This window comes from Curcuma longa, chromosome 11 (assembly GCF_044706935.1).
Source record: "Curcuma longa cultivar G26 ecotype Majalengka, Jawa Barat chromosome 11, ITB_CL_G26_1.1, whole genome shotgun sequence".
Lineage (NCBI taxonomy): Eukaryota > Viridiplantae > Streptophyta > Magnoliopsida > Zingiberales > Zingiberaceae > Curcuma > Curcuma longa.
In genome coordinates, this window is record NC_133871.1 from 10944799 (window position 1) to 11082927 (window position 138129).

At 36.6% G+C, this 138129-nt stretch overlaps 14 protein-coding genes and 2 pseudogenes across 15 annotated transcripts; 7 read left to right on the forward strand and 9 right to left on the reverse strand.

Annotated features, from left to right (window-relative positions):
- The first annotated feature begins 5876 nt into the window (after nucleotides 1-5876).
- On the forward strand, nucleotides 5877-7679 carry LOC141837096 (UDP-D-apiose/UDP-D-xylose synthase 2-like). Its single transcript, XM_074724561.1, has 7 exons — nucleotides 5877-6173; nucleotides 6286-6378; nucleotides 6455-6562; nucleotides 6936-7037; nucleotides 7196-7288; nucleotides 7350-7485; nucleotides 7564-7679. The coding sequence occupies exons 1-7, from the start codon at nucleotides 5877-5879 to the stop codon at nucleotides 7677-7679; spliced, it is 945 nt and encodes a 314-aa protein (XP_074580662.1).
- A 779-nt stretch (nucleotides 7680-8458) lies between these two features.
- On the reverse strand, nucleotides 8459-11818 carry LOC141839486 (uncharacterized). Its single transcript, XM_074727230.1, has 4 exons — nucleotides 11435-11818; nucleotides 10645-10742; nucleotides 10489-10554; nucleotides 8459-9810 (listed from the first exon to the last, which is right to left on the reverse strand). The coding sequence occupies exons 1-4, from the start codon at nucleotides 11797-11799 to the stop codon at nucleotides 8822-8824; spliced, it is 1518 nt and encodes a 505-aa protein (XP_074583331.1). The 5' UTR covers nucleotides 11800-11818; the 3' UTR covers nucleotides 8459-8821.
- A 5330-nt stretch (nucleotides 11819-17148) lies between these two features.
- LOC141837097 (protein IQ-DOMAIN 5-like) lies at nucleotides 17149-19894 on the forward strand (annotated as a pseudogene).
- Nucleotides 19895-21046: 1152 nt separating this feature from the next.
- LOC141839487 (uncharacterized) lies at nucleotides 21047-21866 on the reverse strand. The gene has a single exon (XM_074727231.1). It carries the CDS (start codon nucleotides 21810-21812, stop codon nucleotides 21219-21221), a length of 594 nt encoding a protein of 197 aa, XP_074583332.1. The 5' UTR covers nucleotides 21813-21866; the 3' UTR covers nucleotides 21047-21218.
- A 4964-nt stretch (nucleotides 21867-26830) lies between these two features.
- Nucleotides 26831-32385, forward strand: LOC141838188 (acetyl-coenzyme A synthetase, chloroplastic/glyoxysomal-like). The gene is made up of 16 exons (XM_074725598.1): nucleotides 26831-27177; nucleotides 27486-27629; nucleotides 27704-27859; nucleotides 28439-28561; nucleotides 28645-28813; nucleotides 29261-29343; nucleotides 29508-29609; nucleotides 29685-29773; nucleotides 29888-29985; nucleotides 30188-30300; nucleotides 31081-31157; nucleotides 31245-31323; nucleotides 31437-31505; nucleotides 31585-31760; nucleotides 32096-32152; nucleotides 32289-32385. The coding sequence occupies exons 1-16, from the start codon at nucleotides 26959-26961 to the stop codon at nucleotides 32383-32385; spliced, it is 1851 nt and encodes a 616-aa protein (XP_074581699.1). The 5' UTR covers nucleotides 26831-26958.
- A 2766-nt stretch (nucleotides 32386-35151) lies between these two features.
- On the forward strand, nucleotides 35152-36340 carry LOC141837098 (acetyl-coenzyme A synthetase, chloroplastic/glyoxysomal-like; the record flags this gene model as incomplete). Its single annotated transcript, XM_074724563.1, has 4 exons — nucleotides 35152-35225; nucleotides 35373-35463; nucleotides 35565-35651; nucleotides 36161-36340. Coding segments are annotated over 4 exons (432 nt in total), but the record flags the coding sequence as incomplete, so codon positions are not given.
- Nucleotides 36341-41910: 5570 nt separating this feature from the next.
- On the forward strand, nucleotides 41911-45144 carry LOC141840084 (uncharacterized). Its single transcript, XM_074727976.1, has 4 exons — nucleotides 41911-42335; nucleotides 43023-43120; nucleotides 43211-43276; nucleotides 44123-45144. The coding sequence occupies exons 1-4, from the start codon at nucleotides 41911-41913 to the stop codon at nucleotides 44980-44982; spliced, it is 1449 nt and encodes a 482-aa protein (XP_074584077.1). The 3' UTR covers nucleotides 44983-45144.
- Nucleotides 45145-46749: 1605 nt separating this feature from the next.
- Nucleotides 46750-52895, forward strand: LOC141837099 (acetyl-coenzyme A synthetase, chloroplastic/glyoxysomal-like). Its single transcript, XM_074724564.1, has 17 exons — nucleotides 46750-46857; nucleotides 46989-47040; nucleotides 48150-48220; nucleotides 48304-48472; nucleotides 48904-48986; nucleotides 49166-49267; nucleotides 49343-49431; nucleotides 49548-49638; nucleotides 49849-49962; nucleotides 50570-50646; nucleotides 50734-50812; nucleotides 50930-50998; nucleotides 51078-51253; nucleotides 51533-51589; nucleotides 51726-51816; nucleotides 51918-52016; nucleotides 52503-52895. Exons 1-17 carry the CDS (start codon nucleotides 46750-46752, stop codon nucleotides 52686-52688), a joined length of 1713 nt encoding a protein of 570 aa, XP_074580665.1. The 3' UTR covers nucleotides 52689-52895.
- Nucleotides 52896-54758: 1863 nt separating this feature from the next.
- Nucleotides 54759-55711, reverse strand: LOC141840297 (uncharacterized). Its single transcript, XM_074728238.1, is given in 2 exon segments — nucleotides 54759-55660; nucleotides 55662-55711. Coding segments are annotated over 2 exon segments (783 nt in total). The 3' UTR covers nucleotides 54759-54927.
- Nucleotides 55712-57968: 2257 nt separating this feature from the next.
- Nucleotides 57969-85842, reverse strand: LOC141840493 (transportin MOS14). Of its 2 annotated transcripts, none has more exons than XM_074728494.1 (24): nucleotides 85379-85842; nucleotides 85196-85294; nucleotides 84752-84976; nucleotides 84546-84635; nucleotides 83935-84018; nucleotides 83799-83858; nucleotides 83018-83146; nucleotides 82662-82723; nucleotides 82416-82472; nucleotides 81407-81527; nucleotides 79817-79948; nucleotides 78798-78878; nucleotides 75524-75637; nucleotides 75316-75395; nucleotides 75073-75208; nucleotides 73586-73735; nucleotides 70941-71026; nucleotides 66443-66627; nucleotides 66271-66363; nucleotides 63302-63489; nucleotides 63089-63200; nucleotides 62509-62666; nucleotides 61835-61951; nucleotides 57969-58837 (listed from the first exon to the last, which is right to left on the reverse strand). In XM_074728494.1, exons 1-24 carry the CDS (start codon nucleotides 85592-85594, stop codon nucleotides 58613-58615), a joined length of 3000 nt encoding a protein of 999 aa, XP_074584595.1. In that variant the 5' UTR covers nucleotides 85595-85842; the 3' UTR covers nucleotides 57969-58612. The 2 variants fall into 2 exon arrangements, with proteins under 2 accessions (XP_074584595.1, XP_074584594.1); XM_074728493.1 differs by having other exon boundaries at nucleotides 84546-84665.
- Nucleotides 85843-87482: 1640 nt separating this feature from the next.
- Nucleotides 87483-90482, reverse strand: LOC141838311 (isoamylase 2, chloroplastic). The gene has a single exon (XM_074725752.1). It carries the CDS (start codon nucleotides 90327-90329, stop codon nucleotides 87762-87764), a length of 2568 nt encoding a protein of 855 aa, XP_074581853.1. The 5' UTR covers nucleotides 90330-90482; the 3' UTR covers nucleotides 87483-87761.
- A 1231-nt stretch (nucleotides 90483-91713) lies between these two features.
- Nucleotides 91714-108921, reverse strand: LOC141838309 (protein HUA2-LIKE 3-like). The gene is made up of 12 exons (XM_074725751.1): nucleotides 108537-108921; nucleotides 108139-108215; nucleotides 101734-103770; nucleotides 95832-96285; nucleotides 94532-94640; nucleotides 94327-94439; nucleotides 94064-94245; nucleotides 93273-93735; nucleotides 92741-93194; nucleotides 92470-92637; nucleotides 92315-92355; nucleotides 91714-92218 (listed from the first exon to the last, which is right to left on the reverse strand). Exons 1-11 carry the CDS (start codon nucleotides 108663-108665, stop codon nucleotides 92330-92332), a joined length of 4212 nt encoding a protein of 1403 aa, XP_074581852.1. The 5' UTR covers nucleotides 108666-108921; the 3' UTR covers nucleotides 91714-92218; nucleotides 92315-92329.
- A 3895-nt stretch (nucleotides 108922-112816) lies between these two features.
- LOC141841031 (GDSL esterase/lipase At1g54790) lies at nucleotides 112817-120616 on the forward strand. The gene is made up of 5 exons (XM_074729159.1): nucleotides 112817-113319; nucleotides 114135-114335; nucleotides 118572-118738; nucleotides 119215-119485; nucleotides 120235-120616. The coding sequence occupies exons 1-5, from the start codon at nucleotides 113094-113096 to the stop codon at nucleotides 120501-120503; spliced, it is 1134 nt and encodes a 377-aa protein (XP_074585260.1). The 5' UTR covers nucleotides 112817-113093; the 3' UTR covers nucleotides 120504-120616.
- Nucleotides 120617-122580: 1964 nt separating this feature from the next.
- LOC141837100 (uncharacterized) lies at nucleotides 122581-124249 on the reverse strand (annotated as a pseudogene).
- A 4614-nt stretch (nucleotides 124250-128863) lies between these two features.
- LOC141839077 (gibberellin receptor GID1C-like) lies at nucleotides 128864-130118 on the reverse strand. Its single transcript, XM_074726735.1, has one exon. It carries the CDS (start codon nucleotides 130101-130103, stop codon nucleotides 129087-129089), a length of 1017 nt encoding a protein of 338 aa, XP_074582836.1. The 5' UTR covers nucleotides 130104-130118; the 3' UTR covers nucleotides 128864-129086.
- Nucleotides 130119-131203: 1085 nt separating this feature from the next.
- LOC141837101 (protein FAR1-RELATED SEQUENCE 5-like) lies at nucleotides 131204-133892 on the reverse strand. Its single transcript, XM_074724565.1, has 3 exons — nucleotides 131727-133892; nucleotides 131465-131584; nucleotides 131204-131354 (listed from the first exon to the last, which is right to left on the reverse strand). Exons 1-3 carry the CDS (start codon nucleotides 133890-133892, stop codon nucleotides 131253-131255), a joined length of 2388 nt encoding a protein of 795 aa, XP_074580666.1. The 3' UTR covers nucleotides 131204-131252.
- Between the last annotated feature and the right edge of the window lie 4237 nt (nucleotides 133893-138129).

A 138129-nucleotide genomic window follows, 5' to 3' on the forward strand; every position in this document is an offset into this window, starting at 1 on the left:
GAGATATGGAAGGCTAGTTGCTCCCGAAGGATGATTTTATAGATAGGCGGTGGGCGGCGGTTCGTGAGAACCGGAAGGATGAACCGTAGGGTGAGATTACCGTATTATGCGATTCTCGTTCAAATGGGCCGGGCCTCATATTGCTAAGCCCGGAGAGATTAGCCTATTTACATGCATCTATTAATTACATGCATCAGTTACATATCACACGTAATATGACTTGCATCTATTTATCATACATATAAATTGAAAAAAATAATTTACCCTCGATCTTCATTAATCAAATGAAATTAATTAATTATATAATTTCTTTCGTCTGAAGTTTGTCAAAATCAATTTTCATATCACAATTATGTGAAATAAAATTTTCATTGCTCCCAACAACAGGTTGATAGATTTAATGACTGGCTGTTAAAATTAATCAAACAATCGTGACTAGAATGACCATTGACTAACTCATCTAAGTCAGTAGTCTACCACTTGAAGGATCATAGTTGTAGTATAGGAGTTCACGGAAGGATTGAATAACCACTTTAAACACCTTGCATTGATCAGTTTGCTTCCTTGCTTTGATTGTGTTTATTGTTTTGTTTCTTCCGCAATTCAACCTATTGTGGAAGCCAAAAAAAAAAAAGCTACAAGTGAGATGTCCCTAGGACGTAGTTGAGTTGGTATCTAAGTTGTAGAATTGCATCAATGGATAAGAATTTGAGTCGTGTCTATAAAAAAAACTTCTTCCATTTAGGGGTTGTTCAGTACTTAATTTATCTCTCTTCATCTCACTGTGGGCCCGACAATGAGAAGTGCTTGGAGTGAACTTTATCATGTTTTATATCAATTTGAGGATATTATCATCATCGTCATTAGAATGCCCCGTATGTTTGGCTCTTCATCGTTCTTGGAAACATAGACCATAAATGCCTTATTATATTCCTCAGCAAAGTGTGCATCTACTTCTTCAGCAAAAAGTGGAATCCGCCACTCCAACGGCCTCATACGGTCGACTCCACAATCATTTGTGAAAAGGTAAATCGGGAAGCTGTAGTTGACCATTACGGAAAAGGACATTGTCTTGGCTTCGTCGAGATTCAACCCTTGTCCACTTCAGTAAATTTGCTCCACATTAACCAACTCAACCATGTCTCGAGGACGAAATGTGCATCTCCTTGGCCTTTCGCTTGATTGCTTTATGAGTTTTTGAATCTTGTAGTTGATTACTTTCGTGAGAACCTTGTTGTTGGGAAGCAGTCCCTAAACCCATGCTTGACAACAACCAAGAATATGTTGTTCAATTATTGCAAATCTACCATCCGAGACCCATGCTTGACAACAGCCAAGAAGAATATGTTGTTCAATTGTTGCAAATATATCATCCGAATACCAACTCGGCTACGCCCATAGAGACAAAAATACAAAGAAAAAAAATATTGTTCAAGAAGGAAGTAGCCCGGACTTCACTTGTGAAATGAATGCAATACCTATGATCATACAATGACAAAGAATGATAGAATGACAACAGACAATGTGGCGATATAAAATCTAGTGTTATTTAGAGTAGCCAAGTTTTGTCATATGCTCAGCATCTGACAATCAAAGTCTTACAAGAGAAACATCTAAACCACTTGATGGATGATAACATTTACATATTTTCCCTTCTCCTCTCAAAGTTCCTTCAGCTATCAAAATTGCGAGGCCTATCGTTACGCCTAGACCTTTCCTGAGCATGTGCATTGTTCTTGACCCATTCTTCATGGTAATTCAAATCATAAGGAAAAACTTTTCCATCAACGAACAGTTCTCCTGCAAAAGAAATTCAGATGCTAAAGTTAGAGGTGAACAAAAATTTGATTAAACCGAATAAATCGATCGAACCAACTGAATTAAAAAATTTGATTCGGTTATTTCAGAAATTCAGTTATTTAAAAAAAAGATTAATTCAGTTAATTCGATTCGATTTTAAAATTTCTTATTCGATTAAACCGAATAAATCAAATTAATCAAAATATAAAAATAATTTATAAATTTTAAGTAAATAAATTTATAAATCCTTAATTAATTTAATAAAAATTTTATAATATTTAAAAAATTTAGTTAATTCGGTCGAAAACTGAATTAACTGATAAAATATCAGTTCGATTTATCCAGTTTTTATTGAAAAATTCAATTGGTTTGGTTGGTTAAAAAAATCAGTTTATTTGATTTTCGATTTATTCGGTTCGATTCGGTTCAATTTTAACCGAATGCTCACTCCTAGACAAAGTCAAGCATAGAATATGCATGCTGTGATTCTGAAAGCAGGCAACCTAAACATCAAATTTGTAGTAATAATAATCCATGTAAAATCCCAAGCTTCAAAATGAATAAGATCAAGCCACGCAACCAGCATAATCCAATAGAAAAACTTAATGATTAACTGATCTGTAGTCCAACCTATATTGTAACCACAATTTATGCAATCAGTTAGTATTTTGGGTTAATATGTTTCTATATTCAGCTATTCAACCATTTTATTATAATAATAAGACCTAGTAAACTCCTTGGCCTCCCTATAATACTGTCTATCTTAGAGATCTGTAGACTTTTTCCTTTATTAGTAGTATTTTGTACACTAAACTTTATATAAACCTAAATTAGCAAGAAACACCATGACCACAACCAACAATGCCCACAATTTAACTTCCGTATATCACTGTAACAGACTACGCCTCCGTAATGCAAGTTAGCTATGACATATGATGTGATGGATAATAATTGCTTTCCTAACTAATAAATTACTATAGATTTTTCTCTCAGAGGTTCCTGTCAACCAAATTTTATATAAATCCAAATTAAAAAAAAATACTATGACCTCTATTTCTATCTAGGATCGTAATTTGATGAGTCAACATAATATAATAATTGAGGTGGAGAAATAAAAGGCTCCGATTGCGATGAAATTATCATGAACGTCTACAACACTGAAATAAAGGTTAAAATAGATATTGAGATTGGATTCGATGTGACCATTCTAACGTTCAAGTTAGCATCGGAGTTAGAAAGAAATAAAAGTAGTAGAATAGTAGAAGAAGAAGTAGGTGTGTATGCACCAGTATCTCCCCTTTAAACGTACTTCCTCTAGGGTTTATATAGCTACTCGAAGATCATCTCCACGTCAGAGGAAATGAGGGGATCAGATCCAACAGTCGTTAGCTACTTTTCCATCCGCTAAGCGCCACCTGTTAGAATGAGGACATCCAAAAGATTAGATTCGATAATTGCATAACTACTTCTCCATTCACTTAGTGTCATATGTTCTGAAAATTCGCAGTTGTTGTCAGTAGACCAACATAATGTTGTGTAGGCCTTAGCTGTGGATAAAGAAATAAAGTCGATGTGGAGTGACCTTGAAGATAGACGAAGTCAGGGACTTAGGTCAAGTAGAGAGGATGCCAATATCTGAGGTTACATTGAGATATCTTGGCCGAGTTATCGAGTTCCTAGAGTCGAATGAACTGAGATGAGTTAGGTGAACCGAGGTGAAGGAGTCGAGAGAGCCACGTCACTTGGACATCGGGTGGACCAAGTGACCTTGACTCCAGGTGGACTGAGTTCCCTGGAGTCTAGTGGACTGAGTCAATCGAGTCGGTTAAACCAAGTTGAAAGAGTCGAGAGAGCCAAACCACTGGATATCAAGTAGATTGAGTGACCTAGACATCGAGTGGATTGAGTTCCCTGAAGTCGAGTGGACTGAGGCGATGGAGTGAGGTGAAGGAGTCGAGTGAACCAAGTTGAAAGAGTCAAGAGAGCCAAGTCACCTGGACATCACGTAGACCGAATGACACGGACGTCGGGTGGACTAAGTTCCCTGGAGTCGAGTGGACTAACCGATGGAGTCGAGTAAAGGAGTTGGGTGAGCTGAGCTGAGTAGTCAAGAGAGCCAAATCACCTGGGCATCGGGTGACCACTTTGACCTCCACCTCTACTTAACTCTTGACTTGACCCTTGTTTTGACTTTGCCACATGTAGTTTTCCATATCCACTATATCACAAGCCTATCCCCGAGTCTAGTCGAAGGAGACTCGAGTCTGACTAACTGGACTGAGATAACTGTAGCATGGTTGCCAACTCATACCCAAGGATGATGTGGCATCAAGTTTCTGCCGCCTTAGCTTGCAACACCTTGGTAACATGTGAGGCATGCATCATTAATACGGATGATACGCGTGATGACATATCATCCTTGAGATCAGCTTGTCATATCTAGTCACTAATGTAGTTCGATCCGAGGTTGACACATATCGAGGCTATGCTAAACTCTCGGTTCGTGATAATTGTTGAGATTTTGTCGATTCGGATGCGGGATATAACGACTCAAAGTGATTGCCCGCATTTTCGATTCTCAAATCCAACGGTTGACATTCTGAGCATGGGGTGTATTAGGGATGGTGACGACGAACGACTATTGCATTCATCAGCTTCTTTGTCTTCAAACTCTGTCTGTGGTGATTTTCTACAACTCCGTGAATGCGCATTTATCCATCATTCTTTTATTTGGTCCCTTTGTTTCCATTCCATTGTATCATCTCTCCTTGTTCTTTTGCTCCACTTCCGTCTTCAAACTCCATCTTCTTCTTTATCACCATGGTTGTCGATAGTTCTTCCACTCCCTGGTATGAGTCTACAATATCAAACATTAATGGGGGGATATAGACCAAATAAGTCTGCAATTCGAGATTCCTACTAACCATATATTAGTGATCCTCAATGTCATCTATCGATCTCACCTTCCCCCTATCGATTTTGTAATCTTTTCCGAGGTTAGATGATAGGTGACCTTAGGTTCTCGATTCTCCATTTCTTTGTTAATGTCTTTGAATATTTTCAGATTCTCCTTCAATAATTACCCTCCAACTCTTATCGACTACTATGCGGAGTAGTCATCATTTTTCATCTATATCGAATCTCCCTCACACCACGAGTCTTCTATTATTTCTTTTATCTAAAACAGATGGAAGTCAGGGTATTTTACTTCATCGCCAGACCTTCCTATAACTTCTTAGATAAAATTTCGAGCTCGCATAAGGGTGAAATACTCATTATGTGTTTATCCATCCTCCTGTTCTATTTCCATGGCCCATTAGTTGGCAACCAAAATTGCAGAGGCCCCCGAGTCTAAGTCAATTCAAGTTGGAGTCCACATATTTTGTAACAGCAGATATCTTGTTAGATCTACAATTTGATGTCAAACATCTACTCGAGGAGGTCCTCTTCATTTTCGACTTGAGCCCGATTGGTGTCGAACTTCATCTTTCATTTGGTAAGAATTGTCTTGTTTGTCTTTTGTGACGACTAACTGAAGACTTTTCTTTTTTTTTTTTCGTACAACCACGGTCATGTTGAGAGCATCCATTAATAAGTGTTTGAAGCTGACTGAGATCGAATTGGAAGAGCGAGGTGCTCGACTCGTTGGTGAGTAGACATGTCAAATGGGTCAACCCATAGCGGGGCGGACCAACTCATGGTGGACCCATCATATGGCGGGGCAGGGTGGGCCGACCCACCAACTTGGCGGGTTGGGAAATCTCCAACCCAAGTAAAAGCATGGGCTGGGCCGAAGGAAAAATTGATGCAAGTGGACGGTGGATGTTGGATGTTGGAGGAAGCGGTCCTCCGTCTTTAAATACCGCATCGGGACATTTTATCCTTTCACAGCACCAAAACATCCTTCGCTCCGCTTGCTCCCTGCTTCTCCTCCTCCTCCCTCTCCACCGCCCAATCCCAATCGCATCGGCAGCGGAAACATAGGCTACAAACAAGTACCACATACTGCATTCCCTCTTTGGGCTTTTGCTCTTCTTCTACGGTACGATTTTCTTTGTAAAACAAGGGATTCGGAGATGGCAGCGACTGTTAGGCTGGATCTCGACGGAAACCCCATCGCGCCCATGACCATCTGCATGATCGGAGCCGGTGGGTTCATCGGATCCCATCTCTGCGAGAAGCTGATGGCGGAGACCCCGCACACGGTGCTGGCCGTCGACGTCTACAGTGACAAGATCAAGCACCTGCTCGACCCGCCAGCCTACGCAGAGGGGCAGCAGGCCCGACATCCGTGGGATGGTCGGATCCAGTTCCACCGCCTCAACATCAAGCACGATTCCAGGCTCGAGGGACTCATCAAGATGTACGACCTGGTTCGTCCTAATGACCACTTGCTCGTCCACTGCAATATGATGCCGCTGATGTCGATTGCTGTCTTGTTCCTTGTGTTGTTCTGATCCAGTTTTGTCTATGCTTGGTTTGCAGACGATCAACTTGGCGGCGATTTGCACACCAGCGGATTACAACACCCGACCTTTAGACACCATCTACAGCAATTTCATTGATTCTCTCCCCGTAGTAAGTTTTCAGTTTCTCGATTTGATTAACTTTCGACTAAACTGTTGGCCTGACTTCTTGTATTGTGTTTGTGCAGGTCAGGTACTGCTCAGAGAACAGCAAGCGTCTTATTCATTTCTCCACCTGCGAAGTGTATGGGAAAACAATTGGAAGTTTCCTGCCAAAGGATCACCCCCTTAGAAAGGTGTCCATCACATGACTGTCGTCTTTCTTGAATACAAGTCTAATTATATGCAAGTCCAGAAATATGTGACTAGTAGATAACTAGATCACAGCTCGATCACATCTGATCTACTATTCTTGATACTGCTCGTGAGGTAAAAGTTTGTCATCTTGATTATTTATACTGACTAGCATCCAGAGTAATGTAGATGCTAGTCATGAGTTCGAGCAAAGGAAGTTTGGTTCGATTCTTATGGCTACATGGATTTTCATGTTGATGTGGGTAATGATACCCATAGTCATGGGTATCCAACGCACGACCACAAAATTTCAGAGTAAATACATATAATTTCCTTCTGACATTGAGACATGACATCATTTTCCACCCCAAACAGAATCTTTTACGTCGTGAGCCGCTGAAACTTGTTGATGGTGGACAGTCCCAACGAACATTTGTCTATATTAAAGATGCGATAGAGGCTGTTCTGCTTATGATTGTGCGCATATCTCATAGTCCTCTATCTTGTATATTTTCAATTAAAGTGGTGTTCTCACATCTTGCTAGAAATTCTTGCTCGAGCTAATAACTTTCTTTTTCAACCTTTATCTTTCCTCTATATTGGCTATCAAATAAGCAGTTCTTGCATCTCTGCAGGAAAATCCTGCTCGTGCTAATGGTCATATCTTTAATGTGGGAAATCCTAACAATGAAGTCACTGTAAAGCAACTTGCTGAAATCATGATACAGGTACGTGCTAGCTATGAGTAATGCAAGTGTTCTTTCTTGTGTTCTGATGTCTCGTCTTCAGGTGTATTCAAAGGTGTCTGGGGAACCTCCTGTGGAGGTGCCTACCATTGATGTGAGTTCCAAAGAGTTCTACGGTGAAGGATACGATGACAGTGATAAGCGAATTCCTGACATGACAATTATTAACAAACAACTAGGTAGTTTGCTGAGATTAAAGCCAGTTTTACTTTACAGATTTGAATTCTCAATACAAATTAATGATGATGTAATTGCAGGCTGGAACCCAAAGACATCCCTGTGGGACTTGCTAGATTCAACACTGACCTATCAACACAGGACGTATGCAGAAGCCATCAGGAGAGCAATGGCAAAGCCGGTTGCATCCAGCTAGATCCCTGGAATCTGATGGGATTCTCAAACAATCTATTTTTAGTCCTTTTTAAGGTCGTATACATGTGATGGGATGCACTTTATTTTTTCCATTAGCAGTATTCAGTTTTATATCTAATGACTCAAATGAGCATTTATTAAACAAATTGTGCATATCGAAAGCTCTTTCATCTCTAACTCGGCACCAATGAGTTGTTTCTTTGGCAATTAACCAAATCATGCATTTTGTCTTCAAGATTAATCAAATTGTGCAATGCACTTTCCTGTCTATGAAATCACTTACTTGTGATCTTCAAAATAATCCTTCCAAATAGATTACCTGAAGCATCCAATCACTTTTGGTAGAACCACATTTGTGCTTTTCATCTCTTTCATTCTCTTTGATTTTCACCCACTACTTACTCAATTCAGTCAAATGAATTTTTACTCATAGCTTGGATGCTTAATCATTAAACATTTAACTCATCTTTAAATTTATACAAAAAACCAAAAAGTATAATCGTCATATATATAAAAATTAATTTCCTTCCAACATTTATGAATCTAAAACACTTACCAAAAACAACTTTATTTGTGCCTAGTAACTTTATTCGTGCCTAGTTGTTCTAACGTCAGCTAAAACTATATCAAACGATGAACATCATATTGTACAAAAATCCAAAAAGTATAATCATCATATATATAAAAATTAATTTCCTTCCAACACTTATCTATAACAACTTTATTTGTGCCTAGTGGTTCTAACGTCAGCTGATACTAGATCAAACGATGAGCAACAGATTGTACAAAAATTCCAAATTGCTGCCCAATTAGTCATTGACTATAACTACATATGTTGGACCAATCATGTAAACAAAAATTCAATCCATCAAGACAGTCTTTTGAGGGATTTCTTTGATAACCAAATTGCCGTATCTAACTTCTATCCATGAACATTGTACTCAATTCTTTTTTCGCTAATTTGCCATCAGTACAATGCAACCAAAAACAATAGACAGAATATGTTACCTAATGGAGCATCAACTTAAAACATAAAGCAAGAGCTCGGAAACCCCAGCATTAGCTGTTCACAGTTTCAAAATATAATAAAAGTAAGAAGCAGAGGCCCTCCTAGATAAACCATAATAAAAAGTGATGTCTCATCTACTGGTCTCTACCAGGCAAGTCTCTTCCTGAATAAACAGGAGCCCCTCCTTGATAACCCTCTCCACCTTGTTGATTATTTTGGTTGCCTCCTTGATATCTAGAGTTAGGAGGTGGATAGCCTGAAGAAACACCTTGCCCTTGAAAAGGCTGATTAAAGCCCTGATAACCACCAGGGCTACCTCCTTGATATGCAGGGGCACCTCCCTGGTTGCCACCAGGATAAGCAGTGGGCAGGGGACCACCTCCTTGATAGTCACTAGGGCTGCCTCCTTGATAACCAGTGTGAGACCCTGGTCGAGCAGAACTGCCTCCTTGATAAGTGGGAGGCATAGCAGAACTACCTCCTTGATAACCACCAGGATTAACTTGATAGCCAGCAGGTGGTCCAGAAGGGTTACCTCTTGGATAGCCAGGGCTACTTCCAGTAACATTGTCTCCTTGATAATCAGGGCTGCTTCCATTACTACCAAAGCCACCACCAGGTATATTGCTCCTAGGAAAGCCACTTTGATATCCTTGGTCACCCTGGTAACCAGGACCCCCCGGTCCTCCCTGATATCCTCGAGAACCTCCTTGATAGTTAGGGACATAGCCACCTTGTTGGTTAGGTACGGCAGTTGAATTAGATGGAGTTTGATTTTGGTAGTTTGGTATGGCAGTTGTATTAGGTGGCATTTGATTTTGGTAATTAGGTGGCGGTCGATTTTGGAAGTTTGGAGTGGCACCATCTCTCATAGGCGGTGTAGCTTGGGAAGTATGTTGTGTAGTATTTTGTGAAGGAAAATCCTGATTTTGAACTGGAGCAGCCTCTCTATTTTGGAAATTCTGCATATTTTCCCTTCTCCTCTCAAAGTTCCTTGAGCGATCAAAATTGCGAGGCCTATCGTTACGCCTAGACCTCTCTTGAGCACGTGCATTGTTCCTGACCCATTCTTCATGATATTTAGGATCATAAGGAACAGCTTTTCCATCAATGAACGGTTCTCCTGCAAAAGATCAAATTTGTAGTGAAGTCAAGGGCAGAATATGCATGCTGTTATTCTGCAAGGCAACCTAAACATCAAATTTGTAGCAGTAATAATCCATGTAAAATACCAAGCTACAAAATGAGTAAGAGCAAACCACTACAAAATATGCATGCTATCATTCTGAAAAGCAACCTACACATTAAATTTGTAGTAGTAATAATCCTTATAAAATACCAAGCTCCAAAATGAGTAATAACAATCCACAACTTTAAATTGTAATACTATGACCTCTCTCCTTCATTTGATCATTTCTATCTTGTAAATTAAACTTTATGTAAAGCAAAAAATTACCAAGAAACACCATGACCACAATGTTAACTTGGCCTACTGTGACAGAGTACCTTCCTCGGCCTCCCTATTGCCTGTTGGCTATGCCATGTTATGTGAAGGATAATAATAGCTTCCCTAATAACTACATAAATTATACTGTAATTTTTTTTCCTTCACTAGTGCCCTGTCAACTTACTTTACACAAACCCAAGAATACAATAATACAAACAATATATACAGCATTAACACATTGAATCATAAATTTTAAACTGGAAATGGTCACTTTGTAAGGAACAGCATACTATAACAAATATAAGCATTATAATTTGCAATGGAAGTAGTGGAAGAGGAAGGCATTGCCCTCACCTCCATAATCTTTGTTCTTTACATCCAAGTATGAATCAGGAAGAACCCAGCGAACTTTTTGCAAAGCTGAAGTTAGAATACACAAAATAGTAAGATTTATTATGTTATGACATGTATATTGCCAAACATTATCATTATGAATGTAAATAGACATACGCTTGATCTTATATGAGATTTCTTCAGAAACCTTACAGCCAAAAGCAAAATAATGCTTGGTAGAAACTGAGTATATTGACATTCTTGCTTCCTCTTCACTGTAACACCAGACCAGTTAGCATAGTGTAATAGAAGATTAAAAGAAACACAGGAAACAAATTTAAAGAACTGGCACAAAGTAGAGCATGGCTGATTACACTAAAAATGGACACACAAAAAAATCTAACATATCATTAGAAAGAGTCCTCTAAAACAGCATGATGGAGAAAATAGTAAATTAATGCACACATGTTAAAGATTATAAGGAAACATTTCAAGGTTAGTACCTGATACAATTTTCATTGTATCAAAAAATCACTAAGATGTAACTCTAAGAATAAAGGCATCTTGCAGCTGCTAATTTTAGCTTTGATCCAATGCCAACAACTTCAAATATATTATCAACTAACCTAAAAATTCTAACTTCAAACTGACAAATAACTCCAGCACTATCCCCACAGTAATGAAGTGTTTAATTGGAAGAGGAATTAAGACGAGAGAAAGTAATTTAAGAGGGAAAAGAAAATAAATAATTTTTTTTCATTTCCGCTATATAGAGAAAATAAAATAAAAATGAAGAAGTGATAGTTTATCTATGAGAACGCAGCATAAAATAAACAGCCACTCAAACAAAAGCCAAGATCACCAAAACTAATCTCCTCGACACTAAATAAATACACTGGAGTGATTATCAAAGATAGCTTCGCGGTGCGGCCAGCTTCACCGAGTCAACCGAGAAAGAAATACTAACCTGCCGAGTACCTCGGCGAGAGTCTTGATATAGCTATCAATAATCTCATCACGAGTGAGGGAGGGATCGGGTGGCTCCACGACGACGAGCCAGTGCTCAAAGTCGCAGCCGTCGAGGAGTATAGTCTCCTTAGGGGGGCGATTGCTCCAGTTCGGCGACGGATCATTCAAGGATGATGTCGTGGGCCGAGTAGAGAAGCACCGGAACCCGGATCTCACCGGACTACGGCGGAGCGAGAAGCCTACGCGGACGGCCGCAACGACGGGGCGGAGGCGGAGCAAAGGAGAAGCGCCGAAGAGGCAGAGAGCCCGAGAGGCGTGAGGGGAAAGCGGAATTGAGCGCAGCAATGACACGAGGCCCGCCATGGAGAATCGGAACAAAACCCCGAAAACCCTAGAGATATCGAAGGCTTCTTGCTTCCGAAGTATGGATTTATAGATGGGCGGCGGTTCGTGAAAACCGGAAGGATGAACCGTAGGGTGAGATTGCCGTATTCTGCGATTCTCGTTCAAATGGGCCGGGCCTCATATTGCTAAGCCCGGAGAGATTAGCCTATTTACAATTGTCTTAATTCAAGGGTATGATTATATTAAAAAAGAAAAAATTTGTAAGGGAGTATTTTATGATGTTAATATTGATATATTAAGTTATATATCTTTCTTTAATTTTATCTAATATAAAATTGATTAGAGAGTATTCTGTCATATTAATGCTAATATATAAATTATTTTGTATCTTTTTTATAAATAAAATGTGGTGAAATTCATCACCAGCGGTCTCACACGATCGCCTCCACGATCATCTGTGAGGAGATAAATCGGAAAACTATAATTGACCACTACGAGGAGAGTATTGTCTCGACTTCGTCGAGATTCAACCCTTGTCCACTTCAGTAAGTCTGTCTTGTACTAACCAATTCAACCATATTCCAAAAAGTAATAGTATCATTAATTACATGCATCAGTTACATATCACACGTAATATGACCTGCATTTATTTATCATACATATAAATTGAAAAAAATAATTTAGCCTCGATCTTCATTAATCAAATGAAATTAATTAATTATATAATTTCTTTCGTCTGAAGTTTGTCAAAATCAATTTTCATATCACAATTATGTGAAATAAAATTTTCATTGCTCCTAACAACAGGTTGATAGATTTAATGGCTGGCTGTTAAAATTAATCAAACAATCGTGACTAGAATGACCATTGACTAACTCATCTAAGTCAGTAGTCTACCACTTGAAGGATCATAGTTGTAGTATAGGAGTTCACGGAAGGATTGAATAACCACTTTAAACACCTTGCATTGATCAGTTTGCTTCCTTGCTTTGATTGTGTTTATTGTTTTGTTTCTTCCGCAATTCAACCTATTGTGGAAGCCAAAAAAAAAAAAAAAGCTACAAGCGAGATGTCCCTAGGACGTAGTTGAGTTGGTATCTAAGTGGTAGAATTGCATCAATGGATAAGAATTTGAGTCGTTTCTATGAAAAAAAAAACTTCTTCCGTTTAGGGGGTTGTTCAGTACCTGATTTATCTCTCTTCATCTCACTGTGGGCCCGACGATGAAAAGTGCTTGGAGTGAACTTTATCACGTTTTATATCAATTTGAGGATATTATCATCATCGTCATTAGAATGCCCCGTATGTTTGGCTCTTGATCGTTCTTGGAAACATAGACCATAAATGTCTTATTATATTCCTCAGCAAAGTGTGCATCTACTTCTTCAACAAAAGGTGGAATCCGCCACTCCAACGGTCTCATACGGTCGACTCCACAATTATCTGTGAAAAGGTAAATCGGGAAGCTGCGGTTGATCACTACGGAAGAGGGCATTGTCTTGGCTTCGTCGAGATTCAACCCTTGCCCACTTCAATAAATTTGCTCCACAATAACATACTCAACCATGTCTCGGGGATGAAATGTGCATCTCCTTGGCCTTTCGCTTGATTGCTTTATGAGTTTTTGAATCTTGTAGTTGATTACTTTCGTGAGAACCTTGTTGTTGGGAAGCAGTCCCTAAACCCATGCTTGACAACAACCAAGAATATGTTGTTCAATTATTGCAAATCTACCATCCGAGTCCCATGCTTGACAACAGCCAAGAAGAATATGTTGTTCAATTGTTGCAAATATATCGTCCGAATACCAACTCGGCTACGCCCATAGAGACAAAAATACAAAGAAAAAAAATATTGTTCAAGAAGGAAGTAGCCCGGACTTCACTTGTGAAATGTATGCAATACCTATGATCATACAATGACAAAGAATGATAGAATGACAACAGACAATGTGGCGATATAAAATCTAGTGTTATTTAGAGTAGCCAAGTTTTGTCATATGCTCAGCATCTGACAATCAAAGTCTTACAAGAGAAACATCTAAACCACTTGATGGATGATAACATTTACATATTTTTCCCTTCTCCTCTCAAAGTTCCTTCAGCTATCAAAATTGCGAGGCCTATCGTTACGCCTAGACCTTTCTTGAGCATGTGCATTGTTCCTGACCCATTCTTCATGGTAATTCGAATCATAAGAAAAAACTTTTCCATCTAAACGAACGGTTCTCCTGCAAAAGAAATTCATATGCCAAAGTTAGGGGTGAACAAAAATTCAGTTAAATTAAATCGAATAAATTGACCGAACCAACTGAATTAAAAAATTCGGTTCGGTTATTTCAGAAATTCAGTTATTTTTTTAAAAAAATTAATTCGGTTAATTCGATTCGATTTTAAAATTTCTTATTCGATTAAACCGAATAAATTGAATTAATCAAAATATAAAAATAATTTATAAATTTTAAGTAAATAAATTTATAAATTCTTAATTAATTTAATAAAATTTTTATAATATTTAAAAATTTTAGTTAATTCGATCAAAAATCTGAATTAACCGATAAAATATTGATTTAGTTTATTTGATTTTTATTGAAAAATTCGATCGGTTCAGTTGGTTAAAAAAATCAATTTATTTGATTTTTGGTTTATTCGGTTCGATTCAGTTCAGTTTTAATCGAATGCTCACCTCTAGCCAAAGTCAAACATAGAATATGCATGCTGTGATTCTGAAAACAGGCAACCTAAACATCAAATTTGTAGTAGTAATAATCCATGTAAAATCCCAAGCTCCAAAATGAATAAGATCAAGCCACTGCAACAAGCATAATCCAATAGAAAAACTTATGATAACTGATCTATAACCACAATTTATGCAATCAGTTAGTATTTTGGGTTAATATGTTTCTAGATTCAGCTATTCAACCATTTTATTATAATAATAAGACCTAGTAAACTCCTTGGCCTCCCTATAATACTGTCTATCTTGGAGATCTGTAGACTTTTTCCCTTTATTAGTAGTACTTTGTACACTAAACTTTATATAAACCTAAATTAGCAAGAAACACCATGACCACAACCAACAATGCCCACAATTTGACTTCCGTATATCACTGTAACAGACTACGCCTCCCTAATGCATGTTAGCTATGACATATGATGTGATGGATAATAATTGCTTTCCTAACTAATAAATTACTATAGATTTTTTCTTTCAGAGGTTCCTGTCAACCAAACTTTATATAAATCCAAATTAAAAAAAAAATACTATGACCTCTGTTTCTATCTAGGATCGTAATTTGATGAGTAACATAATATAATAATTGAGGTGGAGAAATAAAAGACTCCGATTGCGATGAAATTATCATGGACGTCTACAACACTCAAATAAAGGTTAAAATAAATATTGAGATTGGATTCGATTTGACCATTCTAACGTTCAAATTAGCATCGGAGTTAGCAAGAGATGAAAGTAGTAGAATAGTAGAAGAAGAAGTAGGTATGTATTCACCATTATCTCCCCTTTAAACGTACTTCCTCTAGGATTTATATAGCTACTCGAAGATCATCTCCACGTCAGAGGAAATGAGGGGATTAGATCCGACAGTCATTAGCTACTTCTCCATCCGCTAAGTGCCACCTGTTAGAACGAAGACATCCAAAAGATTAGATTCGATAATTGCATAACTACTTCTCCATTCACTTAGTGTCATATGTTCTGAAAATTCGCAGTTGTTGTCAGTAGGCTAACATAAGGTTGTGTAGGCCTCAGCTATGGATAAAGAAATAAAGTCGATGTGGAGTGACCTTGAAGATAGACGAAGTCAGGGACTTAGGTCGAAGTAGAGAGGATGCCAAGATCTGAGGTTACATTGGATATCTTGGCTGAGTTATCGAGTTCCTAGAGTCAAGTGAACTGAGACGATGGAGTTAGGTGAATCGAGGTGAAGGAGTCGAGAGAGCCACGTCACTTGGACATCGGATGGACCAAGTGACCTTGACTCCAGGTGAACTGAGTTCCCTAGAGTCTAGTGGACTGAGTCAATCAAGTCGGCTGAACCGAGCTGAAAGAGTCGAGAGAGCCAAACCACTGGATATCGAGTAGATTGAGTGACCTAGACGTCGAGTGGATTGAGTTCCCTGAAGTCGAGTGGACTGAGGCGATGGAGTGGAGTGAAGGAGTCGAGTGAACCAAGTTGAAGGAGTCAAGAGAGCCAAGTCACTTGGACATCGTGTAGATCGAATGACATGGACGTTGGGTGGACTAAGTTCCCTGGAGTCGAGTGGACTGATCGATGGAGTCGAGTAAAGGAGTTGGGTGAGCTAAGCTGAGTAGTCAAGAGAGCCAAATCACCTGGGCATCGGGTATACTTTGACCTCCACCTCTACTTAACTCTTGACTTGATCTTTGACTTGACTTTGCCACATGTAGTTCTCCATAACCCCGACCCCGTCGGACGAAGGTGAACTGAGAAGCCTGCGGGAACAGTAGAAAGGAGGGGGCGGAGGCGGGATAAAGGGAAAGCGCCGGGTAGGCAGAGACTCCGAGATGGAAACCAGACGTTGCGTCGCAATGCAAGAAAGAAGGCTCGGCCGGCCATGGAAGTGAGGCGGAAAACCCTAGAGACTAGAGAGCGAAATCGATGAACAGAGTGAGACGGCGGTTCGCGAGAACCGAAGGTTCGACCGGGGATGAACCGTTTCGTGGATTCATTTGGGCTGCATCACTACGCGATTAAATTTGCGCGACGGGTGCGTGACGTCTGACGTGGCTGGGATTTCTCGTCCGCGTGGCAACCGATTCGCGACACAACAAAAATCGCAACCCCAAAAATCGCACAGCCCCCGTCCCTCCTGCGAAGTCGCCGCCGCCATCGAGGTCTTCGAAGCACATCGCCGGCGCCCACTGCCCCCTCGCCCTCTGCCCACTGCAGCCGTGCCCTCTCCTAGTTCGGCCTCCACCTTCACGAGCCCGTCGAGCACACCGCCGGCGCCGTTGAGATGCTCCGCTCCAACCGCCTCCTTGACACCGCCGCCATCGTCTCCTCGCGCTCCGCTCCTCTACGGTCTCGATGTCCTCGCCGATGGCCTCCAGGACGAGTCCTGGAACGTGACTCGCTTCCTCGTCCTCACCTAGCCCACCTCCCTCTCCTGCATGCGCCCAAAGGTGGTGCCTTCGAAGACCTCGATGGTGGTGGCTCACCGGGGCGGCTCCAGGTGCTCTCAGCCTTCTCACGGAGGAACATCAACCTGACAAAGCTGTAGGTGATCAATTCATCATCATTGAGTTCGCGAGGATCTTGGACTGCTACACCGCCGACGCCATGATCTACGGCCTCCATTAACAACCAGAGCAAGCTTCGCAATAAGCATGTATGAGTTGCATTATTTTTATCAATATCCAGAAAATGATAAAAATGTGAGTAAAATTCTTTGGATGTGACTTTTATTACTGATTTGTCTTTGTTGGACCATTATTTTTTTTGGTGATGAGTTGCATCTTATTCTTCTTGGGTTATACTTCTAGCTGTAAGAATGAGATAGGTTCTGTTGGAATAAACTTATGTCAAGTCAATAATTGACAAATGGAATAACTGTGAAATCTCAGTCTAACCTACAATGGTTATTAATCATGTACAAAGGCCTCAGGACAATCTTGAAACTGATGAGTTGAGCCTAAATGTGTGCTCAAATAACCATAGAATATCTGAATGATGAAAAACAATCTATAAAGATGATATATGCTATTACTTATTATGGCTTGTGTCACATAATATTGATTTGAAAATTGAAATAATGTCTGGCAGTTTCCCTTGCATTCTATCATCCCTATGTCTCTGTCTTATGTTTTCTTGAGATGTTGCTGTAGTATTTTTGTTCATATGTTTGTTATTCACTGCCTCATGGTCTCACTATATTACAGAATAGTTTATCTTCCAATAAACATGGTCAGAAAAAAAAAACTCTGTTACTACTAAAGAAGCAGTGTTTGCTCCTTGAACAGCTCTATCAATAGGAGATGCCAATATCCATTCAGATTCACACTCTGCTTCCTCTCTTGCCACATCAAATAACAGACTAATAAGTTGTCAGACTCAAGAAAAAACAAGAGAGGAATGGGCTGCCACAGTCATTCAAAATGCTTTCAGGGCATTCCTGGTTTGTTAATTGATTTTGTTAGTTGTATTGCAAATATCATCAAAAAGTTTCCTTCATATCAAATTAGTTTAATTTTTCTTTAAATAATCACAATTACAACAAAGTGAGGTAAATTGAGATATGAAACATTAATCATGAAGTAGGAACTTAAATGAACCCTTTTCTATTGTCAATCTCATTCCACCCAGGCTAGAAGAGCTTTACGAGCTCTGAAAGGGCTGGTAAGGTTACAAGCCCTTGTTAGGGGTCATGCTGTAAGAAAACAAGCTGCAATAACTCTTCGCTGCATGCAAGCTCTTGTCAGAGTTCAAGCTCGTGTAAGAGCTAGACGAGTACGCATGGCATTAGAGAGTCAATTGGGGCATCAAAAGATTCAAGAACAGGAGTCACATGAATCTCATGTCAGAGAAATCGAGGTAAGCTGCCCAAACAATACTAACAACTATAATTTTGATAAGGTCAACTGTATTTCTCCTTTCTCGTGCATTGAGATTAACTGCCTGCAAAGACTAGGGGTAAAACCTATTTCTTTCTGTGAGTCTTTTATGAATTTGTAGGCCCAACTGCCTAAGTTATCTATCAGAGGAGCACTTTACTGTACTTTGTATAGCAACAAACTAAAACATGTGATACTTTATCTCACATAACTGTTAGGTTAAATGAAAATTAATTTATTAGAATTCAGAGTTGGAACGAATGATTTAGTGGCCATCTGTAATCTTATTGCAATTTTCATCTATTAATTGCCTCATGACCACACCTATCTTATGCATCCATCTCATATCTGGAGCTTTCCTATATAAAATCCTTTAATAACAGCAAGAGGTAGTCATTGGGAGGTTCCTATGTTATTCTTTTATATTCTTTCCCAATATTTAACTAGAAATTACAAATTAAATTACTTTCTTAATTATATCATAAATTAGTCCAGGATGTGCCTAATTTTATGAATTTTTGACCTTTTGTGCTCGTGTCTTTGTTTCATCAAGATAAATTAAATTGTTGTTTCTGTTTAAACAGTTTTGAGTGACTTCTATTCTGCAATTGTAATACAGGAAGGATGGTGTTAAACTTAATGAAAATGGAACGGCTGAAGGAAAGAATGTTGTCAGCATGTCCAAGACTCCCTCCAAAGCTACTGGTAGAAAACCCATTTCAAATCTGCAATCCAATTTCCTAAACCATAAATCCATTACTTCAATGTCTGAGGGAAGTGGTTCTTCATCAATACAATCTGCTAGCTTAATGACCTCTTCTGCCCTTTGTTCCAGTAAGCCAAAACAAAAATCATCTAATGAGGCATGTGGAGAAGTCACTTCCCAAGTTTTGGCAATTGGTTCTCGATCATACAGCAATCCCAAGGAGAGGACTTCTCAACTGGAATCACAGGCTAAGAGGTTGTCGTTGCCAAACAGAGAGGTATGGCATTTCCCAGAAGTATATCATATTCAAAGGTTACCCTATACATTGTAGCAGTTTGTTTTCTCAAAATCAAATGTCATTTTTTCCGAGTGTTATTTATCCTTTATTATGCATCTATGTTATGATCTTCTATGTTTTTGGATACTATACAGCAAATCCTAAATGAATAATTCATTTAGTATTCTCACTTGCTCACAAACATGTTTTTGACAACATGCAAGCTTGGAAGTTGGAAAACCAGCTTCCTATAAAGTTGCAATCAGCCAGTCAGCAAATACAAAGCCACTTAAAGATACACAAAAGTCTGAAAGGGAAGATAATGAGATTCCTACGAATCCATCTTCAAAAACAAAGGAAATGGAGACATAAGAGACTAATTCTATTTGTTGTTGTAGTATCTAGTCCTCGGTTTTTCTTTCTCTTTATCAAACATTTTATTGTACATATATACATGAGCTTATTCGGGTAGTTCTTAGTTGGTGTAATGTGTTACCCCATACATTCAACTTCGGTCTCAGACCAAAGATGATCCATCATGGTAGGATCAGATCGTCATGTTGTACTATGAGTTGTGATTGTTTACTATTGTTATGTTTTATGCAATATTCATGTAATCGTCCGTTTCATCGATTATCTGTACTCAAATGTTTCCATATCCTTGTTTTAAGGATGTAATGGTTTTGTTTAGATTAACCGAGTGAGAGTTAGGACGGTTGAGTCATGGATGTGTGATAATGTCTATTTTTTCAAGGCAATAGTTTGATTATGAACTACATTCTTAAGATGTGTATTGTTGTGTATTCCATGAAGCCTGATACTCCCCATCAATTAAAGAGTTTGAATCTTAGTAGGAACGAATATTTTAAAAATCGATCTTTAAGTGTGACAATAGAAATAGAAGAATCATCTTAACCCGATACAAAAATTGGCTATGGAATATATGGATTTATAGAAACAATACTTCAAGCAGGTGAGGAGAATGGCAGTCTTTGCTGTTCAAATGGAATGAGGAATGCAACAAATGGCTAGCAAGATTGAGCTCCAAACAACAACTCAAGAGACTCAACAGAACTCAGAGCAAGGTAGATACCGAACAGGATGAAGAGCCAGATCAGAAATTCAACAGCATAGCTGATCATCCATGAGTATCAGATCCCAAGAAATCACATAAATTTTCTTGGTTCACATTTGGAAAGCCTACAAACAGCCAATAACAACAATCTTGTCAAAACAAAACTATTTAAACATACCCAAGTCAATTTTAGGGCTACTGCTATACTTGACAGGATATGCATAAGTGCAAACCCAACCGCAGTAATTGAACACTTGCTCACTCGCTCTGGCCATCTGAAGATAAAGAAAGAAATGGCTGGCATGACCACAAGGTGGAGATGCTTAGCAAACAACACAAACTAGATTGCAATGGACGACATTCAAAGCTAATGCTGTGGCGAGCTTTGAATACACTCTACTAGAAGCATTCAAGATGCATGTGACTGTGAACGAGCACGAGCTGCAGCCCTTTCTAGTTAGTCGAAATCAAATTTGTAGTTTCTTCATCTAAAGTTAGTCGAAATCCATCTTCAGATGCCAATTATATCAAGCAACCTTTTCGTTGCTCTCGAGATGAACACTGACTTCATGAAAATTGCATATTCTTCCATTATCCTCACAGTATTACAGTTGCTGTGTCCTCTCTATTATTTCGGAGATAGTTCAATAAAATTATTAATAAAAGCTGAACAATGCAGCTGCATGCAGAAAAATAAGCTGGCTAAAGCATTAGCTCACTTGATAGGATTAACCAGTAAATCCAACCATCTTAACTAGAATATTACTACTACTTATTATCTGTATCTCCTACACACTCCTCTGCAGCATTTCCTGATACCTCTTGAAGGATTCCAGCCTCTGCATCCTCATCTGCTTGCGAAACCTTCTTATATACACATCTGCAACATGGTCGATCTCGTCTTCAAGACTGAACTCCGTGCCATCCTCCTCCTTTGCATTCCTCACGAGTTCAATAACAGATCCGTCGGCGTCGCCGAGCTCAAGCTCTTCGTCATCATCTTCGTCTTCCAACTCGAAGAGTGAGTGCCTCAGATCAGGGTAGTTATCGTCGTCGTCATCAGAATACCCTGCAGGTTCTGTGATGTGCGGTCGGCTTGTCGGCTCTGCGTCGTCGTCCTTGGAAGCATAGACCATGATCGCCTTGTTGTGTTCCTCAGCAAAATGTTCATCCCCTTGGCCCTTCGCTTGGCTGGTAATCAGTGCATGGATCTTGTGGTTGATCGCTTTCATCAGAACCTTCTTGTTGTGGAGCAGTCCCAAAACCAGGAGCCTGGTCTTGAACCCGCTAGCTTTGCTCTTCAGTGCCATCGTCTTGGCCTTCACCATGCCGACGACAACCGACACTATGTTCTTCAAGAAGGAAGAAGCCCGGATCTTCATGGCTGATCTCCGGGAAGAGAAATGAGAGAAGTTTTCAGTACAATAAGTCTTGAAAGTGAATGGTTCTGCATGGGCTTCGTCCTGTGGGATACCAAGGCCCTTTATAGTGCCCTTCGTGCTAACTTGATTGGGATTGAAGGAAACTTAATGGCTAAGAAATGGGACACAAACGTCGAGAAAGTGAACAGGAAAAGTGGGAGAAAGCATCGTTGGCACGTGAAAAAGAACAATAAAAAGGCTTTAAAAATGCTTCGTGGTTACTGCTCATCCAAAAGGCTCATCACTGTGAGTTTTATTTATGGGCTCTGTTTCTTTCATGATTCCTCCTCATCCTTCAATGCCTTAATTGTGATGGTAAACTTTTGCCAAGCTGTTAAGCATTATCATTGAACTAACTTTGTTCGATATATTTGCATATGCTATGGCTAAATTAATGGTGACAGTTGGTGTAGGGTTGCAATCAAGTCTTGTGTGGATTAGCCAAGTTTTGATCTATGCTCAGCTAGACTGACTTTACTTTTGCAATGCTCTAGTATGGGTCTAGATAGGAGTGTAGCCTTATGTTTGTAAAGGTCCACCCATTTAGATGACTAAATAGAAGTATTACCATGTATCAACATCTTTGAAACAAAGGTAAATTGGGTTCAACTCAAGGTTTAATTGGTTTATTTAGAGTTTTTACTTTGATAGGGGTCGCTTGGGATTGAAAGTTTCACTCGATGGGGCCATCTCCGTCTAGCTTGAGTCAAAGTCCAAGCTAGACCCAAATTAGGTCAGGTCAAGCTAGATCATGGATGTCGTGCCCGACATAACCATGATATGGCCATGCCTAACCCAACTCATAGGCTGAGCCACCGCTATTTAGCTCAACTCATAGCCCAAGTTAAGCCCAAATTAAGTCAAGATCAAATTAATTAGTTCACCGACATTCCAAAATATGCCCAAATTCAATTAAGTCAAGCTGAATCACCCCTATACACTTTTACTTTAATACCTTTAATTTTTTAAATTATATAATGTGTTGTTTGCATATGAGATTATTTGTATCAATTCAAACTTATTGCACTTGTTTTAAGATTGATTTTATATATTTGCATTTTATTGATTTTTAATAGTCTCATAGATTCATCTAAGTATTCTCCTAATTAATATATTACTTTTTAATGCTTAGCTTCCATATAATATTATAAATTCTTTATTTTACCTAGACACTTGATAAAATTTACAAAATTATATATAAAGCTCTATTCCATTCTCACCACTTTTCTTGCAATAATTCATTAATATTTTTTATTAAACAATATATTCAAAATTATAAAAATAAATCAAATCCAAAAAATAAACGCTTTCAATTTTGGATTTAAAGCATTTAATATGGGAAGTCTTTAGGCCCCATGTTTTACCTTATCCACATAAGTTTAAGAGCTTAACATAACAGATCGTAGATTCCATGCTTGAGCCATCATTCATTTGCATAGTCCCGCGATGGATGACCTATCCTTACAAAGTTGTCATCAAAGGATGGGAGTGTAGAAAATGAGCATTTCTTTATCGACACAAATGCACAGTGTTTCTCTCATATCTAGGGTTGTAAATAAATAAAGCCAAACTAAGTTTTATAGCGTTCAAGTTATTTGATAAGGTAATTAAATGTCAAACCGAGCCATTTCTTTTTTATGATATGAGCTTGGTTCATTTATGATTCATAAATATTAATGAATATGATTCATAAATATTATTTACAAATATTGTTCATCAAAATTATTCACGGATATTAACGAGCTAAACACATACATATTCAAAAGCTTATTTGTTTAGTTTAATAAATTTGAGTTTCATCTTGCTCAGCTTGGTTCTGAGTTTCATCTCTATCATGATCTGTCCGGAGTCTCAATAATCTTGATCTTGAATCTCATCTCGACTATCTCTGTTCCGAACCTCGTCTCGACCACCTCTATCCCGAGATGAGGCTCGGGACAGAAGTGACCGAGACGAAGTTTGGGACAGAGATGCTCGAGATGAAGCTCAGGACCAAACTGGTCGAGATGAGGTTTGAGACAGAGGTGGCCCAAACAAGATTCAAGATAAAATTCGGGACAGAGATGATCGAGATGAGATTCGGGGGAAGAGATGACTGAGATAATACTCGGGATCATGATGATCGAGACGAGGCTTGGGACAGAGGTGGCCAAAATAAGACTCAGAGACAAGTTGTAAGACAAGGCTTCGAGAAGACTTGGGACAAAGCTGGCTGGGACAAGATTCGGAACAAAGATGATCGAGATGAGACTCGAGACTCGAGACCAAACTGATCGAGATAAAGCTAGTTCAAATTTATTTATTAATTGATATTATTTATATTGAATGAACATAAATAAATATTTATCAAATCGAATATCAAATTTGTTCATGAACATTCAATTCATTTACCGTCCTATTCGTGTCAACTCACAAATCCCCTAAGTATCAGTCATGTTGACTCTATAATTCTACTGCAATAAAAAAATGATAATCCCAGTAGCCAACATCTCTGGGGGTGGTCGGTCCGGTCCCACGGAAGTTTTCCACCGACCACCAGGGTAAATCGGAAAGTGCATACGGCGTCTAATTCTACTGCAATAGCAAGCACGCGCGGTAGAATCGATCACTGCATCGATAGATCGGACCAATGAAATGTTGGTTTCAGATCCAACAGTTGGAACCAGTGAATTCAATGCAAGCTCAAAACCACTACTGCTTTGAATGGAAGATATATAAAGTGATTGATTGCCATGTAGTTGAAGCCCACTCCCTCTCTTGACCCACCTCTGTTGACCCGCCAACCTAATGCTGCAACTAATTGACCGGTTGATTTTTATTTTATATTTATAATTATATATCAGCTATTCAATTATTAAAATTGATTAATTTTCGATTCGATTTTATAAAAAAATTTATCGATCATTTTTGAATAATTTTTTTTTGCAGAAGAAAAAGAAAAGAAAAAGATAGTTAGGGTTGTTGGGCGCTGCTGCCGCTGCCACTAATTGATCGGTTGATGAGTCGGTGGCATGGTGGTTGGTGCAGAGCGCCCACGTTTGTAAGACAATCAACGTAATCAAAATATCCGTCATTGTCTGCACTCGTCGTCCTCAGTCACTCCTCCCAACAGTGAAATAGGACGCTAAACAGGACATACTGCCAACTCCTGCCAACTCCGACAACTGACCATTAAAGATAAGATCACGTCGCCAGCTGGTTTTCTAATTACGATCTGAAGAATAATTTTATTTTTTTGCATTAAAAACTAATAAAATGACAATAATAATATATAATAGAGGACAAATAAATAAATTAAACATATATGATTTTTAAATATTAAATGATAAATTAAATTGGATTAAACATTTAAACATTTATAGTATTTAAATATAAAATTCAAATTCGATTCAGATTGAACTATCAAATAACTATAACATCCCATATTAATTTAAATTTATTTTGATAATTTTAGCCGGTGGTTGATTGACGTGGAATTTTGAAGATATTTAGGGGTCATCTCTGATTCCTTTTGTCAATAAAATAAAATATCAAAAAAAGGCACCCTCGCACAATTTTAACATTAATGATATTTTTTTTACTATTTTAGGAATTGATATTATGAAGATGGGCCTTATATATATATATATATATATATATATATATATATATATATATTATGTTCTGAATTTGAATTTATTCGATGGATTAAAAATCATCTATTTTTAAAATTAATCGACTGAAATTTAAATATTATTTTTTTTAAAAAAAAAGTAATGATAAAAATAACGAAGTCAAAAATGCCAGCTTTCAATTCAACAATGAAATATGAATTCAAATACGATAATAACTACAAGACAAAAAAAAACCTTGCCATATTTCCACCACTATACCAAATTGCTGCTTTTAAGGCATGCCACAATACCACGACTATCTCTCAATTTCATTGACTTGTCTCTTTTTATTTTTATTTTTATAGTCCAATATTTTTTAATTTATTTTTAATGATAATTATCAAATATAGTATTGACTTTTAAGCTTCTAATAAATCTAGCGGCTAAAATATTCAAAGAGTATTAAAAAAAAAAATACAAAACGGCACTTTCCTACTATAAATTTATAATTAAACTAACTATCCACATTTGTCACACAACCTTAATTCGTTACTTTTCTTAATTTTCTAGTTGAAGCGTTTTAATTACATTTTAGGATAATCATTCAATATGACTCGGAATTTTAATTTTTTTAATAAATCTAACGTGTAAAATAATATTAAAAAAATATATTTTTTTTCATAACACACTAAATTTTCAGTCCTTTTATTCCTTTAAAAACATCTATATATTTATTTTTAAAAATTTATAAATGTAGTTTAAAAAATTATTAAAGTCTCACAACTCCATGTTCATTATATATGTAATTTTTAAATTAAAAAAAAAAGATAAATCCCAATCAATCTCATGACTCAATCCCTGAAGGTGGTCGATCCGATCCCACAGAAGTTTCTCACCGACCAATTTTAAACTATGAGTCAATTTAAACTTTTAAAGTGATCGAATAATTAAAAATAAATAAATCTAAAATAGTTTCAATCAAAATTTTTATCTAATTAAAACTGTTGTATTTTGTTTATTTACATTCACTTAAAATATATTGTAAATTTAAAAGTGATACATTAATTTGTTAAAATTTATACTCAATTTATTAAACCCTTAAATGACAGTTAAGATAACTCTTATCCCTATCAACTATTTCATAGGATCGATCTTACAATCATTTAAAAAAAAAATAAATCTAGAAATTGACAATTGAGATAAGAATTATGTTATTTTCACTAAGGCAGCATCGTGGTGAAATATAGAAGGGTAAAATCAAAATATCTCCCGAATATCTGACGATATTGTAATTTATTTCCTTAATTTCTTTAATTTTACAAAATGGTCCTCAACGCTGCTATAATTTATCGTCTGCGCGAATTGGCGTCAAACCAGCGACAAAGCTTTGGTCTTCTCAGATCTCAGCGGCGACTCCTCTCCTTGCTTGTGCTCGCTCCCTCCCTCTTCGCCAAAGCCCCTTTCCTCCTCGCCGTTCTTCTTCCTCTTCCGGAGGGTGTCGTGATTGGTTCGTGATGACGACCGGTGAGGCGGTGGCGTCTCCGAAGGTGGGCGTCGCGTCCTCCAACCGCCTCCGGCACGTGGAATCCATGTCCCTGCACCCCTCGGGCGCTGGTCGGATCTCACACCTTAACGCCGTCATCCTCGGTGAGCCCCTAGAATCTGAGGAGAACGACCTCGTCTTCCCCTCTCAAGAATTTTCCAGCCAGGCCCTCGTCTCCTCTCCCGAACAGGTGCGTGTTGCTTGTCCTTGAACTCTTCGATTCGAGCTTTCTTGAGCGAATTTCGTTTTGTGAACTCGAAGGTTCCTCCTTTGTTGGACACTTCGCCGTTCTTGTAAGTAAGTTTTGTTTTTTTAGGTTTAGTACGTTTTGTTCTTTCGCGGAAACCTCGAAATTGTGATATTTGCTATTGTACAGAACTAGTTTTTTTTTTTTCGATTCGGAGGAATGCGAAAACTTTAAACTAGAACGTTTTCTAGTTTCTTGGATAAACTTGTTAAGCCTTTTTTTTCCTCCGTATTAATATCACGTATCATCAGTATCGGAACATGTACGAGAAATCGATAGAGGATCCAGCTGGATTCTGGTCGGAGATCGCTTCCCAGTTCTACTGGAAGGAGAAGTGGGATCCGGAGGTCTACACCGAAAACATTGATGTGAGGAAGGGAACCGTCAAATTCGAGGTGAGTTGTCTTACACTTAATCTTACTTGGTGGAAAATTTTGATATGCAAAAGACATTGACTTGCTGATAACAGTGGTTCAAAGGAGGCAGAACGAACATTAGCTATAATGCTTTGGATCGGAACATTGAAGCGGGTAATGGTGGAAAAGTCGCTATCTATTGGGAAGGCAATGACCTGGGTGATGATGGGCACCTGACTTATGCTGAGCTATTGGAGAAGGTTTGCCAGGTATGCTGTGGAACATGGATTGTTACTGCTATAAATTTGATGTTTAGGTTGTCTACAGAAGAGAGGTCTAGGCGTACCAAACTTCCAAAATCGACCACCGCCTAATTACCAAAATCAAATGCCACCTAATACAACTGCCATACTACCAAAGCCACCACCAGGCATAGTGCTCCTAGGAAAGCCACTTTGATTATTAGGTTGCATTTTTGGAAATTTGGTACGCCAAGACCTCTCTTGAGCACGTGCATTGTTCTTAACCCATACTTCATGATATTTAGGATCATAAGGAACAACTTTTCCATCAATGAACGGTTCTCCTGCAAAAGATCAAATTTGTAGTGAAGTCAAGGGCAGAATATGCATGCTGTTATTCTGCAAGGCAACCTAAACATCAAATTTGTAGCAGTGACAATCTATATAAAATATCAATCTACAAAATGAGTAAGAACAAACCACTACAGGATATGCATGCTGTCATTCTGAAAAGCAAGCTACACATCAAATTTGTTAAGCATTCGAAGTTGGGTTCAGTAAATATGAAGTTTATCTTGTTCACTATATTGTATTTTCTTGTCATAGCTCGCCAATTATTTGAAACATGTTGGTGTGCGAAAAGGAGATGCAATTATTATTTACCTGCCTATGCTGACGGAGTTGCCTATTGCAATGTTAGCATGTGCTCGTATAGGTGCAGTCCACTCAGTAAGTTGATGAAATCTTCTCCCAAATTTGCAGTTTAGATTGGTTGTAAGAAACAAAAAATATTGGTTACAAGCTCCATTCAGGTGGTATTTGCGGGCTTCTCTTCTGAATCACTGTCACAAAGAATTATTGACTGCAAACCTAAAGCAGTAATAACCTGCAATGCTGTGAGGAGAGGTTCCAAACCTATTCATCTCAAAGAGATAGTTGACAGCGCCCTCAGAGAATCTGTCAAAAATGGTGTTACAGTAGGTATGTTATTTATTGGATTAATCTTCTGAGCATGGTTTGGAGCACCACATACCTACTAAGATGTGCAGTTCAACTGCATACTTTCAACTGCTTTTCCCATCCTCAATGACATGGATTGAATTTTGAGATGATTTTATTAAATTTATCTCACCTTTTCATGATAACTAAGTTGTTTTTTGGTTATGATGTGCATGACTGAGTGTTTTATGTTTGATTCACCTTACTAGTTTATGTCAACAAATGAGAAAGATGTAACAAGTCATTCTTAAATGTTATTTTAGTATAATAGCATTCCCAAGGCAATATGATGCATTTTTGACCTTGTAAATTGTTGTTTTTTGTCAGTATTTTCTCTCAAGACTCAGCACTATTTATGTCTGACTGTTATCTTTGTTCCTTCATTGATAGAATCTTATTCTGCTCCTTTGTCACTTTTTGCTTGAACAGACCTGTGTTTGACTTTTGAAAACAAATCAGCCATGAAGAGAGAAGATACCAAATGGCAGGATGGGAGAGATGTCTGGTGGCAGGTCTGTGGACTAGACTGCTCACTATTGACATATTGCAGTTATAACTTTTGACGTCAATTGTTGAGGATTTGAACTTAGTTACCAAATATTTTCCTAGTCGCATATTTCTGGTTAGCAAGTAGCACAAGAGACTTCAGCATTTTGTGTTTGTATTGTGAATTCAGGATGTTGTCCCTCGATTTCCAACAAAGTGTGATGTGGAATGGGTTGATGCAGAAGACCCACTATTTCTCCTATACACTAGTGGTAGCACTGGGAAACCAAAGGTTACAAATTTAGTATTTATGGGATTTCGCCATTCTTTTGTATTAAGTACTGGATGCTTATGCTTTAACATATAGGGTGTTTTACATACAACTGGGGGATATATGGTATATACAGCAACAACATTCAAGTATGCATTTGACTACAAACCTTTAGATGTATACTGGTATGCTTACCTCTTTCTCTCTATGGGTTACTCCAGAGTATTTTTGTTGAAATTAGTTTTCACCAAACTTTTCTGTTCTGCATGTGGATTAAGTATTCCTATCTTTTGAATTAGGTGCACTGCTGATTGTGGTTGGATAACAGGGCACAGTTATGTTACTTACGGCCCACTTTTGAATTCAGCAACCATTGTGGTGTTTGAGGGGGTAAATAGTGTCTTTTCTCCTTTTATTTTTACATAATTTTTACCTATTGTTGTCTGTGTAGTAATTGACATGTATACAGTAGTTATCTCAGTCCAATTATGAAGTGACTTTCATTCATCTTAGCTAAGATGTGTGATTCCATAGTCTTTTCTGAAATCATATAAACAAAATTGTTCGTCTTGCTAATTCCATGCGAACAATTCATTCAGGCTCCAATTATCCTGACGCTGGACGCTGTTGGAATATTGTTGATAAATACAAGGTGACAATATTTTACACAGCCCCAACCCTAGTGCGCTCCTTAATGCGCGAAGGTGATGAGGTAAGAATCTTGTTGTAATTTCATTTATGATTTATTAAGAATCTTGTTGTAATTTCATTTATGATTTATCATTAGTTTACTTCAAGCAAAATGTTTCCTTTTTCTTTGATACTTCTTAGTTGTAGTAGATACTGATATATGAAATGCATATTTTCACATCTTGTGTTAGAAGTAAACATGTGCCTGTAATCTGACATATGAAATGGGCTTCTTCTCTTATCATATCCATCTCAAAGTCTGTCACTTGTTTTTTTTCTTGTTCGGTCCTCTCAGGATGTACCACTCGTTAATTTGCCAAGCAGATGTTCACTTCTTGTGTCTGTCCTTCATCTATGTAATAAAACGGGTTGTTTGGTTGTCGATTTTACAATGGATGAGAAAATATTCCATAATAGCCTGTCAAATAACATTTTATGACTGATTCTGACTACCAAGAAACTAAGAGACTCAAAGCAGTATGTTTATCCTGTCACATGTAGCAACAGAACCTATTCCAGCAAAATGAGAGAATGAACTGCCCGAATGCCATTATTGTCTTGTTAAAGGTAATGGTAAATCATACCTGACCTCAGTTGTTTCTTGACCAAAACAACATTTGATAAAGTACTTTCCTTTCATGGAATATTATGTGCTCCTCAACCAAAATGGCCCTAAGCTGATAAATCAAAACTCTTCTAGTTCATGTATGTTTTGAGTTTTACTTCACAGAATCTGTCATTAATCTATGAACTACCAATTTGACCATCTGATTCTATTTCACTGACCCTTCGTTGTTTGCAGTATGTCACTCGCTATCAACGGAAATCTCTCCGTGTTCTTGGTAGTGTGGGCGAGCCAATTAATCCTAGTGCATGGAGGTTCACCTGGACCCTTCAACTAGCTATCTTGTTCTAACTTTTTTCACTATAACAGCTTCCTTAATATATCTTATATACATATCTTAGGTGGTTTTACAATGTTGTTGGGGATTCAAGATGCCCTATATCAGACACCTGGTGGCAAACAGAAACTGGTGGCTTCATGGTAAGTGGGCTCTGTTCCATCCATGGTTTTCTGCAGTTTTAAGTTCATCACTTATTAAATTTAATTCTCTGTTAATCTGAGCTCTATCTTTAAATCCTATAATTTGATTACAGATTACGCCTTTACCTGGTGCATGGCCTCAGAAGCCTGGCTCCGCAACTTTTCCTTTCTTTGGAGTTCAGGTATGTATTAATCAGACTTATTTACATGGAAATAGTCTTTAAGCCTTATTTAATAATACTGTTTGAGAAAGTACTGCAGCCAGTTATAGTTGATGAGAAAGGGAACGAGATAGAAGGTGAATGCAGCGGATATCTTTGCATCAAAAACTCATGGCCTGGTGCATTCCGGACACTTTATGGTGATCATGAAAGATATGAAACCACATATTTTAAACCTTTTGCTGGTTATTATTTTACCGGGGATGGATGTAGCAGGTATTTCCCCCCTGATTAGGTGCCAATTTTATGTAGCCATAAACTATTAGGAGACAATTACTGTGTTCTAAAATTCTTTAAGACTTTCTATTGCATATGGGCGTTCTGGTTCTGAATTTAATTATGCCCAATAAAATGGAATGATTTGAACACAACACCTCCTAGTAGATATCTTATTATTTGATTAGCTGAACATTTTTTATGTACCAACATCGTGCTGGATAACATCGCACTTGAGAATTTAAATATTATAGCTCATGTAAATTTTCTCACAAAGTTCTTATTGTGAAAATAACATGGTTCTCATCAGTATTAACAGTTTCTTGATTTGTTAGGGACAAAGATGGTTACATTTGGCTCACTGGAAGAGTTGATGATGTCATCAATGTGAGGTACTCTAAATAAATGGATGCAAGCATATTATTACTTTTTGGATAGATATTGTCAAGCACAGAATTTGTCAAGCATTTGTTTGTTATTTTATCTTATGGGGTTGACAGGTTAGAGAACTTAATTTCTTCTTTGCAGTGGGCATCGTATTGGCACTGCTGAGGTAGAATCTGCCTTGGTTTCTCATCCCCGATGCGCAGAGGCTGCTGTAGTTGGAGTTGACCATGAGGTATAAGAACACCATACTAGTTGTCTGCAGGCTATACCACTCCCAGCAATAAGAACTTCATTTGTAGAAAAGCTGATTGCCATAATTTTTCCTGTTCTCAGATCAAAGGTCAGGGAATTTATGCGTTTGTGACTTTAGTGGAGGGTGTTCCTTACAGTGAAGAACTTCGGAAAAGTTTAATTCTGGCGGTCAGAAATCAGGTGTGGTTTTCTTAAAAAGTTTTCTTATCATACCTGGTTACACACTATAATCAGGTTTTCAGAGAAGCAAGAGTGCCAGGCATTTAAAGCTTACCTGGGGAAGGAAAGAACTCCCAAATCATGCAGAGGGGCGCGGTCATACCCGCAGGGATACGGTGGCGCATCCGACGGTCCTGCACCACTTTACGCCCCTGTTCACCTCTTGAGATGGGAGATAGCGTAAAGCGAGCTACCCGTCGCTTCACCTGTTCTGTCCGTCATTAATGGTGCGCCTCGAGGACGGCGACCGACAGATAAGTGCTCCATGTCGCTTTACCTTCCATAATGCTCTATATTAACAGGGCTTTGATGGGCCTAGGCCGAAGGAAAAATTGATGCACGTGGACGGTGGATGTTGGAGGAAGCGGTCCTCCGTCTTGACATACTGCATCGGGACATTTTATGCCCTAAAACATCCTTCGCTCCGCTTGCTCCCTACTTCTCCTGCTCCTCCTACCTCTCCACCGCCCAAATCCCAATCGTATCCGCAGCGGAAACAAAGGCTACAAACAAGTACCACATACTGCATTCCCTCTTTGTCCTTTTGCTCTTCTTCGACGGTACGATTTCTTTGTAAAACAAGGGATTCGGAGATGTCAGCGACTGCTAGGCTGGATCTCGACGGAAATCCCATCGCGCCCATGACCATCTGCATGATCGGAGCCGGTGGGTTCATCGGATCCCATCTCTGCGAGAAGCTGATGGCGGAGACCCCACACACGGTGCTGGCCGTCGATGTCTACAGTGACAAGATCAAGCACCTGCTCGACCCGCCAACCTACGCGGAGGGGCAGCAGGCCCGACATCCGTGGGATGGCCTGATCCAGTTCCACCACCTCAACATCAAGCACGATTCCAGGCTCGAGGGAATCACAATGAACTTTATGTGAGCCTGCGTGTAAGTAGCCTTCATCATGTGTGAAGATCTTTGTTATTAACACAGCCTATTATGCCTCCCTACTACTAACCTTTCTTGAAGAATAAAATGAAGTGGATCACTTCTAATTCATACTCAATTTACATTGTCAAATTATGTTAAATTAACAGACGTTGCTTAGAAATATTAATGGAACCTGTTTTTTTTTTGTAAAATACTGAAATTGAAAAAAAAACCCTAATGCTATTCCAGTCTAACGGTGTCATTGTTCATCTCACTACATTCTAATTTAGTTCACTGAAGTAGGCCAGTGTTGTACTGTATTTATATGTAAATCTTAACATGTTTTGACATTTTGTTAGGCATTTTTTAAAATCTTGTGTGTGTGTGTTTACAATCAAGTTTCTTTTGGTAAATCTAAATCAAATATGACCACCTTCACGCTCTTTGTAATTCTTTTTTTTTTGATGGGTAAGGTTCTTGAAAAGTGTGTCCCAAACATTTCTTGCCTTGTAGATTAGGTAAGTTGTACTAGCAGCTTTAATCAAATTATTCACCACTATTTGGAAATTATGTGATTTTGGATATCTTGTGTTAGGCTGATGTTCAATGATTGTCTGAGAATAAATTGCAAATATGGACTGACTTGTTTTGCTTTTTAACAGGGGATTCAAAGCTCTAAAGCAAACAGTCAAACTTTATTATAGACTAGGCAAATATAAGGAGATGATGGAAGCCTGCTGACATACATCAAATCTGCTGTTACACGAAATTATAGTGAAAAATGTATAAAGTTTAGTCTACAAGTACAAATGAAGGAGAAAATCTATAGTATTATAATTATTTTTAAATTATGATTTATTATTATTCATTTTGAAATTTGGTACATTACAAGGATTATTATTATTATAAATTTGATGTATAGGTTGTTTTTTAAAATGATAATATATATATTTTATACTAATTTGTTCTTATTTATTTTTTAGATTGATATTTTACATGTATTGTTATTGTTATAAATTTGATATTTAAATTGTTTTGCAGAAGAGATGTTTAGGTATATCAATATTTTATATGTATTATTATTATTATAAATTTGATATTTAAGTTATTTTACAGAAGAGAGGTTTAGGTATATCAATATTTTACATGTATTGTTATTATTATAAATTTGATATTTAAGTTATTTTGTAAAAGAGAGGTCTAGGTATATCAATATTTTACATGTATTGTTATTACTATAAATTTGATATTTAAGTTTTTTTGTAGAAGAGAAGTTTAGGTATATCAAACTTTTAAATTTTTAAAATTGATCGAAGTATGGTTGTTGTGTTAGGTGGCATTTGATTTTCGTAATTAGGTTAGGTTGATTTTGAAAATTTGGAAGTTTGGTACGTCTAGATCTCTCTTCTACAAGGCAATTTAAATATTTAATTTATAGCAGTAACAATTCATGTAAAATATCAATCTATAAAATAAGTAAGAATAAATTATTATAAAATATGTATGTTGTCATTTTAAAAAGAAATTTATACATTAAATTTGTAGTATTAATAATTATTGTAAAATATTAAATTTTAAAATGATTAATAACAAATTATAATTTAAAAATAAATTATAGTATTATGGTCTTTCTCCTTTAGTTGTATCTTGTAAATTAAACTTTATGTAAAGGACAAAGATGGTTACATTTGGCTCACTGGAAGAGTTGATGATGTCATCAATGTGAGGTACTCTAAATATACTCTAAATAAATGGATGCAGGCATATTATCACTTTTTGGATAGATATTGTCAAGCACATAATTTGTCAAGCATTTGTTTGTTATTTTATCTTATGGGGTTGATGGGTTAGAGAACTTAATTTCTTCTTTGCAGTCGGCATCGTATTGGCACTGCTGAGGTAGAATCTGCCTTGGTTTCTCATCCCCGATGCGCAGAGGCTGCTGTAGTTGGAGTTGACCATGAGGTATAAGAACACCATACTCGTTGTCTGCAGGCTATACCACTCCCAGCAATAAGAACTTCATTTGTAGAAAATCTGATTGCCATAATTTTTCCTGTTCTCAGATCAAAGGTCAGGGAATTTATGCATTTGTGACTTTAGTGGAGGGTGTTCCTTACAGTGAAGAACTTCGGAAAAGTTTAATTTTGGTGGTCAGAAATCAGTTGTGGTTTTTTTAAAAAAGTTTTCTTATCATATCTGGTTACACAATCAACTGTGCGCATCTATAAATAATTCAACTTATAGAAATCTTCTTCGTTATTTTTGGATATGTTTTCCAGTTTGATGCCTCGTGCTCTATAATTAGCTTCAGTTTTCTGGCTACATGTTCACTACATTGATAGTGATGTGACATTTTTATTTCATGAAAGTTGAAACAAAACATCTCTAACCTTAACTATGCATGAAGGTTTTGTATATCAATGCTATGTAAACTGATTCGGCAAACCGATCATAGTTTTGTATCTCAAACTGAAAGCTAACTGCATTAAAAATTCAAATGGCCAACTAGGGTTTGATTACCTGATGATCATCAACATTTAAGTATTTCCAAACAAGGAAGGCATTATTTTATTTCCTGGTTATGCTCAGAACATGGATGAATGTTACCTTGGCCGAACAGTGTCAATTTTGTATAGCTAATAGTGCACTAATTTTTCAGATTGGTGCATTTGTTGCTCCTGACAAAATCCACTGGGTGCTTGGACTACCAAAGACAAGGAGTGGAAAGATCATGCGGAGAATCTTACGAAAAATTGCATCTAGGCAGTTAAATGAGCTTGGCAATACCAGTACGCTCGCGGACCCAAGTGTTGTGGACCAGCTAATTTCACTCATGTAGGATCAAGGTGGACCGGCAAGAGGGGGGTGAATTGCCTGAAAAATAAAAATCGATCTCTTGCGTTCTTTTCAAGGATAGAAATTAGTGGCAATTAATTAAAACAAACATTAATTAAAATAGTATAATTAAAACTAGTAAAAGACTAACACCAGAGTTTACTTGGTCTCAACCTAGATGGTTGCAGATCCAAGGCAGTTGAAGCGCAGTATGACGATCTCCTTCGTTGAAGGCGGAGAAGCCTTTTACAGACAATTACAGCTCACAGACTTAGAAGAGAAAAGAATAATTGATATCTAACTCTAAACATTCTAAGTCTATTTATAGCATAAGAGAATATATCTGGATCGTTGATCGTAGATAAATTTTCTCCTGGCCGTTGATCCGTTGATACGATCCTAACTGTTGATCGGAGATAGACTTTGATCGTAGCTGTTGATTAAATAAGGATAAACTTTATCTTTAATAAAAGATAAAGAGATTTATCCTTAATAAAACTAAGTATTTATCTTTTATATAATAAAAGATAAATCTTATTTTTTTTTCTTTTTTTTTTTTTGCAACCGCCACGTCCAAAAAGTCCAAGTCTTCTTTGCTGGTCAAAGTCAACGGTCAAAGTCAATAGTTTGACTTTTATTGACTTTTTATATAATCTTCAGTTGGGTGATTTCTGGCCAACCGGAGTTAGGCTCACCCGAACCCGACTCCGGCCTTTTACCCCTCGAGCGTGCTTCCTCCCGGCTTCTCGTCCCTCGGACTTCGCGCACGTCCTTCTCAATCCACCGGCGTACTCTTCCGTAGCTTCCGCGTCCCTCGGATTGCACCGAGCCCGTCGGCTCACTTCCCCGCACAACCCTTCTCGTCCACTACGTCTTACGCTCGACTTCCTCTGTACCTAAGCTCCTGCACACTTAGCAGAGGGATCAGAAAAACAACAGGACCTAACTTAACCTAGTTGACCACATCAAAACTAACCGGGGCACCAACAATCTCCCCCTTTTTGATGTGCATCAACCCAGGTTCAGTTAGGGTTAAAATAAAAGCAAATAGCAAGTTAAGCATGAAAGATATATTTCATTGCAACATGGTAACCTCCCCCTGAACCTTAGCCTACTCTCCCCCTTTGATCACAGCAAAACCGGGGAAACATAACTAGGGAAGGAATAAGTTAGAAAAAAAATTTGAATTTGAATATTTTGAAAAAACATTATTTGAATATTTGAATTTGAATTAAAATATAAAACAGAACAGAAATATTTGAATTAAAATATAAAATATTTGAATTTTCAAATATTTGAGCTTGAATATTTGAATTTTTTTTTTGAAAAAAAATTTAAAATTACTTCAAAAAATTTGAGTAAAAATTTCTTTAACTTCTAATAATCATATTTGAATGCTAAAAATTCAGATCTAAGGAAATAACTTCTTTTTCTATTTTTAAAATTTAAGTTTTGAATTTTGAATAGAATATTATTAAAATTTGAAAATTTCCAGAAAATCCATAGTAAATCAAAAATGATATTATGTATCAGAAAGAAATGGAGACGCAATTTTGATCATCAATGAATTTTTTTTTAAAAAAAATGTTAGTAAAAAAATAATAAAGACATAATAATAGACATTTAAAAAAAATCAATTCAAACATGATTTTGGAATCCAATAAAGATTTTTATCTACAGGGTTAATCAGAAATTTTGGAGGAATGTAATTCCTTGAAAATTTTCTAAGCTGGCCCCTATGGTTTTTAATATACCAACCCAGATTTTCAGGATAAAAATTCTTTCTAGTTCTTAAACATGCAATATCGTTTTCTAACTTTTCTACTAAGTTTTTCAAATTTACATTCTCTACTTTTAGTTGATCAGACGAGCATGCAGTGTCTAATTTTTCTTTTAATTCATAATTTTCTATTTCTAATTTATTCATGGATTTCAACATGGATTTAATTACAGCATAGATACGAGCAGGTGGAAGTAGGCATACCTCACTTACCGGGTCGGTTTCGAAGTTAGGATCTCCCCCTTCGTTGTCGCTTTCTTCTGAGGAACTTTCTTTATTTTCGTCTTGGTGGCTTGCCAATAATGCAAGTCCGACGAATTCTTCAGCTTCTGATTCGTCCGACGAGGTCTCATCCCAGGTAGCTTTTAGTGCCTTTTTCTTCTTTGGCTGGTTCTTGAGTTTCGGGCACTGATCCTTCAGGTGTCCCTCCTCATTGCAGTTGTAGCATCGGACCGTGCGTTTCTTCTTCCTCTGCATCTTTTTAAACTGATTAGATTTAATGAACTTTGACAAATTTCTCACCATTAGTGCTGTATCTTCATCGTCCGTTGAAGATTCCTCATCAAGTTGGATCTTCCTTGAGTTCAGCGCGACATTGTCTGTTCTCCTGCTCTTCCCTACACATCGAGATTCGTGAAGCTCTAAAACCGAAAAGAGTTGTTCTAGAGTACTTACCTCAAGGTCCTTTGATATGTAGTATGCGTCGATTATTGAGGTCCAATCCGGAGGTTCTCGGAAAAGCATTTAGTGCGTATCGTTGAGCGTCACGATTTGTTACCTTTTCTCCGAGGTTCTCAAGGCTCGTAATGAGCTCTTTTACCTTGGCGTGTAGTTGAGCAACTGATTGTCCATCTTCCATTCGGAGGTTGGTAAGTTTGCTTCGAAGGATATCTCGTCGTGCCAGTTTTGCCTCCGAGGTGCCTTCGTGCAGTTCCAGGAACTTTTCCCAAAGTTCCTTTGCTGAGTTGTACTTCCCGATCCGGTTTACATCTTGTTCTGGGAGAACGGTCAGCAGATGAAATTCTGCTTTACCGTTTGCTATAGCATCTGCTTGCTCCTTCTTTGTCCAAAAGTCAGCTTCTTTTACTTTGTTGTCGCCGTCTATCGGAACTGAAAAGCCGTTCTTCATTGTTAGTAATAATTCATAGTCAGTAGAGAAAAATACCGTCATTTTTCTTTTCCATGCTCCGAACTCCCCCTCAAACTTCGGCGGGTAGATCACTGGTCCAACCATCTTGAAATTTGCTGCAGTTGGCGGTTAGTCCTTCTGCGGCAACCTGGCTCTGATACCACTTGTAGGATCAAGGTGGACCGGCAAGAGGGGGGTGAATTGCCTGAAAAATAAAAATCGATCTCTTGCGTTCTTTTCAAGGATAGAAATTAGTGGCAATTAATTAAAACAAACATTAATTAAAATAGTATAATTAAAACTAGTAAAAGACTAACACCAGAGTTTACTTGGTCTCAACCTAGATGGTTGCAGATCCAAGGCAGTTGAAGCGCAGTATGACGATCTCCTTCGTTGAAGGCGGAGAAGCCTTTTACAGACAATTACAGCTCACAGACTTAGAAGAGAAAAGAATAATTGATATCTAACTCTAAACATTCTAAGTCTATTTATAGCATAAGAGAATATATCTGGATCGTTGATCGTAGATAAATTTTCTCCTGGCCGTTGATCCGTTGATACGATCCTAACTGTTGATCGGAGATAGACTTTGATCGTAGCTGTTGATTAAATAAGGATAAACTTTATCTTTAATAAAAGATAAAGAGATTTATCCTTAATAAAACTAAGTATTTATCTTTTATATAATAAAAGATAAATCTTATTTTTTTCTTTTTTTTTTTTTTTTGCAACCGCCACGTCCAAAAAGTCCAAGTCTTCTTTGCTGGTCAAAGTCAATGGTCAAAGTCAATAGTTTGACTTTTATTGACTTTTTATATAATCTTCAGTTGGGGCCATAATGGTACGATACTTTCTACCTCACCTTGCTTCAGATATTCTGAAGGGAGAAACTGCACCTATTTGCATAAAAAATGGAAATCAAAATGGTAAAGTTTGTAATCAGATGTATGGACAAAATTATGTTGTGCTCCTGTCAAGTAGAAGACAATACTGAAAGCATTTTAAATAACAATCAAAAGTGCCCTCAGCTAGAAAAAAGGACAGTAAAAGACCAAGTAAATTAACAAAATAGGAAAACACCAAATACATAGACTAGCCTTTTCAGACAAAATAATGTTACTCTTTGCATAATGCTGCCAAATGCTGCAAACGCAAGAGTACGGGGTTTTTTTTTTGGAAAAATCATACTAGGATTAAAATGACATTTCGGGCAAATTAGTTAATACATTTCCTGAATTACAGGATTTACCATCTTTCAATTTTACTAATTTTATTCATAAATTTAACTATTGAAACAATTCTATCCTTGAGTCAAATCTTTATTATCTTCAATTCACACTGATGTGATGGACTAAGTTGTTATGTAGGACGTCAAATTATTCAAGAAAATTTAACAAAAATGAAATCCAGTAGAGGGGTGGTCTCAATGATATGATAGATGTCATTCAACTTTATCAACAAGCCATATTATATATCAACTAAGCTTACCACATCAACATTCAATAAGCCGTCTGATAATCAACTCTGCGTACCACAAAAACATGTTAACTTCAAGTCGACAATTCTTTCTCAGTGACCAACCACGTGAAAGACTAATTTTTCATTTCCACCTTTACTTGAGGCTCTAATGCAATTGGAGGCCAACTTTTGTCATAGTCTCGGAGTGCAATTAAGCATGGTAAGTTGGTTGTTGAATTTTAGGGAGGCCGAGGCAATGCTCTCCCTCGTTGTAACCTACTGTAGCTTCTTGATTTACTTCTCACAGATGGTCGTGAGATCGATTGTATAAAGTCATTGGGATAACGAATTCTACCTTTTGTTGAAGAAAGAGATGCACACTTCGCTGAGGAACATAATAAGACATTTATTGTCTATGTTTCCAAGAATGACGAAGAACCAAACATACGGGGCATTCTGATGACAATGATAATAATATCCTCAAATTGATATAAAATGTGATAATGTTCATGCCAAGCACTTTTCATCGTTGATTCCACAATGAGATGAAGAGAAGTAAATCAGATAACAGACTTAGTTGAGTTAGTCAATGGTCATTCTAGTCACGATTGTTTGATTAAGTTTAACAATCAGTGATTAAATCTATCAAGTTGTTAGGAGCAATGAAAATTTCATTTCACATAATTGTGATATGAAGGTTGATTTTGACAAACTTTAGAGGAAATAAATTATATAATTAATTAATTTCATTTGATTGATGAAGATCGAGGCTAAATTAATTTTTTCAGTTTATATGTGTGATAAGTAAATGCAGGTCATATTACGTTTGATATGTATTATATATTTCTAGTAGAAGACAATAATATGACATTTTGTTTATAAAAAAAGATACAAAATAATTTATATATTACCATTAATATGACAGAATACTCTCTAATCAATTTTATATTAGATAAAATTAAAGAAAGATATATAACTTAATATATCAATAATAACATTATAAAATACTCCCTTACAAATTTTATCTTTTTCAATATAATCATACACTTGAATTAAGACAATTGTAAAAGGCTAATGCCTCCGGGCTTAGCAATATGAGGCCCGGCCCATATGAACGAGAATCGCATAATACGGTAATCTCACGAACCGCCGCCTATCTATAAAATCATGCTTCGGGAGCAACTAGCCTTCCATATCTCGATTCTCCATGGCGGGCCTCGTGTCATTGCTGCGCTCGATTCCTCTTTCCCCTCTCTCGTCTCGGGCTCTCTCCCTCTCCGGCGCTTCTCCTTTGCTCCGCCTCCGCCCCCTCGTTGCGGCCGTCCGCGTAGGCTTCTCGCTCCGCCGTAATCCGGTGAGATCCGGGCTCCGGTGCTTCTCTACTCGGCCCACGACATCATCCTTGAATGATCCGTCGCCGAACTGGAGCAATCGACCTCCTAAGGCGACTATATTCCTCAACGGCGACCGTGATTTTGAGCACTGGCTCGTCGTCGTGGAGTCACCCGATCCCTCCGATCCCTCCCTCACGCGTGATGAGATTATTGATGGCATGGTCCTCGAGGAGCCATCCGATCATGAGATTATTGATATTGATAGCTATATCAAGTCCCTCGGCGAGGAACTTGGCAGGTTAGTATTGCTTTCTCTGGCCGTACCGCAAAGCTATCTTTGATAATCACTCCAGTGTATTTGCCGAGGAGATTATTTTTGATGATCTTGACTTTTGTTTGAGTCGCTTTCTCTTTATTTTATGCTACGTTCTCAAGATAAACTATCACTTCTTCATGTTTATTTTATTTTCTGTAGACGGGAAATGAAAAAAATAGTTATTTTCTTTTCCCTCTTAAATTACTCTCTCTCTCTCTCGTCCTAATCCCTCTTCCAATTAAACACCTTATTCCAATTAAACACCTCATTACTGCGGGATAGTGCTGGAGTTATTTGTCAGTTTGAAGTTAGAATTTTTAGGTTAGTTGATAATATATTTGAAGTTGTTGGCATTGGATCAAAGCTAAAATTAGCAGCTGCAAGATGCTTTTATTCTTTAGAGTTACATCTTAGTGATTTTTTGATACAATGAAAATTATATCAGTTGCTAGCCTTAATGTTTTCTTGTGATCTTTGACATGTATGCATTAATTTACTATTTTCTCTATCATGCTGTTTTAGAGGACTCTTTCTGATGATATGTTAGATTTTTTGGTGTCCATTTTTACTGTAATCAGCCGTGCTCTACTTTTTGTCACTTTTTTAAATTGTCTCCTGTGTTTCTTTAAATATTCTCTTAGCACTCTACTAACTGGTCTGGTGTTACAGTGAAGAGGAAGCAAGAATATCAATAAACTCAGTTTCTACCAAGCATTATTTTACTTTTGATTGTAAGGTTTCTAAAAAAATCTCATATAAGATCAAGCGTACGTCTATTTACCTTCATTATGATAATTTTTGGCAATATACCTGCCACACAATTATAAATCATACTTATTTGTGTACTCTAAATTCAGCTTTGCCAAAAGATCGTTGGGTTCTTCCTGATTCATACTTGGATGTAAAGAACAAAGATTATGGAGGTGAGGGCAATGCCTTTCTCTTTCACAACTTCCCTTGCAAATGATAATGTCTATATTTGTTATACTATGCTGTTCTTTACAAAGTGACCATTTCCAGTTTAAAATTTATGATTCAATGTGTTAATGCTGTAGATATTGTTGATTGTAGAGAAATGATATGCAGTATGAAAAAATGCAGTATAAAACCAACATGACACTCATGCATGGCGGTGGGTCCCATTGCATGGATGTGGGACCCACTGCATGCAGTGTGTTATGTTTGTTTCATACTGTATTTGTTTCATGCTGCATTTTTTCATGCTGCATATCATTGCTCTTGATTGTATTCTTGGGTTTGTGTAAAGTAAGTTGACAGGGCACTAGTGAAGGAAAAAATCTACAGTATAATTTATGTAGTTAATAGGGAAGCCATTATTATCTTTCACATAACATGGCATAGCCAACACGCAATAGGGAGGCCAAGGTAGGTACTCTGTCACACTAGGCCAAGTTGACATTGTGGTCGTGATGTTTCTTGGTAATTTTTGCTTTACATAAAATTTAGTCTACAAGGTAGAAATGAAGGAGAAAGACTATAGTACTACAATTTACTTTTAAGTTGTGGTTTGTTATTACTCATTTTGGAGCTTGGTATTTTACAAGGATTATTACTACTACAAATTTGATGTGTAGATTGCTTTTCAGAATAACAGTATGCATATTCTGTAGTGGTTTGTTCTTACTCATTTTGTAGCTTGGTATTTTAAATGGATTATTACTGCTACAAATTAGATGTTTAGGTTGCCTTGCAGAATAACAACATGCATATTCTGCCCTTGACTTCACTACAAATTTGATCTTTTGCAGGAGAACCGTTCATTGATGGAAAAGCTGTTCCTTATGATCCACAACAGAATTTCCAAAACAGAGAGGCTCCTCCAGTTCAAAATCAAGATTTTCCTTCACAGAATACTACACAACATACTTCCCAAGCTACACCGCCTGTGAGAGATGGTGCCACTCCAAACTTCCAAAATCAACCGCCACCCAATTACCAAAATCAAATGTCACCTAATACAACTGCCATACCGAACTACCAAAATCAAACACCACCTAATTCAACTGCCGTGCCTAACCAACATGGTGGCTATATCCCTAACTATCAAGGAGGTTCTCGAGGATATCAGGGAGGGCCGGGGGGTCCTGGCTACCAGGGTGACCAAGGATATCAAAGTGGCTTTCCTAGGAGCAATATACCTGGTGGTGGCTTTGGTAGTAATGGAAGCAGCCCTGATTATCCAGGAGACAATGTTACTGGAAGTAGCCCTGGCTATCCAAGAGGTAACCCTGCCTATCAAGTTAATCCTGGTGGTTATCAAGGAGGCAGTTTTGCTACGCCTCCCATTTATCAAGGAGGCAGTTCTGCTCGACCAGGGTCGCACACTGGTTATCAAGGAGGCAGCCCTAGTGACTATCAAGGAGGTGGTCCCCCGCCCACTGCTTATCCTGGTGGCTACCAGGGAGGTGCCCCTGCATATCAAGGAGGTAGCCCTGTTGGCCGTCAGGTCTTTAATCAGCCTTTTCAAGGGCAAGGTGTTACTTCAGGCTATCCACCTCCTAATTCTAGATATCAAGGAGGTAGCCAAAATAATCAACAAGGCGGAGAGGGTTATCAAGGAGGGTCTCCTGTTTATCCAGGAAGAGACTTGCCTGGTAGAGACCAGTAGATGAGACATTACTATTTATTATGGTTTATCCAGGAGGGCCTAAGCTTCTTACTTTTATTATATTTTCTTTGTGTATTTCTATAATTTGGACTTTTTTTATTTGCTTTCACTGCCTTTAATATTTGAAACTGTGAACTGCTAATGCTGGGGTTTTCGAGCTCTTGCTTAATGTTTTAAGTTGACGCTCCATTAGGTAACATATTTCTGTCTATTGTTTTTGGTTGCATTGTACTGATGGCAAATTAGTGGAAAAAGAATTGAGTTCCAATGCTCAGGATGGTAGTTAGTGTTCATGGTTAGAAGTTAGATAGGGCAATTTAGTAATCAAAGAAATACCTCAAAATACTGTCGTCAATGGATTGAATTTTTCTTTACATGTCCAGCATATATAGTCATAGTCAATGGCTGTTTCGGCAGTAATTTGGATTTATCAAGTGTTAGCTGATGTTAGATCAACTAGGCACAGATAAAGTTATTAAGCTCAACTAAAGTTGTTTTTGGTAAGTGTTTTAGATTAATAAATGCATGATGATGATTATACGTTATATATGATGATTATACTTTTAGGTTTTTTGTATAAATTTAAAAATGAGTAAAATGTTTAATGATTAAGCATCCAAGCTACGAGTAAAAATTTGTTTCCATCACCCAAGAGAATGAAAGAGATGAAAAGCCCATACGTGGTTCGAATAGTAAGAGGGGTTGGATGCTTTAGGTAGGGTAATCTATTTGGAAGGATTATTTTGAAGATCAAGTACGTGATTTCGTAGACAGGAAAGTGCAATGCACAATTTGATTAATCTTGAAGACAAAATGCATGATTTGGTTAATCGCCAATGAAACAACTCATTGGCACAGAGTTAGAGATGAAGAGACTGTGATAGATAAGGCTTTTATCCTTAAGTATGCACAATTTGTTTAATAAATGCTCATTTGAGAAAATAGTATACGTGTCAAAAATCACAAGGAAACATTTCAAGGCTAGCAACTGATATAATTTTCATTGTATCAAAAATTCACTAAGATGTAACTCTAAAAAATAACATTGATCCAATGCCAACAACTTCAAATATATTATCAACCAACCTAAAAATTCTAATTTCATCTGACAAATAACTCCAGCACTATTCCACATTAATAAAGTGTTTAATTGCCACATTAATGAAGTGTTTAATTGGAAGAGAGCTTAGGACAAGAGAAAGTAATTTAAGAGGGAAAAAAATAAATAATGTTTTTTTTTCATTTCCCTATCTAAATAAAATAATATAAACATGATAGTTTGCATCTACGAGAACCCAGCATAAAATAAAATAACAAAGAGACTCAAACAAAAGCTAAGATCATCAAAAATAATCTCCTCGACACTAAGTAAATACACTGGAGTGATAATCAAAAATAGCTTCACCGAGTCAACTGAGAAAGAAAAACTAACCTGTCAAAGACCTCGGCGAGGGTCTTGATATAATTATCAATAATCTCGTCATGGATGAGAGAGGGATGTTCCATCACAATGAGCCAGTGCTAAAAGTCGCAGCCGTAGAGGAGTATAATCTCCTTAGGGGTCGGTTGCTCCATTCGGCGACAGATCATTTAAGGAGAGACTCCGCAGACGGTGCGCCGCAATGCAAGAAGGAAGGCTCGGCCGGCCATGGAAGCGAGGCGGGAAATCCTAGAGACTAAGTGCGAAATGGATGAAGACTCTACCGGAGGTTTAGAATTTATAGTGAGATAGACGGCGGTTCGCGAGAATCGAAGGTTCGACCGGGAATGAATCGTTTCATGGATTCATTGGGCTACATCACTACACATAATATCCCAATTATATCAAACAACCTTTTCATTGCTCTCGAGATGAACACTGACTTCATGAAAATTGTGCGCATGTTCTGTTAGGTGGAAGGGTTGGGGAAGATGAACTTGTTAAGCCTTTTTTTCTCCGCATTCCAAGTTAGGTTCAGTAAATATGAAGTTTATCTTGTTCACTATATTGTATTTTCTTGTCATAGCTCGCCAATTATTTGAAACATGTTGGTGTGCGAAAAGGAGATGCAGTTATTATTTACCTGCGAGACCTGCTTTTCCCCCCTCCCATCTGACAGCCCCCCTCCCTCCCACCTCCTCTCTCTCCCTTTTAAATTACACTTTTATCCTTTCCTTTTTATTTATTTATTTTTTATTCTTTTTAAATTTTTAAAAAATTAATTAAAAAAATAAAAACTAAATAAAATTTAAAATTTAAAAACAAAATTAATTTAAAAATAAAACTAAATAAAAATTAAATAAAATTAAAAAAATATATAAGTATTAATGAAAAAATAATAAACAAAATTATTTTTAAAAATAAAATTTAATTATATATATATAGAGCTGTCAAATATATATGGCGGGGCGGGCTAACCCATGGCGGGTCCATCATATGGCGGGGCGGGGCGGGCTAACCCATGGCGGGTCCATCATATGGCGGGGCGGGGCGAGCTAACCCACCAATTTAGCGGATTGAGAAATCTCCAACCCAACCCAACTCAAGGTGGGCCGCGGGTTAGGCGGACCAACACGCGGGCCTGTTAAAAAATAAAAAAATATTAAAAATTTTAAGTTTGAAGTATAATTTAAATTGATTAAGTTGAAAGTTTTAAGTTTAAATTGTATTTAAATAGATGAAACCCACTAATTCATTAAGTTTTATAATTTAATTTTAAAATTTAAAATAAATAAATAAACTTTCTCGATCCGCGAGCCAACCCAAGCCCACCGCGGGCCAACCCACGCGGGTCGCAGGCCTAGGCGGGTCAATCCACCTCAACCCATCTTAAAATGGATTGATAAAATTTCAACCCAATCCACCTAAATTTCTTGGCGGGACGGATCAACCCGGCGGGCCTAACCCAACTTGACGGCTATATATATATAAGTATTAATGAAAAAATAATAAATAAAATTAATTTTAAAAATAAAACTAAATAAAAATTATATATATATAAGTATTAATGAAAAAATAATAAATAAAATTAATTTAAAAAATAAAAATTATATATATATATATATTTATATAAAAGTAAAATAAAACAAAAAAAAACAAAAAAAAGGGTAAAACTGGCATTTGAGTGGGAGAGAGAGAAGAGAGGATGGAGGGTGCGATGTCAGAGGAGGGGGGAAAAGCAATTTACTTTACCTGCCTATGCTGACGGAGTTGCCAATTGCAATGTTAGCATGTGCTCGTATATGTGCAGTCCACTCAGTAAGTTGATGAAATCTTCTCCCAAATTTGCAGTTTAGATTGGTTTTAAGAAATAAAAAATATTGGTTACAAGCTCCATTCAGGTGGTATTTGCGGGCTTCTCTTCTGAATCACTGTCACATAGAATTATTGACTGCAAACCTAAAGCAATAATAACCTGCAATGCTGTGAGGAGAGGTTCGAAACCTATTCATCTCAAAGAGATAGTTGACAGCGCCCTCAGAGAATCTGTCAAAAAGGGAGTTACAGTCGGTATGTTATTTATTGGATTAATCTTCTGAACATGGTATGGAGCACCACATACCTATTAAGATGTGCTGTTCAACTTCATACTTTCAACTGCTTTTCCCATCCTCAATGACATGGATTGCATTTTGAGATGATTTTATTAAATTTATCTCAGCTTTTCATGATAACTAAGTTGTTTTTGGGTTATGATGTGCATGACTGAGTGTTTTGTGTTTGAGTCACCTGACTAGTTTATGTCAACAAATGAGAAAGATGTAACAAGTCATTCTTAAATGTTGTTTTTAGTATAATGACATTCCCAAGGCAATATGATGCATTTTTGACCTATAATTTTTTGTTGTTTTGTCAGTATTTTCTCTCAAGACAGACTCTTATCTTTGTTCCTTCATTGATAGAATCTTATTCTGCTCCTTTGTCACTTTTTATTGGAACAGACCTGTGTTTGACTTTTGAAAACCAATCAGCCATGAAGAGAGAAGATACCAAATGGCAGGATGGGAGAGATGTCTTGTGGCAGGTCTGGGGACTAGACTGCTCATTATTGACATATTGCAGTTATAACTCTTGGGTTATTTTGTTCTGACGTCAATTGTTGAGGATTTGAACTTAGTTACCAAATATTTTCTTAGTCGCATATTTCTGGTTAGCAAGTAGCACGAGAGACTTCAGCATTTTGTGTTTGCATTGTGAATTCAGGATGTTGTCCCTCTATTTCCAACAAAGTGTGATGTGGAATGGGTTGATGCAGAAGACCCACTATTTCTCCTATACACTAGTGGTAGCACTGGGAAAATAAAGGTTACAAATTTAGTATTTATGGGATTTCGTCATTCTTTTGTACTAAGTACTGGATGCTTATGCTATAACATATAGGGTGTTTTACATACAAATGGGGGATATATGGTATATACAGCAACAACATTCAAGTATGCATTTGACTACAAACCTTTAGATGTATACTGGTATGCTTACCTCTTTCTCTTTATGGGCTACTCCAGAGTATTTTTTGTTGAAATTAGTTTTCACCAAACATATCTGTTCTGCATATGGATTAAGTATTTCCTATCTTTTGAATTAGGTGCACTGCTGATTGTGGCTGGATAACAGGGCACAGTTATGTTACTTATGGCCCACTTTTGAATTCAACAACCATTGTAGTGTTCGAGGGAGTAAATAGTGTCTTTTCTCCTTTTATTTTTACATAAATTTTTACCTATTGTTGTCTTTATAGTAATTGGCAATGTATACAGTAGTTATCTAAGTCCAATTATGAAGTGACTTTCATTCATCTTAGCTAAGATGTGTGATTCCATAGTCTTTTTGGAATCACATAAACAAAATTGTTCATCTTGCTAATTCCATGCGAACAATTCATTTAGGCTCCAAATTATCCTGACGCTGGACGCTGTTGGAATATTGTTGATAAATACAAAGTGACAATATTTTACACAACCACAACCCTAGTGCGCTGCTTAATGCGTGAAGGTGATGAGGTAAGAATCTTGTTGTAATTTCATTTATGATTTATTAAGAATCTTGTGTAATTTCATTTATGATTTATCATTAGTTTACTTCAAGCAAAATGTTTCCTTTTTCTTTGATACTTCTTAGTTGTAGTAGATACTGGTATATGTAATGCATATTTTCACATCTTGTGTTAGAAGTAAACATGTGTCTGTAATCTGACATATCAAATGGGCTTCTCTCTTATCATATGCATCTCAAAATTTATTTTGTAGAAGCTAAATTTTCTGTCACTAGTTTTTTTTCTTGTTCGGTCCTCTCAGGATGTACCACTCTTTTAATTCACCAAGCAGATGTTCACTTCTTGTGTCTGTCCTTCATCTATGTAATAAAATGGGTTGTTTGGTTGTCGATTTTACAATGGACGAGAAAATATTCCATAATAGCCTGTCAAATAACATTTTATGACTGATTCTGACTACCAAGAAACTAAGAGACTCAAGGCAGTATGTTTATCCTGTCACATGTAACAACAGAACCTATTCCAGCAAAATGAGAGAAAGAACTCCCCGAATGCCATTATTGTCTTGTTAAAGGCAGTATGTTTATCTTGTGTCTGTCCTTCGCTGTTTGCAGTATGTCACTCGCTATCAACGGAAATCTCTCCATGTTCTTGGTAGTGTGGGCGAGCCAATTAATCCTAGTGCATGGAGGTTCACCTCGACCCTTCAACTAGCTATCTTGTTCTAACTTTTTTCACTATAACAGCTTCCTTAATATATCTTATATACATATCTTAGGTGGTTTTACAATGTTGTTGGGGATTCAAGATGCCCTATATCGGATACCTGGTGGCAAACAGAAACTGGTGGCTTCATGGTGGCCAAGTGGGCTCTGTTCCATCCATGGTTTTCTACAGTTTTAAGTGCATCACTTATTAAATGTAATTCTCTGTTAATCTGAGCTGTATCTTTAAATCCTATAATTTGATTACAGATTACGCCTTTACCTGGTGCATGGCCTCAGAAGCCTGGCTCCGCAACTTTTCCTTTCTTTGGAGTTCAGGTATGTATTAATCAGACTTATTTACATGGAAATAGTCTTTAAGCCTTGTTTAATAATACTGTTTGAGAAAGTACCGCAGCCAGTTATAGTTGATGAGAAAGGGAACGAGATAGAAGGTGAATGCAGCGGGTATCTTTGCATCAAAAACTCGTGGCCTGGTGCATTCCGGACACTTTATGGTGATCATGAAAGATATGAAACCACATATTTTAAACCTTTTGCTGGTTATTATTTTACCGGGGATGGATGTAGCAGGTATTTTCCCCCCCCCCCTAAGACTTTCTATTGCATATGGGCGTTCTGGTTCTGAATTTAATTATGGAATGATTTGCCAATTTTATTTGATTAGCTAGAAGTGTTAGATATTAAGAAGTCGTACAATATACTTTCTCTCTTTTTTATGTACCAACATCGTGCTGGATACCATCGCACTTGAGAATTTAAATATTATAGCTCATGTAAATTTTCTCACAAAGTTCTTATTGTGAAAATAACATGGTTCTCATCAGTATTAACAGTATCTTGATTTGTTAGGGACAAAGATGGTTACATTTGGCTCACTGGAAGAGTTGATGATGTCATCAATGTGAGGTACTCTAAATAAATGGATGCAAGCATATTATTACTTTTTGGATAGATATTGTCAAGCACAGAGTTTGTCAAGCATTTGTTTGTTATTTTATCTTATGGGGTTGACGGGTTAGAGAACTTAATTTCTTCTTTGCAGGGGACATCGTATTGGCACTGCTGAGGTAGAATCTGGCTTGGTTTCTCATCCCCAATGCGCAGAGGCTGCTGTAGTTGGAGTTGACCATGAGGTATAAGAACACCATACTAGTTGTCTACAGGCTATACCACTCCCAGCAATAAGAACTTCATTTGTAGAAAATCTGATTGCCATAATTTTTCCTGTTCTCAGATCAAAGGTCTGGGAATTTATGCATTTGTGACTCTAGCGGAGGGTGTTCCTTACAGTGAAGAACTTAGGAAAAATTTAATTTTGGTGGTCAGAAATCAGGTGTGGTTTTCTTTAAAAAGTTTTCTTATCATACCTGGTTACACAATCAATTGTAAATAATTCGACTTATAGAAATCTTCTTCGTTATTTTTGGATATGTTTTCCAGTTTGACGCCTTGTGCCCTATAATTAGCTTCAATTTCTGGCTACATGTTCACTACATCGATAGTGATGTGACATTTTTATTTCATGAAAGTTGAAACAAAACGTCTCTAACCTTAACTATGCATGAAGGTTTTGCATATCAATGCTATGTAAACTGATTCGGCAAACCGATCATAGTTTTGTATCACAAACTGAAAGCTAACTGCATTAAAAATTCAAATGGCCAACTAGAGTTTGATTACCTGATGATCATCAACATTTAAGTATTTCCGAACAAGGAAGACATTACTTTATTTCCTGGTTATGCTCACAACATGGATTAATGTTACCTTGGCCAAACAGTGTCAATTTTGTATAGCTAATAGTGCACTAATTTTTCAGATTGGTGCATTTGCTGCTCCTGACAAAATCCACTGGGCGCCTGAACTACCAAAGACAAGGAGTGGAAAGATCATGTGGAGAATCTTACGAAAAATTGCATCTAGGCAGTTAAATGAGCTTGGCGATACCAGTACGCTCGCTGACCCAAGTGTTGTGGACCAGCTAATCTCACTCAGTGATTGCTAGTGAAGGAAAGGTGGTTGTAGCAACAGAACAGTCAGAAATCAGAATAACTTAATGCATATTTCTTGTGCTCTTTTAGGGAACTTTAACATGGTAAAGAAATATATGAGGCATTGTGTCTGGTTTATTGTAATTGTTCTGGATGATGCTACTTCAATTATGTTCTTCCATTTGAAATTGTTACAAGAACAAATAAAAGACCTTGACTTTCACCCTGTTTTAGTAAAAGTATAAACATCAATCTATCTATTCATATACATTGAGGTCCTGTTTTATAAATATATATATTGCAGCCATTTGAAGTTGTTTCTTTTAGTGCTGCTCGGTTCTAGATTGAGGAAGTTGGTTAGTGAAGATTGAACAGGAAAGAGCTTGGCTGAGTTTTACAGACAGATCATCCAAGATGGGCTACTAAAATGGGGATAACTTCAATACATAGATGATAGAGAGAAGTCCTAATTGTGAATGAACAAATTCAAACACGAAATTCAAAAGGATCTTTCTAATACTCGAGGAATAAGAGGCCAGACGAATTATCATGAAAGATTTCATGTTTTTAGCAGTCAAATTATAGCAAGAGTTTCTAGTTTTTAGGACAATTACATTTCCTTGGGAAAATTGCAATTTTCAGTTTGGAAGGAAAGGAAGGCTCAAGCCAGACAAATAAAAGCAATTGTTTCACAACTCCATTAGTAAGAATTGGAATCTGAAAAACTTCAGTAAAAGGTCCATTTTATAAGGAGGATTATGCCAAACAAACTCCCAACTTTGAGTTTTTCTCTAAGTTGCGTTCTGTTTCATTTTAATTCTCTTCGCCAGGCATCAAGGTTTGTTACAGAGCAATCTTGACCTCTTTTGATAGGGTTCAGATGGAGTTGCAGTGGAAAGGCCCCTCCCGTGACTTTCTACCCATTTTTTATGCTTAATAGTTGGTTGGTTTATGGAAGGGAAGCTACAAAGAAGCTCGACCTTAGTCAGCAAACATTACTATAGATCAGATGTACTAGCAGCGCATCAAAGATGCAGTCATTGATTCTTCTGATAGGCCACAATTACTGCGAGCAAACATATTAATGGCGAGGAGATGAGATGTCATAATTGGGATTTAAAATATGACAACCTTTGCACCTTGAATTTTTATCTCTTTCATATTTCCAAATAAGGAAAAAATCAAATCAAATAAGGGGTGTTAAGCTTTTTATCATTTTGACGTCAAGCTATTTTTCCGTAGAACCTCCCTTACAGTATTGTCATCACATTAGAGTTACCACCAAGTTCGATATGGATTAGTGTGGTTCTTCTATGCCTAAGACACTAGATTATTGAACCAGACCATGAATGAAGAAAGGCATGAGAGAAAAACATATTGAATAGTGATTGTGAGGCCCCAATTCTTGACTAGAAGGGACACCAAAGGCCTCTGCTCTTCTATCCCTTGGATATATAGAGAGGGTGGGCAAAGTTTTTGGTTTTTCATGTTGTCAAACAATTGAACAATGAAAATAGATAGCGAGTGTCTAATAGAATTGATCAAGTCTTGTAGGAACAAGGTTCGAATCTCTCAATCTGTTAGGATGCCTCAGCTGCATCATTGCACTTCCACTTGACACCTATCGTAATGATAAACGGCTCATCTCGCTGTGACCTTATTTTGGATTCTCAATACTTTTGTTGCTCCATCCCCAAGGACAGAGAACCCATCGCTGTCTCGATTGTGCTACCGGGGACTTTGGGAAAGTCGGAATACAAGTGCACTCATCTTGAGGTGGGCTTGCTACTTAGATGCTTTCAACAGCTATCTGCTCTGCACTTGGCTACCCAACGTTTACCATGGGCACGATAACTGATATGATACACCAGAGGTGCGTCTAATCTTGGGGAAGATTAGATCATGTAAAATCCAACAGCAAAGGGTATAAAGAATGTATATGATTCAAAAAAATAAATAAAAGTATGAACCATTCTGAATACTGAAGACATTTTGTTATGGAACTAACACTAAAGATTGTGTTGAGTTCAAGCCAATCTTTATTAATTATGTAACAATGCAGCTAAAAAGCCAATTTTGGCATGTCTATGCAATCAGAATAATGTGATTATATGCTCAAAATAAATAGTTCTCTTACAAAGATATTGGTTAGTCCCAATATTTGTCCAAGCTCAAAAACCAACAAGACAGGAATTAAAAAAAGACAGGAGTTACCTTGATAAGCCCGGGAGAACAAGTGCCTAGCCAGAACCTTCATTTCTGTTCCTTGCCCCCACTTCCATCATCATTACCGCTTTTAGCTCCTTCGTCCGAGGCCCCTTGGTCCGGTACAGTATCAGTAACGAGTGCCAAAGGCCGGTGCACAATTACCTCGTCGACTAGCCCGAATTCCTTGGCCTCATCAGGGGTCATGAACATGTCACGTTCCATGCACTGCTCGATCCGTTGAATAGGCTGCCCCGTGTGGCGGCTGTAGATCTCGTTGAGGCGCTCACGAACTTTGAGAATCTCCTTGGCTTGGATGGCAAAGTCAGTGGCCTGGACCTCGCCAGAGATCCCACCAGATGGCTGGTGGATCATGACACGGGAATGGGGGAGGGCGCGCCGCTCGCCAGGGGCGCCAGCCGCAAGGAGTAGCGAGCCCATGGAGGCGGCCTGGCCGAGGCAGAGGGTGGAGACTGGGGAGCGGATGTACTGCATGGTGTCGTAGATCGCGAGGCCGGCAGTGACAACGCCACCTGGGGAGTTAATGTAGAGATGGACGGGTTTGGAGGGGTTTTCGGACTCGAGGAAAAGAAGCTGGGCGACGATAACAGAAGCCGTGTCGTCGGAGATAGCGCCGTTGATGCACACAATACGCTCCTTGAGGAGGCGAGAGAAGATGTCATAAGCGCGCTCGCCTCTGGAGGTTTGATCGATCACCATGGGGATGAGGCTGTGGGAGCGGCAACCAGCACCGGCGCGCCGTGCGGCCGGATCCGGCGCGCCGTGCGGCCGGGAGAATGGATCCGGAGAGGGCCAGGCGGCGCCACAACATAGCGCAGTTCAGGTTAGCGCAGTTCAGGTTAGGGTTTTGCAGAGAGAAGAAATTTAGGGCGGAAGAAGGCTTTTTATTGGGAGCAGAGGGTGACGAAATCTAGGGCTTTTTATTTCATAAAGTTTTGCATTTTATTATTAATTACTAAAAATACATATATATTTTTAAAAAAACTTTCTTTAAGATTTTTCAGAAAGATTACAATTTATAAATTTATCATGAAATCTTAAAAATATACTATTTATACCAATATCTATAAATCTATCAAAATATTTATTATAAATAAACATAATAAAGTGGAATAAGTCCTGTAGTAAAAAATAAAATATATTGTTCCAATGATTTCACATGGTTGATTATAAATAAAAAATAAAATTTACCATCTCAACAGTTCTAAATGATCAATTATATGATTATATGTCAAGAAGTAAATCAGAAATGACAATAGGATTGAGTAAAAATTCAATTAAGTTGAATAAATCGATCGAATTTAAAAATTTAATTTAATTATTTTAAAATTTTGATTATTTTTTTAGAAAATCGATTAATTCGATTCGATTTTGATTTTAAAATTTCTTATTTGATTAAATTAAATTAATTAAAATAAAAAAAATAATTTATAAATTTGTAAGTAAATATATTTATAAATCTCTAACTAATTGATAAATATTTTATAATATTAAAATTTTTTGATTAATTTGATTAATTCAATCAAAAATTAGATTAATTAATATTTTATTGATTCGATTTTTATTTAAAAATTTGATCTGATTCAGTTTGATTCACGTTAGAATTGTATGAAATCTAGGGCGCAAGAAGGGGAGCAGGGGTGACAAAATCTAGGGCTTTTTATTTCATAAAGTTTTACATTTTATTATTAATTACTAAAAATATATATTTATTTAAAAAACTTTCTTTAAGATTTTTCAGAAAGATTAAAATTTATAAATTTATCATGAAATCTTAAAAATATTACATCAGATTTATACGATATCTTTAAATCTATCAAAATTAAGTATTTATTATAAATAAACATAATAAAGTGGAATAAGTCATTCGTTGTAGTAAAAAATAGAATACGTCGTTCCAACACTTTCACAAGATCGATCCCAAGTAAAAAGCAAAATATGTCGTCCCAACGGCTTCACATGGTCAATCCTACGATCATATGTGAAGATATAAATTGAAAAACTACAATTGGTAATAGGGATGAGCAAAAATTCAATTAAGTTGAATAAATCGATCGAACTGACCGAATTTAAAAATTTGATTTGATTATTTTAAAATTTAGATTATTATTTTTAAAAAATCAATTAATTCGGTTCGATTTTAATTTTAAAATTTCTTATTTAGTTAAATCGAATTAATCAAAATAAAAAAAATAATTTATAAATTTATAAGTAAGTAAACTTATAAATCTCTAACTAATTGATAAATATTTTATAATATTAAAAATTTTTAATTATTTTGGTCAAAAATTAAATTAATTGATATTTTATCGGTTTGATTTTTATTTAAAAATTTAATCGGTTCGGTTAGTTCAAAAAAAATTTAGTTCAGTTCGATTTCGATTAATTCGGTTCGATTTTAACCGAATACTTTGTCCTAGTTGCCATTACGAGAGAGGACATTATTTTGGCTTTGCCAAGATTCGATCTGTGCCCACTGCAATAAATCTACTCATAAAACCAACTCAACCACAACTCCGGGGACCAATAAGTCATTCGCAACTCTAAGGATGATGGTTAAAGTTATTATTTGACAAATTATTTTACCATCAATTTATATACTAAATTACCATATCTAAGTAAGTAAATATGAAAATTTTCAAAATTTAAAAATAGATATTTATTTAGATATAGTAATAGTGTATAAATCTATAGTGTTTTAATATAAGACTTGTACATTTAGTATTTTAGACATTCCAAGTGAGATTGTAAACTCATTGCCTCTTAAGAAGAAGTAGTCGAGTAGAGACTTTCTAAGGTGACGCGTCATACACCAAACACATTATAGGTTATGGAATAGAACTAAAATTTCTAAACCATATTGTTCTCATTTATTTTATTATTTCTTTTTTGTATCTATATTTTACATGAACAATCGAATACACACAAGTACTTCATGCAAATTAAATATTGAATTTGCTTTTGTATCTGCTAATCTTAGGTATCAATGATTCACCCCTTTCCCCTCTAGACAAAATGAACCAGAACTAAATTAAATTTATCATAAATGAGCATTGATCCTCCCCAAAAACAACATCAAGTAAATAAATGTAACTGCAAAAGCGTGTTGGATGTATACAAGTGGAATATGATGCAAGAAATTATAGTGATGAAAGATTTTCAAAGAATACGAGATTCTATATCTGGGAGACTATCCGTTCCCCATGGCAGTTATTTGAAACTCTTTACAAATACAAACACCATCGAGGTGTCCACGAAAAATAAAGGAAACTAAAATTACAGGACTTAACATGGCATTTGTTACATCATCTGACAAATTTAAAAATCATCTCAAAATCCATTAGAGTTCCCTTCATACCGATGCATTATTCTCTTTACTGTTACGTGATGTTGAATCTTTGGCATCCAGTTCTGGAGTAGCAATACCACTCAGAATATGGAACGCTTTATCGCCACTTGAGCTAAACTAATCTTGTGGAGTTTTGAAAAATCCCAATCAGTTGGTTCAAATCTGCAACCAGTCAGATATACCTTCTGGAAATACAAGCCCCCTTTGGCAAAATCTTAGCACTAAATATCCAGTCTACAAAATCTGATTACAGATGTACCATCTGTTGAATGTCAGAATGGACCTGGCTATAATCCTCCAATTTACACTTCCCGTTTCACAGGCCACAAAAGGGCAAAAAGAATCGAAGTTTTTTGCAGTCAATTATGTAGGATTTGGAAAATTACGATGCCTGTCAGCAAAATCTCTAACGATGCGCTTGAGAGTTCTCCCCCCTTTACCCAGCATGTGGCCATGATCACTTCTGCCAGTTTTACTGGTCTTGCTCTCAATATAATCTGAGGCTGCACTAGACAGGGCCTTCAGCCATAATGGTACAATACTTTCTACCTCACCTTGCTTCAGATATTCTGAAGGGAGAAACTGCACCTATTTGCATGAAAAATGGAAATCAAAATGGTAAAGTTTGTAATCAGATGTATGGACAAAATGATGCTGTGCTCCTATCAAGTAGAAGACAATACTGAAAGCATTTTAAATAACAATCAAAAGAGCCCTAAGCTAGAAAAAAGGACAGTAAAAGACCAGGCAAATTAACAGAATAGGAAAACACCAAATACATAGACTAGCCTTTTCAGACAACATAATGTTACTCTTTGCATAATGCTGCCAAATGCTGGAAACGCAATAGTACGGGTTTTTATTTTTTTGGAAAAATCATACTAGGATTAAAATGACATTTCGGACAAATTAGTTAATACATTTCTTGAATTACAGGATTTACCATCTTTCAATTTTACTAATTTTATTCATAAATTTAACTATTGAAACAATTCTATCCTTGAGTCAAATCCTTATTATCTTCAATTCACACTGATGTGATGGACTAAGTTGTTATGTAGGACGTCAAATTATTCAAGAAAATTTAACAAAAATGAAATCCAGTGGAGTGGTGGTCTCAATGATATGATAGATGTCATTCAACTTTATCAACAAGCCATATTATATATCAACTAAGCTTACCACATCAACATTCAATAAGCCGTCTGATAATCAACTCTACGTACCACAAAAACATGTTAACTTCAAGTCGACAATTCTTTCTCAGTGACCAACCACGTGAAAGACTAATTTATCATTTCCACTTTTACTTGAGGCTCTAATGCAATTGGAGGCCAACTTTTGTCATAGTCTCGGAGTGCAATTAAGCATGGTAAGTTGGTTGTTGAATTTTAGGGAGGATTGCTGCATCTTATGTGCTAGTGAGACACAATATTTTCTCTAAAGAGAGTCATCTAGCCAGCACTTTAACTAGATAACATCTAACTTTATTCTAGTTTCTTTTACCTATGCTTATAAATATTATTTTGCATTGGTTAGCTCTTCATTTTGAATATTGGGTTTAGTTTTTTCTGCTAAATTTTCCTAAATCTGTTTCTAGTAATCCATGGTATGACTCAACCTATATTATGGAAGTAGTAGTATGAATTAAAGGAGGATTAGACCATATCTCAACATCTTTTATTGAATTACAATCATTGTGTTAAAGGCAACCGCCTAGGCAGTTTCGGCAAGAGCATTTCACCTGATTGCTAGATGGTCCTTGTTAGGTAACTCTTTTAAAAGTAGGACAGAGAGACCATCTAGGGAGCCTAGGCAATCTACCTAGAAGGCACAGATGGGTCTAAGGCAAATGAAATAAAACAAAATAAAATTTATAAGTTGCTAATTCATTTGATATCAGAAAACAATCCTAGTTCTCCCCATTAGCCCACATAACTCCCCTCTTCATTTGAGACTCTCATGTGATTGCTATCTTGCTTTTTTTTTTAAACCGATGTTGGTGTCCTACACTAAATTTTGATCACCGACCTTTTTTATTCTCTACCCTAGATGAGTTCTCTCTTCACTTTGTCTCTTTTCCAAATTTTACAATTAGTTTTCTTGGTTGCAATGTCAAATTAAATTGTTGTATTCTGTATTACTTGTTCATTAAAAATTCACACATGAACATTAGTCATTCTTAATTTACCATATCTCTTTTCTATTTTGATATTATTTTAATGAGAATTGCTTAGGCCAACTGCCTAGGCACTAGGCAATAGACCCACTTACTGCTTAGAACCACCTTTTAATGCCTTGTGCGCAATCAGGTGATTCAGATTCCTTGGGTCACCTTAGCTCCATTGTAAAGGGTCTCAATGCCACCAATCGCATAGTCTGATCACATAGATGTTACGAGATCCCACTTCATCCATTCTATTTGATTGTGAGTTCCCTCAATCCAAACTGCAATTGTGTGAATGTGAAGTCTTTCCACCATGGGTTTGAGAATAGAGTGGAATCTGCTACTTGATAACTCCTTACTATTGATCAAGAACACTAGACCTAACACTACAACCGTGGTATAATCTCATTCTGACCAAAACCTACTGAGCCTGTTCAATTCTGCTAAACCATTAACCATAACTCCTACTCACACTTCTCTACATCAATAATGATTTAGAATTTCCCAGTGACAAGTTTGACATTGCATCCTCCTATTTTCTCATCTTCCCCTTCTTTCTCTTCCTACGCCAGGTTGGTCCCGTCATTGCTGAACAATGCAAACTGCATTTTTAGAAAAGCTTATGGGATATTCAAACTAGCTGTCAGAAAATTGGATTGATCCCAACCATTCAAATTCAACATATCCATTCAGATTTGTCAAATTAGTCCAGATTTATATCACTTTAGCCCAAATGCAAAAGGTCATGAAAAGATTTCTTCCAAGATAAAATTTGGATTTTTTTTTTCAAAAAAAAAAAGGTATTTTTGCCAATTTGATAGGCCTTGCTGGATGGCTACTTCAAATCTAAATACATTTAATAAATCCAGACAGATTCAATCAACTAGGATGGACATGTGAAATATGGACAAACTAATAAATTAATAGGCTAGAGCTCGACTAGATAGCTTTTCACTCCAGATCTGATAAGTCGTAACTATACCCATAGATGAGGAGCGTCAAGCATAATAAAAGTATAGATAAAGATTTCCCTAGGAGTTCAAGCTCTTGAAATAAATCTACTGGACTTAATAAAGGCAACAACTCTTCCATGATGCTACCAGATTTTGCATGTGCAATAACCTCACGTCACCAGTATGTCTGTTTGGCATTTTTTTACTAGTTATGAAGTCATCAGCCAATGGCTCAATGGTCATTAATATTCATAGCCTTATGAACCAGGCCAAATAGTAAAGATTTATGCTAGTCCAATTAACATAGGGAGCTAGGGAAAGGGGAGGACTTGCAGCCAGACCCCATGGGCTGATGAATCCCTGTCCATTAATCAGAAATTTCCAGAAACAAAGAAGTATTTTAAACTACTAACAAGCAAATGCTCAGAGATAAATGTATGTATATGGAAAGAGAAAGTGGATTACTGCTGACTGCAACCAACCACAGAGAGTCTCCCAACAAAGAACTGCTTTCCATGCACTTTTCCCGCAGAGACTGCAAAATGCTGCTAATTGCTGCAAAATTGTTGCAGACTTGTGTACCTGAAAAATGTATCAAAGTCATATAAATCCCAATAGGTTAGACATAGATTATAGTTGAAGCAAGATCGAACTATGGGCCATATCAAGCATGTTGGAGATTCAAATGCTTATCAAACTACTATTAACAGAGGGCTACAAAGGATGCAGGTTCTGTAATTCTACAGACTAAATGGCAGAAGAAATTCCTAGACATTATTTCATCTTCTACGTTTTCTTACTGCTATATTTGAATGATATGGCATTCTTGATACCAGGTCATCTAGGAGAGCAGCTATGCCTTTTATCAAAAAAAAATTGCAAAAAGTATATACAAGAAGATAGGTTAAGTAACAATTAAGGCATATGAATGAAGCAATATATTCACAAATATTCCATCTTTGAGAAGTTCAGTAGTCTAAACTCTGAACAAGAGAATCAAACACAACCTCAGCATTCCATACTTGCTTATATTAGATATCAACCACTACTTTCTCATGAACAATTTGATAGTCAAAAAACCAGCACAACAATTAGTTCCCACTGTAAAATGTAGCAATGCAGTGACTATGTATACTTACCCTAGACATTGCTGACACACCAAGAAGAGCATACACAACATTAGATACAAGACCTTCCCCATTTTGTGATAATATATGAATTACTACTGCATGTAATGATACTTCTGTCATACAAGCCAAAGATGCCAACAAAGATATGAAGCTGACCTCCAAGAAACCTGCAATAAGTTGTGCTTCAGAGAGCTGTACTATTTTCTTCAAGAGAAAAAAAGGATATGGAATTTTCAGAAGTTGAATGTTGCCAGTTAGAATTGTCGTTTACAGTGTTTGCACAGTAAAAAAAGAAAACTAGAAATTAAAGGAAAACAAATTGCAAATACTCAGTCTTTTTTAAAGGATTCACTTACTAATTTTTTCTTCAAGAAATTGCTTATAAATGCATGTGAAATGAGGTCAACTATATTCACATCATCTAGAATTCAAGAGGACAAACTATAAAGAAAGCATGGCACTTTCATGCTGGCAGCAAGAAATAAATTGAATGAACTATAAAAGTGGCTATTATGCATATGGTTAAAGAAAATGAGAAAGAAATATGATAGTTTAGTTTGCACATAGAAGAGTCTATAGTCCCACTCACTGGACAAGTATGACATTGCAGCAAATGCTGCCCCACGATGCATGGCTGTGGAACATATTGCAGCCTTTTGGAATGACAATTCAAGTAGTGGCCCAGATGCAGCAACAACATCCTGAGATAAAATCAATAAGCAAAGGATCTTTTGTCTGCTTATTTAAAAAAATTTTGCAACTAAATGACTACATTCTGCTGTTAATCAGACAGATGGAAGACCTTGGGACAGCAGTGTACAAATGTTGATGCGAAGTTATTGTAAGCTTCAACCAAGTCAGGTTCTTGGTCACATATGTAAGAAGAATTGAGAGCTGTTATTGATGATGCCGAGGTGAATCTCTCAAATGTGCTAATGCAAATTGGTCCATATTCTTCTATATTACCAAATTCTTCAATAACAACAGTTGCTGAGATTTCATTTATGAAAAACAGAGAATCAAATATAGGAAAACGGATAAATAAACACTTTACTACCACAAAAATAAATAAATAACTATTAATAACCATTCAAAAGAGATTCTGATTTGAAAACTTTTCCTAATTTAAATTGGAGAATTCAGTTCTTAACATAAGTAGCACAATGAGATTATGAAGATAATGAAACTTCATCCAATAGTATCATGGCAAGAAAGATCCAGTACCAATTTTATTTAAAATCCAAAAAGGACCTAAAGAAAACCATAACAATATCACAATAGTTCTTTAGTGACTCACAAAATATGACAGCCCCATGAATTCTTTTTGTGCTTAAGTTATATCCCTACATTTTGTATTGGTGGATATAGGAAAGCAAGACAACTCAAGAATGCTAAAGATTTTAGTCTCAGAAACAGAATAAGCAAAAAGAAAATAAGTGAAAGGAACAGAAGATGGCACAAATGCCAAAGGGGAATTCTTTTTTATCAACAACCAACAAGATGTCATGTAGAGATCTAAAAATGCATGAAGTCGACTTTTCATGCCAACATTCAGAATGATGTCATATCATGAAAGAATTTGAAGTTTTTATTCCAATATCATGAGAAAACTGCACGGCAGAAGGAAATCTAGGACTCCCTTAATCCACATTAGAAAGTATGAATACTTTTGAAAGACAGCTTTTTTGACCAACAATACATACTTTCCTAGATAAATATGTAGATTAGTGCCAGTTATTTGCAGCTTAGTTATCAACAAGAAAGGAGACAAAAGTAAACTCATGAAACAGACCTTTAATTACTGCTCCATTTCACTGTTTCCACAAAATCTGAAATTAAAAATCACCATAGACCTGTTTCTTGGTTGTTCTAGTTGAGAGGGATAAAGTAGTGTATTATTGCATATAAATAGAACTATATTTGTAGCCCTTAAACATAATTAATTCTATCTAAAACCTAGGCATAAGACAAGGTATATCTTAAACTAGTTTACAATAATATCTGTCAGATGCTCCTCCTAAAATTGGAACATACATATTATCTGTGCCAATTTTGTTACATAAACTAGAAAAAGTCTCAAAATAGACACCATTTTGAAGCATGAGGTGGGAGGCAAGGAAGTAGTCACCAGCAAGCTTTAAAATTTCGAACCGCCTCGAAGTTTCAATATATGATCAGAACAATATGGTTTTAGCACCATATCTTATCGTGCCGATACAGTTTTAGTACTGTTTTAAATACAAAATATGTTGACTAAAAAAGATTTTTTTTTATTAATATTTGATTGTTATAGATGCTTACTATTGAATTATATTTGAGATGTTGAATATTGAATTCAAATTTAAATATTATCAGGCGAAATGTTTGATGCCTATTGAATAAAAATCGATTTAGGTTTAGCTGAAGTCCACCAAGTAGACATGACAAGATTAATTATGTTTAAACTGGATTTAATTTAAATTTATTTTGATCAAGTTAAAATTAACCCAAATTTATATATAAAATAATTTAACTCATCAGTAGTTGTATATTTTAGGTTAGAAATTATATTATATTAATTTTTTTATCTTCCCTAACAATCTGTCTCCTCCATCTTTAAAGATGTTTTTTTTTCTTTCTATTTTCCTTGTGGATGGATGAAGGAGAAAAAATAATTACTCATCCTTGAAGAGGTTAAGAGTTTTCTTTCTCTACCTACTCTCGTGGATGGATGAAAGAGGAAAAAATTAATAGAGAGGAAAGAATTAATTGTGAAACGAATTTAAAAAGGTTGGAAAAGAGGGAAGAAAAGAATAAAGGAAAGAAAAAAATAAAAAAACTCGACACGACAGGTTGCAGTGGCTTGCCATTGTGAAAAAATTAATAGAGGGGAAGTAATTAATCGTGGAAAAAAAAGATGGAAATAGGAGGAAAAGGAAAAGGAAAGAAAAACGGATGGTCGCAATGGCTTGCCGCCTCCGCGACATTGCTAAGGCTGCCACAAGATCTCGATGGCCTCACTTGGCCGCGAAGCCTCCACTAGTTGTTGTTGCTCGCGGATTTGAGCTTGACGTTGAAAGGTTTTAGTGTCAATTGGAAGGCGGAACAATAAATGCCACTTATGCCAACCGACACAACTTGACATCTTATTTCTTGGTCACCAATGAAAAAGAAGTTGGGAGTCCCAAATAGATTCCATGGATCTGAAAAATCTCTTGGATCCCATTGGAAAGATTGGAGGTTGGACACATGGTCCCAAGGAGGAAAGCTAAGTTGTGACAAGATGATGATCCATCAAAGTATTCTTGCCCAACATTTAATTTAGAGGGGGTGTTGTGGTAGATAGAGGAGGATCGCCAAAAGATAAAAAAATGGAGAAAAGGGAAAGGTTGAAGAGGAAAGAAAACTAGGGTTTATGTAAGAAGGGAATACAAAAAGGAAAAGAATTATGATTTTGACAGTGATACTAGAAGAGGAGGCAGCATCATCATCTTAACCTTGGCCTCTGCCTTGGGTGATTGAAAAAGGAAAAATAACCCTGAAAGAGAAACTAGCACTAATTCAAAACTAAGAGGGATGAAATATTATATTATTGCATAGAGTTACAAGTCATATATAGCCCATAAACATAATAACTTCTATATAAAACCTAGGAAAAAGACTAGGTAGTAGGTGTGCCTTGGACTAAATTACATCTAATATTTTAATCTAGCATTTTTTTCTTAACAACAAATAGTGTTTCCTTACACAATGATGCATGTTGATCAGAAAAAATAAATCTGTATCACGCACCTGTTCTTATGTAGCAGTCGTGAGTTTGGAACAATAGAAAATTTGTAGATAAGCAATCTAAAATTTTGGGGAGTAGTATCAAAAAATGTTGACCTGCAACCAATGTTGGGATTCTGTAACTATATGGAAGTCTTCCACACAAATATTTCTAAGCAGGCACATGTATGATTACCTGAAGATTGCACAGCTAGAGTAAGTGATCGACAGGCTGCTGCAGATAAACCAGCATTTTCCATGTGGGCTGACCCAAAAAGTTTTTCTAGAAGTGGCCAAAATACTCCAAGAAGAACCAAAATTGTATCATCCTCAACTTGATCGGCTGCAGGAGTCACTAGATGACCAAGAACAGATCCTATCCTGAACATTTCTGTATTTCATCAAGGCAAAGTGGAGACTGAAATAACATATAGCTAATAGCTTAATAGACCAACATTTCATTTAATCTTTAACCAGACTATATACAGATACATTTAAACCAAGTGGTCATTTATTGCACAAAAATTACATCTGGATTTTGGTTTTGTTAGATCGGCAAAAATTATTATGAACGATTAACCAAGGTAATCCCCTCTACCTTAATATAGATTACTATTGATATTCATTTTTTACATTTGCACCCCTCCGGTTGATATACTTATAAATGATCCCTATTTAATTTAGGGTTAACGGTTATATCTAGCATAAAGTTTTGATGTTTTTACGAATCTAGGATCAATGTAAATTTTAATGAATTTATACACGTACTCCAGGTTTGAAACAAATCTGGCACATCAACAATTTAACGCATTACAGAAAACTAATCAATTTTTATTGTCGAGAAAAAATATACCAAAAATCAATTTTTATTGTTTAAAAATTCTTATAAAAATGTTATATAATGTGTTAAAAAAATTATATAATGCGTTAAACTAATAATAGAGGATAATTTATAAGAAATATACACTTGATGGATCTAGGAGACAATTTGACTTACTAGATGACAATAGATGATCAAAACAAGTGCACATAACCACGTGGAGTTAAAGTGGAGAGCACCACGATGAAAAAGAATGGTAAAGGGAATTTGACCATAAACAATTAAAGAAGGCAACATGTAATTTATGACGTAGAACATAATGAGAATGTTTCTTCCTAAAACTCAAGAGAAACTTTTATATAAAGCAATAATGTATGAGAGTTTTCTCAACTAAATACCAACTTTTTTCTTTCAACGACATTATTTTGATAAGGAGTATATGCATGCAAAGATTGATAATGGATAAATTGATTAGATAGAAAAAACTGCAAGCTAATTAGAGAAAATTTCAAAAAAGTTCAAGATGCTCAACAAGGGACACTTCATTCTAGAATAGTTATCTATCTAAATAACAAAGCATTTGAATTCACATTTTGAACTGATGTGGCGGAAATCTGTTACCTCCACGCGTTATGCAGGGTAAAGTCATAAAGTCAGTTTATCTTTAAGATTAGAAAATCCTAAGACTGTTTCATCTAGAGAACAAGAAAAATATCTTGGAAGACATGAACAATTAGAACACATATATCAAAACAGAAGCATGTATCCCAGAACATTTCCTAAACGGACATTGATGTTTCGGAGATCAACTCTATAAAAGGTTGCCCCTACCCATAGGTATAGTTATGCTCACACAAAATCCTAACTTGAGCGTCGGAGTGGTTTGCCGGGATCAATCCCCAGTGTAATTTCAACTCTCTTTTTTGAGTGATTTTAGGTCTCTTCATCTCTCCCGACGACTATCTCTAAGGAGCGTGTACGTTTGCCCATTCGTTGGCCGGTAGCTTGATCATCCACGATATTTGACTGGAACATGAACATATCTTACTTGGATCCTAAATATCAGAATGCAACGAGAAGGGTGTAGAGAGACTTGTGGGCATCATTAGGAAATGAGGACCCTAATTACTTACCTAATTGACAAGGCTCACACTCTAAAGTCAAGAGATTTGACAAACTAGGAATCATTTTTTGTAGCTTTTGTAAGCTATGATAACCTAGGCAACTAGGGATTTGAAATAGAGAAGAATCAGCTACTAGAGCAAATGAGTGTCTAGCCATTGCCAACTGATATAATCCTTGAGGCTCGTTCCCTGTACCAATCTCTTTTTCTCATAGTTATATATACTATCCCACTTAAACCGGTAGAAAGAACAAAACCAAATATTTCTCAAGGTTCGGTTAGTGAAAAAAACACAAGCAAAAAACTGGTCAAACCGACTGTTTTTGTGAAAATTGGTTGGACTTTATGAAACCAGGTTGGTCCATGTCAATTTGTCATATGACTTGAAATGTAAAATTTGCACATTTTGTAATTTCAAAAAAATAATTTGGGATAAGAAAATAATTTATTCTCATATCTTAACCTATCCTAATAATAAATATATACAAAAAAATTCAAATCCTCCATTTAAATATAACAGCAATTTGATTTTTCTAAATTTTGTATCAATGAATATTTCATGTGTACTAGTAGATTAATTTTTTTTAACATTATAGGTACTGGTAATTTTTATTTCAATATAACCCTCCTCTAGTTTGATTTTTATGTACTTTTTATTATTATGCACCAAGTTATCATGTAATAAAACGGATGTGTTTCTTTGTAACATGGAATGCAGTAAGATAATTTCTTAATCTTCTTCATTATCTAAATTTATTCTTCACGATAAAATCAACAAAATTAGCAATTAAACTAGTGAATCTAAGTCAATCCAGGCAATTGACTCAGTTGAGTCAATGCAGGGTCCACATGCAGTTCAACCAATTGACCCACTGGTCCAACCATTAAACCGGAGCTCATCTGGTTTGAGTTCAAGTTCAGTTTTTATAATTATGCTTTTTCCATCCAAAATCATGAGTAGAAACAGAATCAGAAGAGCTAATGAACAATTCAGTGATTTAGTGAGTATGCTTACAAATAATAAATTAAAAGAAAATTTGGTTAAGCAAAAATGGAGTATGAGCAACTTGATCAATACCCATCACATATGAGAAAACCCATCAGCTAGAATGGTATGAAAAAAATGGGGCATTGAAGTATGATCAAAGGAAAGGGAGATGCTATAAGAAATGCTCAAAGGTTCCATAATCTAGAATCTGAGTGCTCAATCTAGTAATCTGCATCATGCAAGTGCTAGAATTACCACCATGAACTAATGATGATAAAGACTAGCAAGTACACTAAGTGGTCTTCCATTTAATGATTTATTGATACTCCTTAACTGATAAATTAATGTCTGAAGGATTGCTACTGAGAATATTATCCAAAGCAATTAGCATAAACTGACTCATTCTTCACTGCTATGGCAGTAATATTCTTCTGTATGTAAAGTAGGCTGAAGAAAGAATAAGATTAAGCCAAATTAGCAAAAGCAGCACCAGTGATGAAGAATGGAATCCAATAGACTTGAAATCTGATTTTGGTACGTAGAGAGGAAGAATAGCACTAGACCAGCAAGAATCAGATGAAAAATGTTCACGGACCTGAAGGGAAATCTGCATAGATACAACTGATCTAGAAGACTACAGATCAGGAAAAGTGGAAGAGGGAAGAAGACAACTGAAGAGGGTAGCATAAGATATGCAGTCTCCAACAAATTCTGAAGAAATCTGATGATATTTGTAAAACCCAGAATCTATTGCCAGCCTGGGAGATGAATCCATGCTAACTGCTACATGTGGCATGGGAGAAGAATTAGAGCAAATCCTGAACCTAGATAAGAATCTGCTATAGATGAGCAGAAAATCTCGCTCTATTGGAGAAAAAAATCAACATTAAACAGAGATCATATTTGAAGTGTACTGGAGGAACCATCAGGATGTGCCAATCTGATTTGGAAGCCTAAAAACTGATGCTGGAAGGAAAAAAAACTGAAGAAGGCTTTGTTCCAGGAGAAAGGCAGCTGCTCTGCAGGAGGACAAAGAAACTAATAGCACCAAAGAATCAGCAGCAAACCAGCAGAAAGATGTCTCTGCCAGCAAAAGATATTCATGGTCCCTTCTTCCTTAGAAGACCAACAAGGAAATCCCTCTGCTCACAATCACAGAAGCAGCAGGATTGGAAGAATTGCATGACGAGTCAACGGGAGTTGAGATACGTAAAGCTTCAAGCAACCTCAGTTTAAATTGAAGAAATGAGTGAGCAAGCATTTGATTCCCAAGTGCCAAGTTACACGAGGGGCAAGGGGAGACTCAATGCCATGGATCTTTACAATGTTAGATGGAAAAGAAAATATTACAGTGAATTACTCGGGATAGTACCCTACTGAAATTAACAATTTGGTCCTCCAAGTTTTATCAGAGCTACTAAAACGTAAAATAAAACCAGTTGAAAACAGAGATTTGACTGGTAAAATAGAGGTGGATAAAAATTTGCGATAGGTTCTAACAGAACGAGCTGGCTTGAGAACTTGGGAACCAGTCTTCCATCAATTTGACACAACAATGAATTAGGTAATCAAGTCAAATATCAGTATACATCTCTTAGTGGCATAGCAAACAATACCTATGATTAGGCTCTCCTAGACAATTCAGAGGGTCAATATTGGACTTGAGTTTAAAATAATTTTATCCTACAAAGGAGCAAATATCCACAATATAATAGAGTTAGAAAATAAAATATAAAACATAAAACATCTTAAATGGAACCAACCTATATAAACCCCTCACAGCATAACTCAAAGACTGTGCATAAGCAGAAGGATTGTGCTTCAGAAGTTGCTGACTATCGGCATCTACCTGAATGGAAACAAATATGTCAAAACTGCATGAGCAATCAAAGTATGTAAATTCAGATGGCAACATTGCATAATTAATTTATGTAGTTTACATAAAAATAAAAGAGAAACTGCCATGATCTAGTTTTAAACTTTTCACTGACTCTCCCTTTCTTGTTAGGCATGAACGCTTTTATCATTAATAATTATATATTTAACTTTTTGCACTTGTATCAATTGTGGCAAAGCGATATCACATCTTATCCTTTTTTGTTAATTCATGTTAACCTTGTCATCCAATCCAGTTCATTTTCTAGCCTATCAGATTCATATTAATACTCAGTGTCACATATATAGACCATGTCAAAAGATCACTAGGCAGCCTAACAAGAATAAGGTTTATTTGGTGTTAGATGTTTGAAATTATTCCAGCAAATTAAAGAGGGTGGATTTTTTTGATGGGAAAAGATAGTAGCTATCATTTGATATGCTAATAAAATCAGTTAGAAGGTACAAGACAAAGTCATCTTCACAAATGAAGAACTTGGTTGTTCTCAAGTACAACAAAGTTTCTTGAATAAATAAAATATATTCAGTTGTCATCATGATACTAATCAAGATGTTTTTGCCCAAAGTATTTAAGGTTTTCTAAGTAGATCTCCATTGAGCTCAATGCCCCAACATCACTACTACAAGTCTAATCAATAAAAATTATATTACCTAGAATTTTCTTTGATATCCTTTTACCCTTTGCCCCTTCGTATCTTCTACTCTAATCAATATAATTCATCTAATCTACAAAATCAATTGCTACCTTTCAATATGCTCACACTGTAGCAATCTATTTTCTCTAGTTTAACATTAGTTGAAAATTCACCTAAGTGCTTTTGAATATCAATATTATTAATCCTTCCACATCTATAGTAGCATTTTCATGTCTACTACATTAAGATGTTTTTGCATGTTATCCACCACTCTCCAATCAATAAAGAATGGTGAGTAATACTACAGGTATCTAATTTTCAGCTTAGCTCAAGGAACACACACAGCTTACACAAACGTCCAACGATCTTAATTTCAACCACCCAATCTTTGTCCTATTAATGAGACCTTCCTTAAGTAAATTCAAGATATCTAAAACCATTATCAACATGAAATCCATGCTCGTCCATCTTAATTATTTTCTCAATTTATTTTTCCATAACTGAAATTAATTATCTTATATATTCAGACTAGTTTTACTTAACATAAAATCTTGAGCTTCTAAATTTTTATCTTTGAAGATTAGAAATGAAGATTTTACCATGAATATCCTCAGAGAATTCATCCGATACTACCATAAAAAGTTAAGAACTTACAACTCTCCTGTGATCTAAACCTGTGATTAAAGAAGTAATTTAAAACCCTCTCAATAACTCTAACATTAATAATGCCATTATCATGCGTTCTATTTCTCACCAAATACAATTACTATTTCTTCTAAAGGTTCAAGATAATAATTTTCTAGGGACTAATCATATGTATTTGCAAAATCAATAAAAATCATATGCAAATCTTCTTGATTTTTTTGTGCTTTTGAATTAGTTATCTTGCATGTAAAAAATCTTTGATATTCTAAACAGAAAAAACAAAAATAATTGTTTCATCTTTTTTTCTCTCTGAATAATTCTTCCTCAAAGTTGTATCCAATACTCGTCTCAAAGTTGGATGGCATGACTCATTGAATTAATCTCCCTGCAGTAGATAATAATTGAATATCACTTCTTTTCTCATAAACTGATAATAAAAAGATTTGTCTTTATTCCTCAGGCATCTCGTTTCTTAAACTTCAATTGAATACCATGATTCCTAAGCTCTTTCAATCTTTCAAGAGGAATATCATCTTAAACTACAGTTTTACTTTCCATAAGTTTCTTTAGAACTTCTTTAATCTCATTTGATCCAACATTTCAAATATATCAATGATTCCTAAGCCTTCTGTAATCTCCAATCTTCAAAGCTAGATCTGTAGCGTAATTAAAAATGTGCAAAAATAATTTCATTCTCATCTTTCCTTAATTACATCATAAACAACAAACATTTTGGTTTTCATCTTTTATGCATCAAATATCACGTAAATTACTATATCTTTAACTAGAATCAACAATCTAATAAATATCTTTCCCCTTTTTCTTATTTCCTAGATCATGATATAACTTATGTTTTAAAGTTTGCTATGCTTATAACATCTATACCTAAAATTTAACAACTACATAACATTTCTTCTCTATGAACATAAACTCATAAATACTTGGAAAACTATTTTTAGTCTTGAAATTTTCAAGAGCCAGAAGTTTCAAGGAGACACAAAAATGGACAATGAAAATTTCCCCTATAAGAGCATATTGAGCATTCGTCCAAATCAATTTCTGCATCTAAATCTTTTCTTGATTTTTGCTAAATTGAACCATTGTATCTTCAGGCATAAGGAACAAGATAATACAACCATAGTCCATTTGCAAAACCTATTTTTAATTAACACATGCTGGGGAGAGGAATGCCTGAAACAAGCTGCGGAAATAATGCAAGCTAAAAAACATACAAGTTTCTCAATGGCTTTGTAGCTAGAAGAAAGTAATCTAGACAGTGAACTCTTCTTCAGCTCCTTGTTAAGAATTGTATTGAGTGTAAGAGTTACTGCACTAACAATTTCCTCTTCCTCTTCATATGAAAGATTTCGTTTCTCCAAGTCCTAGATATGAAAAGAAGTTACACAAAACAAATAACCAATCAATATCAATTTCTGAAGAAAACACCAAGATATTGCCCAAATACATAAAAATTTTAAAAATAGAAATCTTCCAAACATCTTCCAATATTTTAGATAAACAATGTCGGTTGTTTACAAGACAGATGGTCTCCCCCTTCTGAAATCTTCATAAAGGCTTTAGGAGGATGGTTTCATCAATACATGTACAACTATGGAAGTGATATTTCAGCATCTTTACAGTCCTACAATTTGTCAATGGTGCTATCTATTTAGAAGATATGAGTACTTTTTAGATAATTGGTGAGCCATAAACCAAAAATCCTTGACAAGCACACACAAAAGTTTCTTCCACACATATACGTTTGTGGACCAAAGCTCTTACTCAATGTCTTTAACTCAAGCATCTGCGATCATCCAGTTACAAAGAATGAAGGTGGAAAAGTTTTCCAGTTTGAATAAATACCAATAAACTATATCAAGTTATAATGCCACAATTGGCAAAATAAATCGTTTCCTACTATCAAGTTCTGGGGATTGACAAAATAAATTGTTTCCTGCTATCAAGTTCTAATTTGAAATATTCTAATATATGCAAAGATCAGTAAAAGTGTAACTTTTGTGCCTTAAAAGATTTTAAACTCATCGGAAATTGCAGTAAAATAATAGCATCTCATCATTTCATACTCATTTAGAGGAAAAAAAAACAGGATCTGTCCGTATAGCACATTCTTACATTGCCACTGTAGCCAATTTTCATGTGAAAGGAATATAACATAGATACATTCAGATCATGCAGAACCCTAGTATATGGTACTACTATAAAATTAAAACGATAAATCTTTCACTGCAGAGAACAAGATGGGCATTCAACATCTACAATCAAATACTGATAAAGAACTTAAACTTAATGGTGGAAAAAACTATTCAAACAAATTCCATAATGTAAAACAGTGAATACTAGAGATAGATTCGAGGTTTCTTGGCAATATGGCCCGAACTAGCAATAGCGGATGTTAATTCAGTTACAACTTACAATTATTTCTCAACAAGGATGGTAATCTAGATTCGAGGTTTCTTGGCAATATGGCCCGAACTAGCAATAGCGGATGTTAATTCAGTTACAACTTACAATCATTTCTGAACAAGGATGGTAATCCTCATTGCTTATTATCAAAACACTGCATAGTGGGATGAATACATACTTTTTTGGCTGCAGACAGATATCAGCATCAGACAAAAATTTCAAGCTATAGATCATGCAGTTTCTTGTTGCACCTTAAATTGCATGTATTACACCTATATCTATAGTATTTTGTTACCTCGCCTATCCAGATCAAAACTTCAAGATTTTGTAGATCCTGCATAACTGCTGAAGCATCTTCACAAAGTTTACGCAATGCTGAGGAACAAGCATTTGAAGAAATTGTTTTTTGAATCCCCGATGCACAAAATAGACTGAAAAAAAATTATTAGAAAATAGATGTTGCGATTATGAGATTATGAGAACTAAGTAAAGCTGCAATCCTGATTGTTCTCAAATAGATATAGTATAAGATACTAACAGCAGTACTCTGATGTTGGCTGAGGTAGAGGATATCCACTTAGAGTAGGAACCTACAACCTCTGCTACAGCTTTGTACACCTACCTAGGTACAAGATACATTAGTGCTCTGTACAATATGTGTCACATGAAAAGAATGATAAATAGAATTATAGATAACGCAATGGAAGAAAAAGGTTTTTCCTAGGCAGTTTGAGAGTAAATCTTACAAAGAAAAAAAAGTCATCATGCCCATCGGATGCTTTACTTGATAGAACAGATACCAGCTGCATTACCATTGAGAAGTCAATTGAATCTCTACCTCGGAGAACCGTGTCTGCAACCTGATATAAGATGGGAATGATCTATGTGCCAGCATAACTTAATATGGGCTCCATATAACAGAGCTATATACTGCAAAAAGTGATTGTTTTTTAGTAGTTCTACAACACATTCACAAAAAAAGGACAATATGGTGCAAGAAGCTCCCGCAGATGTAGAGTCCCAGGAAGGATCTATTGTACGTAATCATACTCTGCTTTGCAAGAGGCTGTTTTCAAGACTCAAACCCGTGATCTTCATATCACATGGCAATAATTTTACTATTGCGCCGAGACTCCCCTTCTCTACAACACATTCATAAGAAACTAGAAAAAGCAAATACTGCATAAATGCTGAAAAGACAGGCACATACTATTCTATGGCCAGCATTCAAAATTATCACCTCCTTCCCCTCCAACTCCACCATCTACCACCTCCGTAACGTCCACACCTCCTATTACTTCTTCCACTTCACCATTCACATTCCCATTTCCTACCTAGATGGATCTCAACTCACTCTTCTCTACATGACAATTGTATCCACCATTTGCCTAATTCCTCACCTGAAGCAACTCACACATCCTTGTCATTGTCGGCATCAGTGCCCTAGCTCCCTACCTCATTGCTGCCGACTACATTGTCCAACCTAGCATCAAAAGGGTCATCATCTGGAATCAAAGCCCATATATAGCTTGAATCTTGGTTGATAAGAGGAGTCCTCCAATGGGGTGATTGCCCTAGGGAACATAATGACTTGCACCGCAAGCTCCAATATTCTGATCATGCAAGGAGGGAAACTCAAGCCTAAGACACATATGGGGATCATACATCCTACGATGAGGGAGTATGGCAATGGTGCATTGATCGAGGAAGGGCGTTTGTGGATTTTAAGGTGATGACAAGGTCGACTCAATACTTTTTAAGGCCCTAGGTAGAAAATAGTTGGGGCCTTAATAATTTTTTTAACAATAAATATTAAGTTTTAAAAAATAGTGTTTATATAAAATATTTAATTTTATTAGTAAAATTTAAAAGAATGGCTCGGTGCATTGTAAAAGATTATTTTCGCAACTAAAAGTTGTGACCACTAATCACACAGCAATAACTTTATCATTGCATCAAATTTGACTTCTTTATTAGTAAAATTGAAGAAAAAAAATCTCTTCAACTTTCAAATATAATTTGTTAAAAAAATAATATATTGCCTAATAAATATTTTTAATCAACTAAATAAAGTTAAATTTGATCAATAAATATTAAAAATACTAATTAAATTTGACAATAAATTATTATAATATTGGTTAATATACATTTTAATTGCTATTTTTTTAGTAATGAATTAACTTTGATAAATTATCAATCAAATTTATCCACCCAAAATATTTAGTTGGTAGTCTTTTCTTACATTAACGACGGATTATATAAAAGAGAGAGGGTGTGTACAATAACTTATGAAGGAGTACGACACGGGTATAAAAATGATGACGAAGGAGAAGAAAGATGGAGAAAAAAATAAAATTTTAAGAGAAATATTAAATGTGTTTTTGAACTTTTAAAAGAATTTTTATAAAAAAAATATCAATTACTAATAAATAAATATTTAAGTTTATTAGACAAACCTAACTTTGAAGGTAAATCAAACTTTGATCAATAAAAAAATAAAAATTATTGACCAAATTTTGATTAGAAAAAATTATAAATTATCAATCAAATCTAACTTTGATAGTAAAAAATTAAATTATCAGTCAAATCTAATTTTGACTAGTCAAAAATTAAAAATTATCGATCAACCCTAATTTTGATCATTAAAAAAATTACTAGTCAAATCTAACTACAATCAGTCAAAAATTAAAAATTACCCACTAAAGCTAGTAAAAAATATAAATGATCAATACTATTTAATTTTGAAATTTTGATCTGTAAAAAATTAAAAATTATCGATCAAATATAACTTCGACCCATAAAAAATAAAAAATTACTGAGCAAATCTAATTTGACTAGTCAAAATTAAAATTATCAATTATAATATAAATCTCAACTCAAATTTATTTCAACCAATAATTTTAAATAATTACCAACCAAAGTCATATGTTTTCAAAATAAATTATTAATTATATTTTATTTAATAAATATAATATATATATATAAATTTTGAAGGGCCGCAATAAAATAGGAGCCCTACCTTGAGCCGGCCCTTGGTGATGATGAAGTAGGTATGGAAGTTGATCAATTGATCCATTCGAAGGTGTTATCTTACCTATGGACATTGTCAGTATGCTAGTGGAATTGTTCAGTGGTACAACAACCGAGAGGAGCAAGAAAGAGTGAGCATGTTCATGTTTGTGGGAATGATAGTGGTCAAGCTCATTGTCATTGCTACACAATGGAAGTGAATGGAGAAGAGTTTACAAATATATTCCATATGGGCACCTTAATATTCCATATTCTAGATGTAAGATGTTGTGTGGATGTCAAATCATTTTTTAGTGGCAAATTAAGGGAAAATTAGCATATGCTTGATTTTAACATTAAATATGAACGTTGTGCTACATTAAAGGAAAAAGAAAATTTGTACTATATTTGAAAAAGTGCAAATTAATATATTAACTCTATATCAATTTAGTGTTCTTATCATTTAGTGAAGCATAATGTTCATCATTGTTATAATTTTTGAACCTTTTCCTACATCACACATCAAATAATTTTATTCTATTGACTATCCTTTAAAATTTTTGTTATCTATTTTGATATCACTAATCCTACTAATACGAAAAGGAAAATAGATTTCTGGACTGATCATATCGTTACAGATTTCATACATTATGGTTACATTGATACACACCATCAATCAACAAATGCACTCCAAGATAAAAGTCAATAGGCATAAAAATAATTGTCAAAGTTCACTTAATTGCCTATCATGACATGAATAATAAATTTACCAATGAAATAGATAATTATCATATTCCCAAAACTACTTAATTAACATATTCCGGGAACTACTACTGTGAAAAAGAAATATTCCAGTTGCAGATATTGCACTGTGCTTCTATGTCTAGGTGTATAATTACATAAATGCACAACCAAGGTAAATCAAGCAGTTGTTTTCATAATCTATTTAATTATAATTAGCATGTTATATGATCAAGGATATTGCAGTCATTTCCAAAACATATTGCTTACCACATTCAAGGCAAACATTCTAGCTTCAAGTTCTACCCAATGGACAAATGAATCAAAGGAAGCACATCCAATTGACAAAAGCTGCAACAAATAATTGTGAAAAAGTTATTGCACAAATATTAGTTTTAAAAAAAAAAGAAGAAGAAGAAGAAATGTTCAGATTTAAACATAGGTAGACATAAAGGCAATGAATGAACATTGCAATATCAGTAACTGAATTTTTATTCTAGGTATCAGTAGAAGGATTTAATTTTAATAATGCAAAATTATTTAAGATTAAAAAATTAATGGAATAGCAAAAATAGCTTTGGCAGCAAGTCTTACGGTTACATTGTGCGACTTAAGTTGACATGTGTTTTTAACATACGCAAGTAGCATGGAATACGAATCAAGGATTGAAATCTCGTGCCGTATCGGGCGATACGCACGAAAAATTTCGTTCCGCCGAGGCACCGGCACCGACACAGCGCCGGCATAGGAATTCCGGCCGAGGAATGCCTCCGGAGGCGTCGCGAGGCTCGGCGACGCCGCCGGAGGCCCCGCCTGGGGCCGGCGACGCCGCCGGAGACGCTGCCCGAGGTCGGAGACGCCGCCCGGGGCCGGCGACGCTCCGCGCGGCGCTGTCCGCAATTTTTCTTTTTAAAACTTAGGTTTAATTAAGTTTTAATAATCAATTCCTAGCTATAATTCAAAGTTATATAGTTCGGGATAATTTAAATAGACTTTATTAAAACCTATAAAATTATCAAAAAATTATTTTTAAATATTTAGATTAAATTTTTTATTTTAATTAATATATTTTATATTTTAAAAATACCGAAACTATACCAGCACAGTACGATACGGTACCGAAACTGTATCGTTCCGGTCCGGGACCGAAACTCCGGCACGGCTTGATATTTTAAACCTTGATATGAATCAATTCAAATGGCATTGGAATAGTTTAATTGGAATGGTAAACCAAACCTGACATACAGCGTGCCATCTCAACTTCCTACTGTGCAAAATAATGTTCTCACCTTCTGAACAAATGCAGCAGGACCCAGAATTTGACAGATATCAATCAAAAGTTCCTCAAGGTTCAATCTGAAGTGAACCAACCCATCAGGTATGTCTAGGCTATCACGGTTGTCTGATCCAGTATCACCAACCTAGAAGAAAGATAGCACATCCATGTTAGTCAACAGAATGAGATTATTAAAACTAGAAAAACCTTTTTATGAAAAAAAAAAATCACGCTTTGTTAGTCAACAAAATAAGATTACACAACCACCGATATTAGAAAAATATAGACACGAGCCCACATTTGTCAAACAAATATTCTTTGTGAAAAATCAAGAAGATATACACCAAAAGAATATGCTAAAATTCATATGTTTTTTATTCAAAAACCTTATCCGATAGACACTAAAGGAAGACTCATGCCAAGAATATATTATGCAATGAAAAGTAAAATGATTTAGCTAGAATTTGTCACATATTCAGATATTAAAATTAAATGTTTCATCATATCAGGTAAAAAACTGCCATTTTGTTTGATCAGCTGCATATTATCATACAAAATCACATTCAAGTAAGAAGAGACTATTCTAAATATTCATTAGGATGAAACCATGGACTTGCTATCGATCCTAAGAGGAGAAGCAATGATGATAGGCAGAATAAAAGATAGTAGTTGAGAGAAACCTAGAGTCAGGGAAAAGGATGTATACATGCGATGATAGGCAGTGTATACTAATGCTTTGGTGGTTATGCCCAGAAATGATCCCCCTGTTTCTCATGATTGTTTCTCTTACTGAATTTCTCTTGCCCAATTTCCTTGTTATTAAAAAGATGACAAGTGACCATGTTTAATCAAAAGTAGCGATAGAATAAAGAACAACATAATCCCTCCTCCAATCAGGAAATTCCTAGTACAAGCAAGGTTTAAAGAAATGAGTCTTCACCATCTGGCATTTGTCATTTTTATTGGTACATTTAATCTTTAGTTTCATGTCCATGGTCTAATAGATATTAGTGTCAATAAAGGGCAGTTCGGTGCATGAAGCATCCACCAATGCGGGTCCCAGTAAAGGGTCGGACCACATTAGGTCTATTGCATGCAACACTGCATTGCAAGAGACCATTTCCGTGACTCGAACCCGTAATCTCAAAGTCACACGGCAACAACTTTACCATCGCACCAAGACTCCTATTCAATAGATAGATATTAGTGTCGATATGGTGCAAAAAAACATATTACACTCAGACATAGAGTTCTTTTAGACATTATTTGGTTTAAATTTTTTATCACGAGCACAACTACTGTGAACTGTTTGGTGCATACTCTTTGTCAATATACTTTGACATTTGAATCATGGTTGACACATTATCTAAAATGAGTCACACACTAAAGTCAAGAGGAAGCCCTTATTTTTCTCAACTGAAATAAGAATGACATGTCCAACAAGAGATAAATTCAGTATTATCTTGCCATTGTTAATAGTACCACATGCAAAATAGTTGGTGAATTACATGATAGCAAAAGCAATGACAGAGTTGCAAGTTCTTAGCATGATTACAATTTGAACAAAAAGAGAAACAACAAAGGGGAGAAAAGGATATAAAACCTGGGCACGCAATAACACGGCATCTAGCAATGCTGAGAACACAGGGAAGAACATGTCTTCCACAGTTTTCCTATTTGCATTTTGAAAATCCACTCCCAGAAGATAATTTGCTAGGCAGCACCTGAAATTAGAAGAACATAACCATATTAAACATCTCAGTCTAGAAGAATGAACATAATTAATCATCCATCAGCAATTAACAGCATAGGGCTTATCTCAGAATTTCATATTACAACTTTTAGAAACAAAGATACTGATGATAACTATTTGGTAAATAGGTGAGATAGACTGGATCAACAATCCAGATACTAACTTCAGATGTGCAAAGACACAGAGCCCTAGACCCGTACTGCAATTAAGGCCCAATCACCTGGAAAGTGGAAACTCCTTTGGAGCTATTTTTAATGGGATTTTGGTTTTTTTTATATGGATTGGATTTTCTCGCTGTGGAAGCGTTCAATAGTCTGTTTGGAGAGCACTAAACATACGAATTTCATTGTTTTTTCCCACCAATAATGAGAGAATATTGAAAGTGCTCTTGCAAAAGCTGTGCGAGATGTCCAATGTTCATTGTGGTTTTGCTTCCATTTGGGCTTATGTTGAATCACATTAAAATATTTAGAGGCCAATGATATTGACCATTAGAAGATTGAAGCACGAGACCAAGACCAATATACCTCTACTCAGAGGTGCACAACCACATAGAATAAATATGAATTAGCTTGAGTTGAAAATTTCTGAGCCAAATCTTACATGACTTTTGTAATATACTTCTTTAGCAAACTTTTACTCAAGATTGACCTATTTACTTACAAAATCACTCTGGCATAGGGTACTCCAGAATGTTAGTCTTGGTAGTCTAAAAACAAGCATAAATAAATCACAAATCAAATGATCTAAGCTTTAATTCAATAGCAGGAGATACTCCACAGCCACTTGGAACTAGCAATGAAACTGCTTAACTTTGCAACTTCTTAGATAATAATGAAGACACATGATGCGATATTACCAGAACTGCAAGGTTGAATCTGCAATCTCCCAGTCACAGCTAGAATAAGTCACACAACTGTGATGAATGAGAAATTATCAGCAGAGGCTGACAGCGCAAAAAAAAAATGTACAATTCGCTTGATAAACGAAGATTCAAGTGCTAAGTATGCTAGGACATTCCACCTCAACGTGCACAGAGCAAATATCGGTCAAAATCAGAAGCGCATAGTAATAATATATCATCTCAAAATTATTACAATATTACCTCAAGAGTGCATCAGCAAGTGTCAGTGCCTCAGCAGTTGCTGTTGCAATAAGAGCTGGTGCCTGCTATGTGGAACAGAAATCAGTAAATAAACATTATGCTGCCCCATATATAATTCAGCATGTTGCATCAATTTATGTCCTAATCAAAATAAGAGCATATTCCTGCCTTCAGAGAATCCAGCTAGGTTCTAGATGGATTCAATAAACCAACTAGTCCACCTCATTTACAACTGATTCCAGTAAAAAGCAGTTAGGTAATGTAAAATAAGTTAATAAGTTAATCCAATAAAATGAACTTCAGTTGAAAGTAAATACAACATGTACTATTTGAATTTTAAAAAGAAAAAGACTCACAGCTTGTCCGATTTCAGACATCAAGCATGCAAGGCCACCGATTATTTTCTCATCTTTATTAAGAATAGCTGATCTCAAAAGCACATCTTTTAGATATTGTATTCTAATCAATAAGACCTGTGGTAAGTCCTGTAGAGGTCAAGAGAAGTTGAGTGGTTAAAGTCAGAATACTAGCAGCAGATGAAAGAAAAACTATAATTTGAAATCTTGTATCCATTCCATAAATTATCAAAATTTGATATTGATTGGCATTATCTCTCATGTGCAGCCTATGTTGCTCATGCTGATGAGTACAAGGTTATGTCGAGACTTGGCACACTTTGGCATGCTACAACACGTGTCAAGTACTTTTTTATATTTTATATAGCTTGTTTCCCTAAAATTTCAATTCAATTAATTATCTCATCACGAAAGACTATTATTAACTTGCCAAGTGTCCCACTTCGTGGCTAACACCTACATCGTCCAGGGTTGTCACTAATATTAGTTTTAGCTAAATCTACCAGTGTTTGTCAGCATTGACCATACGTTCACCCAAAACAGATTCTATTTGTATAAGATGAAATCATTTTTAAAAATCCAAGAGGGTAATTTGTGTAAGTTGGTAAAGTTAGGAGGGAGGGGAGATATGAAACTTTGCTTTTTTCTTTCAAACTAGAAACATGGTTTTAAAAAGCATTACATCCTAATATAGAAAAAGAATTGTAATAAATTCCAATAATCAATCTTCAAGAGAACTCAAAATTCATTGAAAAACACATAAAATGGAAAGGAGACTTACTTCATACCGACTAACAAGCTCAATTAAAACTTCAACAGCCACATCGAATGAGGATGAAACCTGTCCAAAATTATGCCTACATGTTTAAGTGAATGAGTATGCATTAGCTTACTGCGGATGGGAATGAAAAGTTAACCTGCAACGAATTGAAAACAAAGCTAAGTAGTGGATGCGTGGGTAAGGAAGCAGGTGGAATCTCTGAAAAGCATCCCACTCGTACCTGCAGTCCATAAAAATCTTTGTTACAGTGATGATAAGCAGGAAGGTAGAATGAAGAGTATATGATTTTTATAGAAACAAAATGAACAGGTAAACAAGACATGAAATGAAGAAAATAGTAGATACATCAGTTAGCATGGAGGTAGATCCAAGAAAATTAAGGAAATTATGAATGTTGCAGAATTATATAACCAGTTCACAGCATAAGTGAAACTCACATAGAGTAGAAAGCTTGTCAAAAAAAAAATGAAATGAAAGGTTAGCATATCTTCTGGGGAATATTACTAACCCTAATGACATACTTAACTAAGCAGGTAAGGAATATTCATATGTCCTTTTTAGAAGTAAGTTGGGTGAAGTCCAAATTCAAATGTTTGATGATTTGGGAGATCAACTCATAAAGAAAAACAATGTCCAATTGGCCTAACTCAGCATACTCCTGATTGTCAATCTAATTAGCAAACATCAGATAGACTCATAATGGTTGACCACAATGCAATTAAGCACGACAAAGGTGCAAGCACTCACCCAACTAAGCAAACATCGTAATACCCTCCTGTTTTTCTCTTGAAGCTTAATCTCATTGTCTAATCTTTGCTCCGACTGAAGCAAAAGGAACTGAAGAACAGTGGGAGTATGAGAGAGTAGCTGCAAAACATAGAAAGCTCATTGATGACAAGAATCTAAAACAAGAAACTGCAACTTCAACTTACTGAGTGAAGCTTTCATCAAACCTCTCGTGTGAATTGGCTTCTTTTTTCTGTGCTGATATTGCAATCCCAATTTCGGTCCTCTGCTACTTCCTCAGGGAGAACAGTAAGCATCTCTAGCACTGCAAGGTTACCATTCTGTTGAGTCTCATGCTGGTGCAAGCTGGAGAAGAGCTGGTCGATGGGCATGCTTTGGTCAATTGACCGTAGAATGAGAGCAGAAAGTGCAAGACATATCTGGGTTAGAAGCTGCAATTATCAAGAGAAGACGAAACAAATCCTTAAAGATTGCACTCTTGAATTGGACCAAAAGAATGAACGAATGACAAAACAATAATGCTTCAATTATTATGACTATCAGATCTCGAGATAACCATCAATGGAGCAAATCCACAAACAGTTTGGAGACGGCCAGCACAAATGGACATCTGTTGAGGATCAAGGTGCAATACGTGTCTTCTTGCGTACCTGTGCGGGTCCCGAGCAGAAGCGTTGCGCAGAGAGAATAAGTGCGTTGAGCAAGGCGTCTTTGGCAGCCAACTGCAAGTAATAGCCTTCATTTTGAACCTAGGAAACAAGGGCATCGTCATCAGGATCACACCTTCGACGCGAGAAGGGGAGTGGAGGAGTTGAAAGTTCATGCAGAGGCACCTTGCGGCGAAGTATTTGGGCAGCGAAGAACTCGACCTCGAAGTCAGAGGGGACGGCGGCGGAGGTGAGAATGGAGGCAGCGACCTCCCAGGCAGAGTCGGACTGCTGGAACTGGACCAGCCATTGGTTGGCCGCCACCCGGTTGCAGGACTCCCCGTCGTGGTTGAGGACGTGCACTGCCTGGGCCACCTTCCTCTGCAGCTCGCCGCTGCTCATCGTCGAGGGGATCCGGCGGCAGTGACGGAACAAGCCGTAGGGAAGGCCGTAGCTCCCGGATTCGTCCTCCCGCTGCCAAATTGTATCAGGGATTGCAAGGGAAGGGGAGAGATGATGGGGAAAGGATCGGACGGTTGGGGATCGGAGACTTTGCTGACAGCGGAGGCGGGAGAGAGAGAGAGAGAGAGCCCCCGTTCTCTGGCATCCAAGGGTTTTGATCAAGCTTCTTGTCGCCTCGCCCGATTGGGGCTTTTCTTCCGCCCTTTTACTCCTATGCGTTGATCGGGCGCAAATAATAGAAAAGTTTTTATATTTATATTTATATTTTCAATATTTGTGAATATTAATAATCACAGCTTGCCTTTGTTATTAAGATTGATATTAAATTATTTTACAAATGTTTACAGAGAGAAACATGAAGTGATTGACATGACCAATGCATCAACCTATTCAATTACGGCACTTTATTGAACCGTGTAAAAGTTTTGATATTATGTATTCAATGTTTATGATATATAAATTAAGTATCATATTCATTAAAGAATAATGATAGATAACATGAAAATTGTAACATGAATATACCATGACACACTCAATGTATACTCAATGTATGGATATGAATTTTACTATATGTCAATGGGACCCATGTGTCATGTTACATTAATGCTACAATTTTTTATGCTATCTATCATTACTTTTCTTTAAATATCTTTTGTTTTCGTTATAGGTCAGTTTTCTCTAGAGAATTGGTGTAAATCAAAATTAATATATTCTTGGATCTTAATCTACGTATTCAAAAATTTATTATTTTCAATTTACACTCAAATTCAGATAAGCATAGAGATATTAAGAAGATTTTTCAAAATATATTAATTTTAATTTAAAATGATTTAAAATTCTCTAAATCTATCCATCAATTTCCAATCAAACTGATTAATGAATCTACACTATTTAAAAATTTAATATTTTTAAAAAAAATAATTTTAAGAGCTCATTAGTAATATTGATTAATGAATATTTTTATCAAGTCTTTATAAATTTAAAATTTTATAATTCATAATTTAATTATCGAATTCAAATTCAAAGATATAAATACATAACGAGAATATGGTAAGTGATGTGGGTGTTACGAAAGTTGAATACGTGATTTAAATAATACCCAAAATTTACTTACACGGAAATACCAATTTAATTAAGCGATAAAGTCTCATTATCGTGAACTTATTTATTCAAATATAAAAAATCTAAAAAAAAAGAAGTTAATTGATAGGATCAGCCAAGTCTAATAAATTTATGTGAGCCAAGTTTAAAATAAACAAAATTGTTGAAATAATTATTAAATTTAGCTTAATTTTCTTCTAAAATTTGAGCTTAATTTATTTATATGCTATTGAGCTTTTAAACCTAACTTATTTAATAATATATATTTTTTATATTTTTAAATTTATTTAATTGATTAGTGAGCTTTATATATAGAAATTTATTTGTCCATCTTCACGAATAATTAACAAATATATATATATATATATATATTCAATTATTCAATTTTATTCATCAAAATTAATAAGTTGTTTAATGTTATTCATTTAATTGGTCTTATTCTACTTAACGAAGATAAATAAATTCATCATCAACTAAATAATTTAGCCATTAATAGACACCAACATAAGTCATAAACACATCAATCTGATACATTATTATCAATACTTAAAACTTCAACCTTCCTAATTCAAAATCACCAATTACTCAGAACTAATTTAGATGAAATCTTACAAAGATCAAATTGATAGAATTTAATCTTCAAACTGAAATTAAAGAGGAACCATTGTAACCTCACCAGAATAAGTAGGCAAACAATTTTCCTCCGTTACACTTCTATACAAAGAACATGGAGTTAAGTATTACTCTTAGTAACTCTCTTAACATGATGAAACAAGAACACAAGATTGCATGATTAGCAGATCTCTGATGACAAGAATTAATCTGATTAACAGATAGCAATGACTTTTGTACATATTCAATGCTTATTAGCAAGAAAGCTCAATTTATTGGCAGCAAGAGATAGTAAACATAGACAAAGTTTCTTCAATCTAATGAACTGATATACTTTTGTTTTGAACCCAAAAAAAGAAAACGGATATGTACTATTGTTTCTTTAGTCATTCCCTCACTTGGGAGTACTTATTTCAGCTTCAAATAAGGCACAGCTATGAGGATTCAGTTCATAAGATGATGATCCTTGGTACTCGTGTACGTTTGTATCAGAACTACTTGAAAAGAATCCAGGAAATTCAAGGGAAGTATCAACAAGACGAAGCCAAACACTTCCATCCAACTGCTCTGGTAAAACAATAGTCTCTGGTTGATCACTGGCATTAAAACATATAAACAAATCGCCAATGCTCGAATTTGAGTTATCAGATTTCAGTTCTGATTTTAAGATCACGGCCAAGAAATTGGACATCGAGTCATGCCATTGTGGTTGAGATTGATTGCTTCCATACCAAACAATCTTTTCCGCTTGCAGAAAGTGTTTTCCCTGGAAAATATCCTTGCGCCGCACTCTAAGTGAGCTTAGGAATGCAATGAACTGTCTTATTTGTCTACTAAAGCCTGTTCCTTCACGAGTCCAATCTATCGGCTTCCTGTCCTTGTACAACGGTGAACCTCCGGTAGAGTAACCAAATTCATCCCCCATATTTAGCACTGGAACACCAAGTGAAACAAACAGGACGAACAAGAAATTCCTTGTTTGTTTAAGGCGTGTTTCAAGCACAGCACTTGTATTTGTAGGACCTTCAGCACCACAATTCCAGCTTAGTTCTGAAGCAAGATTAGCACCGCTGAAGCTGACCAAATCGACAAGAGGAAGCCCAAAGTTCTTTGTCACAAAATTGAAAGAAAAAGCTGGGCCTCTGGAAGAAAATAAATCATCACTACCACAAAGTCTAGAAGCAAAATCACCTAAGTGATCATTACCTCTCAAGAAGTTCCTCACATCATTGCAAAATCTCATATTCATCTCTGCCCAACGATTCCAGTGAGGAACTTGGAATTCCTTGTATGACATCTTAAGAGGAGACCAGCAATCAGCAATAATCTTTGTCTTTGACAGCACAGGATCAAATGCTATAGCTTCCATCAAAAGTGGCCGCGATAAGTGATTCCCATGTTCTCCTCGAGACATTAAAGAAGAATTAAGGAAGCAAAAGCCATCTATATGGAACTCAATCACCCAATACCGGAGGCTGTCAATAATCAGTTCTTGGACGAAGGAATTATTGCATTTCAGTATAGTATTAGTTTCTGATCCATGCTTCCCCTCATCAACATTGTAACACAAAGAGCTATCAATGCCGCAGAGTGATACTACTTGACAGCCCTCCCCAGTATGAGTATAAACAACCTCCATCAGGACCTCTATACCTTCAGCATGCAGTGCCTTGATCATCTCCTTCATAGAATTGGAGGACGAAGCTGCACTTCGCTCTTCACCGTACTGATGTGCCACCGAGAAGAAATGATATGGAAAGTAACATCCTTTCTCAACATTAAATGGAAATATTGGCTCAAGCAGGATTGAATTGACACCAAGCTCTTTAAAATGTTGTACCTTCTTGCTCACACCAACAAAAGTGCCAGCAAGATCTCCTGATAGCCCATTAGACTTACCCTTGGTAAATTGCTCCACATTTAATCTGTAGACCACCAGTTCCTCCATTGACAAAAATGGATGGGAATCACCATCCCAATTGAACAAGGTTTCCTTCTCCAGTGAACCGAGAAGCAAAGGTTCACCTTGCCGAGGAAGAAGATTTCGAACTATTTTAGCATATGGATCTAACAGCGCGCGATGTGCATGAAACGCATCTCCTCTTTCTGCTGATTCCTTGCAGTAATAACCGTAGCTGGCATAGCCCTCAATGCTCTCCACAGCGATATGCCAAACATTGCCTGTGCGATTGACGTAAGGGTCCAATTCAATCTCTAGTGATGGAACCTCGGCTTTCTCATCATAGAGACATAGTATAACCTTCTCAGAAGTCCTCGAAACCAAAGAGAAATTGACCATTCCATGATCAGAAAAGGATACGCCCAAGGGAGCAGGATACCCTCGTCCAAAGCCCACAGGCACGCGAAAGTTCGTCTTTCTATGAGTTCTAATCTCCACATCGCCAGAAGATAAATGCAGCAAAAATGACAGATAAAAGGGAGCTTTTGCGAAAGCAAACTCCAAATCCAATGCGTACCTCCCAAAAGAAATCCGAGCAAAGGGAACGCCAATCAAACTCGTCTCACTTTTGCCATCTTCAACAAGTGACCGCGAGGAACTAGGCCTGGCTACTTGATAAATCAAGACTAGGTCATCATCCGAGCTGGAGAAAACCTCAATATGCGCCGCAAAGCTCACGCCTTCAGCTCCCACCACCACCACCTTCACAAGGTCTCCTCTTTCCGACCTGAAGGAGTAGGATAACTCCCTCGTCGTCATTTCTTGAGCTAAGTCGCTTATCATCGCCATGATCCGCTGTTGGCGGAGAGAGATCAAGGGGGCTGCGCAAGATACTGATGTAGGGGATGTAGGCGAACCGAAAACTGCCGCTCTGGGGCAAAGATTCTCTTTATAGCTGCATCTTCCGTGGGGCATCGAATTTGGACGGCGCCGTCCAACGAATCCAGCAAATGGAACGCCGCCAGCCTGCGCCGCTGCGGTTGGCAACCAAATGCTCGCCATAGGAAGACTATGGGGATTTGGGAGTAAACAAGGACAGAGATGGATGGAGAGAGTATAGGAGGAGCGAGAAGGGAAAGAAACAATAGAGACGAGAGGAAAAGGGATTACGCGAGGGAGGAAGCGGTGGAGAAGGAGGACGAGGACAACGCCGAGCGAGTGCGTTCTTGTTATTCTATTTTTTTTCTTTTGTCTTCTAAATAAAAGTATATGATCTTTGCTATCTTTGCTATATCACCTACAAATAGTAAAAGACGCCTTTGCCCCGGGTTAAATAGACGGCGAGAATTCAATGAGATCGATTACCTTTAATTAATCAATTAATCTGATCTCAAAAATTAAAAAATAAATAAAAAGACACTAGGGAGAGGTTATCGAGCGACATCTGTCGGGTTAGGAATTTTATTTTTTTTTAAAAGATTATTATTTCAAAATTTCGATTCCAATTCTCATGTGATATTTTTAAATGGAAGAAATTTTATTTCCAATGGATTGTTCCCTCATAATTGCATCCTCACTCTTACATAACATTCTACCATCCGAATTTATTAGGATCCAATCCCATGAAAATTTCTTATTGACTATCGAAATAAATCAAAAAATATAGATAAATCCTAACAACAATTCAACATAATAAAATTTTCAAACTCACTAGATACCTTACCTTAGATATGATTTAAACTCTTGTTATTTAAAAAATTTATATCTTTTATCATCACACCATAGCCCCAAGAGTGAAACACCTTTTTCTATAAAAAGATGAAATCCACCATTCCAACGACCTCACACAGTCAGTCTCACAACCATCTATAAGGAGATAAATAAAAAAAATTATAATTAACCACGATGAAAAAGGACATTACCTCAACTGTGAAAAAGTAAATTGAGAAGTTGCAATTGACCACGACAGAGAAAAATATTATATCGACTTCGTTGAAATTTGAACCCTTATCTACTTTTGCAACTCTACTCTATTATAATCAACTCAACTATGTCTCGGAAGCAATAATAAAACACCCTTACACTTTGATGATGATAAAATTAAGATCCCTTTGATTTTTTTCCCCCACACAGAATGAGTTTAGATGAAAGGTTCCAAAGACCTAGTTGTTAAAAGCTTTGAAAATTGTATGATGCTCGATGAAAGCCCCACAATAGAACCAAATAATATACGGCACTATCACTTCCAAATCTCTAAGGCTCCAGCACTGCACCACAATCCACACAGTGGCTTGCTTTCATCTTTAACGGATGTAGTTAAGCAGTAAGAATCATTGTAAAGGATTGTATATATCAGTTGGCAGCTTGAACATGTAGTAAATCAATTAATAAGCACATAATATTTTGAAAGAAAAAAAATACATATACAAGTAAACACATTGCAGGCTTGGTATTTAAGGCGGACTAAATGAATCTCATCCCTGGCACATAAATCCTAAGGTTACAAGTTACACAGCATGCTTCATGAGCACTCTTAGACTGCATGCATGTATAAGCAAAACATAACACCATTAGCTTGATCAAATCTGCATTACTTTAGCTTTCCAATTTGGGAGCTCTTCCAGTTTGGAAATGGAATTGAAAACAACAAAAAATGGGGAAAAGAATTTTTTTGAAAAAAAAATGATCAGGCAAAGACTGAAATACCATGATCCTACTCATAGGAATATATAAGACTAATCCAACTAAATCTACAAATAACTAGATTGGTAAGCGCCTACACAGTCCTTCCACCTCTGCATTTGAAGAATATTTGCTGATACAACTATTTACAATGAGGCCAACCACTTTGCTCATCTTCAAAACAGAAAACGCCCTTTACAGAATCACCAGTCAGCTGAAGATTGAGTACTTCTAAGAAAGTATCTACGTGATTGGTCCTCATAAACAGCCTAGATATATGTAATTCAATCAGAAGGGCACGACATTAGATTTCCATAAACAATAACTCAACATGTGCAGCTCATAATGTCAGTGATAAAACATACCACTTTAAAGAAAAATCATCTTGGTCTCCAATAGCCACACCCTGCCAACCAGAAGGGTTAACTTTACAACATGAGAAATTTGTGGAATCCAAGTAACAACAAAATAAATAAATTAACACGTGATCAAGAAGGTATTCTTGAAGCACAAATACCACCTTCCATTCTTGGAGCTGGAACCTCTGGCAATCTTGAAGTTGGTGCAGCGAAATTTGACATTGGCGGATGTGACCAACCACTACATGCAATTGGAGGAGGTTCTGGTGGATGGCCATAATGGGGCAGAGAAGCAGATGGTGTTTCAATATTGCCATAGACGGATGAACCTTTAAAAGGGGAGGAAGATAGAACAAAAAATCAGGTATACAACATAAAATTTTCTTCAGAAAAAATACAATGATACTCAAAAACCACAGATGAGCACAGTACCAGGCTGAGTAGCTGGAGAAAAATTGCTTCTTGCTACTATCTCATGTTGAAACTGCCTACCTGTAACTTGATCAGAATGGAAATTCCCGCGATGGATATTATCCTGTATATACTGATATCTCTCAGGGAGAGGATAATTACCACACGTTTGTGGTCTTTGCTGAGGTTCAGCTTGAACATAAGAAAAGTGATTTGAAACTGTCGGCGGAGGCGGCTGCACGTGGTAAACTGTATCTGTCAAAGTAGTACTAACTGAAACTGAGGGCTGCAAACTATTCTGAGAATGTACAAATGGATGGCTAGTAGTTCCATGAGAAGCAGATATAGTTGGCGGAGGTATCTGACCAGGAGCACTACCATAATTGGGATAATATGATGCAGGCTTGGGCATCAAACTATCTTGTTGATTCGCAGGCTGTTGGGTAAAAAGGTGAGGCTGTTGGCTTTGCATGTTCTGTGTGAATAAAGTAATGATTCATAAATAATACGGACCAGGAATATTAGTTTAGAAATTTGTTTGACTGATACTCACAAGGGCATTTCTAGTAGAATGTAAATCTGCAGCATCACTAAGGCTCTGACAACTTAAATGCCACTGTGCAGCAAGACCATGTCCATTCGAACAAGAAGAAACTGGAGGAGGAGATGATGGCAGCGGGGGTGGAGATGGTGGTTTTGCATCTGGAAGTGGAGGAGCAAAGGGCAACGGATATTGATGATTAACTTGATGTTGAGAATTAACATCAGCAGCACTTGCAACAGGACATGTTGAGTTTATGCTATCTTCACAGGGAGGAGATACATCCTCCATCTCAAGTTCAACATCGACATCTTCCAACACATGTCGATTCTTCTCAGAGGAAGTATGTGCCTTTTGATCAATTGGAGCAGATCCTTCAGGTGTGACAGCCTCAAAGCTTTTTTCATCAGAAGTATTTCCATCATCTTCAAACACATTAGCTCGCAGCAGGCAAGGAAGTTGGAAATTTGTGTTGCTGATGTTAAGAAAACAATGAAAATAAACAGATTAATTAGGTCAAGGGAATTATAAACTTAAGAAAATTAATAAATGAATAATACAGAAGTTCTTTAACAGTTAAATAAGCAAGTATAAGGAACCTAATCATCCTACATATAATAATCCTTGAATTACACTAAAACTTTCTGGGCCAATCAAGAGAAGATGAAGTCATATCAACCAACTAATATATATACACACACACACATCAAACGTATTCTCCCATTTTAGATCCTTATACTAACTTTTGCATGCATCATCATAAATGATTAATTTATGTAAAGCAATCATAAGAGGAATTGCACCTTCCATACTCATCAACAAGCATTCCCTCCATATCCCTGACAGGATCATTAATAGCCCTCTCTGTTTTAAATGGGCGTCGAGAAGAACCAAATGGAAATTCGTTTGCAGAATTAAGTTCTCGCATGTGATAACGAACCACTGATTCTGGCAAGGTTTTTCTTTCAAACCATAATCTCAAAACCTAGTGCAACAAATGACGGTCGTTAGGATTAGCATACACAGTTAACAAAAAATCATGAAAGAAATTTCCTGATGCCCTTGCCTTAAGGCATTGCCTACGATTCTCTGATGCAGCATTTCCACGAGGGGCAGCAAAGGACAAAAGGCGTGGAAGCACTGATTGGACAAGAGAAGGGTAAACATCGCTAGCTCCACCTAGAAATTTAAAGAGAAAGCACTACAAATTAACTATCACTACAACATCAATGCCGATAAAGAAATAAAAGTGGACGGTCTCAGCAAAATACCTTTCTGAATGTGAGAACATTGAGTAATTGAATCCACAAGGAAGAAAAGGTCTACCCTTTTGTGCAAGCTTTGTTCTCTTTCCAGATACTGGAGTACTAGTTCAATTACCTAGTAAGATTATTAACATGCACATGAGATAACCATTTTGATGCAAAGTAAGATGACAATTTTGATGCAAAGTAAGATGACAAGAAAATATGACCATAACAACCCAAGAGAAGACCTACATTTATCCAAATAACTTTAAAAATCATGAACATGATGGCAACATTGTGAAGCCAAAAAGCTTCAGTATCAGATTGACAACCAAATAATTGTTGGTGCTTTATTTGTCAAACCATCTTTCATATAAATGAGTATAAAACAACATGCACAATCTAATATAGACATCAATAAATCACTTGATAATTCTCTCCAGATGGAACTTAATTTGGTAACCCATGCATACAAGTATCTAGGGAGAGGGACAAGAAATATCACATCAACAATTCATGATTGTAAGTAAGCAATAACTAACTTTTTCCTTCATGTATCTTTGGAAACCTTGAAACAAACTTTCAGACACAAATAGTGTAGGTGAGATTCTAAGAATTATTTAGCTAACAATGAGACATGAAAGCCAAGTTACTATCATACAATAGATTCTGTTTCCTACAACTTGAGGACAATAAACATTTCTACTGCAATCTAAGAAGGCAACTTTAGAACTTTGTTTGGACCCACTTAGAGATGACAGACATTCCAAAAGCGGCACATCCTACTCGAGAAAAAGCAAAATGAATCGTGGACAAGTTGATACGAGTTTGTTCCTTAATTTTAAAAAAAAATGAAGTCCATCTATTTCTAGCTTGCCGCCTATTAACATCAAGAGTATATTTCTCAAGTGTTGGACAATAAATTCTTTGACCATTTAGTCACTCAATGTAATTTATCTGTTCACAGCAACCATCCAGCATGCCTCCACAAAATTTTGACACTAATGGCTTTAGGCAAGAAAACAATTTTTCCACAAAATCTTAAGCATCATAATTTGCAATAAAAAACTCTTGCATGTGGATAATAAATGCTGTGACACAAAATGTTGCAAGTGCCAATACGTTGACACAAAAGTTAAAATCAGAACAGCACAGAAAAACAATCATGTGTTAGAATCGAATAAGAACAATAGCTGTAAAAAAAGAACAAATTCATACATAAAAAAAATAAAACAGTATGCAAATTAAAATATTTGAAAGCAAGCCAAGTGGAAAAAAAATCATCAAATTGTAACTAAAGTAAGAAAAAGAAAATGCTCCAAACCTCTCTAGCCATTCCATATTTGGCACAATCAATTGCAAGACGCGTTGCTCTGCCTATACTCTCTTTTGTTCTTGATAGGGTGCACAACAAAGCTTCAAAAGTTTTCCTTGCTACGCTTGCTTCTGGACGGGCAGATTTGTTTGTGCCTTTCAGTCGAATACTAACATGAGGATCTCTGCCGTCATTCTGGAGAACATGAATCCCATCATCAACAGTCAATTTATGGTCGACCAAACCATTACAATGTATACCGTGCCCAGGAGAATCTTGTTTGTGGACTAGGGATGGGCTTACTACTGTATCTGGAATGAGTTTACTGTCTACATAGTTATGAGTAAATGAAGTGCAGCGAGACAAAGTTTGTTTGAACTGAGCTGCAGCAATCAATTCTTTCATGGGTGTCAAATCTGGAGAACTGCATCTACCATTTGAAGTTTCTTTTGAAGAACAATGCCTAAATGCAAAAGAAGCAAATAGATCTAACAATTAAACCATTAAATGTTAAATTACTAGTATATACCAAAGCAAACTGGATTGGTTATCATAGTAGCAGCACATTAAATAGATGATAAAAAATGCTGGTGGAAAGGTTTATCAAGTATCAACAACCACAAGCTACTATTACATCAGAACTTGATCATTAAAAGGATCGATATAAATTCCTACCAGAGACTTTTAAATATCTTGGACCTTTTATATTGATGAAGATGGAATAAAGGACAAGTATTGTAACAGAGAGTAGCTTCTGGAGCAGTGTGATATTAGAGCAATACTCATTGAGTTTTGGCGCCCTTAAATCACATGTAAAAGTTAATGTAAATAAGAATAGTAACATCGATCAATGAAGTTAATGGGAAAAAAACAAAAATACTAATATTCAAGGTAAAGGGATGCATCTCAGTTATAGGATAAAATGATAGAAACATAAATTAAGATTAAGCAAGCATGGGCATGTTGAAAGGTGATCAATTAATCAAATAAGAAGACATATTGGATCAATTAAAATTAAGTGACGAGGTATGAGGCCGTAGAATATTTTAGTTGATATATTAATTGTGATTTAAGGTATCTAGACATCACAAGTCATACAAACTTACTCAGAGTTAAATGGAGGGATAAGGATCAATGTAGCATACCCCAAATAGTTGGGGCCTACATAGGTGATGATCTTGATGGTATTGCCCACAAACATTTCTCAACCAAGACCTAAAGTAAAAATGAAAAGAAACAAAGAGCGACCATTCCTTTGTTATGCCGTCCTTGACTGATAATTCATGCCTAGATATCTCAAGCTAATTCTAACAAGTGTTTATGGTAATTGGTTGAGTTTGTTTTACTAATAACAAGCTGGAGTAAGGGATGAACTATGATATTTATTAGGTAACATGCCAGAACATATAGCTATAAATTCAACACAGTGATGGAAACTTTCCAGCTTCCTCTTTGTTTTCTTGTATTACTCTTGAGCTTACAATAAACAATTGCTACATGATAAATAGAGATAAATAATCAAAAAAAGTTCCTTGGTATTTTAACTTCTCAAGGCATGCAACACTTTTAGATTCACCTCAATTTGATTGGATCAGTCATGTATCAAACTAAACCCAAGAATAAACATGTTTCATCTAAGTACTACCAGCCATGATTTAAAATCTTGATCCGTAGAATTTTGGTTTATGACTGGAACAATACAGCTTTGGTACTGTATTGTGTTGTGCCAATATGATTTCTGCACTTTTTAAATATAAAATATATTAATTAAAAATATAAATTTTAACCTAAATATTAAATAAATAATAAAATAATTTTTTTAAAAATACGAGACCGTGACCATATGAAAAATAAATATATATTTTTGAAATCAAAACAAATAGTATATAAATATATTAAATTAATGGGATAGTTTTATTAGGTTTGATTAAGTCTATTTAGATTATCTCTATTTATAGAGAGGAGTTGATTGAAAGTATTAACCTGTTTAATTTTTCTGCTGCCTTGCACCCATGTGACGTCCTGCGTGCCCACCGCCACCCTGCGGCCAACGATGCCTAGCGGTGGGCGACATGACAAATTTCACTCATTTTGTCTAGCACGGTACAAAATTTTAAACAAAGCTACTAGCATTTGAGTAATTATTTAGTACCATATCCAGTCATTTAAATAATCAACTACCAAACAAATATATTACAGAAAATGCAGTCATTCTTGTATAAGGCACGGGAAAGAAAGATATTGCCTATCCAAATCATCCATTTATAAAAAAAATTATTTCTTATGGAACATTCTTTTAGATGTTCATTGAAACACATATTAACAAAGTTTGATTGAAAATGAGCAAATTTAGAAAACCAAATCTAACAATAACTAGAGTTGTTCTTGGATTCACACAGTTAAATTGAGGTTCACAAAGTTGAGTTGGGTATTATCTCAAACATCTGGTACCAGAAAGATATAACAATCAAGCTTTAAGAAACTTAGTTAGACTAGGTAAATATAATACTAAGTAACTTATGTCTATTCTTCCTGACACTACTCACTCAAGCTATAGTATAGATACATATCATTCTCAGCTTGTTAGATAGAAATATAAATGGATATCTAGAAGAGATTTAATAAAACTATCAACAATATATTCTTTATAATCTGTATATGGCATGCTGATCTTCCTGAACACGACAGACATCATGAACGAAGCGGCAATCAACCTCAATATGTTTATTATGTTCAATTGCTTGCAATATAAATAGCCATAACAATCTATATCAGTTAATAGCATTGTTAAAACCATGATCATAAAAAAGGACTTGATCTACATTCTCACAAGTTGTGGATGTCATTTCTCTACACTTAGCTTCAGCACTAGTGTGCTACAACAAGCTGTTTCTTGCTTTCCTATGCTATCAAGTTACCTCCGACTACACAGGGAATCATAAAGTAGCCTAAAGTGCTGCATATTACTTTTATTTCAACATAACTACCAAACTAAAATACTGCACTATGTGGGATAAAGACTGGATGATCAGTTTTACTACATGTATAGCCAACCTGAGCAATTTGAGAGAACTTTTCAAACCACATTTGATTGTTGGAGACCACAAATTGTGTTTTCTATCATAAATATTTTAATTTCCTGCTGAGCAATATAAACTAGAAGTTGCTCCATATAAACTTATATAGAAAGGTCGTTGTGCAAAACTGCATTTTTGACCTTTGGCCTACTATTTGGCAACACGGAGGAATATCATAAAGTAATCCACACCAACGGCCTTTGTGTATCCTTTGGCGACAAATCTTGCTTTACAATGATCAATTTGCCATTAGATAAAAATTTAACGGTGAATCAACAAGATACACATTGTAGACCAACAGAACAAGAAACGAGTTCACATGTTCCTTGTGATAAAATCGCAAACATCTCCTCATCCATCGTCTGCTTCTAATGGGGATCTAAGAGCTCATAGTGTAACCTAAAAATCTTTGTAGATAAGAACATAGCAAGGCTAAACTTAATTTTTTCCAAAGAAACAAAATTAGCAATAGAACAGTGGAAATACCTTTGTCATTTTTAGGGCAATAGGTACGACAATGTCTGATGGAAGGAAGTCGATGTCAAAGGATCTAGAGGCAAAGTTGATGGAAGGATATGAATCTGATGAAAATTTCTTTGACACAACTATAATGGAGTAGTAGATGTTTCTAGGAGATGTGAATGCAGTTGACGGTGGACGTGATATGGTTTTGAAAGACAACGAAGGAAAATCCCATAATATATTAGCCTAAAAAATATGACATAGAAAAGACATAAGAATGATAAGGCAATGGATCATAACACCTGTAGCCCATTTTTCTAAGTGCAAGAGTATCCAAAAAAGTTGTGAACAACTCTAGGATCAAGCTTGTTGTATCAAGGTATAAACATAACATAAACAACTGAAAACTCTCAAAGGTGAAGAAAAGACAATTCCTTCAACCAAAAACTCTAAGAGAAATCTAGACCTTGCAGAATACATTTTGCCTGTGAGAGTACAACTATAAAAGTCCATCTCTTATTGAGAGAGAGAGAGAGAGAGAACATCATTAACGAAACTATTGTTAGATCAATATTGTTGAGAAACCATGTAGAGAACCCAAAGGAGAAAAGAGAATTATTCAGTTTAGCGTCAATGGTTGATGAGGGTACCATGATGGGCAAGACGCCAACAATAGAGAATAAGTTTTTTAAGTTTTAGATGAACATAACAGCGGACAAGTTAGGGTTGAGTTTTTTATTTAAGAGAAGAAAGAGACAAAAGAGGGAAAAGGACTTGAAGTCAATGGGATTGCGAAAAGCAAACCAAGGAAAGCATGGTCGCAAACAAAGGAGAGGAGGGGTGGCAGGGTGGTTGACTGGTTATGAGCACGTAGGGGTGAGAGAGAGAAAGGGGTGTGTTGCATGAGAAGTGAAGTAGGGGCGTTTTTTATCTCACAAGCAACAATCAGGGGTTTACAAAGGAGGTTGAGTACAACCTTAGGAGGCGGTGTCAAGACACTGATGGCTTGTGAAAACTAGGTTGTGAGTGGATTTTCATTGGTGTTAGGTCAGTTGTAATTGGGGGACGATGCACAGATGGGGGGATACTCTATCAAAAGAAGCTGAAATATGAAAGGAAGAGTTTCCTACATGTATTTGATCTTCTACTTTCTGCCAGGAGATAGTACATCAAGAGAAGTTGAAGTATGAAAGAAAGAGTTTGCTACACATGTTTGGATTTCTACTTTCTGCCGCAGATTGCAGGGGTGAAGCTAGCATTGTGTTGGGAAGGAATGTCAATGAGAGGGGAGATTCTTCTCTCCATGTTGGGAGTGGGAACAACAGATGGGGTTTGGTCATGCATAGGATTTGGTCAAGCATGGGTCATGCTTTGAAATCTTGTACCATGTCGGGTGATACCATTGAAACATACCATTCCAAATAAATTATCAAAACTCGATACTACTCAAGCAATGTCTCCTTCCACTGCTTCCTCTCCTTCCTCTTTCAATATCCAATTGGCTACTAACATTATGCCTTGGAACGTTACCACAATAAGGACACATTATCATTCCAGTCAAAGGCCGAATATTCAGCACAGCTAGACATTTTGAACCTTGGCATGGGCAAATCGCGAGAATCATAGAGGGAAAGGCAGCAACAGAGAAAGATGAGAAACTAGAACGAGGAGACTAGGAGTTTCTTTAATAAACAAATAAAAATGAAAAGGCAATATCAACAAAAAGCTCTTGTTTCCTTGGTAATAATCTAAGAGGCAGCTGGTAGGGAAGGAAATGGCATAAAATGGAATGGATGGGATAAGCTTAGATACAAAGAAGTTAGTATTTTATTTGGTAAACTTTGGAATATGAATTTACAAACTCCACCATATCTAAGTAAATTTAGAACTAAGCGATTTATGCCTATTCCTATTTTTTGGTTAGACTTTTGCCTATTCTTTGCAGCATAAATGTAATTCCATATTAGAGCATTCAACTTGTAATATCTTTTTCATCAAAACTTGAGTTACAGTTTAAAATTCATATGAATGTTTCCTTCAAAAATGAATTTGGAGAAGGTTGAAACTAGCAAATTTAATTAAAATTTTAGTTAAACAAATACCCAACGGGAAAGTGGACAAACAAGGATAAAGAGCATATACAACTAAATTTTAAAGATAAAATTTCTATCTTATTCTATATTCATAATTTACTTCTGATAGCTAAAATGCAGTTTTAAAGGGTAGCAATATTTGTCTTAAATCATTCATCATAAGAATAAATTATATTAAGAAAAATGAGTAACTAACTGATAACAACTAGAGTTTTTTAGAAACAAGCAGCAGAAGAACACAACTGTTAGTTGGCAGTTAAATCCAATGCTAAAGCTTACATGTTACCAGTTTGACAGTCTTCATCAGACTGAAAACTAGAAGCCCTTGTTGCCACAGAAGCACTGCTTGTCATTGAGACAATGTCTGTAGCCGATACAATTGAAACAGCTTCATCATGACGAAAAGGATGAAGACCTTCTTGGGCAGTCGAAAGAGAACCATTCTTGTGCATATTGAAGTCAGAAGTGTCATCCCTGTTAACCTCATTCATCAGCACACTCCCTCTTCCTTCCTTGTTTCCCATTATGTCTTTATTTGAATTGTCTACATGCAAGCATACCTTATCAGACATATCTTTAGTGGAAGAAACTCTAACTTCGTCTTCTATAAATTTCAGAGAATAAGCCTGTGGACTTTTCTTTTCAGTAGTAACAACTGTGGATTTGGACATGGTACCATTGCATTTATCAAGGTCCCCCACAATTTCAGTGCAGTCAGTGTGTGGGTTGCTGACAATTTCAGGGCAAATCTCACAAGACTCTACTTTGGAAGCTAATGGAGATTTGATTATATTCTGCAATGGCAAAGTTGATTGATTAGTTGCATGTACATGACAATCAGAAGCATGTGTACTCTGCAATCTCTCAGGGATCGCAATCTTTGCATCAGAAGAAAAATTAAAGGCCTTTGTTGCCTTTGTCTCACAAACATCCAGAGATGCAGTAGATTTCGTGGCCTTTGAAGATTCAGGAAAATCATTCTTTGATTGAGCAGCATTAGCAGACATAGCTTCTAGGGCACGATGTAGGCGTTTTGATGGAGGCAAAGCTGCTTCAACATCCAGAGAAGAAACATTCAAATGATACTTGGCCTTCCAGAAAATAAGGTTTGTTCTTGTAGGAGAGTCATTATTTATTGATGAGGTATTTAACTCTTCCTTGGCAAATGTCCCATTAAGATCATCATCATTTCCTGAACTAGATGGCATATCACGTCCCTCAAATTTATTCACCTTTGACGTGTGCAAATTCTCATCATTACCAACAAGCTCACCATGTTGTCTCCCAACCTCTAGTGGCTTGCCCATTCTAACCCTTGCTCTTTTCACCAAAGGAAGGTACTCATCTCCATCTCCAGTGCCAATTATTTCTTTCATTTCATCAAACAAATTTGGTGGACTACTACTAAGGACAACTGGTAAATCCTTTTTTTTAGTTTCTGAATTTTCTGTAGCCTTTTCTCGATCAGTTTTCCTTTTCTTAATGACTGGAGATTTCAAGCAAATTTTGTCATTTTTATTTGACCTTTCTTTATTATCCAAGTATTGGCCTGTAGAAGCATCAAGATGACAACCAGAGTCTACAATGCCTTGAGTGAACTTGTTGGACTCATGTTTTAATGCCACATCAGAACCAACTTCCTCGCTGCAACCATTTGAACTAGCAGAGTGTGACAGGCCATGTTTGTTATTGTTTTCTGGATTATCATTTTGGCTAGTGTCAGGAACAAAAGTACCAGATAGATCAGAATCAGACACTGAAGAGGACTCGAGAGCTTTTGAAGAATCAGCAAGTAAAGAACTCCTTGACCTCTTAAGTGTTGGTACAGTTTTTGGCAAGAGTGAACTTTTATGAGAAGAATCCTTCAATCTTTTCTTCCTCGAAGAAGTAGTGACTAACGGGTCTTGTCTAATTTGATCGAGGATGGACAACTTTTGAATTTGCACATTCTGTGAATCATCGGCAGTTGAGTTTGCAGAAATTTCTTCAAAGTTGATCCTATTAGTGTTTTCTATTAAGTTACACGCAGCTTCTAGCTTACAGTTGGAAGCTATATGTGAGCGAAACTCCAAACTGTCATTAAAATTAGAAGAATTGCTTGTGGTTCTTACACAGTTTATATCTTCAGCACATGGCTCATCTTCATCATCTTCTGAAATAGATTGATCTGCATTCTGCTTCTTCGAAGTTTCATAAACATCAATTATCTCATCAAGTGCTCGCCCAAAATCAGCCCCTTTACCTTGACGCTTAAGCAAAAGAGTTTTCTTTTTCTCTTCAGTGAAAGCTTCAACGTCGGTGCAATTGCAAAAGGCACTAGACAGTCAATTTTCACATCAGAAAGACCACAAAAAGTTAAAAAAAAAAGAACGTATGGGAAATTAAATCCATTAATAGGATGTAACAGATTAGTATCACACAGCTAAAAGTAACTGAGTTCTTAAAGCATCATAAATATTTAATCATAAACATCATAGGGAAGTAAATAAACCACAAATAACAAGTCATAATATGATCAAAATTTAGAAAACTTCAAGTCTATTTACAGAAAACAAAACACATGAAACAGATTCTATAAGTTATGTTAAAATCAAAATAGAAATATCCTGTAGTAGGTAAAAATATTAGGATATGGGTTATGCAAGCCATTAAAGTACAAACTTGGCTTTTGAGATAGTAGACTAGATGTGTGATAACCATGGTTTGAAATCGCATACTGTGCCACTCAATTTTCACATCAGAAAGACCACATAAAGTAAAAAATAAGAACATATGGCAAATTAAATCTATTAATAGGATGTAACAGACTAGTATCACACGGCTAAAAGTAACTGAGTTCTTAAAGCATCATAAATATTTAATCATGAACATCATAGGGAAGTAAATAAACCACAAATAACAAGTCATAGTATGATCAAAATTTAGAAAACTTCGCGTCTACTTACAGAAAACAAAACACAATGAACAGGTTATATAAGTTACGTTAAAATCAAGATAGAAATATCCTGTAATAGGTAAAATAATTAGGATATGGGTTATACAAGCCATGAAAGTACAAACTTGGGTTTTTGAGATAGTATATTAGATGTGTGATAACCATGGTTTAGATTCTCATACTGTGTCAGGCGAAACGGTCGAAACATATCGTTCCGATAAATCACTTAAACTCGATACTACTCAACACTAAAGTTCAAAATCTCAAAGTCGTTCCGTAGTTTCAGTCCTTGCTTGAAAAGATACTTGTTATGGGTATTATGATCTAGCCCGTAAAGATCGTGTTATCGGTATTATGATCTAGCCCGTAAAGACCATTCTCAGATCGGGACACATCAAACTTGTCCAAACACGTGGCACAGGCAGAGGGAGACCCGGTTGTTGCGGTTGACTTGACCGGTTGACTAGACTTAATCGGACATGGTCGACTCATTCATAATCCCTACTCGACCACTCGAACCCTGATCTATCTGATTTGTCGGTTACAATCCAATCCCCTGATCCATCTTATTCGACGGTCACCATCAAATCCAATATATCACATCACTGCCGCCAAGCAGTTATGAGACATGACAGTATAATGACACGTAGCTACGATGGTGAGGGACGGCAGGATATTCTTCATACCCTAAAAAGAGATCTCAGATAATATTCTCACAGACAAAATCTACTCCTCTGACAAAATCTATTGCGCACAGATATTTTCCTTAATTAACGATAAGACAAGCAGGTATAATTCTCTCCCCTCTCCGTCTATATAACTCCCCTGATATTATATACATAGGTACGCAGTACCAAAAACATTTACTTCTTCCTGCACCTTGAGTTTTCTTCTTCCTCCTCTCGTCACTGACTTGAGCGTCGGAGTGGTCAAGCCAAGGACACCCCTGACCTTCCTTCTCACAGTGTTGATTTTTGCAGATCTTGGAGTTCACCATCTTCTTCCTCCTCACGACGTCCATCGTGGTGCTATGTGGCGGGTGACGCGTCCACCAAGCGATCTCAACAGGAACAATATTGTTCCAGTATCGTGCCGCGACACTCCAATGCATGGTGCTAGTGGCAAATTTGAGGTTGAAAGAGGAAGGATATAAAGTAAAAGGAGACATTATGTGTGCTGAGTGGTATCGAGTTATAAAAATTTACCGAAAGGATATGTTTCAACCATTTCGCCCCCATATGGTACAAGATTTAAAATCATGCTAGGCACAAATAATGTCTTCTTCCTACGCTTCATATCCTTTCTTCTTCAACTCCAATCCATTACTGATACCATGCATTGAAACATCAACACGATACTGAAACAGTATCGTTCTTCAACACTACTCGAAATTTTAAACCTTATCTATCACATAGAATAGAAGAAAAAAATTATAAAGGTCATTATTGAGGTGTAGTGAAGCTTATAAATTAAAATGGAAGGTAATGAATACACCTATGACTCAAATTGAATTATAACATATGACTTTAAATAAAGACATGTTGTGGTGCCTCAAAACTAAATATATATTCTGTCTTAATTTTTAATTAGATAGTTGATTGACTTTGGAGTTATTGGCAAGAGGGCTTTTAACAATTAAGAGGTCATACATTCATATTCTGCCAATGACTTTTGATTAATATTCCAACTAAGGTTAGACAATCACTGAAGGAATTTCCAACTAAGAAAGTGGGATATCTTTGAAAGTTTATAAAAATTGGGGTCTTACTTGGGACTCTTTGATAAAGTGAGGTGGGATTTAATGAGACATTTACAATGATTAGAGGGTGATTGTGACTTTATCTTTTTCTCAACAAGGGTGAATATCAATTTGAGAATAGAAGAGGAAGATGGGTTGAAATATGCTAGAGAAGACCAACAATGAAAGAATACAAGGAGAGCCCGCAATAGCTGATTAAAGGGAAATAGGAGAAGGTAACAACAAATGCGATGGCGACACAAGGACTATAACAGATGAAGCAAAAACAAATAATGCAGTAAGACAGTGATGGAGACAAGTGACAGTTCCCTCTAAAAGTCTATAAACGTAGAAATAAAAATTTCAAAGCCAATTCTTAATTTGACATATGTTGAAAAATGATGAGCCTATTTGGGAAATGATGTAAAATCCAAGAGTTCAAACATTTGAAAGTCAAAGTTTGAGCAATCAAAAAGAAGTTATATAGTCCAACAATTCAGCAATTCCAATCTTTGACAGTCAAAAGAGTCTTTAATTACGAGTCCGTTGTGTTTTTTAGTTAAAGAATCCAATATGCATATTTGTTGTACTGCTAAAATAGGAAATAGAAAGTGAGTTTCTAAAAAAAATTCAGATTATGATGCAATATAGATACATTGTGATGCCTAGGATACCTTAAGTGTGATGCCTAAGTTTCTACAATCTTTCTACACTTTTTTACCACCAAGTTTCATACTCCGCATTGCATTACAAAGTGTAAAGAGACCCACAGAGGTCATCTCGAACAACAAAAAAATAACAACAGAGACAACTGTTGGAGAACATAAAAGGATTGGCTTGTCAAGTATGTCAAGTGTCAACTGAGATGGTCCTGTTGATGGCCAACTGATGTTGCTCTCTGGTAAAGATGATAGCTGGACCAATTGGCATGCTCTCATTTTGTCATTAGTCATTGATAATAGGAATTTATGAAAAGGTGATGACTGCAATCAAAAAAGGCATAGCCGGGAGTAGTAGTAAACTATGCAAGGGGTTGCGATTGAGTTGAAGGGGAAACCCACAATAATGTACCATGCCAAGAATATTGGAAGGATGGGTGGTGGTCAACAGGTGCAATCAGAAAGAGATAATGAGGTGGTTGGTATTCTGCAAAAGATATTGCCCTTCGATGAAGGAGCACAATGATGATTGCAACAAGTCAATAATGTGATTGACAATAAGAGATCAAAAATCATAAGAGGGAGGGAAAATAGATAGATGGCCATGACATCACTTGATCTAAGAGGAGAAGATATGACAGGGAGTATAATTAATATACTAGAAAAATGATTAATATCGCATGCTTCTACTAGAGAAGTGAACAAATCGGAAAAGTATTTTTAGCTTCACAATTGCAATCATTTCTGGCTATAACAACATCAAATAGCACAAGGAAAAACTAAGGGACTCACCAAAAGAGAAAAATAAAAATAGAAGATTCATTCTTGGCATAGTTTATACCTTAAGGCTCTTAGCATTTGGACTTTATTAAGAATATCACTGCCTTATTAGTAACTACACCAAGGTATATAGAATTTTTAGCTTTTTGTAGATTGTTGGTGTCTAATACCCACTAAGTTATCAAGGAATTGTGTCAAAATAGCCTCCCATTTCAAATCCAAGCATTCAACAATCAAATATCTTTATTCAAGAATAATTAAGCTTCCTTCGAAATAGCTTCCCACCTCTGAACCAGTATTGTAACAACCTCAGTGTCTTTCTATCATCCAGGTTTTGAAATAGGACCACAATTATTTATACAAGGAAAACACTAATTCTTTGGGCTAAATTGGAAACGTTCTATGGTGTTGCATTTCTTCCAATACAGGCCTCCAAAAATGGAGGTTACTGGTGGAAAGAGGCAAGAATGCACGAAGGAAATAAGATATTATAAAGTATAACCAGAACAACGTTACAAACATTAGTATTTATCATTCCATGTACCCCTAAATTCCAGTGATCGAGTACTCACACTTGTTTGGTTCCATAGAAGTAAACGAACAGCTTTTTACTCACAGCGGAGAAGCCCCAGCTCCCTGGTTCGCTAATCTGTCAAGCACCAAGAGAGTCCATTAGCAAGTATATCAAAGTCCACCCGTCCAAAAATTTCAGGGTCGAAACCCTTATTTTAAAAAAAAGAATAAAAAATCCAGTTCCCCTCTTGTATACACAATCTATTACTGAAAACAAGTATTTTTCAACTAGATCCCCAATTGAAAAGAAAACATAGCCTCAAATTATGGTCTTTGTTCGCTCCGTTTGCTCTCTTCAAGAAGGGTAAGTGAAAACACTTGACTTCTAATACTAATATTGGAGTAATTTGAGAAACGCAACTGAAAAGAACGATGGAAGGGGGGAAAAAAGAAGTACCACAGCGGGCCATGCCGGGAATCCCCTCATCTTGGCAAGAACGAGATCGCCAACCTTCCATTGACGCTGGGCGGCGGCGGCGGCCGCCGCCGCTGCCCTTCCAGATCCTTTTTTCCTGCTAGAGCCCATCGCGAGGAAGAGCTTCGCAGTACCCTAGAGCGCCTAGGGTTGCTAGGGTAACTGCTTCCGGGATCTGGAGGAGGGATGCCGAGGGAGCGGTTCCCCCCTCCTCTCTTGTCGGCTTTTCAAGAACGAAAAGGCAGGTCTGGCGGCGGCGACCGAGGGATGCACAGGCATCGAATCGGCGGCTTGCGAGGGAAGGGAGGAGAGAGGAGGAGGAGGCGGAGGCGGCGGCGGCGGATTTGTGGGAGAAGGGGCGACGAAAAGGCAACCGAACCGGGCGCTTGTTCTAATTATGTTTGTGTGGGTGGGAGGGGAGAGGCGAGGCGGAAGCGAAGCGGCGAGGAGATCTTTTTTTCTTGCCTTTTTGGTGGGTCTGAATCTGAATGTGGGGGTGCGATTTAGTTTCCTATTTCGCTGCCTCTCTCTGTGTCTCTGACTCGCTCGAGTTGGCCATGTATATGCGCGACAACGCATACGGCGAACCCTACGCTCGCAGTCACACACTCTTTGTTGTTTCCAGCTAAGGACTACTACTGAAGAATTTATTAACACGCGGTGCACGAAATAAAATGCAGTAAGAAGCAAAATTTAAAATATATATATATATATATTTAAAAAATTAATGCATCTCCTATTTTTAAAAAATTGTAAAAAGCGATTACATAATTTCGAAAATAATTTTGTTGCGGTTGCAGCCAAAACGTTCTGTAGTACAAGGAAGAGGTAAAAGGAAGAGGATAAGTTCTATTTTTTTTTGTTTGCACTAATAATAATTGATTCGGTAGGATTATTTATTAATTATGTAGATATTAGATAAAAGGAATACGAGGAAAATAAGATAAATATAAGTATCAGTTAATTATTTGAAGATTATTTTATGAATTTGAATAAACTCTCAACATCCTATTTCGGTGCTTCCTAAAGCATATGTCGATTTCCTACTTCAGTCTCAATATGCTTCTTAAAGCATGTGTTGACCTTCTACTCCGATCTCGGTATGCTTCTTAAAACATGTACTGAGCTCCTATTCCGGTCTCGGTAAGTTTCCTAAAGTATGTGTCGATCTCCTATTTCAGTCTCGACATGCCTCCTATATCACATGCCCGACCTCATGACTCGGTCCTGATACGCATCGTATGCCGACCTCATAACTCAGTCTCAACACGCTTCTTGAATCACATGTCTATCTCATGGCTCGATCTTGGCATGCTTCCTACACCCGAAGTCAACCTTCGTCACGTGATACTTATCTAGATATATGACCATTTCATCTAAACCGAAAAACATAGAGTCAATTCTCCCAAAGAAGTAGAAACGTCTTCTCATATGGACGGAGTCTTTCTAAAGGAACAAGTATGTCAGAATATTTTTCAAAACGATTATTAATATCTCAGAGATCAGCTGCTATAAAAAGGTAACTCATGTCCATGGGCACAGGTACACACACATAAACTCTAACTTCCCTAAACTTTTAAATTCCTTCTTCGCATCGAACCCTAACTTAAGTATCGAAGTGGTTTGCCGAGATCCATCTTCGATGTCATTCTAAATCTCTTTTTGAGTGCTTTGCAGATTTTTTTTTCTCCTTCCACAACCCCATCTCAGGAACATACATGTCGGTAATCTTTGAATCAGTATTGAAATCGTTCATGGTGTATTGGTTAGAATAATAATAAAAAAATCACTAAGCACACTCGTTATCATGATATATATTTTTTATATAGGATGTTATTTTAGTAGATTAGACATGTTAAAAAATTATTAAATTTTGATATAAATTGATAAATTATTTATGATCAAGAGTTTTAAATATTTATAATTGACTTTGTAAAATGATAAATGATGTGAGAAAAAAAATAAAAAAATAAATTAATAAGGATAAAATAGAATAAAATTTATTTAAATATATATAATAATATGATAAAAAATAAAATTTAATATAATACCAGAATTTATAGAGTCATTTTCAGAGGATAAGACTTGGCACGCAGTAAATCAAAATTAGTCTACATTTTATTAATTTTTGCAACATTCCTAAAATTGAATTAGGTTTAACCAAACTTACAAAATTATTACTAGTAATTGAGTAATTTCGATAATATTAAAATAAATTTTTATAAATTGACTTATTTTAACTATGTTGGTGTAATTTCGATTAAACATATCATAATAATATTGGAATAAAGTAATTTTAGATATTAAATAAAATAGGGTGAAAATTTCTGCCCTATTTATATCTTTTTTATAAAAAAACTTAAATATTTTTTATATCGTTATTAATATCGAACTTATTTACGACAGTGAAAATTTCACTGGTTTTTTTATATACGAGACGAGAGAACCAGATCAAACTAATTGGAATTTATTTTAGGATTCTTACCGGATTGCATTTATGTAAATTTACTTTTTTACTTATTCTATATAATATTTTATTTAATTATTCATATTTTTAGAAATTACAATTCATGTTTATCTTTTACAAGTGGTTTTTATCTCATTAAAAAAAAGGCTTAGCAAAAAAAAAAAATATCAATTAAAATTTTAGTATTGATGTAATATTTGGTTATAAGAAAAGGGAAGACAAATGGTTTTCCTTTTTCCTTAATTTATCTATTAATCAAATTTAAAATATAATTTATACATTTAAAATTTAAAAACAGATCAGTAGAATATTCATTCTATTTTGAATTTAAATTGTAATATGTAAATCCGTGGAAGCATTAAAATTTATTTTATTTTTTTAAAATTATATGCATTTTGAAGTTTCATTCGGGCCGATAGGGATAACCGTATCTCTCAATTTTTTATTTTTTAATATAATAGATATAGAAATATAAAAATGAAGGACGGAAAGAATAATATCTTTTATTAATATGAAAATTTTGATTTCTTTCGTGAAAATAATTGTGACAAACTAAATCCTTAATCTCTAGTGTACGCCAACCCGAAGGCTGAAATCGGTAGCCTTAGAAAGTCAAGCATCATAAAAAATAATAAATCTTAGTTAGTCTCATTAATTATCTCTATGATAAGTCCGATTCCATAGAAGTTTTTCATCGACCACCATAATAAATCGAAAAATACACGCAACGATCAGTCTAGACATCCAACATCTTTTGATTGTGCTTTTCATGTAAAAAAAATTCCTATAAATATATCATAATTAAGGATTGAATCGCAGATATCCTATCGCGGTATCATTATCCCAAGGATCAATTTTCAAGAAAGCGAACCATCAGCGGGCGATAAAACCGCAATCACACGTCCGATAACGTTGACTTTTGTCACAACGACACGTCCTCCGATAACGTTGACTTTTGTCACATCGACACGTCCTCGTCGCGTCTCAAAAGTTGTAAATATTTTGAACACGTTGTCTTTTATACATCACATTTATGGTATATATAGAGAGTACTTTTTTTAAAAAAAAACTTATTGTTAATGGAGTTTGCTTTACGCCGCTATATTTGAAAAGAAGTGAGGGAAGAAAAATAAAAGGAAGAAGAATTCTGATTTTGTTTCTAACAGAGTGAGTGAGTAAAACAAAAACAAAAAAAAGAGAAAAAAGAGATTAAATGTTTATGAATCTTTATAATTTTATACTCCGATTTAAAATATAAAGATGAAGAAAAAAAAAAAAATTAAAAAATATTTTATTTTAATTTTAAAATCCTGTTCAATGTCTAATCATTCATATCTTACAATATTAATATTGATTCTCATCGTAAATCTCTCCGAAGACAAAAACATAAAAGAACATAAATAAATAATCATAATTTTCTTCTTCTACCTCCATTGTCTTAAGGCATAAAAAAGAAAGATAAATTATTTATCTACTATTTTTATAATTTTTTATCCATCTTCTATACTTAAATTGTAATGATATTTTTATAATTTTATTTAAGATTAAAAAAAATAAATTATTTACTTTTATAATTTAACTATTCATCCGGAATTATATGAGTTATATTTTTTTAATAAAAAATAATTTTTTAAAAAATAATTTCATATATTTAATTTTTATTTTTATTTTAAATGAGATAATATAAATTACGTTAATGAATTAAAAAAATTATAAATATTTTACATTCTCTGGCTCTCAATGAGCATTTGGTGCTTTGATCTTCTCGTCTTCAACTGCACGTCTGTACGTCGCTTGGACTAGGTCTTCGGGTCCTGGCTAACTTGCCAGATATACCCGAGGCCTATTCTATTCCAACCATGCTGGCTTGGAGGAGGAGTAGCGTGCAGGCTTCCACTCAATCACTTCCGCCAACCAGAAGCAGCAGATGCTTGGTACAGCGCCGCCCCCAACAGATCGTCATCCCAGATCTGTCCTTTGATCTCTAAAAAACTCTCCCTTTTTGATCGGCGCGACACGGCAGAGGAGGAGGAGGAGGAGGAGGAGGTGGAGGTGGAGGCGGAAGTAGGTAGATGGCTGTCCGTCTTGCTGCAGTTTTCCTTTTCTTGCTTTTCTGTGTGGCCTCAGCCGTTGACTTCCACGTACCGGCCGTATTCAACTTCGGCGACTCCAATTCGGACACCGGAGACCTCATCGCTGCCGGCATCGGCGACCCCCTCCTGCCCCCCAACGGGCAGACCTATTTCTCCCGACCAGCCGGCCGATTCTCCGATGGTCGCCTCATAATCGATTTCCTCAGTAACTTCTCTTTCACTCCACTCGATTCCCGCGTTGCTGTCATCACATTGCTCCGCGCCTTCGATAATATTGTATTGTCCTTGTTAGGCAGAGAGTACAAGCATATGTAGATTTCTCACTGTCGCCGTGTCAATTGCAGTTCTTTAATATGATCTATTTGCCTTCTATCAATTTGATTTTATCGATAAAGATTGCTATCACAAGGCAGATATCGCAACAAATTACAAAGTGCTCTTCGGAAGAAAAAGCAGCAGATTTCTAGGCTTAGAACTTTTTTTGCCACTCAGCATTTCAATTTCGGTTGACCTTGCTACTTATTTGCAATTATCAGAAAAGATCTGTGACTTGTTTGACTGTTAAGGGTCACAGTATAGGGAATTTAAGATATATCAGCCAGTTCGTCAATGAGTTTCATAAAAATTACTAAGTTCAAACATGAGATAAAAATGAGAATGCGCGAGACAAAAAATTTGGGAATTCTATTTTCATGTCGAAATCAGATTGGTTCAGTAGAATAAGTTGAAAGCTAGGGTAGTGGTTCTTTGATCTTGTAATTCAATGTCAGGTTACTGCTATATCATTTAATTTATATGGGAAACCATATTGATTTTAAAAATGTGGAAATCCTTATATGGTTGTCTGTGATAATAGTAGTTTTTGGATTAGAAATCCTCGATATTCTACTCTGTCTCTGCTCTATTATTGTGCCAACAAATGATGTAGGCAGATCGGTCTGCATGATATGGTTTACATTCTATTTTTTGTTTGTAAAGTGAATATTTTCTGCTTTTGCTTACTCATTCTTATTGCTCCAGTGGAAGCTATGGATATGCCTCTCCTTAATGCATATTTTGATTCCCTTGGTGCACCAAGCTTTCGAAAAGGTTGCAACTTTGCTGCTGCTGGATCTACTATTCTTCCAGCAACAGCAGCTTCAGTTAGCCCATTTTCCTTTGCGATCCAGATTAAGCAATTTTTTCATCTAAAAAATGAAGCTCTTCATTTGCTAGCCAAAGGTACATGCATCTATTTCTAAATCATTAGTGTAATTACCAATGGACTTTTAGTGCATGCTGTTTTGGTATCCAAAATACAGTCAATTTTTGTTGATAACCAGGAACGGGACTGTAGTTTATGCATAATTTATAATTTAGTTTTATCCTTCTTTCTCTTTCCATATGGATCATTGACACTCCCATAACGCTGGTGTTTTACATTAAACTCATAACAACATCATAGATAAGGAAAATTGGCAGGAAAAAAGGAGTGAAAGTAATGCATCTTCATCCTGATATTTCATATCTGGTGAATCGCTAAATTAATATTAAGGGAAAAAACTGATGGTTAATGTTTTAAGGGATTTTTCAGTGCCCTACTTTCACAAACATAATAAATTGTGTAACATTGAGTTGCGAACAAATAACGTGCTTTAACTTTTTCTTTGACAAACATGTGCTCCTGCACGGACGACTTGTTAGTTAATGTAAGAATTGTCTTGATGATTCTTATGCATGATGAAAAAGATGTTGGAGATAAATTTTCATATAGCTAAAACAGATAAAGAAATGAACCAGATATATATCCAATTTCACAAACATATTAAATTGTGTAACATTTAATTGTGAACAAATAACACGCCTTATCTTTTATTTGACAAACATATGAGCTGGTATTTTTCAGTTAAGCTATGAATAACCTTGATGAATTTTATACATGATGAATTTCATATAGCTAAACCTGTCCTTGAAATGAATTGGACATATAATAATTTATAAGTAAAAAATGAGAAAGAAAAGTAAAACCAAAGGTGACTGCTATTTATCCTATTAAGAGATAGTGCCCATTGTTGTTTTGATCTAACCTACACCCCCACATTACTGAACTTGACCTCTCTATTGGCGAGGACAATGTACAATATTGTTTGCAATTTCTACACTTTTAAGATAATACAAAGTAGAGAAATAAGAAAAGTTATTCTATCTCATATAAGGCAATATAATCTCTTAAATAAAGGAGCTCATCTTGTGGCTAGGATTAGATAATACTCATCCATTTAAGTTAACAATCATGGTTGGATAATATTATCAGTTAATCATACTTATCCATTTAAGTGAATGGCTAATAATGTTTAAAATTATAATTCGGTAATGCTTATCCATTTAAGAGAGTTCAACTGTCATTAGATAAGCATAACACTTGATAGTACATATTAAATTAAGGTAACTATTTTTTACAAGGTTGCCATATAAACTCAAGTTAATAAAACAAAATTTTGAGTTTGGCTAAAACCTTCAGTAATTTCCACATATTTTAAGTTCCTTTTATTTTATTATCTATTGGATTTTTCTAATTGCTCTCAATTATTCCCGTAGATTCATCATAGCAAGATCATTTATGCTCATTAATATTTAGTAGGCATTGCTTTCTGATTAGGACTTTGAGCCATGAAGCATGAAAGGATCTAACATAGCTTTTTAAATTGTTTCTTTTGATCTAAAGGCACATGATGACTTTACAAGACTTGAGAAGCTTCATTCCATTTCAGCCACCTGTTCTTTATTTTATCATTAATGATGTCTTTATCAATATCTCCTTATTGAACATTAAGTCCAAGATATCTAAAAGTATTTAAATTATGAAATCTAAATTAGTTATCTGTATGCTATTCTTTGGTCTTGCTACTATCATATTGGAGTTCAGATCATGCAGAGTTCAGTTCACGCTTTCATCTCTACAAGGAAACTCTTACTAGATCTTGCAGACTTCAGTCAATGCTTTCATCTGCTTCTCAACAGGAATCACTATTATAAGCTAACCATACCATAGCAAATTGACTTGCAAAGTTAATAGCACTATTATCATAATGGAATGTGGATGTTAACTTCAAGAAAGAGAGAAAGGGAATCATAATCAAGCAACAAATGTGGCTCTTTCCTTGTATGAGTAACCAAGTAGTAGTGTGGAAAAATAAATCACAATGAATTGAAACTCTCCTACTTTAGCTCAATTTTGCATTGTAAATGCAAATTATTCTATTATCTACTACTAGATAGTCACCTTCATGATTTCAAGAACACCTAAAGCTGCAAAGACTAACTAACTATACTGATGTAGCATGGGGACAATCTCATACTCTCAAAACTTAGGAAGGGGGGAAAAACTTAAATTTAAAATGTATTCATAATTCATTACATATGATCCAAAGCCCTTTTCTATGAACCAACAATAACACTAGGTCTAAAATAGGCCTCAATTATCCCTAGAAAAGATTGTTAACTTCTTGAAAAAAATTACAAAACAACTTTAAAATCTAAAACTAGGTATTTAAGATTAACCTATTAACCTCATATGCGTTACTCTCCCATCAAGAAAAACTTGATCTTATCGAGTAGGGGAGTGAGATGATCCCTCAAGCCTTAAAATGCCTCATACAAGTGCAAAGGAGACAATCAGGGGTTGCTTTTGGATCACATGGTTCTAAAGCTTATAAGATTTTAGCAAATATGTTGGGAGCCATACAATGTACCAAGCATATTTTATATCCAAGAATTCTTAATGGACTAGGTATTTTTAAGCGATCCCATGGGAACTTATCACTATCCTTGTTTGTGCAAAATAACCCTCTCAATTTTTTAGTGGCTGACTGCTTTATAGAGGAGGAGTCGGTGCCAAAATTATTGGAACATGATCCATAACAAATCAACAAATAAAGAAGAATACTTGAATGCCCCTTGATATTGTATTATGTCTTCTACATTAAAAGTTGGAGGAATGTTTCGTAAGTCAATGATATAAATTTTAGGACCTATTTTTTTTACAATGCATAAACTTTTTTCTTAAGAGTTTTAGGGAAATGCTCAAGGCAGGTGCAAATAAGGATATGGTCTAGGGCATTTGTACTCCTTTTGTAAACAATATGCATCTATACATAGTTTATAAAGTGTGTTACTCACTGGATGTTCCCCTAACATTGGGATTATTGTTGAATGCACTTAGTAAAGCTCTCATTAGACTCAAAACTCAAAAGGGATGGCAAGTGGTAGGTAACAATATTGCAATAATGAAACCAAATTGACTGAGTGATGAGCTTTAGACCCATATATAACTCTTACTCATATCATAAGCAAATTTTATAATAGACAAGATAGAATCTTGCATCCCTCATTTTCTCTTATTAGACATCTAAGAAAACTTCCGAAACTACGATTGGCAACCTCAGTTATCTATTAGTTTGTGGATGAAATATCGAATAGAAATTTAAGTTGGATCCCAAATAACTTCTCCTTGTATGGTCTTCTTAAAATAATTGACAAACTTAGCATTCCTATCTGATAATATTAATGTTGGTAGCCCATGCAATCTAACTTCTTTAAAAACATTATATGTGATGCATGATTTATTTATTGCAGAGAATGAAGTATGACATTTTAGAAAGCTTTCCAACAACCATAAGAATGTTGTCATTCATGATCTGATTGGTTTGGACTAGTCATAAAACAAATTTATGCTAAGTTCTTTCCATGGCTCATAAGAAATCAGTAGTATATGTAGGGACTCATCTTTTGCTTGGTTGCCTTTGTCATTTGGCATGTACAACATTCTGCCACAATTCTAGAACATCTCGTCTCAAGGACAATTAGTAAAATCTATCAAAACAAGGGCTATGGTCTTATCTTTTCTGAAGTGTCCTGGGAGACCCCCAATGCAATTCCAATACTAAAAAGTACCATAGTGATGTTTGGGGATACACAAGTGCTTAACCTTGAATAACTAATTGCCCCTAATCACAAACTTGACCCAATCATAACAATTTCCATCTTAGATGTAAAAAAATCAACCTGAAGTCAAGGGATATAGGGTATCGTTCTTAAGGCATTTAAATCAAATTATAGATGATTAACTTGTGTAGGGTGATGCATGCACGGTGGCTACAACTCAACTTGATGCATCAGTGAGTTTGTTATCCTCCCCAGGTTGTTCCTTTAGGACCAAAGTGTACTTTCTGAGGGATTTAACCCCCTTAGTGTTTTTAGTGATCAATTTCTTTTATGGCTAATGGAACTTAGTGTTGGTAGGAATCTAGAATGAATTCATGTGGAAACAACTAGTATCGCTATTGCCCTGGCTTAGATAATAATATTATTTCTCAGCTTGTGGGTAGTGAGGGACTGCTTATCAATTTTCGAAATGGTGCTTCAATTTTCCTTGATCATATGGAAAAATAAGAACTAACTGTAATTTTGATCTTACAGGCCAAAAGTTTAAAAAGTATGTACCTCAAAAAAACTACTTCAGCCAGGGACTTTACATGTTTGATATAGGCCAAAATGATCTTGCCGGTGCATTCTATTCCAAAACTGAGGATCAAATCCTTGCTTCCATACCCACAATACTGTCAGAATTTGAAGGTGGACTGAAGGTGCCATTCATTTTCTATTTACATCTTGAATTGTTATTTCTCCTTTTTTTTTTTTTCATTTTTAAAAGTATTTTTGATATCGAAATAGTCTGCTTTAGAATCTTGTTTTTTAAATTGTATGATAAATATGAGATTTGAAGTCGCCAGAAAGTACATTCTCTAATTAACTTGACAGTTGAAATTGATTAAGATTTAATTAGATCACCATTATCTCAAAGTGGTTTGTAGGAAACCATCCTATGCTTTTGTATTTACAGTTCTCTCTTCTGAATGTACTGATACTAACTAGCCTTTTTGTTTTATAACAACAACAACAAACAATAAAAATTGCTGACACTCTTGTGCTATGATACCGTATTAGATGCTATTAGGATATCCTTATCCTATATACTTTAGCTTCTATGTGCTTGATCTGAATGATTAATTAGCCCGAGTTAAAACTACGTTTAGTCTGACCTTTCTGCTTATGTTTCCAGAAACTATATGACCAAGGTGCCAGGAGATTCTGGATCCATAACACTGGGCCACTCGGATGCTTAGCTCAAAACATAGCCCGTTTTGGTAAAGATCCATCAAAGTTGGATGAGATTGGATGTCTGAGATCTCATAACCGAGTTGCCAAGCTTTTCAATTTACAACTTCATGCCCTTTGTACAAAGCTACGAGGTCTTTTTGAAGATGCTAGCCTAACTTACGTTGATGTATTCAGCATCAAACTCAACCTCATAGCAAATTATTCAAAATATGGTAAGAAAATAGTTCTGTTTCATTTATATTACTTGGGTGGTTGTTTGGTTTGTTGGAATTTGGATTATCCTTTTTTGGATGATTATTGGCTACTAGATGAACCTGAGTAACTTTAAGTGCATGATGGCAAATTGTGTTGAAAGTATCCATTTTTCCTTGTGAGTATCATGATTTAGAGTTATGTTCAGACCAATCTAATTGGGATATAGTTTAACGCTATGTAAGCAGGGTTAAAATTGATGTGCTTATAGACTTTAGGCATAATTACTTCTATTGAACCTTCATTGTTTATATAATGCTCCTCCTTAAGTTGGAACATAAATATTTATTATGCCCAACTTGCTAAACAAAAACACAAATCAAATATCAATAAGAGGTTTAGTAAAATATCAACAGTTTTTTCTTTAGAAGAAATTAAAGGATCACTGATCAACAATAAGATGATCTGATGAAGTGATAATCAACATCGGTTTGTATAATGTGCTTCTGAAATACTAGATTATTTCTGATGTCTATAATCGAAGATGCAAACTCAGGCAGAACCAAGGTCATCAAGTAAAGATTAAATCCACATCATTTTACAAGCTACATTGCCTTACTTTTTTGCTTTGAATGATACTGTGCTACTACACTTAGTTTCTTATTTTCCCCTGATATGGAATCCTTTGTTTCTTAGTTTCTTACTTTTTATTTCCTTCAAATGCCTTGTCTGAGATAGAACTTTAATTTGTGTATCTCGTTTATTTCAGGATTTGAGAATCCAATCGCCGCATGCTGCGGATACGGTGGACCACCATTGAACTACGACAGTCGAATCTCTTGCGGACAAACAAAGGTTTTGAATGGAGTCTCGCAAACAGCGAAAGCTTGCGACGATGCAACCGGATACATTATTTGGGACGGCATTCACTATACTGAAGCTGCAAATCTTCACGTTGCATCTCAAATTCTGACTGGAAAGTACTCAGACCCGCCATTTGCAGAGAAGATGCCATTTGCACTCAAACTAAGGTTCTAGTTTCATCATCTACCCTCTCAGTATAGATCTGCTGTACAGGTTCTTTTCTGAGATAAAAATGCATTCAGTTTTTTTTTCACAGTTAAAATAAATCGGGTGGGCATTTTCTTTTCTTTTTCTTTTTATTTTAAAATAACGTCACACAAGTTTAAGCACAACAGTATAATGATCATGCCTGCAGACTTCCATTTCTTAAACTATTCGCCTCAAATAGCCTGATTAGACTAATCCACTGAGACAGAGGAGGGTAGACAAAATCTAAACACCTAAGTTATAAACAAAAGAGAATATATCTATTTTAAAAATGACAACTCAATTAAGATTTAGATTTTGTCATTATTTATGGCTCTACTTGTCAGCCTGGAGCAGTGATCTTTCTTATTCAACTACTTGTCATAATTGTTGCACAATAAATGCTCTAGGAGTGTTCTTAATTATCCAAGTCATTTCCATTTTCTAATAAATAAGATAGTCACCATCAATGTGTATACTTCAAATTTAAGCTATCCTACTTGCAGCTTTAATACATGCAATTATGCAAGGGCATTTTTTTTTTGAAACTTATTCATCTTACGTCTCTTCTTTCACTGTTGCTTTTCATAACCATCAACTTTCTCCATGAACTACAATACAAGAAGAACAAGCTCCATCATCACTTCAATCGAACACATTGAAACACCCAAAATCCAACGCTCCTCATAAATGAAATCCAAATTCCAAAGTAACTAGTGCAACTTTGAATATAAAATAATTTCCTTGAGTTACAGACATGTGTAATGTTTTAATGATCTTCATTATCTCTACAGACAGATCAAGCAGTTAACATCTATTATGAGCAATAAATTTCTTCAGTCCAATACATTAATTCTTTGCTCCCTTGTGTCTCAGTGTTTCAATGTGCTGCTAAACTTTAAAAAGTAGTTAGACGAATCACTTCCTACGCAAATTCCATCCCCTCTTAGATCTTGAATGATCACGCAGATAATAATAAAATTTTATAGACAATTCAGAATTTCAGATAAAACTCTTATTTGAATCTGCTTAAAGTTAAAAAGGTATCCATGGATACTCGTATATGTATAGATTTAAGTCAGGTTTTGATATTCATTTATCATATTCAGCTAGGTTTACTTGAGTGTCAGTTCGAGCTCAACTGATAATAAGAAAGATATATGTAACTGATAGTTCAATACCTTTGTTTTAGTCGAATCAAACGAAACAATGATCACTGGTATCAAATTCATCAGATTCTCAACATTACAAAGACTGGAATCACAAAACTCGATACTCCTCATGAATGCCCGATTCCAGAGTTCAGAAATGAATTCAGCATCCAATTTAACAGTTCGAAGCAGAAGCAGTGAAGCTTTAAAACACAACACAAAGCATTTGTTTGTTCGAGTTTGGACATGTGCAATGTTTTGTTGAACAAATAGGGTGAAGAATATCTTCTAATTTCTTTTAAGTTACATCCCCTCAAACTGAAGGTATTGTATGTAACTTTGATTTGTATCTAACACATGCGATTTGATCCCAAGAATGATCGGCAAGAAGCTTTGGGGTGATTAGAGATCAAATGACCTACTTGGACTCGAAGATGATATGAACATTTTAAGATCAATATCATGGGGGGATACAGAGATAAAGAATCCCCTGTCAAAAGAATCTAGAGGAGCTCAAAGGTAAATTAGGAAATGCTCAGGCAAATCAACAGAATCAAAATGAATCTAATGAAGAGTATCTTCTAATATCTCTTTTCCACCATCATCACTACATCAATGTCAGAATCCTCTTGGACAAATCCTCACAAATTATTCATCATGTACTATAGAAAAATCGAATACATCTATCACACTGATAAATTACAGGAAATTGATTAATTGACTATACATGACACAATGCACTTCACCTCGGTTGCTTTCACCTCGATCATCATCAATCAGTTTTGTTCAGACTTCTTCTGGCTATTTCAACTGAGATTTTTTTTCCCATCTACACTGAAGAACAACCACATTTTAACTTACACTGAAGAACCACATTTTAAGTAGGAGAATTGATCTCAGCAATTGCTTCCTGTTATTGATACATTAAACATATAGATTTTTGGACGAATTTTAGCTTCTAATCCTTCTTCCTCCCCAAAACTGGAACTAATTAAAGAATCTACTCACTGAAAAAGAAAAGCCTTTCCTTTGTACCTCATCCATGCTGATTTCTTAGGCTGCTTGTTCTCCGTTGATCGTAACCTTACACTGGCCGGTCAGCTTCTCCACTGGGGGCATTGGTCGGCCGGGCGCATCCTCTGAGCACCGGCTTTGCGCGGGCAAGGGGTCTGGAAGGGCGGCACCATGCAGTTGTACTGCAAGCAGAGCGCAGCGCCGACGGGGATGGCAGCCGCTGCGGGTTCGAGCTCGATACCGGTGAGGAAGTTGTGCTGGAGGTATAGCAGCTGCAGCCCACCGCTGAGGCCTTGAATCAAGCGGGCGGGCACCACTCCGGTTAACCGGTTGTCGTTGAGGTAGAGGCGGCGGGCGGATGACAGCTGCGGCGCCACAGACCCCGAGAACCGGTTGTAGCTCAGGTCCACCACCGCGATGGACACGTCCCCCCTGGGCGTCACCGGACCGGTGAAGGCGTTGCGCTGCAGCTGGAGCGTCTCGAGCGGGAAGCCGAACACGGAAGCCGGGATGGGGCCGGAGAACAGATTGGAGCTGAGGTCGAGGAAGTTGAGGCGGTTCAGGCGGGGGAGCAAGACGTCGACGCGGCCGGTGAGGAAGTTGGAACCGAGCGCGAGGTAGTGGAGGGAGGGCGGCAGCGGGGGGAGCGAGCCTGAGAGGTTGTTGTGCTTGAGGTCGAGGCGGAGGAGGGGAGCGGAGTCGCGGAAGCGGGGGAGGGGGCCGGATAGCTGGTTGTGGCAGAGGACAATGTTGGAGAGAACGGGAGCGTCGGCCAGGGCTGGGGGAAGAGGGCCGGAGAGTTGGTTGTAGCTGAGATCGAGGGTGCGGAGCCTGGGCAGCGAGGCAAGGCCGGCGGGGATACGGCCGGAGAGGACGTTGCCGCTGAGGGCGAGGAAGCGGAGGTCGCGGCAGCGCGAGAGGCCGTCGGGAACGGGGCCAGCGACACGACCAGGGACCAGGGAGAGCTCGGACAAAGCCGACAAACGGCCAAGTGCAGGGTCCAACCTGCCTCGCAGACCAGGCGAGCCGGCGCGGGGATCTCCGAGGGCGAGCGCCACCACGCGGCCGCTAGCGCAGAACACGCCCGGGAACTCACAGGGGTCGGCGGTGAAGTCCCACGCGGAGAAGAAGTGCGAGCCGGGCATGTCCTCCAGCTGCTTGCGCACCGCCTGCAGCTCCAAGAAGTCCGCCGGATCAAGTATCGCCGCCGCCGCTGCCACGCACAGCAGGACCAAAATTAGACTCCTCAAGAGCAAGAAGCGGCACCGCGACTCCATGGCCGTTCGCGGTACGAACGTGCGAGGGAAGGAAGGGGTGGGTTCAATAGAGCGCGCGTGCGAGTTGGTTTCTAATGGGGAAGGACGTGAGGTAATTTAATGGCGCGACTGTTGTGCAGGCGATGGAAGAGAAGACTTGGGCGAGAAGGGTCGTTGGCTCGTTGCTTGCTTTGTCGTGTGGAGGAGTAATTGATTGTGGCTTGGGGAAGAAGGTGCAGTGCAATGGATGATGAGGCTCGATGCCCTCCCTCTCCTCCTTGTTAGTCCCTTCGTTAATCATTACCGTCGTCATCATCGTTATTATGGTTATTTATCCTCTACAATACAGACTGAAGCTTTTATATCTGATGAAGGAAGGTTCCACAGAATCTGTGTCCATTGTTGGGTTAGGGATTAAATAACTATGATAGATGTCCTGCGGTTAAGTTAGTTAGGAAATAATAACTACTAATACATAATTTATTAATAAATAGTTATATTATAATAATTATAATTTTATAATTGTTATAATAATTATAATGCTACAATTCATATAATCTGTTCAAAAGTATTCAAATTTTAACAATTATGATTTTGTAGCCATTATAATAATTATAATCGCTACAATTTCATAGTTACTATAATATATAATATTTATATTAATTATAACAGCTATAGTTTTATATCTGGCCAACCGGAGCTACCATTTGGATGTAACCCTATTCATACTTATCATTCATTGTAATAATAAATTAAAATACACGCTCTTTAATGATTTAGAAAAAAAATATCTTCTTATTTTTGTTATTTTATTTTGTAGTATGCTGTTGCTTAGTTGGTTATCAAATTATATTTTTAAAAGTTAATCTTTAAATTTTGAATTCTAATAATAATAATTATTATTCTAATCTTGAAGTCCAAATAGGTGACAGAGGTTGGGACACCAACTCCTGACAACAATGTATTTTGCTGAACTCAAAATAACAACCAAACCTGAAGGAAAAAAAGAAGTAAGAAATTCTCCCATTTTGGAAGAGAGGATCATGGTAACTAAGACTACTTCGGTTGACAATCATGATCGCACAAGGAATAACACTTCATTGAAACTCAAAAAGGGGAAGTTCCTAAACAAATTCTCTGACAAAACAACTATAGCTATTTAGCCAGAAACGTTAGAACATACACCATCGAAGGAGGGGAAGTTCCTCCTCCTTTGCTTAATCAACATGACGAATTGGTCATATATACAGACAACTTCAAGGCACAATCCACAGAAGATACCACAAGAATTGCGTTGGCAATCCATCAAGATTTATTCCCAACAGCAAGAATCTGCATCAAATCTGTTTACCTGTTTACTCGATCATAAGCTTCGTCGTTTAAAATAGATTTTTTTTTCAACTTGAACATGAAAGTGGATTTTGGACTTGGTTAAGGCTTGTTGGTGCCAACCAGCACAAGATCAAAATGCAACTACAGTCTGTGTGGGGAAACTAAGAACTTGGAAACTAAACTGGAAAAAATGGTAGGTCGATCATGGATTAGCACGACAAAGAATTGAAAAATGACATGAATTGGCACAATGCCGGGAGTTCGATACAATAGAGGTCACTTAAGTTAATAACTTGAAAGATAAGCTTGATACTTTACTAATGAATGAAGGTACTGATATGGTTAATGGAAGGAAATGCGAACACCTTTTATCTCCATAAGATAACAACTTGTTTGAAGATTAATTGGTTTGACTTGAGATGGATAACATCCTAATATCTGATCAAGCAGAAGTCACCAATAAGTTTACTGAATTTTGTAGAGGAATTTTGGGCACACAACAGTAGCATCCCCTTCGTCTTGATAGAAATTGAGGTAGTTATTGTAGGATTGAATGGCCAGAGTAGGGGAATAAAGAACAACAAAAATTTCTTGTTAAAGGCACTTAAATGAATTGTTACTTTGATATATGTGTGTGTTTTAAGTTAAGATCATGTTAGTCTAAGTGATATGTAAATGCATGCGCAAGCATAAGATAAGCATACAAAAGAAATGACAAATGTCAAAAGAGAGTCATTTTTTTCCTGAATCGTGAACAATGCGTCCCTTATTGATTTTTTTATCAAACTGACATCTTATCCCTTATAAAATGACATAAATATCATTCAGTACTATTCATCTTCTGTCTAAAATCCTGAACTGGTTGGGCACATTGTAGCAGTTATGAAGTAGTAATTGCTACAACATGGAGGAAAAAAATTAAAATTAAAATTGTTCAGAGTCTCTGAAAAGACTTTAAATGATATTCTTTGAGCTTGAAGCCTAGTTGTTATAAGTTTTACCTAATAATCAATTGTAGATCTCAGAACGAGCTTCAATTTGATATATTATGCATCTTGTGGTTCAATCCAAAGCAAAAGTTATGGTCTCTGAAAGTTTAGGTTCAACATTCACATTGTAGCAGCTATGGTTTCATAGATACTATAATTGAATTGCCATGTAGTTATAGTAACTATAGTTTCATAGCTGTTACATAGTTATAACAGTTATGGTTTTAATTTGTAACTGCTATAATGTGAATGTTAAATTCTAAACTTTAAGAGGTCATAACTTTTGACTTGGGTTAAATCACAAGACACACAATATATCAAATTGAAGTTCGTTCAGAAATCTACAACTAATCATAAGATAAAACCTATAATGATCAGGTTTCAGAGTAAAAAAATATCGTTTAAAGTCTTTACGGAGGCTCCGAATAATTTTAGTTAAAATGAGCGCCCTTTTGACTCTTGCCTAAATTTTTTTTCATATTGTAGCAGTTCATTTGTAACAACTATGAAACCGTAACTGATACAATGCGCCCGATCAGTTCAGGATTTAGAAAGGAGATGAACAGTGCTAAAGAACAGTTATATTATTTTATAAGAGGTGAGATGCTCTTTTGATAAAAAAATCAACATATGGTGCATTGTCGACGATTCGATAAGGATGCCGTTGTGACTTTTGCCCCCAAAAAAACTGCTAGCATGATAAGATTTAACACGATTTGAAGGCTCTATTTCTACTCTACAACTGAGAATAAAACCTTCGAGGATAAAACTTTGCCACAAATCAACTGGATTTCTACGAGCTCACAAGCTTGACCCAAATAAGGAATTTCATTCAACAAAATAACTCTCTCGCTCTCTCTCCAAAAGAGATGGAATGAAGAAAAACCAACAAAGGAAACTTATTAATAAGATCCTGAGAGAGTTGAAGCCTTCAAATTCTTGTCCAAGCTTTTGAATATGCTTTGGACACTTCAGCTACGGAGCACAACAATCGAGTATGTAGAATGGTGACAGTCTTAAGTGCCCAAGGCACCTCCATAGTTCATATATCACATTGAAAAGTTGAAATATATAGTTAGCTCTAGTCAATGGCCAACTGGTTAAGTCTAATGGACACTCAAAATATGAATGTGGGAGCAAATGGCAACATCTTCAATTAATTGAAAACACTTCCAATTAACTATTCATTATTCAAGTTGACTGGGAAATATTTTGTTATCAACCTTGTATCCATTCCACTGAAAACCTTTATTATTTGAGCCTATCTTAGTTGATTGACACTATTTGGACAGTTCTCATGTCCAAATAGGCAAAACTGAAATTCCCTTAGCATGGTCCAACTCTCTTCTGACAAACACTGATCACTATATTTTTACATTACATGCTGTCACCTCTATCCTTTATCCTGACACAGTGACACTGGATTTCTGCATCTTGTTAGTGGTGTTTCTTTCACAGTACCTCTACTGATGGTATCTACTATCTACTACATAATGATCATATCAAACAACCCCTTTGGCATGAAGACTTAACCAGTATCAAAAAAGACAATGAACCTTTCCCTCCTTCTTTTTCTTGATCTTTACCTTCCCTGTAACAATAAAGACACTTCCTGGCTCTGGAAACAGACAAGAGTAGTCCAGTAAAAAGGACACGAAGTGGCCTACACCTAATTGTATGACCTATGTGGATTGCATATCACAAGTACTGTGGATGGAATATGTGAGTCAGCATTGATTTAGCCTCGAGGAGAAAGAAAAACCAAGAACCATTTGTCAAGAAGAAGCCTCAGAAGTCAAGCAACAGAGGCCCCATTAAAGAAAGGCATTTAGTAGAAAGTGAAACGAGCGTCCTTCCTTCCTTCCTACGTTGTCAATAATGGGAGGGAGCAGGAGCAGCAAGATAAATTACAGAGACCATGTGTTCTTAAGGCATCGCATCGCCCACTCCCAAAACACTCCTCCCACATGAGAACAACTGCGCCAGGGAAGCTGCCAACAAGTGCACTCAGAAAAATACAAAACCCTCCACTTGCAAAGAGTGGAAACAAACGACACCAATAATTAATGGCCACTGCATAGGACAAACTGTTAGATAGTTAGATCGGTAAACTCTTCCTGTGTCTTTCCTTCCTCTTGCATTCTAACCTGGGTTAGATTCTCTGCCATTTTTTTAGATTACAGGAAACTAATTACTTTGACCGAACACTTCCAAGCAATTAAGTATATATGCAATCCAGTAAGCGACAAAAATGGCCACAGCTTGCTTCTTCATGTATATTCTATGACCAGACAACTTGACCATCAAAGCAACCAGTGTTTGTTTCGTGAGTCTGATAGAACACTGCTTAACTATTTGGATGGAAAGTTATTTGTTGAGTTTCCATTTTCTGCATATTGGCAGAAAATTGCGTTCCAGATTTTACTTTTCTAAAGAACGATAAGTATGAGAGTTGGTGAACAGCTCTTAGCAGTCATAATAAGATGGATTATTTTTCATATTAATTATTGCATCTATTACAAGATTAGGCAGTGTTTGGCAACGCAAGCCCATCTAACCAAGCCACATATAAAGTTAGTACCATGAACTAAAAAGGCACTTCCTCCTTCGACCAAGTTACCTATGATTCAATGTTCAATAGAACAGAAATGAGGAAGTTGCATGAAATGTGAATGCTTCGACGCCAGGCAACAACAGAACCAAACAAGAAAGCAGCAAAAATATAGCGACCAAAGCAGCTGCATAAGCCACTGCGATGCCAAGTCCAGCTTCTGTGCAATTTAGAGCTTTAAATGTATGCGAGGTAAGGTGTGATATGCAGCATAAGGACTATAGGTTAGATGTGACGAAGTTCTTGATCTCCTCCATTACTTCATAGAAATGGTCAGTGTTTGGCAACAAGTAGAATCCAATCGTGGCCTGTTCGCGGTAGACAAGCTTCACGTCCTTGTGAGCTTTCTTCAAGCCCTCGGCGTAGGCCAGCTGCCAGTCCTGAACAAGGTCCAATCCTGCGACTATGACGAGGCTCTTTGGGAAGGGAAGCTCTTCGAGCCTCGCACCGTTTGGGCCGAAAGGGTTGCAAGCTGGGTGGTCCTTGTCAGCTCCCTCTGGGAGATATGCCTTCCAGTACCAGTCCCTGTCCTGAATGGTGACAAAGTATTTCCCGTCCAGTCTCACCTCCGACTCAGTTCGCCGATTGCCGCCGAACATGGGGTTGAGGAGGATGTTCCCGGAGACTTCGACCCCCGACTCTGCGGCTTTCACAGCGACATGGTGAGCAATGTTGCCTCCGGAGCTGTCACCGCAGAGGAAGACCCGAAGCTTAGAATCCTTGCCGCTGTGGAGCCATGGTTGAGTGGAAGCCCACTCGAGGGCTGCCCATCCATCCTCGTAAGCACAGGGGTAGCGGTGCTCTGGCGACCGACGGTAATCAACCGATATAACAACAGCGCCGCAGAGGGAAACGAAGCGGCGGCAGAGAGAGTCGTAGATGGCAGTGTTGGAAGAAGAGTGGGCGAAGCTGCCTCCGTGGTAGAAGATGATCACTGGGAATGGGTCCGGCGAGGGAGAGCGATGGAGATCAGCGAGGGGAGTAGCTGCAGGCGAAGGGTGGTTAGCAGGGGCAGGCCGGTAGATGCGGGAGAGGAGGTTGTTGGCGCGGTCGATGAGGAGGTCGAAGGAGACGACGCCGTTGACTGGGGAGGCGTTGGCGGGGACCTTGCGGTCGAGGAATTCAGCGAGGTGGCGGTCGAAGGTGCCGTCCGGGCGGCGGAGCATGTTGTAGGCCAGCTTGAAGTTGGAGATTAGAACCCAAGTGTGGAGGGGAACCACCATCTGCGCGCGCATCAAAGAAAAAGTTGTTATTCTTTCTCCTTTCTCGATCTTTTATCTTGAGTTACAGGCCGTAAAAGGGAAGCAAGATTCGAATTTTTTGCGATCATGGGCAAGGTTTCGAGGATTACACGGCCTGTGCGCCTTCCTACGTTCGATTAACAGCAAAAACAAAGATGAAGACAAGAAGCGAGAATTTGTTTCTACTGTTTTTCTATCTTGAATAATGCCAAAGGAAAAAGAGTGGTGCTACTTGTCACAACATATTCCCGTCACAAATTTGTGACGGGAATCTGGACCGTTCATTTTTACAATAAAAGATTAAATCCAAACCGTCCATATTGAATGAGTAGCTTGCAAATCCAAACCGTCTATAGGTATAATTTCATTTAAGCCCCCTGAAATATTTCTATTTGCAAAATATGTTTGAGTTTAGACTGAAATAAAATCTCGTGGTCGCGATGCTCCGTCAAATCGAAGCCAATAGAATTGGTAGTCTCCGTCGACAACCTTCCAACTTCCTCCGATGGGCATCTGCCTCCACCACCGGCGGTGGCTCCTCCTCGCCCTCGCCTCATCCCTCTCCGCCTACGGAGCCTACAGGATCTACCATCTCCCCTCCGTCGCGCGGCGCCGCAGGAAGCTCTCTCGCGTGCTCGCCGCCCTCTCCGCCGCTGCAGACGCAGCAGCCTCCACTGCAGAGGTTGTCTCCCTCGTCTCGTCCGATCTCACCCTCTTCCTTCGTTCCGATTCCGCCGATCTCCCCTCCAGCCTGAAGCAGATCACTAAGATCGTCCGCTCCGACGAGTAATCCAAGAAGATAGACATCTGAAATGATATCCTCAGAAATCTTTACCTTGTGATACTATCTAGGAAGTGTCCATAGATATACATCTGAAATGATATCCTGATAGTGTCATGCCTTCAGTGTTAAGGGGAAAAAAAAAAGGAGACACTGAATATTTGATCAACACCAAAATATCTATCAAGCTGTAATCTCTGATAAATACACAGAAATCACACAGCATTTAAACATAGACTCTCTGGGATTTCTCAAATAGAGTTCTGATACCAGTGAAGGAGAAATATATTAAGATTTATTTAACATCTTGACTTTGAGTTTAAAGGTTAATGTGAAATAGAACTGCAAATGTGAAGCATCAATTACTTCCTCATCTGTGTGAACAGTTCAGAAGCATGTCCACAAGTCCCACCAAAGGTTGAAAAACCATCAGCACTCTGTCCATTGCTAAAACCACCAGCACTCTGTTTGAAATTCAATCATGCATAGCAATTCGCATAAAAGTTTAGACTCGGTGCATCACTAAACATTTTGAACGATGCTCAATTCGAAGCTTCGATAGAAATGCAATTACCTGAGTATTGACGTCATAATCTTCATTCAATGCATCACTATGGGGCATGATATTTGAACACATTGATAGTCCCACATAACTTGATTGAGTTTGAGAATTAAATATATTGTCTTGAGATTCCTGAACCACTTGTAATTAGCATAGGAAAAGGACTTTAAATAAATGCAACTGAAAGACAATGAAGAGATGCAACATTTTTTCTTATAATAGTAGAAGAGATGTTCAAACGAACCATAATAGTAGAAGAAATGAGAACTTGTACCTTGGTTTTTTTATTGAGCACTGCCATTTGTTTCTTTTCCTTATTCTTCCTAATGATTTTTTCAACCGAACCCTGTATCCTATTACAACGTGGCCTTCCTTTTCGCTTCACAACTTTCGGATCAAGTATGTTGGCACTCCCTTGGGTACTTGTAAGGTCCGCTTCAAGTGAAAATGAACCATCAGGTGTTTTTGAGCCTAATATGTCAGGCCCAAGCGAATCTATCAACAACTCTTGTCTTAGTTGACGTCCCCGTATCATCACCAAATTATACTTCTCTACTGATTCCTCTGCCAAATCAGCAACCTCCTTGAAGAGGTTGCACATGTTTTCACGACGTTGTGCTTCAATTCCCCTCGATGACTTATCATAACTAATCGGAATTTTAGAGTAAGCTCTTTTGATATTTTTGCACCATCTCCGCAACACATATTTGTCAGGCACTTTCTGAATCCTCATATGATACCATACCAACAATTGATGCCTGCAGACCATTCCTTTGAACTCAAACAGTTGACAAGTGCAATAGGTTTCGTTCGTTTCAGCATGAAAACGAACATTGTAAGCCACTTCCTTCTTCACTTTTTCTTCACCTTCGCCAAACATAATCAACTCCTTTACCTCAAACTCTTCCATGATCTTTGAGCACAAACAATTCAGTTTACCAACAAATTCTTTTTGAAACTCCCTCACCTTGTTATTTGTGTAAACACTTTGAAATTGCTTTTCCAACTCATCCGCTTCTTGTATCAACGGGATGAAACTGTGCCAACTCTTCACATCCTCTTGATGTTCAACTTCAACCTTCTTTGCCAATGCATTTTCATACTGTCCTACAAACTGCTTCAATGTCGTCTTTGAATGAATGTAACCATCGAAATATGCATTCATACTTTCACTTCTTTGCGTAGAAGACATCCCTGCCCAAAATATGTCTTTTAGATAAGCTGGCACCCATCTTCTCCGTTCTGCATACAACCCATCTAACCATGTATTACTTTGAAGGCTATATTCCTGGATGAATGCATGCCAAGCATTCTCAAACTCATTGGCTGTCAGTGAATTATACACTATTCTGCGCATACAACCACAAATTTTTTCTCTAGCCTTGTATCTGCTCAATTTTTCAGGTATTTTCTTCATGATATGCCAAATGCACCACCGATGTCGTGCCAATGGAAACACCTTTTCGATAGCACTTTTCATGGCCATGCATTGATCCGTAATGATTGCATTCGGAGGACAATCCCACATACATGTCTTCCATGTCTCAAATAACCACAAAAATGACTCTGTATCTTCATGAGAAATTAATCCACAACCTAACAAGATAGACTGCCCATGATGATTAACACCTACAAATGGAGCAAATGGCATGTCATATCTGTTAACCAAATATGTTGTGTCAAATGTAACAACATCACCAAACTCTTTCGCTGCTGCCCGACTCCTCGCATCTGCCCAAAATACATTTCTTAGTCGACCTTCATCATCCATATCCATTGCATGAAAGAAATCAGAATTATCTTTTCCCATCTTTATGAAATACTTGTACATCGCCTCAGCATCTCCTTCAACGAGCAATGAGCGTCGATGTCTATCCAAATAATTGCGACAATCTTTTTGAGAAAAAGATAGGCTACTAGGTCCCCCTGCCTCGATTTGCAGGGCATCGTAACTCTTATTCAGATTTATCCCGGCTGCATCATTCAACTGAAGTCTTTTTTTTGTATGCTCATCAATGATCCGATTGCACTTTAAGTACTTGACCTTTGATGGACTCTGACCATGATTGTGAGTCAAGATAGTCTGGTTCAATCTCCACTTCCCATCATGTCCTAAGCCAACATTAACACGTGCTGGACAACCAATCCTTATTTGGGGACGTGGTTTCACCGGGTTACTTGTCACTTTTGCCTTTCCACCGCGATTACATGACAGACATGCATACTTTAACTTCCCATCTGCTCCATTTGTGAATGATTTTTTCACAATAGCAAACCCTTCTTGTTTTGCATATCGGCTATAATACAAGTAAGCTTCGTCATAGGAATCAAATAGCATTCCAATTTTGGGCTCCTCTATCTTCTCTTTTTCAATTTCTTCATCTATCTCAAACGGCTTTTCCACCGAAATCTGTTCAACAGAATCACTCGCGTCTTCCATGAAATTGCAAGAGACTTAATCCAGCCACCTGAAAGAGCATCCATTGAACTTTGAAGTTGTAATTTTGTAGAATGGCCTGCTTTTGAAAACTGCACACTTTGACAAAACGAACTAATCTACAGCATACAGATTCAATAACATAATCTACAGCATACAGTTTCACTAACATAACCTTATGCAAGAATAATATCAAAATTAGGCGCAAAATGAACTAAACGTCAGGAAAGAAAAGACTAGGAAAATAGCAGGAAAAATAGCAAGCTTCATCAAGTGAAAATCGTCCCCGATTTAAACCAAAAATGCGATCTGAAACTAACTTCTCAACAAGAATATGGAAAAATCTGGCGACGGGAAACCTGTGCTACGTTGTAGAAAAGAATATGGAAAAATTTCGGCTACTTCTCTCAGTGACGGCGTGCTACGCTGCTGCTGGGTTTTTCGCTGCTGGAAATTTCGGCTACTTCTCTCAGTGACGGCGTGACAAGTAGCTGAAAGTGCTGGGTTTTCCACTGCTGCTAGGTATTTCGCCGCTGCTGGGTTTTCCTCAAGCCGATATGCAAAAGTGTTGGGTTTTCCGCCGCTGCTGCTGGGTTTTCCGCTGCTGAAAGTGCTGGGTTTTCCGCTGCTGCTGAGTTTTCCGCCGCTGCTGGGTTTTCCTCAAGCAGTGCTGGGTTTTCCGCCGCTGCTACTGGGTTTTCCGCTGCTAAAAGTGCTGGGTTTTCCGCTGCTACTGGGTTTTCCGCCGCTGCTGGGTTTTCCTCAAGCAAATCAACCATTCATCCTACGATCTAGATTTAATCTAGAGTTTAAAATCGAACGGTCCAAAATTTTGTCACAAATTTGTGATAGGAGTCATTGTGACGAGTAGCTTTTCTGTCGAATCGCGGGTCCCTAGATTACAACTCGAATGTCCTATCGTTGCATCATTGTCCCGAAGACAGCTTTTTCATGCAACCAAGAATTGACGGATCGAGGATCTCGATGACGTACAGTCATGCCATTTCTTCCTTTTAATTTGCATTCTGTCTCCTTTCCTTCTTACTTTCCTTTCCTTCTTACTTTCTTTTTGGCGCACCTTTATCAGCAAAGCATGAACCTGAACCTGAACCTAAACCTGCTTTTAAGTTGACTGACTTCGCTGAGAAGACCCCGTCACCACCTTCTAAGTCCATTATACTTTGTTAATTAAGAAGACCTCGTCATCGTCTTCTAAGTTCACCATCTTCTTCATCGAATAACAGCCTTGCGATAGACCGATGTCGTGCGTACTTCTCTTCAAAGCTCAACCAAGCCAAGGTGAGTCTCCTATTTTCGTTCTATATGATGTAGCTCAATCAGACAGGTATTGAACAGTTGAGTGATCAATGAAACGTGCTATGCCCAGGGATGGAGTGGGGGAAAGTGTTACTGCTACTACTTGCTCTCGGTACTACTTGGGGATCTCCCTGGTGCGGAGCACAACAGATCAAAACGACGTCAATTAAAAAACGAACTTTTGCACTCCCATCCAACTGTCCGACAAGCTGTGGCAATATCAGCATCCAATACCCTTTCGGCATCGGCCACGGTTGCTATCTTCCCGGCTTCAATCTTACCTGCTTCGAGCAATATGTGCCACCCCGGCTCTTCATGGGTGAACTCGAGGTTACTAGTATAGATTTACCTTCAGGGTACGTGTACTTCCAATTGCCAGTTATCAGTATGGGCGTCAACCAGAGTTCCATCACCGCCCCACTGATCGATCTGCAAAATTACCACAACTTCAACTTTTGGGAGACATACAACGTTCTGTCTGTTTCTGGTTGCAATGTTACTGCCAGTCTAGTCGATCTCACCAATAATAACACCATCATAGATTATTGCTCTACCATTTGCTTGGACTACGTAACACGGAGTAACTACTGCAGTGTTTATATTCCCGAGGGACTTCCAGACCGTGTCTTCTTAGGAGTTCGTTTAACTCGACTCGACCTGCAGACTCAGTTGCAATTGACTAATGCCACTGCAGTCAACCCTGACATTAGAACGAGTTATTTGGGGCCTAGACTGTCTTGGTACATAGACGATCACTCATGTGCAGAGGCAATGAACGACATGGGGACGTATGCTTGCATAAGCAGCAACAGTGAGTGCCTCGATGTCATTCCGGGTTACAGCGGGGATGGCACCGTCGGATATTTTTGTCGTTGTTCAGGTGGATATGAAGGCAATCCCTACCTAACTGATGGCTGCAAAGGTAATTAATTTTTTAACAACTTCATATATTCCCTTCATAATTAATTCACCTATATTATTGCATTGATTATTACGATCGATTAATGCCCACAGACGTTACACCTGCCAATATATATCCAGCCAGCAATTGTACAAGAAACTGCGGAGGTGTCGATATACCATTTCCTTTTGGACTTGATAATGAATCGGATTGCTACAGAGACTCATCATTTGCACTATCTTGCAACCAAAGAACGACTCCTCCCGTTCTCCAGTATGAGGACAAAAATGTGAGTGAGGTAGGGGTGGAAAGGGGAGAACTGAATCTGACGGAAGTGAGAAATTCTTCAGAAGGCCTCACTCACTTTGAAGGACGTTACGTATACAGTTGGTTGATCCCCTCTCATTCCTGCGAGAATGCTAGATTGAACAAGTCGCTCTTCGCATGCGTCAGCGAGCACGTCACATGCCGCAACATAAACGGCAGCAAAGGACAACAGTTGGGATACATCTCATATTGCGCTCTTAATATAGGCAGTTGTAAAGGACAACCGTACATAAACGGCAGCAAAAGAGATCAATTGGGATACCTGTGCGGGTGTGAGAAAGGTTATAGGGGAAATCCATACATAGTGAATGGATGCCAAGGTATCTACCTGAAAACTCTCCCTAGCTAAAAGTTTTTTTTTTTTGTGCATTCTAAAAGATAATTCTTGACTTTATATAAATAAGGGTGTTCCTTTATAATATTCAAAAAACTATAAACCAAGAAACAAGAAACAACATTTCATCTAAATCAGAAATAATCAGAATCAGCCCCCGGCCGGGCACACATGGTACAGTAGTAAGCTGTTTGGTGGATTCATAGGGGCAAAGTTTATAGTAAATTTTCGACTGTGGAAGTCGGCTGTTAGGTAAAGCTGTGAGCGCTTTTGAATTTATCGAGTAGGTGAACAAGGAGAAAATCGTCCACCTCAAGGATTGTTTTGGTCTATAAGAATCTGGATACCTGAATTATCAAAAAAGAAATAACCGAACAAAAAAAAAGAAAGAAAGAAATAGCCAGAATATCATAAGACAGAATCGTACATAGAATAATCAACCAGTAGCTTCATATATAAACATGGGTATTAATTGTTTCTGAACAAGGATATATAGAAGTGATAATAAATAAAATGTTGTTCTTAAATGGCCAAGCAATTACAAAACTAGCATCTCTGTCATAAAAATATGTCCCAAATGCACTGACAAATATTAACAAATTAACAAATGGAATTCCAAAAAGAATGGAACATAAGCAAACCAATTACTACTACAATATATGGTAACAAAAAATATCAAAAGGAAGACGAATTATATTTATTTTCTAGCTCATCAACTACGTACATCAATCCACTAGAAAGAAAGTAAGTACATATGACCATTCTCAAAATATATGTTGTTATCTAAAAACTTTAATACTTAGGTTCAAAAGCTATAACATATATAGGTTTGAGGGACCTCATCCACCATTAAAAAAGGTTTAGAAGAGACTTCGAATTTCTGTAAACTTTGGGGAAAAAAATAGCTACAAGTGCAAAACATAAATTGTAACTTCATTGTCAAATAAGTTTTAATTAATTGATTTCATGTAAAATCACTTTGTTTTTTAGGTCCCTCTATTTTTCATGGTATTGGTGTGCATAATTAACTAACCTATGTTTTTGTTATTCTTTAGATATCAATGAGTGTGACAGTCCCAATATTTGCAAGGGGATTTGTACGAATACAGAGGGCAGTTACAATTGCACGTGTCAACCAGGAACATATGGTGATCCAATGATAGGAGGGTGCATCCCTCGTACCAAGAAGAGAACTCTTATGTTTGGTAAGTCCTTGAAACTTGAGAATGAAATGTTAGGTTTGGTTAAACATGTATAAATCATGTGATGATCGAATCAATTGTAACATAAAAAAGAAAAATGAAAACAAACTCCTAAAAGTTAGCACAACACTATTAGAAGATACAAAGGTAGACTGTGTT

Bases quoted from the DNA above. Each gene is read 5' to 3' on its own strand.
- LOC141839077 (XM_074726735.1), bottom strand. From the start codon at position 130,103: ATGCGCGCGCAGATGGTGGTTCCCCTCCACACTTGGGTTCTAATCTCC.
- LOC141838188 (XM_074725598.1), top strand. From the start codon at position 26,959: ATGACGACCGGTGAGGCGGTGGCGTCTCCGAAGGTGGGCGTCGCGTCC. The intron at 27,178-27,485 runs GTGCGTGTTGCT...ACGTATCATCAG, and splicing joins TCGTCTCCTCTCCCGAACAG to TATCGGAACATGTACGAGAA. The intron at 29,774-29,887 runs GTATGCTTACCT...CTTTTGAATTAG, and splicing joins AAACCTTTAGATGTATACTG to GTGCACTGCTGATTGTGGTT.
- LOC141841031 (XM_074729159.1), top strand. From the start codon at position 113,094: ATGGCTGTCCGTCTTGCTGCAGTTTTCCTTTTCTTGCTTTTCTGTGTG. The intron at 113,320-114,134 runs GTAACTTCTCTT...TTATTGCTCCAG, and splicing joins CCTCATAATCGATTTCCTCA to TGGAAGCTATGGATATGCCT. The intron at 118,739-119,214 runs GTGCCATTCATT...TTATGTTTCCAG, and splicing joins AATTTGAAGGTGGACTGAAG to AAACTATATGACCAAGGTGC.
- LOC141840084 (XM_074727976.1), top strand. From the start codon at position 41,911: ATGGCGGGCCTCGTGTCATTGCTGCGCTCGATTCCTCTTTCCCCTCTC. The intron at 43,121-43,210 runs GTACGTCTATTT...CTCTAAATTCAG, and splicing joins AATCTCATATAAGATCAAGC to CTTTGCCAAAAGATCGTTGG. The intron at 43,277-44,122 runs GTGAGGGCAATG...GATCTTTTGCAG, and splicing joins AAAGAACAAAGATTATGGAG to GAGAACCGTTCATTGATGGA.
- LOC141838311 (XM_074725752.1), bottom strand. From the start codon at position 90,329: ATGGCGAGCATTTGGTTGCCAACCGCAGCGGCGCAGGCTGGCGGCGTT.
- LOC141837096 (XM_074724561.1), top strand. From the start codon at position 5,877: ATGGCAGCGACTGTTAGGCTGGATCTCGACGGAAACCCCATCGCGCCC. The intron at 6,174-6,285 runs GTTCGTCCTAAT...CTTGGTTTGCAG, and splicing joins TCATCAAGATGTACGACCTG to ACGATCAACTTGGCGGCGAT. The intron at 7,289-7,349 runs GTACGTGCTAGC...TCTCGTCTTCAG, and splicing joins TTGCTGAAATCATGATACAG to GTGTATTCAAAGGTGTCTGG.
- LOC141839486 (XM_074727230.1), bottom strand. From the start codon at position 11,799: ATGGCGGGCCTCGTGTCATTGCTGCGCTCAATTCCGCTTTCCCCTCAC. The intron at 10,743-11,434 runs GTTAGTATTTCT...CTGGTGTTACAG, and splicing joins CTCGCCGAGGTACTCGGCAG to TGAAGAGGAAGCAAGAATGT. The intron at 9,811-10,488 runs GTGAGGGCAATG...GATCTTTTGCAG, and splicing joins AAAGAACAAAGATTATGGAG to GAGAACCGTTCATTGATGGA.
- LOC141839487 (XM_074727231.1), bottom strand. From the start codon at position 21,812: ATGAAGATCCGGGCTTCTTCCTTCTTGAAGAACATAGTGTCGGTTGTC.
- LOC141838309 (XM_074725751.1), bottom strand. From the start codon at position 108,665: ATGGGCTCTAGCAGGAAAAAAGGATCTGGAAGGGCAGCGGCGGCGGCC. The intron at 96,286-101,733 runs GTAAGCTTTAGC...TTTTGCATTTAG, and splicing joins GACTGTCAAACTGGTAACAT to GCATTGTTCTTCAAAAGAAA. The intron at 94,246-94,326 runs GCAAGGGCATCA...TTGTTGCACTAG, and splicing joins ATCGTAGGCAATGCCTTAAG to GTTTTGAGATTATGGTTTGA.
- LOC141837099 (XM_074724564.1), top strand. From the start codon at position 46,750: ATGAATCGTTTCATGGATTCATTGGGCTACATCACTACACATAATATC. The intron at 47,041-48,149 runs TTTACCTGCGAG...AAAGCAATTTAC, and splicing joins AAAAGGAGATGCAGTTATTA to TTTACCTGCCTATGCTGACG. The intron at 52,017-52,502 runs GTGTGGTTTTCT...CTAATTTTTCAG, and splicing joins TTTTGGTGGTCAGAAATCAG to ATTGGTGCATTTGCTGCTCC.
- LOC141837101 (XM_074724565.1), bottom strand. From the start codon at position 133,892: ATGGAAGACGCGAGTGATTCTGTTGAACAGATTTCGGTGGAAAAGCCG. The intron at 131,585-131,726 runs GTACAAGTTCTC...CAAGTGGTTCAG, and splicing joins TGCTCAATAAAAAAACCAAG to GAATCTCAAGACAATATATT. The intron at 131,355-131,464 runs GTAATTGCATTT...AATTTCAAACAG, and splicing joins ATTATGACGTCAATACTCAG to AGTGCTGGTGGTTTTAGCAA.
- LOC141840493 (XM_074728493.1), bottom strand. From the start codon at position 85,594: ATGAGCAGCGGCGAGCTGCAGAGGAAGGTGGCCCAGGCAGTGCACGTC. The intron at 81,528-82,415 runs GTAATATCGCAT...TTCTAATTTCAG, and splicing joins GATTCAACCTTGCAGTTCTG to GTGCTGCCTAGCAAATTATC. The intron at 78,879-79,816 runs GTGAGAACATTA...TATTTGTTGCAG, and splicing joins CTGCTGCATTTGTTCAGAAG to CTTTTGTCAATTGGATGTGC.